The sequence below is a fragment of the Bombina bombina genome, unplaced genomic scaffold, assembly GCF_027579735.1.
Source record: "Bombina bombina isolate aBomBom1 unplaced genomic scaffold, aBomBom1.pri scaffold_976, whole genome shotgun sequence".
Classification (NCBI taxonomy): Eukaryota; Metazoa; Chordata; class Amphibia; order Anura; family Bombinatoridae; genus Bombina; species Bombina bombina.
In genome coordinates this window covers 1-121749 of record NW_026512832.1, presented here as the reverse complement: position 1 = coordinate 121749, position 121749 = coordinate 1, and the positions used below count along the sequence as shown (strand labels likewise).

Here is a 121749-nt window from a genome sequence, read left to right as displayed (position 1 = left end):
GTGTGTGGCCAGCGCCCGCGGTCATGTCACTGCCGACGTGAGTAAGGAGAAAGCGGTTTGCCGCCATTCTACAGACCTGAGTCCCGCAGACCGCCGCTTTAAATCTGGACACAGCCCTGCAGATTAGGATCTTACTGCTTGGGGGCACTTGGCTGTCCGACGTCCATGATCCAGTTGGAGTCGGGTGAGGTATTGGTCACAAACGGGGATGCGGTCTGCTCGGGACTAGTACATCTCTTGGTCCCTGCCGTTTACACCACACTGAGCCTTGAAAACTGTTGCCTTGGCTACTTTAGTTGAAGCGGAGGATTTTGCTCTCATATATATATATAAAGCAACAGTCAGGATGGATACCTCCAAATTTGCCTCCGTTACGCACCCATTGTTTGTATATATGGAACGGGTTTGTAGTGTGGGGGGTAGCGTACATATGTGTGGGGAGCCTGTTTGTATGAAGCCACGAGGTCTGAACTTGGATGGGCTCCCTACGCATTTCAGGATTGGAAACTTTATAATCTACTGCATGCCTTAATCAATACGCTCATGTTTAAGCATTTCTGTCTTTAGCATGAAATTGTCTCCTTTTATGTGTATAAGCTGCCTTTCACATATAGATGTTGTAATTTGTATCCACTCTCATTAGCATGTGCGTGAATCTAGGATGTAAAGAGATGACCTGAATGTTCTATGTATTGGTTACTTATCTTATATATGGATTGAAATTTGAATGCACACTCAATAGCTAGGGATGTGAAAGGAAAGGGTCTCACTTTATTACGTTAGGTCTATAGAGGGGAATGTACTGGAATCTGCTGCTGGGGGAATCATTGCATGTATGAAACCATGGGATCTAATGGAAAACAGGTCTCTCTCACCAAGTTTGCACAAAGTGCAGCACCTGCCTACTGGTACCATCCCACATAGCCTGATAGTACTGAAGCTAAATTGCAGAATAGTGTTACTAGTGGGCGCGCAGTATACTTGATTGACTTTCCTGGTGGTGGATATTACGATAATGTAGAGATAACACTTGTTAACGCCTAGATGCCTATATACTGTGTTGTGCTACTACTTGTTCCTGCCTCTAACTATGCACCCATTATAGAAAGCTATGCACTCCTTATATATATATAAGCCGTATAACTAGTATGGAAATGTTCATGACCTAGGCCAGAAGATAGTCAGCACATTACCGCTAGCTGTCGCCCATTACTCCGCCCCCCCCTCCTTCCCCCCTCTCCTCCCCCTTCTTCCCCCCCTCCTCCCCCTCCTCCCCCCCCCCCTCCCCTCCTTCCCCTCCTCGCCCCCCCTCCTTCCCCCCCTCCCCCCCCTCCTTCCCCTCCTTTTCCCCCCTCCTCCCCCTCCTTCCCCCCCTTTTCCCCCTCCTCCCCCTCCTTCCCCCCTCCTCCCCCCCTCCTCCCTTTATGCAGTGGGAGATGAGAAACTTCCTCTCTGCACTTCTACTCCCACCCCTTAAGTGTATGGTAGGGGATCACTGACCATCCCCTCCATACTTACTATTTGACAGAGTTTGGTAGTCTCTGTCCTGTCTGTAGAGCTCATGTTATAGTATGTTCCTACATGTATGTATGAATGGCTCTCCGGATCTCACTATTGGAAGATGTATTATGATTATTGTTATGTACTTCAAAAAATGCAATCTGTTTATCTATGAAATTGTGTATTGATATTGGCTTAGGTTTATAGGCGCTGTATAAGTTTGATTAGCCGGAAGGATGCTCTAAAGATATGGGGGGCGGGGCAACTAGCCTTCATGTTTTCTATGTTCTTTGCAGCTTATGACCCCGAGGAGCTATATATAAAAAGAACAAGTGGTATTGATTTCCTTACCTAGTACCTAGATACACGAGGTCCCTTAGGGGTGAAATATTAGCTCCTGCCCCAGTACCATATGATTGAATTTTCTTATGATTGACTATATCCTTTCACTTATTAATACCTAGCCATAATATCAGTTAATGTAACCCTATTTCTCTGATATAATACATGGTGTGTACATCTCCAATATTGTTTTATCTCAGATTGCCTTCTCCTTTAATCTTACTTCTAGTTTCCCGGACCCTTTTGGGGTCCTAGCAGCCATATGAAGGAGCGAGTTGGTATAGGCCTCGAAAGGGTCTGTATCATTTAATAACCCCCTGATTTGTGACGTAACTCTATTGGGGTCCAAAAGTGGCCTCAGATAACTTTGGGGGGAAAAAGAGGGCGCTTGTTGGTTTGCTCCTCAATTTCTAAACATCTGCACTTTGTTTCTCCTAGGACATGCTACTCAATAGTCTGGTTAGGGGTCTTACCCCTATATACTCTTATGTATTTCACATGTCTGTTAACTGTTTGTATGTTTACTATTGTCATAAGTTTGCTGGAGCAAGCGGTTTGCTGTCTTTGTAAATGCTATTCCCTCAATAAAAACTTTCAAACACAAAAAAAAAAAAAAAAAGTTTGTTATTTTTAAATGGTACCGGAGTGTACTGTTTATCTCAGGCAGTATTTAGAAGAAGAATCTGCCTGCGTTTTCTATGATCTTAGCAGAAGTAACTAAGATCCTTTGCTGTTCTCACATATTCTGAGGAGTGAGGTAACTTCAGAGGGGGAATAGCGTGCAGGTTTTCCTGTAATAAGGTATGTGCAGTTAAAATATTTTTCTAGGGATGGAATTTGCTAGAAAATGCTGCTGATACCGAAGTATTGCAAGTAAAGCCTTAAATGCAGTGATAGCGACTGGTATCAGGCTTATTAATAGAGATACATACTCTTATAAAAGTGTATTTTAAAACGTTTGCTGGCATGTTTAATAGTTTTTTACATATGTTTGGTGATAAAACTTATTGGGGCCTAGTTTTTTTCCACATGGCTGGCTTGAATTTTGCCTAGAAACAGTTCCCTGAGGCTTCCCACTGTTGTAATATGAGTGGGAGGGGCCTATTTGGGCGTTTTTTTTGCACAGCAAAAATTACAGACACAGACATCCAGCTTCTTCCTGCATGATCCAGGACTTCTCTGAAGGGCTCAAAAGGCTTCAAAAGTCGTATTGAGGGAGGTAAAAAGCCACAGTAGAGCTGTGGCAGTTGTGACTGTTTAAAAACGTTTTTTTCATTTGTTATTCCGTTTTTGGTATTAAGGGGTTAATCATCCATTTGCAAGTGGGTGCAATGCTCTGCTAACTTATTACATACACTGTAAAAATTTCGTTAGTGTAAGTGCATTTTTTCACTGTTATTTCAAAATTTGTGTTTCTTAAAGGCGCAGTAACGTTTTTTATATTGCTTGTAAACTTGTTTTAAAGTGTTTTCCAACCTTGCTAGTCTCATTGCTAGTCTGTTTAAACATGTCTGACACAGAGGAACCTACTTGTTCATTATGTTTGAAAGCCATGGTGGAGCCCCATAGGAGAATGAGTACTAAATGTATTGATTTCACCTTAAACAGTAAAGATCAGTCTTTATCTATAAAAGAATTATCACCAGAGGGTTCTGTCGAGGGGGATGTTATGCCGACTAACTCTCCCCACGTGTCAGACCCTTCGCCTCCCGCTCTGGGAATGCACGCTAATATGGCGCCAATTACATCAGGGACGCCCATAGCGATTACCTTGCAGGACATGGCTGCAATCATGAATAATACCCTGTCAGAGGTATTATCTAGATTGCCTGAATTAAGAGGCAAGCGCGATAGCTCTGGGTTAGAAGAGATACAGAGCGCGCAAATGCTGTTAGAGCCATGTCTGATACTGCGTCACAGTATGCAGAACATGAGGACGGAGAGCTTCAGTCTGTGGGTGACATCTCTGACTCGGGGAAACCTGATTCAGAGATTTCTAATTTTAAATTTAAGCTTGAGAACCTCCGTGTATTGCTTGGGGAGGTATTAGCTGCTCTGAATGACTGTAACACAGTTGCAATTCCAGAGAAATTGTGTAGGCTGGATAGATACTATGCGGTGCCGGTGGTGTACTGACGTTTTTCCTATACCTAAAAGGCTTACAGAAATTATTAGCAAGGAGTGGGATAGACCCGGTGTGCCCTTTTCCCCACCTCCTATATTTAGAAAAATGTTTCCAATAGACGCCACTACACGGGACTTATGGCAGACGGTCCCTAAGGTGGAGGGAGCAGTTTCTACTTTAGCAAAGCGTACCACTATCCCGGTTGAGGACAGTTGTGCTTTTTCAGATCCAATGGATAAAAAATTGGAGGGTTACCTTAAGAAAATGTTTATTCAACAAGGTTTTATTTTACAGCCCCTTGCATGCATTGCGCCTGTCACTGCTGCGACGGCATTCTGGTTTGAGGCCCTGGAAGAGGCCATCCAGACGGCTCCATTGAATGAAATTATTGACAAGCTTAGAACACTTAAGCTAGCTAACTCATTTGTTTCTGATGCCATTGTTCATTTGACTAAACTAACGGCTAAGAATTCCGGATTCGCCATCCAGGCCCGTAGGGCGCTATGGCTTAAATCCTGGTCAGCTGACGTGACTTCAAAGTCTAAATTACTCAACATTCCTTTCAAGGGGCAGACCTTATTCGGGCCTGGCTTGAAGGAAATTATTGCTGACATTACTGGAGGCAAGGGTCATACCCTTCCTCAGGACAGGGCCAAATCAAAGGCCAAACAGTCTAATTTTCGTGCCTTTTGATATTTCAAGGCAGGAGCAGCATCAACTTCCTCCGCTTCAAAACAAGAGGGAACTGTTGCTCATTCCAGACAGGCCTGGAAACCTAACCAGTCCTGGAACAAGGGCAAGCAGGCCAGAAAGCCTGCTGCTGCCCCCAAGACAGCATGAAGGGGAACGGCCCCCTATCCGGAAACGGATCTAGTGGGGGGCAGACTTTCTCTCTTCGCCCAGGCGTGGGCAAGAGATGTTCAGGATCCCTGGGCGTTGGAGATCATATCTCAGGGATATCTTCTGGACTTCAAAGCTTCTCCTCCACAAGGGAGATTTCATCTTTCAAGGTTATCATCAAACCAGATAAAGAAAGAGGCATTCCTAAGCTGTGTGCAAGACCTCCTAGTAATGGGGTGATCCATCCAGTTCCGCGGCCGGAACAAGGACAGGGATTTTATTCAAATCTGTGGTTCCCAAGAAAGAGGGAACCTTCAGACCAATCTTGGATCTAAAGATCTTAAACAAATTCCTCAGAGTTCCATCATTCAAAATGGAAACTATTCGGACCATCCTACCCATGATCCAAGAGGGTCAGTACATGACCACAGTGGACTTAAAGGATGCCTACCTTCACATACCGATTCACAAAGATCATCATCGGTTCCTAAGGTTTGCCTTTCTAGACAGGCATTACCAATTTGTAGCTCTTCCATTCGGGTTGGCTACAGCCCCAAGAATTTTTACAAAGGTTCTGGGCTCACTTCTGGCGGTTCTAAGACCGCGAGGCATAGCGGTGGCTCCTTACCTGGACGATATTCTGATACAGGCGTGAAGCTTTCAAATTGCCAAATCTCATACAGAGATAGTTCTGGCATTCCTGAGGTCGCATGGGTGGAAAGTGAACGAAGAAAAGAGTTCTCTATCTCCTCTCACGAGGGTTTCCTTCCTAGGGACTCTAATAGATTCTGTAGAAATGAAAATTTACCTGACGGAGTCCAGGTTATCAAAACTTCTAAATGCTTGCCGTGTTCTTCACTCCATTCCGCACCCCACAGTGGCTCAGTGCATGGAAGTAATTGACTTAATGGTAGTGGCGATGGACATAGTGCCATTCGCGCGCCTGCATCTCAGACCGCTGCAATTATGCATGCTCAGTCAGTGGAATGCGGATTACACAGATTTGTCCCCTCTACTAAATCTGGATCAGGAAACCAGAGATTATCTTCTCTGGTGGTTATCTCGGGCCCATCTGTCCAAGGGTATGACCTTTCGCAGACCAGATTGGACAATTGTAACAACAGATGCCAGCCTTCTAGGTTGGGGTGCAGTCTGGAACTCCCTGAAGGCTCAGGGTTTATGGACTCAGGAGGAGAAACTCCTCCCAATAAATATTCTGGAGTTAAGAGCAATATTCAATGCTCTTCTGGCTTGGCCTCAGCTAGCAACACTGAGGTTCATCAGATTTCAGTCGGACAACATCACGACTGTGGCTTACATCAACCATCAAGGGGGAACCAGGAGTTCCCTAGCGATGTCAGAAGTCTCCAAGATAATTCACTGGGCAGAGACTCACTCTTGCCACCTGTCAGCGATCCATATCCCAGGTGTAGAGAACTGGGAGGAGGATTTTCTAAGTCGTCAGACTTTTCATCCGGGGGAATGGGGACTCCATCCGGAGGTGTTTGTTCAATTGGTTCTCCGTTGGGGCAAACCAGAATTGGATCCCATGGCGTCTCGCCAGAACGCCAAGCTTCCTTGTTACGGATCCAGGTCCAGGGACCCAGAAGCGGCACTGATAGATGCTCTAGCAGCGCCTTGGTTCTTCAACCTGGCTTATGTGTTTCCACAGTTTCCTCTGCTCCCTCGTCTGATTGCCAAAATCAAACAGGAAAGAGCATCGGTGATATTGATAGCACCTGCGTGGCCACGCAGGACCTGGTATGCAGACCTAGTGGACATGTCATCCTTTCCACCATGGACTCTGCCTCTGAGACAAGACCTTCTAATACAAGGTCCTTTCAATCATCCAAATCTACTTTCTCTGAGATTGACTGCATGGAGATTGAACGCTTGATCCTATCAAAGCGTGGCTTCTCCGAGTCAGTAATTGATACCTTAATACAGGCACGAAAGCCTGTCACCAGGAAAATTTACCACAAGAAATGGCATAAATATCTTCATTGGTGTGAATCCAAGAATTACTCATGGAGTAGGGTTAGGATTCCTAGGATATTGTCCTTCCTCCAAGAGGGTTTGGACAAAGGATTATCAGCTAGTTCTTTAAAGGGACAGATTTCTGCTCTGTCTATTCTTTTACACAAGCGTCTGGCAGAAGTTCCAGACGTTCAGGCATTTTGTCAGGCTTTAGTTAGAATTAAGCCTGTGTTTGAACCTGTTGCTCCTCCATTGGTTCTTAAAGTTCTTCAAGGGGTTCCGTTTGAACCCCTTCATTCTATTGATATCAAACTTCTTTCATGGAAAGTTCTTTTTCTGATGGCTATTTCCTCGGCTCGAAGAGTCTCGGAGTTATCTGCCTTACATTGTGATTCTCCTTATCTGATCTTTCATTCAGATAAAGTTGTTCTGCGTACAAAACCTGGGTTTTTACCTAAGATTGTTGTTCCATCATTATGTCCTAATCCTTCTTCAAAGAAGGAACGTCTTTTGCATAATCTAGACATAGTCCGTGCCTTGAAGTTTTACTTACAGGCTACTAAAGATTTTCGCCAAACATCTAGCCTGTTTGTTGTTTACTCTGGACAGAGGAGAGGTCAGAAGGCCTCGGCAACCTCTTTCTTTTTGGCTTCGGAGTATAATCCGTTTAGCCTATGAGACTGCTGGACAGCAGCCTACTGAAAGGATTACAGCTCATTCTACTAGAGCTGTGGCTTCCACCTGGGCCTTTAAAATGAGGCCTCTGTTGAACAGATTTGCAAGGCTGCAACTTGGTCTTCCCTTCATACTTTTTCCAAATTTTCCAAATTTGATACTTTTGCTTCTTTGGAGGCTGTTTTTGGGAGAAAGGTTCTACAGGCAGTGGTTCCTTCCGTTTAAGTTCCTGCCTTGTCCCTCCCATCATCTGTGTACTTTAGCTTTGGTATTGGTATCCCACAAGTAATGGATGATCCGTGGACTGGATACACTTAACAAGAGAAAACATAATTTATGCTTACCTGATAAATTTATTTCTCTTGTAGTGTATCCAGTCCACGGCCCGCCCTGTCCTTTTCAGGCAGGTCTAAATTTAAATTAAACTACAGTCACCACTGCACCCTATGGTTTCTCCTTTCTCGGCTTGTTTCGGTCGAATGACTGGATATGGCAGTGAGGGGAGGAGCTATATAGCAGCTCTGCTGTGGGTGATCCTCTTGCAACTTCCTGTTGGGAAGGAGAATATCCCACAAGTAATGGATGATCCGTGGACTGGATACACTACAAGAGAAATACATTTATCAGGTAAGCATAAATTATGTTTTTTCCTATTGCTTTAAGCAATCTGTATACTACTAGTATTTTATGTGCTTGTTTTGAGTTGGATTGGAGTGGGCGGGGCTATAAATTCCATAAATGGGCATGGCTCTGCTCCAAAAGGTCCCTGGTATTTTATATATATATATATCTATATATATATATATATATATATATCTATCTATATATATATATATATATATATATATATATCTCTATATCGCTCAACATCTTTTTTTTTTTTTTTTTTTTTTTTTTTTTAATTGCAATTGATTTTCAGTAGGCAAACTAAACCCACCATTTGCTTTTTGGGCCAATCTAAAATTCAGTCTGCAGACAAGAAGTCTAGTCTCTGCATTGTTAATATAAATTATTTTGCTGCTGTTATCAGTAAAAGACAATTAGCAAAAGGTATCTATCAGGGGTGGCTTTGAAAAGTCAGCAGGGTGCATTTCAAGTTATTAGAATTAGAAAATCCTCAATTTCTTTTACAAGATATGACGAGTCCACAGAATTCATCCTTGTGGGATTAAATCTCATGTTAGCAGGAAGTGGCAAAGAGCACCCCAGCAGAGCTGTATATATAGCTCCTCCCTTCCCCCCCCCCCCCCCCAGTCATTCTCTTTGCCTGTGTCAGTGATAAGAAGAGGTAAAGTGAGGTGTTAGTTTAGATTATTCAATCAAGAAGTTTTTTATTTTAAAATGGTGCCAGTGGGTACTATTTTTCTCAGGGAGAAATGGTCAGTCTATACCTCCCCAAGAGGAGTGGAGACCTTTTATTTTTCTGCCCTGATGTTGATGATCTTAGCAAACGTTATCTAAGATCCATACTGGTTCCCACAGAGCTGCTGAAGGTAATGTAAAGAAAAATCTTCAGTGTGGAGAACATTGTCATGCTACAAGCAGCTTTGAGGTATGTTCAGTCATTTGTTTCTGGGGAGACTTGATACATCAGAACAGGCTGACAATATTCCCTAGCTGGGGAGGGGTAATCAGTATGCACTATAGGAAAATGGTGTACCTGGAATTCCCTGTTATTTTGATTATTTAATAGTGTGCTGGTATGTCACTTTAAATTTATTATGTGGGCTGATGCTGGGAGATGCGGTTAGACTTTCGTTATACTGTGCTGACTTGACAGGATTTGTTTTGCACTGAGAGGCGCTTATTGCGCAGAGTGTGTATGTTGTGGGGCACATGGCTGATATATGGAGGACCGACATGTTGTTTTTTTTTTTCTCTCTACCCATGCAGGTCTCGGTAGGCTAGGAGTTATGCCCACGGTGGGCGGGGCCTATTTTTGCGCGCTCAGACGCGCAGTGTGTTTTCAAGATCGGTAGCAAGATCCTGAGGCTCCGGTGGGGCCTAGCTCTGTTTGATAATTGTAGAGGACAGAGAGGCCCCCGAACGTTCCTTCAGTGTGATCTGGGGGCAGGTAGGCGCCACAGCAGAGCTGTGGCGAGGTGCAGGGGCCAAATTTGATAATACGATGTATATGATAAATCTGACAAAGTTGATATAATTTGATATATAATATGTCCTAACTAGTGGTGCAATATAGTTAAGCTAATTTGGGCACATAGGGGCAATTTTTATTGCTGAAAACGTCTTTTTGTCTAATAACAGAAAAATTGTTGCTCTTTTATTATTTAAAGGCGCAGTACCCTTTTTGGTTCAAATATTTTTTAATATATGTTTTGACTTCAGTGTACAATATATCAAGTAAAGAACGACTATTATTGCTATTGCTAGTCTAATATGTCTGAACTTGAGGAAGCTACTTGTTCCATGTGTTTAGATGCCATTGTGGAACCACCTCTTACTTTTTGTCCCTCATGTACTGAAAGGGCCTTACAATGTAAAGAGCATATTTTATTTAAGGAAAGTGTGTCTAAGGATGATTCTCAGTCTGAGGAGAATCAGGGTATGCCGCTAAGTTCTCCCCAAGCGTCACAACCTTTAACGCCCACCCAAGCGACGCCAGGTTCTTCAACCGCGTCTACTTCATTTCCTCGGCAGGATATGGCTGCAGTTATGTCATCTGCCCTTATAGAGGTTTTATCTAAGTTGCCAGTGTTACAGGGCAGAGACAGCAGGACAGAGGTCAATTTGAATACTGAGACCTCTGATGCTTTGTTGGCTATTTCTGATGTACCCTCACAGGGATCTGAATTGGGGGTCAGGGAACCTCTGTCTGAGGGGGAACTTTCTGATTCGGGAAGTGTGTTGCCTCAGACGGACTCAGACGTCATGTCCTTTAGATTTAAGCTTGAGCACCTCCGCCTGTTACTTCGGGAGGTTTTAGCGACTCTGAATGACTGCGACTCTATTGTGGTACCACCAAAGAAATTGTGTAAGATGGACAAATACTTAGAGGTGCCTGCTTACTCTGATGTTTCTCCGGTTCCTAAGAGAATTTCGGAAATTATTACGCGTTAATAGGACAGACCGGGTATCCTGTTCTCACCTCCTAATTTTAAGAAAATGTATCCTATATCTGACACTGTTCGGGATTCTTGGCAAACAATCCCTAAGGTGGAGGGAGCTATATCTACCCTGGCTAAGCATACAACTGTTCCTATTGAGGACAGTTGTGCTTTCAAAGACCCTATGGATAAGAAAAAAGTTATTTATTCAGCCGACGGCCTGCATTGTACCAGTTACCACAGCGGCGGCCTTCTGGTTTGATGCCTTAGAAGAGTCTCTTAAGACTGAGACTCCTTTAGAGGATATTTTAGATAGAATTAAGGCTCTTAAGCTGGCTAATTCTTTTATTACAGATGCCGCCTTTCAGATTGCCAAATTGGCAGCTAAGAATGCCGGATTTGCCATTTTAGCGCGTAGAGCGTTATGGTTAAAATCATGGTCTGCTGATGTGTCATCTAAGTCAAAGCTTTTGGCTATTCCTTTCAAAGGAAGAACCCTATTCGGGCCTGACTTGAAAGAAATCATTTCTGACATTATGGGAGGTAAGGGTCAGGATAGAACTGCTAAACTGAGGGGTAAACAAAATAATTTTCGTTCCTTTCGGAACTTTAAAGGAGTCCCCTCTTCTTCAGCCAATCAGGAAGGGAATTTTGCTCAGGCCAAGTCCGTCTGGAGACCCAACCAGGCTTGGAACAAGGGTAAACAACCCAAGAAGCCCGCTGCTGCTACCAAGACAGCATGAAGGGGCGGCCCCCGATCCGGGACCGGATCTAGTAGGGGGCAGACTTTCTCTCTTTGCCCAGGCTTGGGTAAGAGATGTTCAGGATCCTTGGACACTGGAAATCGTGTCCTAAGGGTATCAACTGGAATTAAAAAATTCTCTCCCAAGGGGAAGGTTTCTTCTTTCATGATTGTCTGTAGACCAGATAAAAAGAGAGGCGTTCTTACGTTGTGTAAAAGACCTCTCTACTATGGGAGTAATTCGTCCCATTCCAATACTGGAACAGGGGCAGGGGTTTTACTTAAATCTTTTCGTGGTCCCCAAAAAAGAGGGCACGTTTCGAACTATTTTAGATCTAAAAAGTCTAAACAAGTTTCTCAAAGTCCCATCCTTCAAGATAGACTATTCTTCAATTCTACTGTTGATCCAGGAGGGTCAATATATGACTACCGTGAACTTGAAGGAAGCATATCTTCATATTCCTATCCACAAGGATCATCACCAGTTCCTAAGGTTTGCCTTTCTGGACAAACATTTTCAGTTTGTGGCTCTTCCCTTCGGGTTGGCCACAGCACCCAGGATCTTCATAAAGGTTCTAGGGTCACTTCTGGCGGTTCTCAGGCCGCGGGGCATTGCAGTGGCACCTTATCTGGACGATATTCTGATCCAGGCGTCTTACCATCTGGCAAAGTCTCATACAGATATGGTTCTGTCCTTTCTGAGGACTCACGGGTGGAAGGTGAATCTAGAAACGAGTTAATTAATTCCACAGACAAGGGTTCCCTTCTTGGGAACTCTAATAGATTCCATTTCTATGAAAATTTTCTTGACGGAGGTCAGAAAGTTAAAGATTCTGAATACATGATGCCAAGCTCTTCAGTCCAATCCTCGGCCATCAGTGGCTCAGTGCATGGAGGTAATTGGATTGATTGTGGCGGCAATGGACATCATTCCGTTTCCTCGTTTTCATCTCAGACCGCTACAACTGAGCATGCTCAGGCAGTGTAATGGAGATTATGCAAATTTGTCTCCTCAGATAGATCTGGATCAGGAGACGGGAGACTCTCTTCTTTGGTGGTTGTCGCCGGATCATCTGTCCCAAGGGACATGCTTCCGCAGACCCTCATGTGTTATAGTGACAACGGACGCCAGCCTACTAGATTGGGGTGCAGTCTGGAATTCCCTGAAGGCTCAGGGTGTGTGGACTTAGTCAGAGTCTCTTCTTCCAATCAATATTCTGGAATTGAGAGCAATATTCAATGCGCTTCAGGTGTGGCCTCAGTTGGCTTCGGCCAAATTCATCCGCTTTCAGTTGGACAACATCACGACTGTGGCTTACATCAATCATCAGGGAGGAACAAGGAGTTCCTTAGCAATGACAGAAGTATCCAAAATAATTTGGTGGGTGGAGGCTCACTCTTGCTATCTGTCAGCAGTTTACATCCCAGGAGTGGACAACTGGGAAGCGGAGTTTTTAAGCAGACAGACATTTCATCCGGGGGAGTGGGAACTCCATCCGGAGGTCTTTGCCACTCTGATCCTCAGATGGGGCAGACCGGAATTGGATCTGATGGCATCTCATTAGAATGCCAAGCTCCCAAGATACGGATCCAGGTCAAGGGATCCTCAGGCCGAACTGATAGATGCTTTGGCAGTGCCTTGGTCGTTCAACCTAGCTTATGTGTTTCCACCGTTTGCTCTCCTTCCCCGGGTGATTGCTCAGATAACAGGAGAGGGCTTCAGTAATTCTAATCGTGCCTGCGTGGCCTCACAGGACTTGGTATGCCGATCTAGTGGACATGTCATCCCTGCCGCCGTGGAAGCTTCCATCGAGGCAGGACCTTCTCATTCAGGGACCCTTCCAACATCCAAATCTAGTTTCTCTGCAACTGACTGCTTGGAGATTGAACGCTTGATTTTATCTAAGCGGGGGTTCTCTGATTCAGTCATTGATACATTGTTACTAGAAAGATCTACCATAAGCTTTCAGCGTTACAATGTGACTCGCCTTATCTTATCTTCCATTCTGATAAGGTGGTTTTACGTACCAAACCTGGTTTCCTTCCTAAGGTTGTTTCTAATAAGAATATTAATCAGGAAATTGTTGTTCCTTCTTTATGTCCTAACCCTTCTTCTAAGAAGGTGCGTCTGTTGCATAACTTGGACGTGGTCCGTGCCCTGAAGTTTTACTTGCAGGCGACTAAGGAATTTCGTCAATCATCTTCATTATTTGTTGTTTTTTCTGGAAAGCATAGGGGCCAGAAAGCTACGGCTACCTCTTTCTTTTTGGCTGAAGAGTATCATCCGTCTGGCATATGAGACTGTGGGACAGCAGCCTCCTGAAAGAATTACGGCTCATTCTACCAGGGCTTGTGGCTTCCTCATGGGCATTTAAAAACTATGCTTCTGTTGAACAGATTTGCAAGGCTGCAACTTGGTCGTCTCTTCACACTTTTTCCAAATTTTCCAAATTTGATACTTTTGCTTCTTCTGAAGCTGTTTTTGGGAGAAAGGTTCTTCAAGCAGTGGTGCCTTCCATTTAGGTTCCTGTCTTGTCCCTCCCTTTCATCCATGTCCTGTAGCTTTGGTATTGTATCCCACAAGTAAGGATGAAATCCGTGGACTAGTCATATCTTGTAAAAGAGAAGGAAATTTATGCTTACCTGATAAATTTATTTCTTTTACAATATGACGAGTCCACGGCCCACCCTGTCATTTCTAAGACAGGTATGTACTTATTTTTATTAAACTTCAGTCACCTCTGCACCTTTTGGCTTCTCCTTTCTCTTCCTAACTTCGGTCGAATGACTGGAGGGGGAGGGAAGGGAGGAGCTATATATACAGCTCTGCTGAGGTGCTCTTTGCCACTTCCTGCTAACAGGAGATTTAATCCCACAAGTAAGGATGAAATCTGTGGACTCGTCATATCGTAAAAGAAATAAATTTCAGGTAAGCATAAATTTCCTTTTTCAGAACTAAATTACATGAAAAGGGACAAAATAATGAAAGTATATTACAGGGTTGTTATTCCCTATAACTGAACTAATGTAAAAATGACTACTACAGTTTAATCTCTCAATACCTGAATTTTCTTGTATGGCCTTGCTGTTCTTTCCAGTTTAACATTTTAACCGCTTAAGCCAAATGGATGTAGTTACTACGTCACAGAGTACTTTGTCTAGCGTACCTGTTACCCTGTTGACGTAGTACCTATGCCCTACAGTCTGGCTCATGCTGCGGACATCACGGTCAGCTTTGACAGCGGAAACTGCAGCCAGGGGCAGAAGGCATTTGCCTTCATATGGTAAGGAAGAACTGATTGTTCTTCCTTTACCATATGAAGGCAGATCGCTGATACAGACAGTGACACTCGGTGTTATTGTCTGTATTTGCCTGCTGTGATTCCGTGGGTCATGTGGGAAGTAAGGAGGGGAGCGGGCAGGTGGCGCATCATGGGAGGGGGGAGGTTTCCCAAAGCTTCAGATAACTTCTTTGGTGAGGGAAGGGTATGGATAAGCCACTACGCTACAGAAACTATTTGTAACAGGGGGAGGGGGTTCCTAGTGATAATTGCTTGAGTGGGAGGAGGGATCACTGCACTACAGAAATAAAAAAATTAAAAAACAAAGCTACAAACAGTGTACTGGCAGACAGCTGCCAGTACCTAAAATGGTGGCTTCTATTGAGAAGGGGGAGGGTTAGGGAGCCGCTTGGGAGGGATCCCTACAGTGAAAAAAAATGCACTAAAACTGCAGTGGGCATTGAGGGAGGGAAGAGAACTGTTTGGGAGGGATCATGGGGTGGGAAATCTTTACACTACAGCTACCTGATTAACCCATTAAATGCCAGGAATATTAGTGTGATAAGCAGCTGCAATTATGGTCGCCTTCTAATTACCAAAAAGCAATGTCATGGTCATGCATGTCTGCTATTTCTGAACAAAGAGTGGATCCCATTTGTTAAAACATTTTGTCTTATTACTGCCCAAGTTGTCTAAATATATTCAGTGAGGTACCCAAAGTTTGTGAAAAAGTAATCAATTTTTTTAATATAATCTCATTTGGTGGCCAAAAAGTGGCAAGAAATATGCCAAAATGGGCCTAGATCAATACCTTGGATTGTCTACTAAAAATAAATATATTGTTTTTATACAAAAAGAAAAAAATAACTATTTCTGTTTAAATGAAGTTTTTCTCTGAAATTCCCAGTACTGAAGAGGTTAATCCCCTCCTTTCTCCAACATAGGTGTGTCCGGTCCACGGCGTCATCCTTACTTGTGGGATATTCTCCTCCCCAACAGGAAATGGCAAAGAGCCCAGCAAAGCTGGTCACATGATCCCTCCTAGGCTCCGCCTACCCCAGTCATTCTCTTTGCCGTTGTACAGGCAACATCTCCACGGAGATGGCTTAGAGTTTTTTAGTGTTTAACTGTAGTTTTTATTATTCAATCAAGAGTTTGTTATTTTGAAATAGTGCTGGCATGTACTATTTACTCAGAAACAGAAAAGAGATGAAGATTTCTGTTTGTATGAGGAAAATGATTTTAGCAACCGTCACTAAAATCCATGGCTGTTCCACACAGGACTGTTGAGAGCAATTAACTTCAGTTGGGGGAACAGTGAGCAGTCTCTTGCTGCTTGAGGTATGACACATTCTAACAAGACGATGTAATGCTGGAAGCTGTCATTTTCCCTATGGGATCCGGTAAGCCATGTTTATTACGATCGTAAATAAGGGCTTCACAAGGGCTTATTAAGACTGTAGACTTTTTCTGGGCTAAATCGATTCATTATTAACACATATTTAGCCTTGAGGAATCATTTTATCTGGGTATTTTGATATAATAATATCGGCAGGCACTGTTTTAGACACCTTATTCTTAGGGGCTTTCCCAAAGCATAGGCAGAGCCTCATTTTCGCGCCGGTGTGGCGCACTTGTTTTTGAGAGCATGGCATGCAGTCGCATGTGAGAGGAGCTCTGATACTTAGAAAAGGCTTTCTGAAGGCGTCATTTGGTATCGTATTCCCCTTTGGGCTTGGTTGGGTCTCAGCAAAGCAGATACCAGGGACTGTAAAGGGGTTAAAGTTCAAAACGGCTCCGGTTCCGTTATTTTAAGGGTTAAAGCTTCCAAATTTGGTGTGCAATACTTTTAAGGCTTTAAGACAATGTGGTGAAAATTTGGTGAATTTTGAACAATTCCTTCATGTTTTTTCGCAATTGCAGTAATAAAGTGTGTTCAGTTTAAAATTTAAAGTGACAGTAACGGTTTTATTTTAAAACGTTTTTTTGTACTTTGTTATCAAGTTTATGCCTGTTTAACATGTCTGAACTACCAGATAGACTGTGTTCTGAATGTGGGGAAGCCAGAATTCCTATTCATTTAAATAAATGTGATTTATGTGACAATGACAATGATGCCCAAGATGATTCCTCAAGTGAGGGGAGTAAGCATGGTACTGCATCATTCCCTCCTTCGTCTACACGAGTCTTGCCCACTCAGGAGGCCCCTAGTACATCTAGCGCGCCAATACTCCTTACTATGCAACAATTAACGGCTGTAATGGATAATTCTGTCAAAAACATTTTAGCCAAAATGAACACTTATCAGCGTAAGCGCGGCTGCTCTGTTTTAGATACTGAAGAGCATGACGACGCTGATAATAATATTTCTGAAGGGCCCCTAACCCAGTCTGATGGGGCCAGGGAGGTTTTGTCTGAGGGAGAAATTACTGATTCAGGGAACATTTCTCAACAAGCTGAACCTGATGTGATTGCATTTAAATTTAAGTTGGAACATCTCCGCATTCTGCTTAAGGAGGTATTATCCACTCTGGATGATTGTGACAAGTTGGTCATCCCAGAGAAACTATGTAAAATGGACAAGTTCCTAGAGGTGCCGGGGCTCCCAGAAGCTTTTCCTATACCCAAGCGGGTGGCGGACATTGTTAATAAAGAATGGGAAAGGCCCGGTATTCCTTTCGTCCCTCCCCCCATATTTAAAAAATTGTTTCCTATGGTCGACCCCAGAAAGGACTTATGGCAGACAGTCCCCAAGGTCGAGGGAGCGGTTTCCACTTTAAACAAACGCACCACTATACCCATAGAGGATAGTTGTGCTTTCAAAGATCCTATGGATAAAAAATTAGAAGGTTTGCTTAAGAAAATGTTTGTTCAGCAGGGTTACCTTCTACAACCAATTTCATGCATTGTCCCTGTCGCTACAGCCGCATGTTTCTGGTTCAATGAGCTGATAAAGGCGGTCGATAGTGATTCTCCTCCTTATGAGGAGATTATGGACAGAATCAATGCTCTCAAATTGGCTAATTCTTTCACCCTAGACGCCACTTTGCAATTGGCTAGGTTAGCGGCTAAGAATTCAGGGTTTGCTATTGTGGCGCGCAGAGCGCTTTGGTTGAAATCTTGGTCGGCTGATGCGTCTTCCAAGAACAAGCTACTTAACATTCCTTTCAAGGGGAAAACGCTGTTTGGCCCTGACTTGAAAGAGATTATCTCTGATATCACTGGGGGTAAGGGCCACGCCCTTCCTCAGGATCGGCCTTTCAAGGCAAAAAATAAACCTAATTTTCGTCCCTTTCGTAGAAACGGACCAACCCAAAGTGCTACGTCCTCTAAGCAAGAGGGTAATACTTCTCAAGCCAAGCTGGCTTGGAGACCAATGCAAGGCTGGAACAAGGGAAAGCAGGCCAAGAAACCTGCCACTGCTACCAAGACAGCATGAAATGTTGGCCCCCGATCCGGGACCGGATCTGGTGGGGGGCAGACTCTCTCTCTTCGCTCAGGCTTGGGCAAGAGATGTTCTGGATCCTTGGGCGCTAGAAATAGTCTCCCAAGGTTATCTTCTGGAATTCAAGGGACTTCCCCCAAGGGGGAGGTTCCACAGGTCTCAGTTGTCTTCAGACCACATAAAAAGACAGGCATTCTTACATTGTGTAGAAGACCTGTTAAAAATGGGAGTGATTCATCCTGTTCCATTAAGAGAACAAGGGATGGGGTTCTACTCCAATCTGTTCATAGTTCCCAAAAAAGAGGGAACGTTCAGACCAATCTTAGATCTCAAGATCTTAAACAAGTTTCTCAAGGTTCCATCGTTCAAGATGGAAACCATTCGAACTATTCTTCCTTCCATCCAGGAAGGTCAATTCATGACCACGGTGGATTTAAAGGATGCGTATCTACATATTCCTATCCACAAGGAACATCATCGGTTCCTAAGGTTCGCATTCCTGGACAAACATTACCAGTTCGTGTCGCTTCCTTTCGGATTAGCCACTGCTCCAAGGATTTTCACAAAGGTACTAGGGTCCCTTCTAGCTGTGCTAAGACCAAGGGGCATTGCTGTAGTGCCTTACTTGGACGACATTCTGATTCAAGCGTCGTCCCTTCCTCAAGCAAAGGCTCACACGGACATTGTCCTGGCCTTTCTCAGATCTCACGGATGGAAAGTGAACGTGGAAAAGAGTTCTCTATCTCCGTCAACAAGGGTTCCCTTCTTGGGAACAATAATAGACTCCTTAGAAATGAGGATTTTCCTGACAGAGGCCAGAAAAACAAAACTTCTAGACTCTTGTCGGATACTTCATTCCGTTCCTCTTCCTTCCATAGCTCAGTGCATGGAAGTGATCGGGTTGATGGTAGCGGCAATGGACATAGTTCCTTTTGCGCGCATTCATCTAAGACCATTACAACTGTGCATGCTCAGTCAGTGGAATGGGGACTATACAGACTTGTCTCCGAAGATACAAGTAAATCAGAGGACCAGAGACTCACTCCGTTGGTGGCTGTCCCTGGACAACCTGTCACAAGGGATGACATTCCGCAGACCAGAGTGGGTCATTGTCACGACCGACGCCAGTCTGATGGGCTGGGGCGCGGTCTGGGGATCCCTGAAAGCTCAGGGTCTTTGGTCTCGGGAAGAATCTCTTCTACCGATAAATATTCTGGAACTGAGAGCGATATTCAATGCTCTCAAGGCTTGGCCTCAGCTAGCGAGGGCCAAGTTCATACGGTTTCAATCAGACAACATGACAACTGTTGCGTACATCAACCATCAGGGGGGAACAAGGAGTTCCCTAGCGATGGAAGAAGTGACCAAAATCATTCTATGGGCGGAGTCTCACTCCTGCCACCTGTCTGCTATCCACATCCCAGGAGTGGAAAATTTGGGAAGCGGATTTTCTGAGTCGTCAGACATTGCATCCGGGGGAGTGGGAACTCCATCCGGAAATCTTTGCCCAAGTCACTCAGCTGTGGGGCATTCCAGACATGGATCTGATGGCCTCTCGTCAGAACTTCAAAGTTCCTTGCTACGGGTCCAGATCCAGGGATCCCAAGGCGGCTCTAGTGGATGCACTAGTAGCACCTTGGACCTTCAAACTAGCTTATGTGTTCCCGCCGTTTCCTCTCATCCCCAGGCTGGTAGCCAGGATCAATCAGGAGAGGGCGTCGGTGATCTTGATAGCTCCTGCGTGGCCACGCAGGACTTGGTATGCAGATCTGGTGAATATGTCATCGGCTCCACCTTGGAAGCTACCTTTGAGACGAGACCTTCTTGTTCAGGGTCCGTTCGAACATCCGAATCTGGTTTCACTCCAGCTGACTGCTTGGAGATTGAACGCTTGATCTTATCGAAGCGAGGGTTCTCAGATTCTGTTATCGATACTCTTGTTCAGGCCAGAAAGCCTGTAACTAGAAAGATTTACCACAAAATTTGGAAAAAATATATCTGTTGGTGTGAATCTAAAGGATTCCCTTGGGACAAGGTTAAGATTCCTAGGATTCTATCCTTCCTTCAAGAAGGATTGGAAAAAGGATTATCTGCAAGTTCCCTGAAGGGACAGATTTCTGCCTTGTCTGTGTTACTTCACAAAAAGCTGGCAGCTGTGCCAGATGTTCAAGCCTTTGTTCAGGCTCTGGTTAGAATTAAGCCTGTTTACAAACCTTTGACTCCTCCTTGGAGTCTCAATTTGGTTCTTTCAGTTCTTCAGGGGGTTCCGTTTGAACCCTTACATTCCGTTGATATTAAGTTATTATCTTGGAAAGTTTTGTTTTTAGTTGCAATTTCTTCTGCTAGAAGAGTTTCAGAATTATCTGCTCTGCAGTGTTCTCCTCCTTATCTGGTGTTCCATGCAGATAAGGTGGTTTTACGTACTAAACCTGGTTTTCTTCCAAAAGTTGTTTCTAGCAAAAACATTAACCAGGAGATTATCGTACCTTCTCTGTGTCTGAAACCAGTTTCAAAGAAGGAACGGTTGTTGCACAATTTGGATGTTGTTCGCGCTCTAAAATTCTATTTAGATGCTACAAAGGATTTTAGACAAACATCTTCCTTGTTTGTTGTTTATTCCGGTAAAAGGAGAGGTCAAAAAGCAACTTCTACCTCTCTTTCTTTTTGGATTAAAAGCATCATCAGATTGGCTTACGAGACTGCCGGACGGCAGCCTCCCGAAAGAATCACAGCTCATTCCACTAGGGCTGTGGCTTCCACATGGGCCTTCAAGAACGAGGCTTCTGTTGATCAGATATGTAGGGCAGCGACTTGGTCTTCACTGCACACTTTTACCAAATTTTACAAGTTTGATACTTTTGCTTCTTCTGAGGCTATTTTTGGGAGAAAGGTTTTGCAAGCCGTGGTGCCTTCCATTTAGGTGACCTGATTTGCTCCCTCCCTTCATCCGTGTCCTAAAGCTTTGGTATTGGTTCCCACAAGTAAGGATGACGCCGTGGACCGGACACACCTATGTTGGAGAAAACAGAATTTATGTTTACCTGATAAATTACTTTCTCCAACGGTGTGTCCGGTCCACGGCCCGCCCTGTTTTTTTTTTAATCAGGTCTGATAATTTATTTTCTTTAACTACAGTCACCACGGTACCATATGGTTTCTCCTATGCAAATATTCCTCCTTAACGTCGGTCGAATGACTGGGGTAGGCGGAGCCTAGGAGGGATCATGTGACCAGCTTTGCTGGGCTCTTTGCCATTTCCTGTTGGGGAGGAGAATATCCCACAAGTAAGGATGACGCCGTGGACCGGACACACCGTTGGAGAAAGTAATTTATCAGGTAAACATAAATTCTGTTTTTAGAATACCTGTGTAATGTGTAGTATCCTGCTTTGCTTGCTGATCTCTGCTATTTGCAACCCTCAACAGTTTGATCCAGCTTTGTTCATACAATTTGTTGCAGCTTCCTTGTTTACCATGTACTGGACTGTATTTTTGTAACCAGAGGACTCCTGCATTTTTACTGTGAGCATTGCCTGCTTGCTGCCAAGTGTTGTTGCTTTATCCTGCAGCTATTGATCAGATTTTGTATAAATACAAAATAGGTATCTGACAGAATGCCTGATGAAATAGCCCAAGCTAGGGCTGAGAAACGCGTTGCATTTTAAACCATTGTTTGTTAATGTTTTTAATATTTTGTTTTTGATACAAGCTTTGGTTTACCTTCATCTATAGCAGTTACAATCACTGCTACTGACTTCCCACTAACTTTTGAGTGCAGTAGGATCCCCCTGCATTGACCTACTTACACCTGCATAGGGTTAGCTGGTACACCCTAAGTTACTAGCCTGCACCTACCAGTACATAAGTGTACTTGGGCTAAATGTGAGTACCCACTTGGCTATACATGTAATCATTTGTGATTCAGCATATTGACTCACACATGAGGCGCCCCTCTTGTCTCCTGTTTTTCATCTGAATTTGCACAATTGCTGGACAGACATGAAGAAGCCAAACATCTAAAACACGGGTCCCTTTATTCACATCACGGTCACTCATAATTTTTCAAGCAGTATAAGCTGAAACAAGATTTATTTATCTGGATGGCTCCTAGTATTGGCCAAATAAGCTCATGTGTAAAATTATGTGTTTCATACCCTAATGTAAACTAACTGGTTCTCTTGCACCTCATCCCAAAACAGGATATTTACATCGTGAGAAGAGGCAGAAAGAACCAGACCCACTTAGGAACACTTGCAAGATGCTAGTCGTAGCTGATCATCGTTTCTTTAAATATATGGGACGTGGAGAAGAGAGTACTACTATCAATTACTTGGTATGTAGCGATTCATCTCATTTCATCAGATTTTTATTACCAGTCTTATTTCTCTTATTTTGAGAGCTCTAGAAAAATTAAGACTGCAAAATGATCAGTTGCTCTATTTTTTTACTATTTACAGGTATGTGTTTATAGAATAAAACAAAAATGTTTATTTTACTCAAACTACTGACATTTCTCCCAAATTCATAATAAAAATATTGTCATTTATAACCACATTTATTTGCATAAAATGAAAACTGGTCAAAATAACAAAATAGATGCAGTGTTTTCAGACCTCGAATAAGGCAAAGAAAAAAGTTCATATTCATTTTTAAAAACAAAACTGTTTTATCTGATTTTCATTTACCGCTTCTATGCGTCTTGGCATGCTCTTCACCACTCTTTCAAATTGTTGTCGGGTGACTGTTACTTCTGGCGCAAATATTCAAGGAGCTCAGCTTTGTTTGATGGCTTGTGACCATCCATCTTCCTCTTGATCACATTCCTGAGGTTTTCAATGAGGTTCAGATATGGAGATTGGGCTGGCTATGACAGGGTGTTCATCTGGTGGTCCTCCATCCACACCTTGATTGACCTGGCTGTGTGGTATGGAGCATTATCCTGCTGGAAAAAAAACAGCGCAGTGCAGAAGAATAAAAGTTTTCTTCCAGGATAATCTTGTACGTAGCTTGATTCATGCATCATTCACAAAGATTCCAGCCTTGCTGAAGCAGCCCCAGATAATCACTGATCCTCCACCAAATTTCACAGTGGGTGTGAGACACTGTGGCTTGTAGGCCTTCCCAGGTCTCAGTTCAACCATCAAACTACCAGGTGTTTGGCAAAGCTGAATATTTAACCTAGAATAAGGCAGATTTATCTTTGTGAAGGACGCATGAATCAAACCACCAGATCAACACCCTGTCATAGCCAGCCCAATCTCCAGATCTGAAGCCTATTGACAACCTGTGGAAGATGGATGGTCACAAGCCATCAAACAAAGCTAAACTACACATACACACACCTAAGACATATCGCAAGTGAGCCACACAAACCTTTTGTTTTCCCAGTGCATATAAAAGCGATATGCTAATTAGCTCATATGCTAATTTCTAAGACCATGAAGTACGCCTCTTATCTCAGCACATTTTGACAGTTTTTCACAGTTAGACAATGTTAGTTCATGTGTGCCATATAGATAACATTGTGCTCACTCCTGTGGATTCAGCAATGATTTGCTAAAATGCTAATCTGTCAAAATAACTGAGATAAGGGGGAAGTCTGCAGAGGCTTAGATACAACGTAATTACAGAGGTAAAAAGTGTATTAATATAAAAAGTGTTGGTTATGCAATAGTGGGGAATTTGGTGATAAATGGATTATGTATCTTTTTAAACAATAAACATTTTCAAGTAGACTGGACCTTTTTTAAATTACATGGATAAAGGATGACATTTTAAACAACTTTCCAATCTATTTCTATTAACAGTTTTACTCAGTTCTCTTGGTATCCTTTGTGAGCATGCACGTTTTTAGTCATCTGGCAGTAGTGTTTGCAACAATATTTATAGCAAATTTTTATACAGATACTACTGCTATAAGATGCTAAAGACACATGCACGTTCCTAAGCCCCCCTATGTTTAATCTTCAACAAAGGACAGTCATAGAACAAATCAAATTGTATTATAGAAGTTAATTGGAAAGTTATTACATTGCATATCTGTATACTGTATCTGAATCATGAAAGTTTTAAATGTGACTTTACAGTCCCTTTAACATCTAACTAAAAATAATTATGCAACAGAAATTTTGCCAATGGATATAACCTTATCGGTAAATCATCAAAAAATAAATTCTATACCCACCTGCGGGAAACGAGGAATGTGAGATGAGGAACGGAAAGAGAGAAATAAAAATAAGAATTTAAAGTCTCTATATTCAAACCCACATCAGCTTCCACCCATGTAGACCAATCATCCCAGTACATTATAGCTTGCAATTGGTGGATACCCCTTTCCATTTAGGCCATATAAAGCATTTTATTATTAATTAAAACTAAATAACATGTTTCATGACCAGTATCCTTTCTTTCATGTAATTAGCAAGAGTCCATGAGCTAGTGACGTATGGGATATACATTCCTACCAGGAGGGGCAAAGTTTCCCAAACCTCAAAATGCCTATAAATACACCCCTCACCACACCCACAATTCAGTTTTACAAACTTTGCCTCCCATGGAGGTGGTGAAGTAAGTTTGTGCTCGATTCTACGTTGATATGCGATTCGCAGCAGGCTGAAACCCGGTTTTCCTCTCAGAGTGTAGTGAATGTCAAAGGGATGTGAAGAGAGTATTTCCTATTTGAATACCATGGTCTTCCTCTAGGGGATCTATTTCATAGGTTATCTGTTATCGTCATAGAGATTTCTTCTCCTACCTCCCTTTTCAGATCGACAGTATACTCTTATATACCATTACCTCTACTGATTCTCGTTTCAGTACTGGTTTGGCTATCTACTATATGTAGATGAGTGTCTTAGGGTAAGTAAGTCTTATTTCTATTTATGACACTCAAAGCTATGGTTGGGCACTTTATATGTAAAGTTCTAAATATATGTGTTTAAACTTATATTTGCCATGATTCAGGATAATCAGTATTCCTTCATTCAGACTGTCAGTTTCATTTTTTTGGGAAAATACATATATATTTTATTTTTCTTACCTTAAAATTTTCAATTGACTTTTTTTCAAAAATTGCGGGCTCGCGGGTGCAGAAAATGCTTCTATTTATTGCGTCATTCTTGGCACGAGACTTTTTTTGGTGCAAAAATGTCGTCATAGTTGGCGCCGGAAGTTTTCACGTATGTGTATTGCGGACGTTTTTTTGGCGCCAAAAAATATGGGCGTCATTCTTGGCGCCAAAATATGTGGGCGTTATACTTGGCGCCAAAAATGTGGGCGTCATACTTTTTTTTTTTTTTTCACATTATTTCAGTCTCATTTTATTGTTGCTTCTCGTTTTCTAGAGGCTTGTTTCATTTTGCATTTTTTCCTATTCCTGAAACTGTCTTTTAAGGAATTTGATAATTTTGCTTTATATGTTGTTTTTTTCTTTTACATATTGCAAGATGTCACTACCTGACCCTGGATCAGAATCTACTTCTGGAAAAGCGCTGCCTGATGTCGGTTCTACCAAAGCTAAGTGCATTTGTTGTAAACTTTTGGTAACTGTTCCTCCGGGTAGGTTAGTGTGTTAGTTGTCATGATAAGCTATCAAACGCAGATAGCATTTCCATTAGTAATAATCCATTACCTGTTGTTGTTCCTTCAACATCTAATGTTCAGGATGTTCCTATTAATGTTAAAGAATTTGTTTCTAATTCTATTTGGAAGGCTCTGTCTGTTATTCCTCCTTCTAGTAAACGTAAGTGGTCTTTTAAAACTTCACATATTTCAGATGAATTTTTAAATGACCGCCATCATTCTGACTTATCTATTTCTTATGAGGATCTATCTGGTTCAGAAGATTCTGCCTCAGATATTGACACTGATAAATCTTCATATTTGTTTAAGATGGAGTTTATTCGTTCTTTACTTAAAGAAGTGTTTATTGCATTAGATATGGAGGAGTCTAGTCCTCTTGATATTAAAACTAATAAGCGTTTAAATTCAGTTTTTAAACCTCATGTAGTTATTCCAGAAGTTTTTCCAGTTCCTGATGCTATTTCAGAAGTAATTTCTAGGGAATGGAATAGTCTGGGTACTTCATTTACTCCTTCTCCAAGGTTTAAGAAATTGTACCCTTTGCCATCTGATAGATTAGAGTTTTGGGAGAAAATCCCCAAAGTTGATGGGGCTATCTCTACTCTTGCTAAACGTACTACTATTCCTACGGCAGATAGTACTTCGTTTAAGGATCCTTTAGATAGGAAGCTTGAATCCTTTCTAAGGAAGGCTTATTTATGTTCAGGTAATCTTCTTAGACCTGCTATTTCTTTGGCTGATGTTGATGCAGCTTCAACTTTCTGGTTGGAGGCTTTAGCGCAACAAGTGTCAGACCATAATGCTTATAGCATTGTTAAACTCCTTCTACATGCTAATAACTTTATTTGTGATGCCATTTTCGATATCATTAGAATTGATGTCAGGTATATGTCTTTAGCTATTTTAGCCAGAAGAGCTTTATGGCTTAAGTCTTGGAATGCAGATATGACTTCTAAGTCAACTTTGCTTTCTCTTTCTTTCCAAGGTAATAAATTATTTGGTTCTCAGACTCAATAATTTCAACTGTTACTGGGGGGAAGGGAGCCTTTTTACCTCAGGATAAATAATCTAAAGGTAAATATAGGGCTGCTAATCGTTTTCGTTCCTTTCGTCAGAATAAGGAACAAAAGCCTGACCCTTCCTCTAAAGGAACAGTTTCCGTTTGGAAACCTTCTCCAGTCTGGAATAAATCCAAGCCTTTTAGAAAATCAAAACCAGCTCCCAAATCCGCATGAAGGTGCGGCCCTCATTCCAGCACAGCTGGTAGGGGGCAGGTTACGATTTTTCAAAGATGTTTGGATCAATTCGATTCAAAGTCTTTGGATTCAGAACATTGTTTCACAAGGGTACAGAATAGGTTTCAAGGTAAGACCGCCTGTGAGAAGATTCTTTCTTTCTCGCATTCCAGTAAACCCAGTAAAGGCTCAAGCGTTTCTGAAATGTGTTTCAGATCTGGAGTCAGCTGGGGTAATTGTGCCAGTTCCAGTTCTGGAACAGGGCCTGGGGTTTTATTCAAATCTGTTCATTGTTCCAAAGAAAGAGAATTCTTTCAGACCAGTTCTGGATCTAAAAATATTGAATCGTTATGTAAGGATACCAATATTCAAGATGGTGACTATAAGGACTATTCTGCCTTTTGTTCAGCAAGGGCATTATATGTCCACAATAGACTTACAGGATGCATATCTTCATATTCCAATTCATCCGGACCATTATCATTTCCTGAGATTCTCTTTTCTAGACAAGCATTACCAGTTTGTTGCTCTTCCTTTTGGCCTAGCAACAGCTCCAAGGATCTTTTCGAAGGTTCTCGGTGCCCTTCTTTCTGTAATCAGGGAGCAGGGTATTGTGGTATTTCCTTATTTGGACGATATCTTGGTACTTGCTCAGTCTTTACATTCTGCAGAATCTCACACGAATCAACTTGTGTTGTTTCTTCAAAGACATGGTTGGAGGATCAATTTACCAAAGAGTTCCTTGATTCCTCAGACAAGGGTAACCTTTTTGGGTTTCCAAATAGATTCAGTGTCCATGACTTTGTCTCTAACAGAAAAGAGACGTCTGAAATTGGGTTCAGCTTGTCGAAACCTTCAGTCTCAATCTTTCCCTTCGGTAGCTTTGTGCATGGAAATTTTAGGTCTCATGACTGCTGCATCGGACGCAATCCCTTTTGCTCGTTTTCACATGAGATCTCTCCAGTTTTGTATGCTGAACCAACGGTGCAGGGATTATACAAAGATATCACAATTAATTTCCTTGAATCCCAATGTTCGTTCTTCTCTGACTTGGTGGTTAGATCACCATCGTTTAGTTCAAGGGGCCTCTTTTGTTCGTCCAACCTGGACTGTGATCTCAACAGATGCGAGTCTTTCAGGTTGGGGAGCTGTATGGGGATCTCTGACACACAGGGGGTTTGGGAATCTCAGGAGGCGAGATTACCAATCAAAATTTTGGAACTCCGTGCGATTTTCAGAGCTCTTCAGTTCTGGCCTCTTCTGAAGAGAGACTCGTTTATTTGTTTTCAGACAGACAATGTCACAACCGTGGCATATGTCAATCATCAAGGGGGGACTCTCAGTCCTCAGGCTATGAAAGAAGTATCTCGGATACTTGTATGGGCGGAATCCAGCTCCTGTCTCATTTCTGCAGTTCGCATCCCAGGTATAGACAATTGGGAAGCGGATTATCTGAGTTGCCAGACGTTACATCCGGGCGAATGGTCCCTTCACCCAGAGGTATTTCTTCAGATTGTTCAAATCTGGGTGCTTCCAGAAATAGATCTGATGGCCTCTCATCTAAACAAGAAACTTCCCAGGTATCTGTCCAGATCCAGGGATCCTCAGGCGGAAGCGGTGGACGCGTTGTCACTTCCTTGGAATTATCAACCTGCTTATATCTTTCCGCCTCTAGTTCTTCTTCCAAAAGTGATTTCCAAAATCCTAATGGAGCGTTAGTTTGTATTGCTGGTGGCTCCAGCATGGCCACACATGTTTTGGTATGCGGATCTCGTTCGAATTGCAAGTTGCCAACCTTGGACACTTCCGTTAAGGCCAGACCTTCTGTCTCCTAGCCCATTTTTCCATGAGGATCTCAAATCATTAAATTTGAAGGTATGGAGATTGAACGCTTAATACTTAGTCATAGTGGTTTCTCTGACTCAGTGATTAATACTATGTTACAAGCTCGTAAATCTGTGTCTAGAAAGATCTATTACCAAGTCTGGAAGATTTACATTTCTTGGTGTTCTTCACATAAATTCTCTTGGCATTCTTTTAGAATTCCTAGAATTTTACAATTTCTTCAAGATGGTTTGGATAAGGGTTTGTCTGCAAGTTCCTTGAAAGGACAAATCTCTGCTCTTTCTGTACTTTTTCACAGAAAGATTGCTAATCATCCTGATATTCATGGTTTTGTACAGACTTTGGTTCGTATCAAGCCTGTCTTTAAGTCAATTTCTCCTCCTTGGAGTCTCAATTTGGTTCTGAGGGCTTTACCGGCTCCTCCGTTTGAACCAATGCATTCTCTGGATATTAAATTACTTTCCTGGAAAGTTTTGTTCCTTTTGGCCATCTCTTCTGCTAGAAGAGTTTCTGAGTTATCTGCTCTTTCTTGTGAATCTCCTTTTCTGATTTTTCATCAGGATATGGCGGTGTTGCGGACTTCATTTAATTTTTTACCTAAAGTTGTGAATTCTAACAACATTAGTAGAGAAATTGTTGTCCCTTCATTGTGTCCTAATCCTAAGAATTCTCTGGAGAGATCTTTACATTCTTTTGATGTAGTAAGAGCTTTGAAATATTATGTTGAAGCTACTAAAGATTTCAGGAAGACTTCTAATCTATTTGTTATCTTTTCTGGTTCTAGGAAAGGTCAGAAGGCTTCTGTCATTTCTTTGGCGTCTTGGTTAAAGTCTTTGATTCATCATGCTTATGTAGAGTCGGGTAAATCCCCGCCTCAAAGGATTACAGCTCATTCTACTAGGTCAGTTTCTACTTCCTGGGCTTTTAGGAATGAAGCTTCTGTTGATTAGATTTGCAAAGCAGCAACTTGGTCTTCTTTGCATACTTTTACTAAATTCTACCGTATTGATGTTTTCTCTTCTTCTGAAGCAGTTTTTGGTAGAAAAGTACTTCAGGCAGCTGTTTCAGTTTGATTCTTCTGCTTATAATTTCAGTTTTTTTTTCATTATAAGATTAAAACTTTTTGATTTGGGTTGTGGATTATTTTTTCAGCGGAAATGACTGTCTTTATTTTATCCCTCCCTCTCTAGTGACTCTTGCGTGGAAGTTCCACATCTTGGGTATCTGCTATCCCATACGTCACTAGCTCATGGACTCCATGAGGCCCACCCTTTTTGTGGTGGTTATAATTTTTTTGTATAAAGCACAATTTTTCCAATTCCTTATTTTTTTATGCTTTCGCTCCTTTCTTATCACCCCACTTCTTGGCTATTCGTTAAACTGAATTGTGGGTGTGGTGAGGGGTGTATTTATAGGCATTTTGAGGTTTGGGAAACTTTGCCCCTCCTGGTAGGATTGTATATCCCATACGTCACTAGCTCATGGACTCTTGCTAATATGAAATAAATGAATTTATCAGGTAAGTTCTTACATAAATTATGTTTTTTCCTGTGGACACCAAGCCCTTTGCCTGTTTTCATAAACCGTTTAGGAGCAAAGCGTTTTGCTGATTAATAAATGTTGTTTTCTCTTGCTGCAGATAGAGTTGATTGACAGAGTGGACGATATCTACAGAAACACATCCTGGGATTCCCAATGGAAAGGATATGGTGTACAGATAGAGCAGGTAGTGTAATCCTATGAACATGTGGTAATCACTTGCTACTTTTATGTTTTAAGTGACATCCAATAAAGTGTAATAAGAACAAGTTTATAAAAAGAGGTCACAGCATCTTTCACAGTAAATTAGTGCAAAAATGACTAATACACATAGTTTCTCTTGTTAAGTGTATCCAGTCCACAGATCATCCATTACTTGTGGGATATTCTCCTTCCCAACAGGAAGTTGCAAGAGGATCACCCACAGCAGAGCTGCTATATAGCTCCTCCCCTCACTTCCATACCCAGTCATTCTCTTGCAACTCTCAACTAAGATGGAGGTCGTAAGAGGACTGTGGTGTTTTATACTTTATACTAGTTTATTTCTTCAATCAAAAGTTTGTTATTTTTAAATGGTACCGGAGTGTACTGTTTATCTCAGGCAGTATTTAGAAGAAGAATCTGCCTGCGTTTTCTATGATCTTAGCAGAAGTAACTAAGATCCTTTGCTGTTCTCACATATTCTGAGGAGTGAGGTAACTTCAGAAGGGGAATAGCGGGCAGGTTTCCTGCAATAAGGTATGTGCAGTTAAATATTTTTCTAGGGATGGAATTTGCTAGAAAATACTGCTGATACCGAAGTAATGTAAGTAAAGCCTTAAATGCAGTGATAGCGACTGGTATCAGGCTTATTAATAGAGATACATACTCTTATAAAAGTGTATTTTAAAACGTTTGCTGGCATGTTTAATCGTTTTTTACATATGTTTGTTGATAAAACTTATTGGGGCCTAGTTTTTTCCACATGGCTGGCTTGAATTTTGCCTAGAAACAGTTCCCTGAGGCTTCCCACTGTTGTAATATGAGTGGGAGGGGCCTATTTTGGCGTTTTTTTGCACAGCAAAAATTACAGACACAGACATCCAGCTTCTTCCTGCATGATCCAGGACTTCTCTGAAGGGCTCAAAATGCTTCAAAAGTCGTATTGAGGGAAATAAAAAGCCACAGTAGAGCTGTGGCAGTTGTTGTGACTGTTTAAAAAACGTTTTTGTCATTTGTTATTCCGTTTTTGGTATTAAGGGGTTAATCATCCATTTGCAAGTGGGTGCAATGCTCTGCTAACTTATTACATACACTGTAAATATTTCGTTAGTGTAACTGCATTTTTTCACTGTTATTTCAAAATTTGGGAAAATTTGTGTTTCTTAAAGGCGTAGTAACGTTTTTTATATTGCTTGTAAACTTGTTTTAAAGTGTTTCCCAAGCTTGCTAGTCTCATTGCTAGTCTGTTTAAACATGTCTGACACAGAGGAACCTACTTGTTCATTATGTTTGAAAGCCATGGTGGAGCCCCATAGGAGAATGTGTACTAAATGTATTGATTTCACCTTAAACAGTAAAGATCAGTCTTTATCTATAAAAGAATTATCACCAGAGGGTTCTGTCGAGGGGGAAGTTATGCCGACTAACTCTCCCCACGTGTCAGACCCTTCGCCTCCCGCTCAGGGGACGCACGCTAATATGGCGCCAATTACATCAGGGACGCCCATAGCGATTACCTTGCAGGACATGGCTGCAATCATGAATAATACCCTGTCAGAGGTATTATCTAGATTGCTTGAATTAAGAGGCAAATGCGATAGCTCTGGGGTTAGGAGAGATACAGAGCGCGCAAATGCTGTTAGAGCCATGTCTGATACTGCGTCACAGTATGCAGAACATGAGGACGGAGAGCTTCAGTCTGTGGGTGACATCTCTGACTCGGGGAAACCTGATTCAGAGATTTCTAATTTTAAATTTAAGCTTGAGAACCTCCGTGTATTGCTTGGGGAGGTATTAGCTGCTCTGAATGACTGTAACACAGTTGCAATTCCAGAGAAATTGTGTAGGCTGGATAGATACTATGCGGTGCCGGTGTGTACTGACGTTTTTCCTATACCTAAAAGGCTTGCAGAAATTATTAGCAAGGAGTGGGATAGACCCGGTGTGCCCTTTTCCCCACCTCCTATATTTAGAATTTTTTTTCCAATAGACGCCACTACACGGGACTTATGGCAGACGGTCCCTAAGGTGGAGGGAGCAGTTTCTACTTTAGCAAAGCGTACCACTATCCCGGTTGAGGACAGTTGTGCTTTTTCAGATCCAATGGATAAAAAATTGGAGGGTTACCTTAAGAAAATGTTTATTCAACAAGGTTTTATTTTACAGCCCCTTGCATGCATTGCGCCTGTCACTGCTGCGGCGGCATTCTGGTTTGAGGCCCTGGAAGAGGCCATCCAGACAGCTCCATTGAATGAAATTGACAAGCTTAGAATGCTTAAGCTAGCTAACTCATTTGTTTCTGATGCCATTGTTCATTTGACTAAACTAACGGCTAAGAATTCCGGATTCGCCATCCAGGCGCGTAGGGCGCTATGGCTTAAATCCTGGTCAGCTGACATGACTTCACAGTCTAAATTACTCAACATTCCTTTCAAGGGGCAGACCTTATTCGGGCCTGGCTTGAAGGAAATTATTGCTGACATTACTGGAGGCAAGGGTCATACCCTTCCTCAGGACAGAGCCAAATCAAAGGCCAAACAGTCTAATTTTCGTGCCTTTCGAAATTTCAAGGCAGGAGCAACATCAACTTCCTCCGCTTCAAAACAAGAGGGAACTGTTGCTCATTCCAGACAGGCCTGGAAACCTAACCAGTCCTGGAACAAGGGCAAGTAGGCCAGGAAGCCTGCTGCTGCCCCCAAGACAGCATGAAGGAACGGCCCCCTATCTGGAAACGGATCTAGTGGGGGGCAGACTTTCTCTCTTCGCCCAGGCGTGGGCAAGAGATGTTCAGGATCCCTGGGCGTTGGAGATCATATCTCAGGGATATCTTCTGGACTTCAAAGCTTCTCCTCCACAAGGGAGATTTCATCTTTCAAGGTTATCATCAAACCAGATAAAGAAAGAGGCATTCCTAAGCTGTGTGCAAGACCTCCTAGTAATGGGAGTGATCCATCCAGTTCCACGGACGGAACAAGCACAGGGATTTTATTCAAATCTGTTTGTGGTTCCCAAGAAAGAGGGAACCGTCAGACCAATCTTGGATCTAAAGATCTTAAACAAATTCCTCAGAGTTCCATCATTCAAAATGGAAACTATTCGGACCATCCTACCCATGATCCAAGAGGGTCAGTACATGACCACAGTGGCCTTAAAGGATGCCTACCTTCACATTACCAATTTGTAGCTCTTCCCTTCGGGTTGGCCACTGCCCCGAGAATTTTTACAAAGGTTCTGGGCTCACTTCTGGCGGTTCTAAGACCGCGAGGCATAGCGGTGGCTCCGTATCTAGACGACATCCTGATACAGGCTTCAAGCTTTCAAATTGCCAAGTCTCATACAGAGATAGTTCTGGCATTTCTGAGGTCGCATGGGTGGAAAGTGAACGTGGAAAAGAGTTCTCTATCACCACTCACAAGAGTCTCCTTCTGTAGAGATGAAAATTTACCTGACGGAGTCCAGGTTATCAAAACTTCTAAATGCTTGCCGTGTCCTTCATTCCATTCCACGCCCGTCAGTGGCTCAGTGCATGGAAGTAATCGGCTTAATGGTAGCGGCAATGGACATAGTGCCGTTTGCGCGCCTGCATCTCAGACCGCTGCAATTATGCATGCTAAGTCAGTGGAATGGGGATTACTCCCCATGTCCCCTCTACTAAATCTGGATCAAGAGACCAGAGATTCTCTTCTCGGGTCCATCTGTCCAAGGGTATGACCTTTCGCAGGCCAGATTGGACAATTGTAACAGATGCCAGCCTTCTAGGTTGGGGCGCAGTCTGGAACTCCCTGAAGGCTCAGGGATCGTGGACTCAGGAGGAGAAACTCCTCCCAATAAATATTCTGGAGTTAAGAGCAATATTCAATGCTCTTCTAGCTTGGCCTCAGTTAGCAACACTGAGGTTCATCAGATTTCAGTCGGACAACATCACGACTGTGGCTTACATCAACCATCAAGGGGGAACCAGGAGTTCCCTAGCGATGTCAGAAGTCTCAAAGATAATTCGCTGGGTAGAGTCTCACTCTTGCCACCTGTCAGCGATCCACATCCCAGGCGTAGAGAACTCGGAGGCGGATTTTCTAAGTCAGACTTTTCATCCGGGGGAGTGGGAACTCCAACCGGAGGTGTTTGCTCAACTGGTCCATCGTTGGGGCAAACCAGAACTGGATCTCATGGCGTCTCGCCAGAACGCCAAGCTTCCTTGTTACGGATCCAGGTCCAGGGACCTGGGAGCAACGCTGATAGATGTTCTAGCAGCTCCTTGGTTCTTCAACCTGGCCTATGTGTTTCCACCGTTTCCTCTGCTCCCTCGACTGATTTCCAAAATCAAACAGGAGAGAGCATCGGTGATTCTGATAGCGCCTGCGTGGCCACGCAGGACCTGGTATGCAGACTTAGTGGACATGTCATCTCTTCCACCATGGACTCTGCCTCTGAGGCAGGACCTTCTAATACAAGGTCCTTTCAATCATCCAAATCTACTTTCTCTGAGACTGACTGCATGGAGATTGAACGCTTGATTCTATCAAGGCGTGGCTTCTCCGAGTCAGTCATTGATACCTTAATACAGGCTCGGAAGCCTGTCACCAGGAAAATCTACCATAAGATATGGCGTAAATATCTTTATTGGTGTCAATCCAAGAGTTACTCATGGAGTAAGGTTAGGATTCCTAGGATATTGTCCTTTCTCCAAGAGGGTTTGGACAAAGGCTTATCAGCTAGTTCTTTAAAAGGACAGATCTCTGCTCTGTCTATTCTTTTGCACAAGCGTCTGGCAGAAGTTCCAGACGTCCAGGCATTTTGTCAGGCTTTGGTTAGGATTAAGCCTGTGTTTAAAACTGTTGCTCCCCCGTGGAGCTTAAACTTGGTTCTTAAAGTTCTTCAGGGAGTTCCGTTTGAACCCCTTCATTCCAGTGATATTAAACTTTTATCTTGGAAAGTTCTGTTTTTGATGGCTATTTCCTCGGCTCGAAGAGTCTCTGAGTTATCTGCCTTACATTGTGATTCTCCTTATCTGATTTTTCATTCAGACAAGGTAGTTCTGCGTACCAAACCTGGGTTTTTACCTAAGGTGGTTTCTAACAGGAATATCAATCAAGAGATTGTTGTTCCATCATTGTGTCCTAAGCCTTCTTCAAAGAAGGAACGTCTTTTGCATAATCTGGACGTAGTCCGTGCCTTGAAGTTTTACTTACAGGCTACTAAAGATTTTCGTCAAACATCTGCCCTGTTTGTCGTTTACTCTGGACAGAGGAGAGGTCAAAAAGCTTCGGCAACCTCTCTCTCCTTTTGGCTTCGGAGCATAATACGCTTAGCCTATGAGAATGCTGGACAGCAGCCCCCTGAAAGGATTACAGCTCATTCCACTAGAGCTGTGGCTTCCACCTGGGCCTTTAAAAATGAGGCCTCTGTTGAGCAGATTTGCAAGGCTGTGACTTGGTCTTCGCTTCACACCTTTTCAAAATTTTACAAATTTGACACTTTTGCTTCTTCGGAGGCTGTTTTTGGGAGAAAGGCAGTGGTTCCTTCCGTTTAAGTTCCTGCCTTGCCCCTCCCATCATCCGTTTACTTTAGCTTTGGTATTGGTATCCCACAAGTAATGGATGATCCGTGGACTGGATACACTTAACAAGAGAAAACATAATTTATGCTTACCTGATAAATTTATTTCTCTTGTAGTGTATCCAGTCCACGGCCCGCCCTGTCCTTTTAAGGCAGGTCTAAATTTTTATTAAACTACAGTCACCACTGCACCCTATGGTTTCTCCTTTCTCGTCTTGTTTCGGTCGAATGACTGGATATGGCAGTGAGGGGAGGAGCTATATAGCAGCTCTGCTGTGGGTGATCCTCTTGCAACTTCCTGTTGGGAAGGAGAATATCCCACAAGTAATGGATGATCCGTGGACTGGATACACTACAAGAGAAATAAATTTATCAGGTAAGCATAAATTATGTTTTTATTATTGATACAGTTTATACACTAATTTAATATGGTTAGCAGTTTATGAACATGTGAGATTACACATCGCAACTAATATTGCTATTATGTATGCATATTAAATGTAGATATATATAAAAAAGTTGTTTGATATACTATTAGTGTTATAAATAAAAAAAAAGGACAAAGGCAGCATGTCTATTATATTTTATTTTTCATTTATTAATAAAGCTGTATTTTTTTCAGAATGGCTTCATCCATATATATATATATATACAAGGAGCTGTAGATGAGTATCCCAATGTCTAATGTTGTATTTTTACATTTACATACAAACGATTATGTTTTTTATTCTGTTCACCTGTTGTCCACAACCGAAGTAAAATTAGAAAATGCAGACAAGCCAATTAGCCTGAGTAGTCAACATGACGTTTTCCCTTGAGGTACTGCAATTGGTCCTAATTTCTGTGCATATTTCTGATTGGACAGAAAGTGTGTATAACGGCTGAACAGTTAACCCCTTACTATCCCTGACGAAGTGCTGTTGCAGCACGAAACATGTTGGAGTGTGTGATGTTGGGCTATTAGGCTGACCTCGCTTATGGCTGTGATATAGGTTGAATCTCTGTGAAAACTCACAGCACTTTTAATGCATATCCAATAAAGTAAATCTTTTTACTTTCTACTATTCTCGGCCCATTTCATGCTGGACTCTTTCCACCTGTGTGGAAGCTTTCTACTCATATATTATGGGATTTCCGAAAATACAGTAACTGGCTAAAGGTAGAATATTGGATTAACACAGTCCTAAAAATATCTCCTTTTACTTTTTCCAAACATAGTATAGTCCTCCTCTTTCCTCACAATATCGTCCTGCCCTATAATAAACTTATTAACTCTTTCATTTTGTGCATAAGAAGCCTCATCTTCCATAAGTGGAAAGATAAGGCAATACCGAAATTCACAGAATTTATGAGTTTTATTAAAAAGCAATGCATAATTGAACAGAGAGATACAGATACCAATGTAGAATCACAAGTGTGCTCTTTTTGGGGGAAATGGTCAATCTTAATTAAATCACTTTCTAAGGAAGAACATGATATCATGATATTTCCAATTAGAAATACAGACTTAGTCTTACTTGGAGTATGGTAGGTCTCATAGATGGTATGTTAAGGAGAGAGAGGGGACATTTTCTACTTTTTTTTTTTTTTTTCTTGAGGTTTTGTTTTATAAAAGGGAATTCAAATAGAAAGTACAATTTTTTTTATTTTCAGTTTAAGTGTAACACAGATTTTAAGGCATTATGAACTACTTGTATTAACAGTTCTATGAGGCTGATTATAATATTTTGTGTTTCCCTTTTTTTGCCTTCAAAGGAATTTAAAAAAAAATAAAAAATCTAGATTCTCTGAGGCTGACTGCGTGTAGATTGAACGCTTAGTCTAGCCAACAGAGGGTTTTCTGAGAGAGTTATTGATACTCTCATTCAAGCTTGTAAGCCGGTTAACCGTCGCATCTATCATAAGGTGTGGAGAACCTACTTATTCTGGTGTGAAGAGCGTGGATATCCTTGGCATAAAGTTAAGGTTGCCAGGATTCAGATATTTCTTCAGGATGGTCTGGAGAAGGGTCTTTCGGCCAGTTCCCTGAGGGGTCTGATTTCGGCCTTATCTGTTTTACTGCACAAGAGACTTTCTGAGCTTCCAGATGTCCAGTCCTTTGTTAAGGCTCTGATTAGGATCAGACCTGTGTTCAGATCTTCTGCTCTCCCTTGGAGTCTGAATCTGATTCTTCAAGTTTTGCAAGGGGCTCCGTTTGAGCCTATGCATGAAATCAATATTAGGTTGTTGTCCTGGAAAGTTTTCTTTCTGCTGGCTATTGCTTCAGCGCGCAGAGTATCTGAGATTGCCGCCTTACAATGTGATCCTCCTTATCTGATGTTCCATTCGGATAAGGCTGTCCTGCGTACTATGTTAGGGTTTCTCCCTAAAGTCGTGTCAGACTGCAACATGGCTTTCCTCCATACTAAGTTAGGGTTTCTCCCTAAAGTCATGTCAGACCGCAACTTCAATCAAGAGATTGTGTTCCCTTCATTGTGTCCTAATCCTTCCTCTTCGAAGAAACATTTGCTTCATAATTTGGATATGGTTCTCACCTTAAAGTTTTTTATCTTCAAGCTACTAAGGATTTTAGACAAGCTTCTTCCTTATTTGTGGCATACTCTGGGAAGCGTAAGGGCCAGAAGGTCTCTTCGACTTCCTTATCTTTTTTGTTTAAAACTTATTTGTGGTTGAGTCTAATCCGCTTAGCCTATGAGACTGCGGGTCATAGACCTCCTCAGAGAATTATGGCTCGTTCTACTAGAGTGGCTTCCTCTTGGGCCTTTAAGAATGAGGCCTCTATGGAGCAGATTTGTAAGGCAGCCACTTGGTCATCCTTGCACACTTTTTCTAAATTTTACAAGTTTGATGTTTTTCCTTCAGCTGAAGCAACCTTGGGGAAAAGGTATTGCAGGCTGTGGTGCTCTCAGATTAGGATCCGCCTCTCTTTTGTCCATCCCGTTATCATTCAGTGTCTTCTAGAGCTTGGGTATGTTTCCCAACAGTAAGGAATGATGCCGTGGACTCTCCTTGTATTAAGAAGGAAAACATAAATTATTATGCTTAGCAGATAATTTAATTTTCTTCTGCACAAGGAGAGTCCACGGCCCCCGTCCATATTTTCAGATGGGCGGCCCCCTAAATTATAATTTTCTTCTGGCACCTTTTATACCCTGATATTTCTCCTTCTGTTCCTTGTTCCCTCGGCAGAATTACTGGGGGATAGGGGAAGTGGGAGAGGTTGGCTGTGGTGTATTTGCCTCCTCCTGGTGGCCAGGTTCAGTATTTCCCAACTGTAAGGAATGATGCCGTGGACTCTCCTTGTACAGAAGGAAATTAAATTATCTGGTAAGCATAATTTGTTTTTTATAGCAGGTAAATTGCAAGTGCCCCTTACATATAGAGAAAGGGTAAAAGATAACAGTTTTACTGTAGAATACAATTAAGCTTAGTAACGCAGCACATGATTTATCAAGCCCTTCTCCTCTCTTCGACTACACGTACTCGCAAGAGAGCCTGCAGTCATCAGACTTCCTACCCTCTTATCCACCTCTTAGGTGGAGAATTTCAATCTCCCTGATCTCGTTCAACCAGTGAGATTGACAGCTCCTCCCCGTGCAGGATTGGCCATGCAAAATAGCGCTCAAGTGTAATGTTAAATTCGGGCAGCGGATTGATGCATGCCAGAAGGGAGCTGGTGCGAATATTGTACGCCCCTATCCACCCTTGATTGATAAATCAAGCCCAATGTGTTTACCAACTGCAGATTTTATAGCTAGCTTTAAAAAGAGTTCTAAACATTTTTAGTTTTTGCAGGTATAATGCAAAACGTTAATTGTTCTAATTTTATTTGTTCAGCTGTCAAATTAATTAAATTCAAACTTATAGGTCACTGGAGATCTGAGAAAGGCAAACTCAGTGGACTTGTCTATCTTCAGTCCAAAGTACTCTGCAAAGTACATAGCAGCAAGTACAGAATAAATAAAAACATTTAATTTTGTTGATTTGTAAAAATTACATTTTTTTTGCAGATTGTTAACCTACCCCTGAAACGCTTCAATGTGTTTAACTTATCTTTTTCTGTGACCAAGTAAGGATAGAAATAAATGATCTCTGGGAATGAACAGACAATGCATGTTACAGGGTCAGTTTCAGAACCCTGAAGGATGCGCCACCTTCTGCTTGGCAATGAAAGGATTTTTTAAGCGTTAAATTATAGGAAGTGTTGGGAAAAAAAATGATTGAAAGGAATGTTCGTTTTTTCTTTTGTTTTACTACACATCAATATTTTATGAGGTTTTGTTTAGTGACCCTTTAAATAGTGAACCTAGTACTATAGGATGGCAAGCGTATCTGCTCCAGTTACTGAACAACCTGTGTGGTTAAGGGATCGAGGAGGACCCAGATGGCATACCAAAAATGGTAGATAGGAGACGTCCTTGGCAGAAAGTAGAGCAAGTAATGAACAGAAGGTAGAAAACTTTGGCGGTTGACATGAACAAATGACAATATGGGAAGATAGTGAAAGACAGAAAGTGGATGTAGAAGGGAGAAAGCTAAGATTTTAAACAGGAGACTTAAAGTGCCATAAAACATGTTGATCAGTGCATATACTAAAAGGGGCAAATTAAGTAATATAGTTTGCACAAAAAAAGTTTAAAAATTGCTGGCAAGTATTTTAAAATAATTTTTCAAAAATAAGCAAAATTAGTTGCATAGCCATGCTGAAACAAGAAGAAGAAAAACAGGAGCGCACAAACGCATCCAAGTGTAGATCAACGTTACTCTTTTAATATTGGTCTTGAAAAAAGAATGACACTAACACTATGTAAAATATAAAACGGCACGATAAACACAGTAAAACTACGGCAAACCCGCTTCAGTGTCCTCTCCCAGCCGAACCGAGCATTCAGTCAGCGTATCCAGCACCAGATGAATAGGGTGTGTGTCCCAAGTTAAGCCAATCCGGTTATTCTCAGTCGCTTAAAAGTTCTTTCATTGGCTACGAGGTGGGGGGGGGGGGGGGGGGTGTCGGCAAACCATACTCATGTGATCCATAGCACGTTGAAGATTTTACTCCGTCGTTGCGGCTTGTACTGTTATCAAATGTCCATATGACAACTAAATAACAACTGGGTATGACAAATCCTGATGCGGGTAATATGCTAAAAACACTGATCCTCAGCCCACGTACTTGCCAGATACTGACACTACTGTGGCCTCACCGGATTTAATAATTAACAATAATTCACTTTCTCCACACTCTACGTAAGTTTCGTTCCTGCACTGGAACTTTTTCACTCTTGAAAAAGTTCCAGTGCAGGAACGAAACGTACGTAGAGTGTGGAGAAAGTGAATTATTGGTAATTATTAGATCCGGTGAGGCCACAGTAGTGTCAGTATCTGGCAAGTACATTGGCTGAGGATCAGTGTTTTTAGCATATTACCAGCATCAGGATTTGTCATACCCAGTTCTTACTTAGTTGTCATATGGACATTTGATATCAGTACAAGCCGCAACGACAGAGTAAAATCTTCAACGTGCTATGGATCACATGAGTATGGTTTGCTGACACACACCCCCACCTCGTAGCCAATGAAAGAACTTGAAAGCGACTGAGGATAACCGGATTGGCTTATTGGCAAGAGTCCATGAGCTAGTGACGTATGGGATATACAATCCTACCAGGAGTGGCAAAGTTTTCCAAACCTCAAAATGCCTATAAATACACCCCCCCACCACACCCACAATTCAGTTTAACGAATAGCCAAGAAGTGGGGTGATAAGAAAGGAGAGAAAGCATCAACAAGGAATTGGAATAATTGTGCTTTTGTCAGGGTGCCAGGAATCAGACTGAGACGAGAAGTGCAAAAATAATCACACCTTTATTAATAGCAAAAAATAATAAAAAGTCCACAAGTTAAATAACAAGCCAGGAATCAAAACCAGAGCTGGTAGTCAGACAAACCGAGTCAGGAGCCAAAGCGAATAGTCAGACGAGCCGGAATCAGGAACAAGGAAGGACATCAGGCAGCCAGGTAATACACAGGAACTCTCACAAACAGGTCTGAGACAACGCAAAGGCAAAGCATACTGAACAGAGGCCCTTTAAATAATAAGTGATGACATCACAATTCTGAGACTGCATCCTGTCTGACATGGATGATGCACACCAGTCTGGCCATAAAAGGAAGTGCAGGAATTGAGCAGCATCCCCCACAATGCACCATTGTCAGGAAGAGAGGTGAGTAAAATGGCTGCCAGCAGCCCATGGCAAACACAACAGGGAAAAAACCCTGACAGTACCCTCCCCTCAACGACCCCTCCCCTGCGGGAGGACAAAAGACTTATTGGGGAAACGGGCATGGAAGGCACGGAGGAGGGCGGGAGCATGAACATCAGAGGAGGGAACCCAAGAACACTCCTCCGGACCGTAGCCTCTCCAGTGAACCAAATACTGTACACGGACCAAATACTGTAGGACGGGGACGAGGCAACACAGTGGTAAACCGATTACAAACCAATGGTTTCAAGAGGGAGACATGAAAAACATTGGAGATGCGTAGGCCACAGGATTAACCCGTTGGAGTATTCGAAAAAGGAACAACATAACGGGGAGCCAATTTATTGGAAGGCACACGAAGGTTCAAGTTGTGGGAGGACAGCCAAACTCTCTCACCAATCTGGTAGGAAGGTGCGGGCAGACGCCTACGATCAGCCTGGAACTTTTGGCGCTGCATAGAACGATGAAGGCAATCCTGAATCTGCACCCACGTGGAACGGAGTTGCCGGAGATGCTCCTCCAAAGCCGGAATACCCTGAGACATGAAAGAATCGGGCAACAAGGATGGTTGAAACCCATAATTCGCCATGAACGGGGATATCTTAGAGGAAGCATTAATAGCACTATTACGAGCAAACTCTGCCCAAGGTAACAGTTCAGACCAATTATTGTGGTTATCTGAGACATAGCAACGGAGGAACTGTTCCAGAGCTTGATTAGACCGTTCCGCAGCCCCATTGGATTGAGGGTGATATGCAGAGGAGAAGGAAAGCTGGATCCCCATTTTAGCACAAAAGGAACGCCAAAATCTGGAGACTAACTGGCTACCCCGGTCCGACACTATCTCCTTGGGTAACCCATGTAAACGGAAGACCTCCCGGGCAAAAATTGAAGCAAGCTCCTGAGCGGTAGGCAGCTTCATCAAGGGAATGCAATGTGACATTTTAGAAAAACGGTCAACCACCATAAGGATAACAGTATTGCCATTGGAAACAGGGAGCTCGACAATGAAGTCCATGGAAAGATGTGTCCAAGGACGCTCACCATTAGCAATAGGTTGAAGACCCCCACAGGAAGACGTCAAGGAGTCTTATTCTGTGCACAAACTGAGCAGGAGGCAACATATGCAGCAACATCAGAATGAAGACCTGGCCACCAGAATTGTCGAGTGACAGACTAAATCATTTGGTTCTTGCCTGGGTGACCTGTGGCTTTAGGATAGTGGTAAGTGTGCAAAAGTTTAGTTCGAAGATTCTCAGGAACAAAACACTTACCATTAGGTTTCTCAGGAGGTGCATTGGTTTGTGCAGCCAGGATCTCCTCCCCCAAGGGAGAAGTTAAATTAGTACGTATGGTAGCCAAAATATGGTTAGGAGGTATAACAGGAGTAGGTACAGACTCCTCCTTGGACAGAGGTGAAAATTGTCGAGAGAGGGCGTCAGCCCTAACATTCTTACTACCAGGCAGGTAGGAGACCACATAATTAAACAGAGACAAAAATAGCGCCCATCTGGCCTGTCGGGGCGACAAACGTTTTGCTTCAGATAGATAAGTTAAATTCTTGTAGTCCGTAATAATGAGCACTGGCACGCTAGTACCCTCGAAGATGCCTCCATTCCAGTGCCAAAATTATGGCCAGTAATTCCCTGTCGCCAATTTCATAATTGCACTCCGCTGGAGACAATTTCTTAGAGAAGAAACTACACGGATGCAAGGAAACGTCAGGTGTAGGACGTTGAGACAAGAGGGCACCTACTCCAGTCTCAGACGCATCTACCTCAAGAACGAAAGACAGGACAGGGTTAGGATGAGCCAGAACTGGAGCGGCAGCAAAGGCAGTCTTAAGACTATCAAAGGCCTTAATGGCAGTAGGTGACCAATGGAGTGAATCATTCTCTTTACGGGTCATGTCTGTGATAGGTTTGACCAAGGAAGAAATGTTTTTAATAAACTTTCTATAGTAATTGGCGAACCCCAAAAAACGTTGAATAGACCGAAGACCAACTGGGCGAGGCCACTGCAGAGCTGCAGATAACTTGTCAGGATCCATGGAGAACCCTGCAACGGAGATAACATAACCTAGGAAGGTTACTTGAGTCTGATGGAACTCACATTTCTCGAGTTTACAAAACAGGCCGTTTTCACGTAGTCTCTGAAGAACCCGTGTAACATCAGAACGATGAGCCTCAAGTGTGGGTGAGTGTATGAGGATGACGTCTAAGTACACCACAACACACTGTTGCAACATATCTCGTAGGACATCATTAATAAATTCCTGAAAAACAGCAGGAGCTTTATATAGGCCAAAGGGCATTACAAGATACTCATAATGCCCGCACCTGGTAGGCATAGGTGCAGCAGCGGAAACAGGAGAAGCCATAACTTTCGGGACACTTTGGTCCAAATGTGCAGTGCGAGTCAGCAGGGTTTGCAGGGCTAGTGCAAATTGATCCAAGCGATGATCCTGTACATCCATTGTGGAAATGATGGCAGGTAAAGGTGGATTATTAGCACCATCAGGATTCATGGCCTTTGCGTAATGTCAGGGTGCCAGGAATCAGACTGAGACGAGAAGTGCAAAAATAATCACACCTTTATTAATATCAAAAAATAAAAAAAGTCCACAAGTCAAATAACAAGCCAGGAATCAAAACCAGAGCTGGTAGTCAGACGAGCCGAGTCAGGAGCCAAATCGAATAGTCAGACGAGCCGGAATCAGGAACAAGGAAAACAGCAGAGTCAGGAACAAGCCAGGGATCAGGAACCAGAAAGGACGTCAGGCAGCCAGGTAATACACAGGAGCTCTCACAAACAGGTCTGAGACAACGCAAAGGCAAAGCATACTGAACAGAGGCCCTTGAAATAATAAGTGATGACATCACAATTCTGAGACTGCATCCTGTCTCACATGGATGATGCACACCAGTCTGGCCATAAAAAGAAGTGCAGGAATTGAGCAGCATCCCCCACAATGCACCATTGTCAGGAAGAGAGGTGAGTAAAATGGCTGCCAGCAGCACATGGCAAACACAACAGGGAAAAAACCCTGACAGCTTTATACAAAAAAATCATAACCACCATAAAAAGGGTGGGTCTCATGGACTCTTGCCAATATGAAAGAAATGAATTTATCAGGTAAATTCTTACATAAATTAGGTTTTCTTTCATGTAATTGGCAAGAGTCCATGAGCTAGTGACGTATGGGATAGCAAATACCCAAGATGTGGAACTCCACGCAAGAGTCACTAGAGAGGGAGGGATAAAAATAAAGACAGCCAATTCCACTGAAAAATTAATCCACAACCCAAATCAAAAGTTTTAATCTTTATAATGAAAAAAAAACTGAAATTATAAGCGGAAGAATCAAACTGAAACAGCTGCCTTAAGAACTTTTCTACCAAAAACTGCTTCTGAAGAAGAAAAAACATCAAAATGGTAGAGTTTAGTAAAAGTATGCAAAGAAGACCAAGTTGCTGCTTTGCAAATCTGATCAACAGAAGCTTCATTCTTAAAAGCCCAGGAAGTGGAAACTGACCTAGTAGAATGAGCCGTAATCTTCTGAGGCGGGGATTTACCCGACTCCAAATAAGCATGATGAATCAAAAGCTTTAACCAAGATGCCAAAGAAATGGCAGAAGCCTTCTGACCTTTCCTAGAACCAGAAAAGATAACAAATAGACTAGACGTCTTCCTGAAATCTTTAGTAGCTTCAACATAATATTTCAAAGCTCTTTCCACATCCAAAGAATGTAAAGATCTCTCCAGAGAATTCTTAGGATTAGGACACAAAGAAGGGACAACAATTTCTCTACTAATGTTGTTGGAGTTCACAACTTTTAGGTAAAAATGTAAACTAATTCAGCAAAACCGCCTGATGAAATATATAATATCAGAAAAGGAGACTCACAAACAGCAGATAATTCAGAAACTCTTCTAGCAGAAGAGATGGCCAAAAGGAACAATACTTTCCAAGAAAGTAATTTAATGTCCAGAGAATGCATAGGCTCAAACGGAGGAGCCTGTAAAGCCTTCAAAACCAAATTTAGACTCCAAGGAGGAGAGATTGATTTAATGACAGGCTTGATACGAACCAAAGCCTGAACAAAACGGTGAATATCAGGAAGATTAGCAATTTTTCTGTCAGAGCAGAGATATGTCCTTTCAAGGAACTTGCAGACAAACCCTTATCTAAACCATCCTGAAGAAACTGTAAAATACTAGGAATTCTAAAAGAATGCCTAGAGAATTTATGAGAAGAGCACCATGAAATGTAAGTCTTCCAAACTCGATAATAAATCTTTCTAGACACAGATTTACGAACCTGCAACATAGTATTAATCACTGAGTCAGAGAAACCTCTATGACTAAGCACTAAGCATTCAATCTCCATACCTTCAAATTTAATGATTTGAGATTCTGATGGAAAAACGGGCCTTGAGATAGGTCTGGCCTTAACAGAAGTGGCCAAGGTTGGCAACTGGACATCAGAATAAGATCTGCATACCAAAACCTGTGTGGCCATGCTGGAGCCACCAGCAGTACAAACAAATGCTCCATTATGATTTTGGAAATCACTCTTGGAAGAAGAACTAGAGGCGGAAAAATATAAGCAGGTTGATAATTCCACGGAAGTGTCAACGCATCCACTGCTTCCGACTGAGGATACCTGGACAGACACCTGGGAAGTTTCCTGTTTAGATGAGAAGTCATCAGATCTATTTCTGGAAGCCCCCACATCTGAACAATCTGAAAAAACACATCTGGGTGAAGAGATCACTCTCCCGGATGAAAAGTCTGACGACTGAGATAATCCGCTTCCCAATTGTCTATACCTGGGATATGGACCGCAGAAGTTAGACAGGAGCTGGATTCCGTCCAAGCAAGTATCCAAGATACTTCTCTCATAGCTTGAGGACTGTAAGTCCCACCCTGATGATTGACATATGCCACGGTTGTGACATTGTCTGTCTGAAAACAAATGAACGGTTCTCTCTTCAGTAGAGGCCAAAACTAAAGAGCTCTGAGAATCGCACAGAGTTCCAAAATATTGATTGGTATTCTCGCCTCTTGAGATTTCCAAACCCCCTGCGCTGTCAGAGATCCCCAGACAGCTCCCCAACTTGAAAGACTTGCATCTGTTGTGATCACAGTCTAGGTTGGGCGAACAAAAGAGGCCCCTTGAACTATACGATGGTGATCTAACCACCAAGTCAGAGATAGTTGAATATCGGGATTTAAGGATATTAATTGTGATATCTTTGTATAATCCCTGCACCATTGGTTCAGCATACAAAGCTGAAGAGGTCTCATGTGAAAACGAGCAAAGGGGATCGCGTCCGATGCTGCAGTCATGAGACCTAAAACCTCCATGCACATAGCTACTGAAGGGAATGATTGAAACTGAAGGTTCCGACAAGCTGCAACCAATTTCAGATGTCTTTTGCCTGTTAGAGACAAAGTCATGGATACTGAATCTATTTGGAAACCTAAAAAGATGACCCTTGTCTGAGGAATCAAAGAACTTTTTTGGTAAATTGATCCTCCAACCATGTCTTTGAAGACACAGCACTAGTTGATTTGTGTGAGATTCTGCTGAACTTAAAGACTTAGCAAGTACCAAGATATCGACCAAATAAGGAAACGCCGCAATACCCCACTCTCTAATTAGAGAGTAAAGCACCGAGAACCTTTGAAAAGATCCTTGGAGCTGTTGCTAGGCCAAAAGGAAGAGCAACAAATTGGTAATGCTTGTCTAGAAAAGAGAATCTCAGGAACTGATATGCATCCTGTAAGTCTGTTGTGGACATATAATGCCCTTGCTGAACAAAAGGCAGAATAGTCCTTATAGTCACCATCTTGAATGTTGGAATTCTTACATAACGATTCAAAATTTTTAGATCCAGAACTGGTCTGAAAGAATTCTCCTCCTTTGGGACAATGAACAGATTTGAATAAAACCCCAGACCCCGTTCCTGAAAAGGAACTGGCACAATTACCCCAGACAACTCCAGGTCTGAAACACACTTCAGGAAAGCCTGAGCTTTTTCTGGGTTCACTGGAATGCGTGAGAGAAAGAAACTTCTCACAGGCGGCCTTACTTTGAAACCTATTCTGTACCCCTGAGAGACCATGTTCAAAATCTTAGTCTGCCCCCTACCAGCTGGGCTGGAATGAGGGCCTCCCCTTCATGCGGACTTGGGGGCGGATTTTGATCTTTTAAATGGCTTGGATTTATTCCAGACTGAAGAAGGCTTCCAATTGGAAACTGTTCCCTTAGGGGAAGGATCAGGTTTCTGTTCCTTATTTTGTCAAAAGGAACGAAAACGGTTAGCAGCCTTAAATTTACCCTTAGATTTTTTTATCCTGAGGCAAAAAAGCTCCCTTCCCCAAGTGACAGTTGAAATAATCTAATCCAACTGAGAACCAAATAATTTATTACCTTGGAAAGAGAGAGATAGCAACGTTGATTTAGAGGTCATATCAGCATTCCAAGATTTAAGCCATAAAGCTCTTCTAGCTAAAATAGCTAAAGACATATATCTAACATCAATTCGAATGATATCAAAAATGGTATCGCAAATGAAATTATTAGCATGTTGAATTAACGTAACAATGCTATACACATTATGATCTGGTACTTGTTGCGCTGTTTCCAACCAAAAAGTTGAAGCAGCTGCAACGTCTGCTAAAGAAATAGCAGGCCTAAGAAGATGACCTGAACATAAATAAGCCTTCCTTAGATAAGATTCAAGTTTCCTATCTAAAGGATCTTTAACCCCTTAAGGACCAGCGACGTACCCTGTACTTTTTTTGGGACTTGATTGTTTTATAGCGCGGTCTTGCCACCAGCGTTGAGACTGCTCTATTCCACAAAGCCTGCTGGAGGGAGGGCATTAATAGCGTGTTCTTGTTAGACTTGTGCTATTATGTCCTGAAAAAACCCTTAACGACCAGTGACATAAAGGGTACATTGTGGTCATTAAGGGGTTAAAAGAAGTACTATCTGCCGTAGGAATAGTAGTACACTTTGTAAGAGTAGAGATGGCCCCATCAACTTTGGGGATCTTTTCCCAAAACTCCAATCTATCAGAAGGCAAAGGATACAATTTCTTAAACCTTGAAGAAGGAGTAAAAGTACCACCCAGTTTATTCCATTCCCTAGAAATCACATCTGAAATAGTATCAGGAACTGGAAAAACCTCAGGAATAACTACATGAGGTTTAAAAACCGAATTTAAATGTTTATTAGTTTTAATATCAAGAGGACTACTCTCCTCCATATCTAATGCAATCAACACCTTTAATAAGGAACGAATATACTCCATTTTAAACAAATATGAAGATTTGTCAGTGTCAATATCTGAGGCAGAATCTTCTGAACCAGATAGATCCTCATCAGAGAGAGATAAATCAGAATGTTGTCGGTCATTTAAAATTCATCAATCTTATGAGAAGTTTTAAAAGACCTTTTACGTTTATTAGAAGGCGGTATGACAGACAAAGCCTTCTGAATGGAATTAGAAACAAATTCTCTCACATTAACAGGAATATCCTGAGCATTAGTTGTTGAAGGACCAGCAACAGGTAATGGACTACTACTAATGGAAATATTGTCTGCATGTAAAAGTTTGTCATGACAACTATCACAAATTACAGCCGGAGGAACAGTTACCACAAGTTTACAACAAATGGACTTAGCTTTGGTAGAACCAGCATCAGGCAGTAGGATTCCAGTAGTAGATTCTGAAACAGGGTCAGTTTGAGACATCTTGCAATATGTAAGAGAAAAAATAACATATAAAGTAAAATTATCAATTTCCTTATATAACAGTTTCAGAAATGGGAAAGAAATGCAAAACAAAATAAGCCTCTGGAAACCAGAAGCAAAAAGAAATGAAGTCTTAAATAATGTCAAAAAGTTTGGCGCCAAGTATGACGCCCAACTGCCAAAATATTTTTTGGCGCCAAGAACGTCTGCAACAAACACAAGCGTCATAGATGACGCAACTACGTGAAAAAACTCGGCGCCAACTAAGACACCGAAAATGACGGCATTACGTCTACAAACGTAATTCTTGTGCCAAGAATGACGCAATAAATTATAGCATAACAGCCCGCAATTTTGAAAAGAGAGTCAATTTGAAAACTTCAGGTAAGAATTTTTTTTTCTAAATGCATTTCCCAAATATGAAACTGACAGTCTGCAAAAAGGAAATATACTGATAAACCTGAATCATGGCAAATATAAGTAAAAACATATATTTAGAACTTTAAATATAAAGTGCCAAACCATAGCTGAGAGTGTCTTAAATACAGGAAACATACTTACCAAAAGACACTCATCTACATAAAGTAGATAGCCAAACCAGTACTGAAACGAGAATCAGCAGAGGTAATGGTATATAAGAGTATATCGTCGATCTGAAAAGGGAGGTAGGAGTGGAATCTCTACAACCTATAACAGAGAACCTATGAAATAGATCCCCATTAGGATGACCATTGTATTCAATAGGTAATACTCCCTTCACATCCCTCTGTCATTCACTGCACTCTGAGAGGAACCAGGCTTCAAAAAAGCTGAGAAGCGCATATCAACGTAGAAATCTAGCACAAACTTACTTCACCACCTCCATAGGAGGCAAAGTTTGTAAAACTGAATTGTGGGTGTGGTGGGGGTGTATTTATAGGCATTTTGAGGTTTGGGAAACTTTGCCCCTCCTGGTAGGATTGTATATCCCATACGTTACTAGCTCATGGACTCTTGTCAATTACATGAAAGAAAGGAATTGTTTGGGGGGGAGTTAGAGCTGTACAATTCAGAAACTTAAAAGAAAGGGTTAGTGGTGAGGCACAAGATATGGAGAGTCCATAACGTCATTCAATTACTAGTGGGGAATATCACTCCTGCCCACAGGAGGAGGCAAAGAGCACCACAGCAAAGCTGTTAAATGTCACTCCCCTACCCATAATCCTTAGTCATTCTCTTTGCCTCTGTCAGTGGGGGAGATAAAGTTTGGTGTCTGAAGAATTTGACCTACAAGCAAGTTTTTGGGTTTAACTGTGTCCACGTTAATCTCTTCAGTAGATTAGTTGTGGCTTTTAAGCAGTTAGAAAGTTGTGAGGTAGTCCTTGCTTGGTTTTTTGACAGGTTTGCTGCCCTTGGTATAGAAAACCAGAGTTGGTTACTCTGTTCTTTCTTTTTCTCTGTAAGGAGAATGTGTCCTTTCACGCCTTGTAAGCTGTCTACCTGCAGGACAGCTGGATGTGCAGGTAAGTGCTTTTGTCTTCTAGGTCTTGGAGACTTGCACTTAAAAGGTTTTTGCTGCTTTATTTTAATGAGATATGTTAAACCCTTAGTAAGTTTTTTTTATTTTATTTTGGCAGTGTGCAGGCACAGGAAATGTATATGGAGACTTAAGGGTTAACCCTCTTATGGATAGGAAAGGGTTAACGTTATCTGTGGCTCAGTGTTTATTTGCTTTTCAACTGGTGGTTCTAAGGGGCCATTAAGTGGTGCATTTGTGATTAAGTATGGCTTTAAGAACGGCACTGATTGCAGAGGAATCGCAAGTCAGTTTCCAGTTAAGCTTTTGCCGGCTTTGTAACGCGTGCTTTCTCTTGCTGCGCAGTGTTTAAAAAAAAAAAAGTCACATGACTCTCTGTCTCTTCCGCTTTTAGAGCGGCATCAGCTGTGCTGATTGATTTTTGAGACCGACAGGGTTACTTTGACAAGCTGTTTGTGTCTCTGGTTGGCAGGTAGGGTACCTCAGTTTGCTGAGGTGTAAAGAGCCTTCATGGGGGGGTTGTTTTTTTTTTTTAGTGCAATATCGCTCGGTGTACATTTGAAATTTAAAGTGACTGTATTGAAAAAAAAATGGAGAATTTTTCTGGTTTTCTGTGTGTATACCTTAAGCTGGGAACATGGAGCAGTAGTCTGTTCCTATGGACAAATGTTTGTTGTGTCTTGAGGCCCAAATTGTTCTACCCATGCAATTTTGTTCCTCATGTTTAGATAAAATCTTGAAAAGTAAAGACAGATTTTTTGTTTCTGAGCCTAATGTCTCTCAGGATGATGCTGTTCAGGCTATGCCACAGTCTTCTCCTTAAATGTCCCAAGCCTCTATGGCATCACATACAGTGCCCTCCAGTTTCTCTTAGCCTCCTGGAGGAGTTTATTTGCCTGCAGATTTTGCGGCTCAGATATCTTCTGCAGTATCTGCGGCATTATCTGCTTTTCCTATACTGGGAAAACGCAAGAGGAAAATTAAACATTCAGATAGTAAGGTTTCTGTTCCTCCTACTGATACGCAGGTTGCTCTCCCTCATAAGTCTGAGGAGGATGTGTCGGATAGTATAATTCCTTTACCTGATTCTGAAGAAGTAAACTTTAGATTTAACATGTGACGGAGATTATTTCACAGGAATGGGAGAAGTAGAAGGGGCTATTTCTTCTCTGGCTAAGAGAACTGCGATTCCTATAGAGGGTAGCTGCTCCTTTAAGGATCCCATGGACAAGAAGCTGGAAGCTTATTTGAAAAAGTTGTATGTAAATCAGGGTCTTCAATGGCAACCTGCAGTTTGTATTACCACAGTAGCAAGAGTGGCATCTTATTTTAGAAGGAACTCCATTGGAGGTAATCCAAGATGGGATTAAGGCTCTCAAACTAGCCGATTCCTTTATTTCTGATAACATGCACGTTATTAGACTGGGAGCCAAGATGTCTAGGTTCACTGTCCTAGCCCGCAGGGCTTTGTGGCTAAAATCCTGGTCAGCTGATGTTACCTCCAAGTCCAAGCTTCTGGCACTTTCTTACAAGGGTAAGACCTTGTTTGGACCAGGCAGAAATAATTTCTGATATTACGGGTGGAAAAGGGTATTTTCTCCCACAAGATAAGAAAAACAGACCTAAAGGATGCCAAAGTAATTTTCGTAACTTCAAAGGTCTTCCTCTTCGAAGCAGGAGCAATCCAAGTCTTCTTGGAAACCCAATCAGTCTTGGTCTGCCCCCGGTCAGGGATCAGATCAAGTGGGGGGGCAGACTTTCCCTGTTTTATCAAGCATGGATAAGAGATGTTCCAGACCCTTGGGCTGTGGACATAGTATCTCAGGGTTACAAAATAGAATTCAAATCTTGCCCACCCAGGGGCAGATTCCACCTTTTAAGATTATCTGCAGACCAGGTAAAAAGAGAGGCATTTCCTCCCTGGGAGTGATTGTTCCAGGGAACAGGGTCTAGTCTAGGATTCAATTCAAATCTGTTTGTGGTTCCAAAAAAAGAGGAAACTTTTCGACCTATTTTAGATCTAAAGTGCCTCAACAAGTTTCTCAGGGTACCATGCTTCAAAATGGAAACCATTCGTTCCATTCTTCCTTTGGTCCAAGATGGTCAGTTCATGACGACCATAGACCTGAAGGATGCGTATCTTCATGTTCCCATCTACAGGGATCATCACAAGTTCCTGAGATTCGCCTTTCTAGACAAACACTTTCAGTTTGTAGCTCTTCTGTTTGGTCTTTCCACAGCTGCCATAATCTTCTCAAAGGTTCTGGGCGCTCACTTTGCATTGGCAATGATCAGGTCTTGAGGAATTGCTGTGGCGCCCTACCTGGATGACATATTGGTTCAGGTGTCATCTTTTCAATAAGCAAACTCTCATACAGAGATCTTGTTGTCTTTTCTACGTTCCCATGGTTGGAAAGTGAATCTGGAAAATAGTTCCCTTGTTCCAGCTGCAAGGGTGGTTTTCTTAGGGAATCTATTATGGTCCCTATCTATGAAAAATTTTCTGACAGAGGTCAGAAAATCAAATTTCTCTCCTCTTGCTTCTCTCTTCAGTCTACTGTTCAGCCATCAGTGGCTCAATGTATGGAGCTAATTAGTCTGATGGTCGCTTCCATGGACATCATTCCTTTTGTTCGATTGCAATTATGCATGCTCAGACAATGGATAGATCTGGACCTGTTGACAAAAGACTCTCTCTCCCGTGGTGGTTTTCTCAGGAGCATCTGTCTTAGGGTACATGCTTCCGGAGACCTTCCTGGGTGTTCGCGACTACGGATGCCAGTCTGCTAGGCTGGTGAGCAGTCTGGGAATCCTTAAAGGCTCACGGTCTATGGACTTGGGAGGAGTCTGCTCTCCCCATAAACATCTTGGAGTTGAGAGCGATTTACAATACTCTGTTGGCTTGGCCCCAGTTATCTTTAGCCCGGTTTATCAGGTTCCAATCGGGCAAAATTACCTCAGTGGTTTACATCAACCACCAGGGAGGAACTCTGAGTTCCTTAGCCATGAAGGAGGAGGCACTGATTATTCAGTGGGCGGAAGCTCACAATTGTTTATCTGCCATCCACATTACAGGATTGGACAACTGGGAAGCAGATTTTATGAGCAGACAGATTTTTCATCCTGGGGAGTGGGCTCTCCATCCGGAGGTGTTCTCCAGGTTAACCCTCAAATGTGGGGTGCTGGAGTTGGATCTGATGGCATCTTGTCAGAACACCAAGCTTCCAAGGTACGGTTCAAGTTCAAGAGATCTGAAGGCAGTTCTGATAGATGCTCTGGCGGTTCCTTGGGTGTTTGGTCTGGCATACCTGTTTTCTCTGTTTACTTTCCTTCCATGAGTCATTGCTCGTATCAAACAAGAGAGAGCATCAGGAATTTGAATAGCTCCTGCGTGGCCTTGCAGGATCTGGTTTGCAGACCTGGTGAAGATGTCATCTCTTCCACTTTGGAGGTTGCCTCTGAGGAAGGACCTTCTAACACAGGGTCCATTCCTCCATCCAAATCTCACTTCTCTGAAGCTGACTGCTTGGAGTCCTGACTAAGCTTTGGTTTTCTGAGTCGGTCATTGAGACCATGATTAAGGCTCGCAAGCCTGTCACTTGGAAAATTTACCCTAGGGTATGGCGTAAATATCTTTATTTGTGTGAATCAAAGGGCTACTCTTGGAGTAGGGTCAGGATTCCTAGAATTCTGTCTTTTCTCCAGGAAGGTCTCGAGAAAGGGTTGTCAGCCAGTTCTCTAAAGAGTCAGATTTCGGCATTATCTATTCTTTCTTTTACAAAGATATGACGAGTCCACAGATTTCATCCTTACTTGTGGGATATTAACCTCCTGCTAACAGGAAGTGGCAAAGAGCACCACAGCAGAGCTGTATGTATATATATATATATATATATATATATATATATATATATATATATATAGCCCCTCCCTTCCCCTCCACCTCCAGTCATTCTCTTTGCCTGTGTTATACTAGGAAGACATGGTAAAGTGAGGTGTTAGTTTTAGTTTCTTCAATCAAGAAGTTTGTTATTGTGATTCCTCCAGAGAAATTGTGTAAAATGGATAAATATTTGGAAGTACCTACTTACACTGATGTTTTTCCGGTTCCTAAGAGAATTTCGGAAATTATTAGAAAGGAATGGGGTATACCGTTTTCTCCCCCTCCTAATTTTAAGAAAATGTTTCCCATATCAGATACCATTCGGGACTCATGGCAAACGGTCCCTAAGGTAGAGGGAGCTATATCTACCCTAGCTAAGCGTACTATTATACCCTTTGAGGATAATTGTGCTTTCAAAGACCCTATGGATAAGAAATTAGAGGGTCTACTAAAGAAGTTATTTGTTAATCATGGGTTTGTTTTACAACCTACGGCTTGCATTGTTCCAGTAACTACTGCAGCAGCTTTTTGGTTTGAGGCTCTAGAAGAGTCTCTTAAGGTTGAGACTCCATTAGACGACATCTTAGATAGAATTAAGGCTCTCAAGCTAGTTAATTCTATTACTGATGCCGCTTTTCAAATTGCTAAATTAGTGGCAAAAAATGCAGGATTTGCTATTTTAGCACGTAGAGCATTGTGGCTCAAATCTTGGTCTGCTGATGTGTCATCAAAACATAAGCTTTTAGCTTTAAAGGTAAGACCCTTTTCGGGCCAGAATTGAAGGAAATCATTTCTGATATTACAGGAGGTAAAGGCCATGCCCTACCTCAGGATAAGTCGGTTAAAATGAGGGGTAAACAGAATAATTTTCGTTCCTTTCAGAACTTTAAAGGAGGACCCCCCGCTTCTTCTTCCTCAAAGCAGGAAGGGAATTTTATCCAATCTAAGTCAGTCTGGAGACCCAATCAGAACTGGAATAAGGATAAACAATCCAAAAAGCCCACTGCTGCTCCTAAGACAGCATGAAGGGGCGGCCCCCGATCCGGGACTGGATCTAGTAGGGGGCAGACTCTCTTTCTTTGCTCAGGCTTGGGCAAGAGATGTTCAGGATCCCTGGGCACTAGAAATAGTGACCTATGGTTATCAATTGGAATTCAAGGACTTTTTCCCAAGAGGGAGATTTCATCTTTCAAAGAGAGGTGTTCTTACGCTGTGTAAAAGACCTTTCGACTATGGGAGTAATTTGTCCAGTCCCAAAATTGGGACAGGGGTTTTACTCAAACCTATTTGTGGTTCCCAAAAAGGAGGGAACGTTCCGACCCATCTTAGACCTCAAGTGTCTAAACAAATTTCTAAGAGTTCCATCATTCAAGATGGAGACAATACGAACAATTTTACTAATGATCCAGGAGGGTCAATATATTACTACCGTGGACTTGAAGGATGCTTACCTTTATATTCCAATCCACAAGGATCATCATCAGTTTCTAAGGTTTGCCTTCTTGGACAAACATTATCAGTTCGTGGCTCTTCCCTTCGGGTTGGCTACAGCACCCAGAATCTTCACAAAGGTTCTAGGGTCTCTTTTGGTGGTTCTCAGACCGCGAGGCATAGCGGTGGTGCCTTATCTGGACGTTATTCTGATTCAGGCGTCAACATATCATCTCACAAAATCTCACACGGACACTGTGTTTTTTCTGAGAACTCACGGCTGGAAGGTGAACATAGAGAAGAGTTCACTTGTCCCACAGACAAGGGTTCCTTTCTTGGGAACTCTGATAAACTCGGTAGCCATGAAAATATTTTTGACGGAGGTCAGAAAATCAAAGATTCTAAATACTTCCCGAGCACTTCAGTCCATTCCTCGGCCATCAGTGGATCAGTGTATGGAGGTAATTGGATTAATGGTAGCGGCAATGGACATAGTTCCGTTTGCTCGCTTTCATCTCAGACCACTGCAGCTGTGCATGCTCGGACAGTGGAATGGGGATTATGCGGACTTATCTCCTCAGATAAATCTGGATCAAGAGACCAGGAACTCTCTTCTTTGGTGGTTGTCGCCGGATCATCTGTCCCAAGGGACTTGTTTCCGCAGGCCCTCGTGGGTGATAATGACAACGGATGCCAGCCTTCTGGGCTGGGGTGCAGTTTGGAACTCCCTGAAGGCTCAGGGTGTTTGGACTCAAGTGGAGTCTCTTCTTCCAATCAATATTCTGGAACTGAGAGCAGTATTCAATGCGCTTCAGGCGTGGCCTCAGTTGGCTTCGGCCAAATTCATCAGATTCCAGTCGGACAACATTACGACTGTGGCATATATCAATCATCAGGGGGGAACAAGGAGTTCCTTAGCGATGATAGAAGTATCCAAGATAATCCGTTGGGCTGAGGCCCACTCTTGTCATCTGTCAGCGATCTACATCCCAGGAGTAGAGAACTGGGAATCTGATTTTTTAAGTTGAGAGACTTTTCATCCAGGGGAGTTGGAACTTCACCTGGAGTTATTTGCCTCATTGATTCTCAGATTTGGATTTGATGGCATCTCGACAAAATGCCAAGCTTCCAAGATACGGATCCCGGTCAAGGGATCCTCAGGCCGAACTGATAGATGCCTTGGCAGTGCCTTGGTTGTTCAGCCTAGCTTATGTGTTTCCACCGTTTCCTCTCCTCCCACGCGTGATTGCTCGAATCAAACAGGAGAGAGCATCGGTGATCCTGATAGCGCCTGCGTGGCCACGCAGGACTTGGTATGCAGATCTAGTGGACATGTCCTCTCTGCCACCGTGGAAACTTCCATTGAGACAGGACCTTCTCATTCAAGGTCCTTTCCAACATCCAAATCTAATTTCTCTGCAGCTGACTGCGTGGAGATTTAACGCTTGATTTTATTGAAGCGAGGATTCTCTGATTCGGTCATCAATACTTTGATACAGGCCAGAAAGCCTGTCACTAGAAAGATCTATCATAAGATATGGCGTAAATATCTCTATTGGTGTGAATTTAAGGGTTACTCATGGAGTAAAGTTAGGATTCCTAGGATTCTGTCTTTTCTCCAAGAAGGATTGGAGAAACGGTTATCAGCGAGTTCCTTAAAGGCCAGATGTTCAGTCTTTTTGTCAGGCTCTATCTAGAATTAAGCCTGTATATAGACCCATTACTCCTTCCTGGAGTTTGAATTTAGTTCTTCGAGTTCTTCAAGGGGTTCCGTTTGAACCTATGCATTCCATGGATATCAAATTGTTATCTTGGAAAGTTCTGTTTTTAGTTGCTATTTCTTCTGCTCAAAGAGTTTCTGAGCTTTCAGCACTACAGTGTGATTCCCCTTACCTTATTTTTCATTCTGATAAGGTGGTGTTACATACCAAACCTGGATTCCTTCCTAAGGTTGTTTCAAATAAGAATATTAATCAGGAAATTGTTGTTCCTTCCTTGTGTCCTAACCCTTCTTCTAAGAAGGAGCGTATGTTGCATAATTTGGATGTGGTCCGTGCCTTAAAGTTATACTTACAGGCAACTAAGGGTTTCCGTCAATCATCTTCATTATTCATTGTTTATTCTGGAAAGCGCAGGGGTCAGAAAGCTACGGCTACCTCTCTTTCTTTTTGGCTGAGAAGTATCATTCGCCTGGCATATGAGACTGCTGGACAGCAGCCTCCTGAAAGAATTACGGCTCATTCTACTAGGGCTGTGGCTTCCACATGGGCTTTTAAAAACGATGCATCTGTTGAACAGATTTGTAAGGCTGCGACTTGGTCGTCCCTTCATACTTTTTACAAATTTTACAAATTTGATACTTTTGCTTCTTCTGAGGCTATTTTTGGGAGAAAGGTTCTTCAAGCAGTGGTGCCTTCCGTTTAGGTTCCTGTCTTGTCCCTCCCTTTCATCCGTGTCCTATTGCTTTGGTATTGGTTTCCCACAAGTAAGGATGAAATCCGTGGACTCGTCATATCTTTGTAAAAGAAAAGTAAATTTATGCTTACTTGATAAATTAATTTCTTTTACGATATGACGAGTCCACGGCCCACCCTGTTATTTTAAGACAGATTTATTTTATTTTTTTGTAAACTTCAGTCACCTCTGCACCTTTTTAGCCTTTCCTTTTCTCTTCCTGTAACCTTCGGCCGAATGACTGGAGGGGAAGGGAGGGGCTATATATACAGCTCTGCTGTGGTGCTCTTTGCCACTTCCTGTTAGCAGGAGGTTAATATCCCACAAGTAAGGATGAAATCCGTGGACTCGTCATATCGTAAAAGAAAGTAATTTATCAGGTAAGCATAAATTTACTTTTTACATAAGTCTTGCGGATGTGCCAGATGTTCAATCTTTTTGTCAGGATCTGGTCAGAATCAGGCCTGTGTTTAAACCTGTTGCTTCTCCTTGGAGCCTTAACCTTGTTCTTAAGGTTTTGCATCAGGCTCCATTTGAGCCTATGCATTCTTTAGATATTGATATCTTTTAAAGTTTTGTTTCTTATTGCTATTTCTTCTGCTCTGAGAGTTTCGGAACTCTCGGCTTTGCAGTATAATTATCCTTCCCTTATCTTTCATGCGGATAAGGTGGTCCTGCGTACTAAATTGGGGTTTCTCCCTAAGGTGGTTTCGGATAGAAATATTAATCAGGAAATTGTTGTTTCTTCTCTCTGTCCTAATTCTCCTTCCCATAAGGAACGTATTTTGCACAACTTGGATGTTGTTTGTGCTCTTAAATTCTACCTACAGGCTACTAAGGATTTTCGCCAGTCCTCTGCTCTGTTTTGTTTCTCTGGAAAGCGTAAGGGTCAGAAGGTTACTGCTACTTCCCTTTCCCTGTGATTGAGAAGAATGATTCATTTTGCTTATGAGACTGCTGGACAGCAGCCTCCTGAGAGAATTACAGCTCATTCTACTAGGGCTGTCTCATCTTCTTGGGCTATTAAAAATTATACTTCTGTGGAACAGATTTGCAAGTCGGCAACTTGGTCCTCTCTGCATACTTTTTCCAAATTTGATACTTTTGCCTCGGCTGAGGCTTCTATTGGGAGAAAGGTTCTTCAAGCGGTGGTGCCTTCTGTTTAGGTTTGCCTGTCTTGTTCTCCCTCCCTGTTCATTCCGTGTCCTCTAGTAATTCAATGGCGTTGTGGACTCTCCATATCTTAGGAAAGAAAACAAAATGTATGCTTACCCGATAAAAAATTTTCTTTACAGTTATGGAGAGTCCACGACTCCACCCTTAATTTAGACCGTTATTTTTTACTAAACCTCAGGCACCTCTACACCTTTGTGTTGTTCCTTTTTCCATTTCCCTTCGGTCGAATGACTGGGGATTATGAGTGACATTTAACAGCTTTGCTGTGTGGCTCTTTGCCTCCTCCTGCTGGCTAGTAGTGATATTCCCCACTAGTAATTGAATGACGTTGTGGACTCTCCATATCCGGAAAGAAAGGAATTCATCAGGTAAGCATAAATTTTGTTATTTTGTCTCTATCCCAACTTTTTTTATGTCCCGTTAAGGAAATAATAATAAAGGGGAGCCCTGAGGACAATTGCAGAGAGACACATTAATCGCATTTAGCTGTTTCTAAGGTTTAATAATCTGCAGGTTTCTTTTGGCTTTATACAGATGCCTTCTGCATTACATATTAGGTGTGTCTATGTGGGTTAGCATTGTGATATCCATGTTTACAATGAGCAGGTAATGTCAATGTATTTATCATTGTAGGACAGACGATATCAACCTGTCAATATTTAAAAAAAAATCTTCTGTTTTTCAGATTATTGTACACAAAGAGCCAGAGAATACTGCAGTAAAGCATTATAACATGGGAAGAAGTTTTCCAAATGAGAACAAGGATGCATGGGATGTGAAACAACTGCTGGAGGTAGGATTGTGTGTAGGAATAGCTTTACTTTCAGCACAAGTTATTTGCAATGCAACTTTACATTTTGTGAAAATAGTGATGGTACTGGCAAGAAGTATAATGTTAGCTTTATGATAAGGCTTTATATCACTACGCATGACTGTTTAACATGGAAAGGGGTAATAACTTCTGACATTAGATACCTGTGTGGTGTATATAACACAAATATTGCAGAGAGAGCGAGCGGTCAATAACAGTCGTGAGGAATCCAGGGTGCTCCATACGGGTAGTAAGAATAATCCATGTGTAACAGACGTAAGTGAGGAATTCAAGATACTCCATACAGGTAGTAAGAATAATCCATGTGTAACAGACGTAAGTGAGGAAACCAGGGTACTCCATACAGGTAGTAAGAATAATCCATGTGTAACAGACGTAAGTGAAGAATCCAGGGTACTCCATACAGGTAGTAAGAATAATCCATGTGTAACAGACATAAGTGAGGAATTCAGGATACTCCATACAGGTAGTAAGAATAATCCATGTGTAACAGACGTAAGTGAGGAATCCAGGGTACTCCATACAGGTAGTAAGAATAATCCATGTGTAACAGACGTAAGTGAAGAATCCAGGGTACTCCATACAGGTAGTAAGAATAATTCATGTGTAACAGACGTAAGTGAAGAATCCAGGATACTCCTTACAGGTAGTAAGAATAATCCATGTGTAACAGATGTAAGTGAAGAATCCAGGATACTCCATACAGGTAGTAAGAATAATCCATGTGTAACAGACGTAAGTGAAGAATCCAGGATACTCCTTACAGGTAGTAAGAATAATCCATGTGTAACAGATGTAAGTGAAGAATCCAGGATACTCCTTACAGGTAGTAAGAATAATCCATGTGTAACAAACGTAAGTGAAGAATCCATGGTACTCCATACAGGTAGTAAGAATAATCCATGTGGGAAATTAATATGTATAAATATAAAATGGAAACTTTAGTAGGCAACATCTGAAGATTTTGGGAGAAAGGTTTTGCAGGCTGTGGTGCCCTCAGAATAGGGTCCGCCTCTCTTTTTATCCTCCCGTTTTCATTCAGTGTCCTCTAGAGCTTGGGTATATGTTTCCCAGAAGTAAGGAATGAAGCTGTGGACTGTCCTCATATTAAGAAGGAAAACATAAATTATGCTTACCAGATAATTTTCTTTCCTTCTGTATGAGGAGAGTCCACGCCCCCGCCCGTGTTCTCCGTTGGGCGGACCAAAATTTTTGTTTATTTCTTCTGGCACCCTTTATACCCTGATATTTCTCCTACTGTTCCTTGTTCCCTTGGCAGAATGACTGGGATATGAGGGAAGTGGGAGGGATATTTAAGCCTTTGGCTGGGGTGTCTTTACCTCCTCCTGGTGGCCAGATTCTGTATTTCCCACAAGTAAGGAATGAAGCCGTGGACTCTCCTCATACAGAAGGAAAGGAAATTATCTGGTAAGCATAATATATGTTTTTCAAACCTGTCCTCAGGCCTCCCTAACAGGCTAGATTTTCAGGATTTCCTTGGGTGAGAGCAGGTAAATTAAAGTGAAGGTAAATTTTAACGAATGAGTGCCCGTTTTTAAAATATTAAAAACAGGACACTTTCATTCATTAAATATTACTGTTTTTGTTAAAATACTTTTTCTTCTTGCAAGTCAGAGCAACGATTCCCCCTCCGCAGGTTGTCTGTTCTTGCCTCAGCAATGAGGAATCCGGCTTCCTCCAATTACGGGTTTCTTCCCAGAGCAAACATTGCCTGAGGCCACGCCGTGATTGGTAGAAGCTGGATTTGTCATTGCTGACGCAAGAAGAGACGAGCTGCGTGCGGGGGAATCGCTGCTCCGGCTTGCAAGAAGAAAAGGTATTTTAAACCCGCTGAAATGTAAACTTTCATGAATGAAAGTGCCCCTGTTTTTAATAGTATTTTTAAAAAACGGGCACTCATTCGTGAAAGTTTACCTTCATTTAAGTTTACTAATCAGCTGATTATTTCACCTGTGCTCCAGTTCAGATAGTATGAAATTCCTTCCTGTTAGGGGGGCATGAGGACAGGTTCGAAAACCAGTGGAATAGATCAACAAATTGTTAACCATATGTATTACTTTAGCCAAATTACCTTTGGTCAGTTGCCCATGATAACAACCTTGTCCTGTTTTCAGCAATTCAGCTATGATATATCTGAGAGGGCTTCTGATGTCTGCCTGGCACATCTCTTCACATACCAAGACTTTGACATGGGGACTCTTGGACTGGCGTATGTTGGTTCTCACAAACCAAACACCCATGGAGGCATTTGTCCTAAAGGTTAGCAAATGTGAACATTGTTTATGTCTCTTTAATATATCATACTCAAAAACAGAGTGGATAAAAAAATATAGATTTTTAAGTAGTAGTCGGGTAATTTTTTTATCCTTAATGCTGCAAACTCACAGCCACATGATCTACTGCTGTGCTGTCTGATTAGAGAAACACCATGACTTGATCTTCAAAACTAGATTTAAAAATGCCAACAAATCTCCACGTAGTGTGCATGGTGCACATACAACTGTGTTTTCCCAATATGTTCCTGCTGTATTATTTTTTATTTTTTTTTAAATTGGTTTAATTATGTATTTATTTTTTCCCTACCAACAGCTTATGACAGTGAGATTGCCAAAAAGTCTATCTATTTAAACACCGGATTGACCAGTACAAAGAATTATGGAAAAACCATCCTTACAAAGGTATAGCAACATGCGTAGTGTAACTGAAAAACAGCGCAGATGGATTTATAAACAAACTGCTTTTATTTGCCAAAAATACAAATAAAATAAATTTAAAAAAAGAAAAAACATAATTTATGTAAGAACTTACCTGATAAATTCATTTCTTTCATATTGGCAAGAGTCCATGAGCTAGTGACGTATGGGATATACAATCCTACCAGGAGGGGCAAAGTTTCCCAAACCTCAAAATGCCTATAAATACACCCCTCACCACACCCACAATTCAGTTTAACGAATAGCCAAGCAGTGGGGTGATAAAGAAAGGAGTAGAAAGCATCAACAAAGGAAATTTGGAAATAATTGTGCTTTATACAAAAAATCATAACCACCATAAAAAAGGGGTGGGCCTCATGGACTCTTGCCAATTACATGAAAGAAAACATAATTTATGTAAGAATTTACCTGATAAATTCATTTCTTTCATATTGGCAAGAGTCCATGAGGCCCACCCCTTTTTTATGGTGGTTATGATTTTTTGTATAAAGCACAATTATCAATACATCAAAACGGTAGAATTTAGTAAATGTATGCAAAGAGGACCAAGTTGCCGCTTTGCAAATCTGATCAACTGAAGCTTCATTCTTAAAAGCCCACGAAGTGGAGACTGATCTAGTAGAATGAGCTGTAATCCTCTGAGGCGGGGCCTCACCCGACTCCAAATAAGCTTGATGAATCAAAAGTTTTAACCAAGAAGCTAAGGTAATAGCAGAAGCCTTCTGACCTTTCCTAGGACCAGAAAATAAAACAAATAGACTAGAAGTCTTCCTGAAATCTTTAGTAGCTTCCACATAATATTTCAAAGCTCTTACCACATCCAAGGAATGTAAGGATCTTTCCAAAGAATTCTTAGGATTAGGACACAAGGAAGGGACAACAATTTCTCTATTATTGTTGTTAGAATTCACAACCTTAAATAAAAATTGAAAAGAAGTCCGAAAAACTGCCTTATCCTGATGAAAAATCAGAAAAGGATACTCACAAGAAAGAGCAGATAGCTCAGAAACTCTTATAGCAGAAGAGATTGCCAAAAGGAACAACACTTTTCAAGAAAGTAGTTTAATGTCCAAAGAATGCATAGGTTCAAATGGAGGAGCCTGTAAAGTCTTCAGAACCAAATTAAGACTCCAAGGAGGAGAAATTGATTTAATGACAGGCTTAATTTGAACAAAACAGTGTAAATCAGGAAGTATAGCAATCTTTCTGTGAAATAAAAACGGAAAGAGCGGAGATTTGTCCTTTCAAGGAACTTGCAGACAAACCCTTATCCAAACCATCCTGAAGAAACTGTAAAATTCTAGGAATTCTAAAAGAATGCCAGGAGAATTTATGAGAAGAACACCATGAAATTAAGTCTTCCAAACTCTATAATTAATATTTCTATAGACAGATTTACAAGCTTGTAACATAGTATTAATCACTGAGTCAGAGAAACCTCTATGACTTAGTACTAAGCGTTCAGTTTCCATACCTTCAAATTTAATGATTTGAGATCTTGATGGAAAAACGGACCTTGAGATAGAAGGTCTGGCCGTAACGGAAGTGGCCAAGGCGGGCAACTGGACATCCGAACCAGATCCGCATACCAAAACCTGTGTGGCCATGCTGGCGCCACCAGCAACACACATGATTGTTCCATGATGATTTTGGAGATCACTCTTGGAAGGAGAACTAGAGGCGGGAAAATGTAATCAGGATGATAACACCAAGGAAGTGTCAGCGCATCCACTGCTTCTGCCAGAACATACCTGGACAGGTATCTGGGAAGTTTCTTGTTTGAGATCTATCTCTGAAAGACCCCACATCTGAACAATCTGAGAAAAAACATCTGGATGGAGAGACCACTCCCCTGGATGTAAAGTCTGGCGGCTGAGATAATCCGCCTCCCAATTGTCTACACCTGGGATATGCGCCGCAGAGATTAGACAGGAGCTGGATTCCACCCAAGCAAGTATCCAAGATACTTCTTTATAGCTTGGGGACTGTGAGTCCCACCCTGATGATTGACATATGCCACTGTTGTGATATTGTCTGTCTGAAAACAAATGAACGGTTCTCTCTTTAACAGAGGCCAAAACTGAAGAGCTCTGAGAATAGCTCTGAGAGTTCTAAAATATTTATTGGTAATCTCGCCTCTTGAGATTTCCAAACCCCTTGTGCTGTCAGAGATCCCCAAACAGCTCCCCAACCTGAAAGACTCGCACCTGTTGTGATCACAGTCCAGGTTGGCCGAACAAAAGAAGCCCCTTGAACTAAACGATGGTGATCTATCCACCATGTCAGAGAGTGTCTTACATTGGGATTTAAGGATATTAATTGTGATATCTTTGTATAATCCCTGCACCATTAATTCAGCATACAAAGCTGTAGAGGTCTCATGTGATAACGAGCAAAGGGGATCGCGTCCGATGCTGCAGTCATGAGACCTAAAACTTCCATGCACATAGCCACTGAAGGGAATGACTGAGACTGAAGGTGCTGGCAGGCTGCAACCAATTTTAAACGTCTCTTGTCTGTTAGAGACAGAGTCATGGACACTGAATCTATCTGGAAGCCTAAAAAGGTGACCCTTGTCTGAGGAATCAAGAAACTTTTTGGTAAATTGATCCTCCAACCATGTTTCCGAAGAAACAACACTAGTTGATTTGTGTGAGATTCTGCAGTACATAAAGACTGAGCTAGTACCAAGATATCGTCCAAATAAGGAAACGCCGCAATACCCTGTTCTCTGATTACAGAGAGTAGGGCACCCAGAACCTTTGAAAAGATTCTTGGAGCTGTTGCTAGGCCAAATGGTTGAGCAACAAATTGGTAATGCTTGTCTAGAAAAGAGAATCTCAGAAACTGATAATGTTCTGGATAAATCGGAATATGAAGGTATGCATCCTGCAAGTCTATTTTGGACATATAATGTCCTCGCTGAACAAAAGGCAGAATAGTCCTTATAGTCACCATCTTGAAAGTTGGTTCTCTTACATAACGATTCAAAATTTTCAGATCCAGAACTGGTCTGAATAAATTTTCCTTCTTTGGGACAATGAATAGATTTGAATAAAACCCCAAACCTTGTTCCAGAAGAGGAACTGGCATGATTACCCCTGAAGACTCCAGGTCTGAAACACACTTCAGGAAAGCCTGAGCTTTTACTGGATTTGCTGGGATACGTGAGAGAAAAAATCTTCTCACAGGAGGTCTTACTCTTAATCCTATTCGATACCCTTGAGAGACAATGCTCTGAATCCATTGATTTTGGACAGATTTTATCCAAAAATCCTTGAAAAACCTTAATCTGCCCCCTTCCAGCTGAGCTGGAATGAGGGCCACACCTTCATGCGGACTTAGGGGCTGACTTTGGTTTCCTAAATGACTTGGATTTATTCCAATTTGAGGAAGGCTTCCAATTGGAAACAGATTCCTTGGGGGGAGGATTGAGTTTTTGTTCCTTATTCTGACGAAAGGAACGAAAACGGTTAGAAGCCTTAGGTTTTTTATCATGAGGCAGAAAAACTCCCTTTCCCCCAGTGACAGTTGAAATAATAGAATCCAACTGAGAACCAAATAAATTATTACCTTGGAAAGAAAGAGATAGTAATCTAGATTTAGATGTCATATCAGCATTCCAAGATTTAAGCCACAAAGCTCTTCTAGCTAATATAGCTAAAGACATGGATCTAACATCAATTTTGATAATATCAAAAATAGCATCACAAATAAAATGATTAGCATATTGCAGTAAGCGAATAATGCTAGATAAGTCAGAATCCAAATCCTGTTGCGCTAAATTCTCCAACCAGAAAGTTGATGCAGCCGCAACATCAGCCAAAGAAATTGCAGGTCTGAGAAGATGACCTGAATATAAATAGGCCTTCCTTAGATAAGATTCAAGCTTCCTATATAAAGGATCCTTAAAGGAAGTACTATCTTCCATAGGAATAGTGGTACGTTTAGCAAGAGTAGAAATAGCCCCATCAACTTTGGGGATTTTTTCCCAAAACTCTATAGATTTTCCTGGTAAAGGATACAATTTTTTAAACCTTGAAGAAGGAATAAAAGAAGTACCTGGCTTATTCCATTCCTTAGAAATCATATCAGAAATAGCCTCAGGAATAGGAAAAACCCCTGGAGAAACCACAGGAGGTTTAAAAACAGCATTTAAACGTTTATTAGACTGAACGTCAAGAGGACTGGTTACCTCAATATCCAAAGTAATTAACATATACTCTATTTTAAATAAATAAGTAGATTTTTCAGTGTCAATGTCTGAGGAAGGATCTTCTGTATCAGATAGATCCTCATCAGAAGAGGATAAATTATTATGTTGTTGGTCATTTGAAATTTCATCAACTAAATAAGAAGTTTTAAAAGACCTTTTACATTTATTAGAAGGTGGAAATGCAGACAAAGCCTTCAGGATAGAATCAGAAACAAATTCTTTAAAATTTACAGGTATATTATGCACATTAGAAGTTGAAGGAACTGCAACTGGCGATGTACTATTACTGATGGATACACTATCTGCATGTAAAAAATAACCGGAAACGACACACTCACGTCACTAATGACGCAGCCGTGTGAAAGGTCTCGGCGTCAAGTATGACGCCGGAAATGACAAAGTTGCGTCATAGACGTATTTTTTTTGCGCCAAAAATAATTTCCCGCCATGAATGACGCAATAAAGTGTCGCATTTGACGCACCCGCGGGCCTAATACCGCCCGCAATTTGCAATAAGTAGTCAATTGAAAAAAAGACTAAACCCCAGGTAAGAAATACATTTCTTTTAAAAAATGTTTATATTCCCCAAATATGAAACTGACAGTCTGCAGAAGGAAATACATGAACCTGACTCATGGTAAATATAAGTACAATACATATATTTAGAACTTTATATAAATGCATAAAGTGCCAAACCATAGCTAAGGTGTCTTATGTAATAAAAAACATACTTACCAAAAGACACCCATCCACAAATAGCAGATAGCCAAACCAGTACTAAAACAGTTATTAGTAGAGGTAATGGTAAATTGAGAGTATATTGTCGATCTGAAAAGGGAGGTTGGAGATGAATCTCTACGACCGATAACAGAGAACCTATGAAAAAGACTCCCGTTAGGGAAATCATCGTATTCAATAAGTGATACTCCCTTCACGTCCCTCTGACATTCGCTGTACACTGAGAGGAATCGGGCTTCAACAATGCTGAGAAGCGCATATCAACGTAGAAATCTTAGCACAAACTTACTTCACCACCTCCATAGGAGGCAAAGTTTGTAAAACTGAATTGTGGGTGTGGTGAGGGGTGTATTTATAGGCATTTTGAGGTTTGGGAAACTTTGCCCCTCCTGGTAGGATTGTAATATCCCATACGTCACTAGCTCATGGACTCTTGCCAATTACATGAAAGAAAAAGTGGTGCAAAAATAGTGATGTATATAAACAAGTCATTGATAACAAAAAGCATATGATTATTCTCCAATTCGTGTTCTTAAATTATATTCTATATACGTTGACCTCCTGCACTTTAACATTATAGGTTAATGTATAAATGAAATCCTCTTTCATTACCGCCTTTTATTTAACAAGAAGATCCATTTACCGTTTGCTTGGGCTTAAAGGGACACTGTAAGCAAAAACAAAGTTAACAAAAATCGTTTTAAACGTTTAGAAACAATTTTTTTCTAATGCACTTCTGTTTTTAAACATCTATCTTTTAGCCGCAATTTAAATTTTTATTTTTCAATGGTTTCCAAACCCACTCCGTGGGTACCATTGCAGGTTGTCCATTCCGGGCTGACAACCCCAGTTGAAATATGGTAGCACTTAGCCGCAATGCGCATGCGCAAGCCCTATCCCCGTCCTTGAAGACGTCACTCAATGGATGTCTCTGCCGAGAGTAGGAGAGCCACTCAAATGCGCATGTATTTTTTATTACTTTGTGGGTAATTTCGGCACCAGGGAGAGCAATTGCACATGCGCAAATTAAACTAACTAAATGCACTTGCGCAGGGTGACAAAATCTTCACATAATTTATTGATTAAATCTAGATACGATTGGACATTTATTTAGAGCATGTACGGCCCTTATTTGGGGGTTGGATGTTTTGACATCGCCAAAAATTAAACCTATTTTAGAACGATATGCAGCATTGTTTTATTCAAAAAGTAGGTACATTATGTTTTGTTTAGGTATGGTATAATATATGTGGTCAGTTCGTGGGGGGGTTAGTAATCCTTTAATCTGAAAATCAAGTTGTGATTATACACCACCCTAAATAAGGTTGAAGTCAGTTAGCAAGTCAGACGCAGCATACATGCATGTGCTTCATTTTTCATCTGCATCCCTATTTAGAGCACGTTGCTGAAGTACATCATCGCCTGTGGGGGGTTTTTAACTAATGGGTTAAACACACAGTAATATATGAGTGTCTTTTAAAAGAACATGAAACCCTATTTTCCCATTAGAGCATACAATCTTAAACCTAATTTCTTTTCTATGGCATGGAGATTCCACAACGTCATTACAATTACTAGTGGGATATTCAACTCCTGGCCAGCAGGAGGGGGCAAAGAGCACCCCAGCAAAGCTGTTAAGTGTAACTTCCCTTACCCATAATCCCCAGTCATTCTCTTTGCCTCTGTCAATGGAGGCTGTGCGAAGACGGTGTCTGAAGATATTTAATCCTTTTATGGGTACTTTTCCCTTCAAGCAAGGATTGGGGTCTAGCTGTGTCCATGTCAATCTCTTTAGTAAGAGTAATGGTGGCTGTTAGCAGTTAGAAAGCGGCAAGGTTGTCTTTGCTTTATTTCTAACATTATTGCTACCCCTTTTATAGTAAGCCAGGGTTGGTTACTCTGTTGTTTCTTTTACATTCAGTTCCCTGTCAGCGGCCCTGATGAGTCTGACAGACCTGCAGCTGCTGCAATGCCCCACAGCAGAAGGCTCTGGAGGGTAAGTCCTTATTATTTATCACAGAACATGAAGGAGGAAGGACTGGGAAGTCAGGGACCTGGTGGGACCTGCTACCCTCAGGAAGAGTGTGTATGTTTTGTAATTATATCCACAGGTTTGGGCTATTTTGTTACAGGGCTCACTACTGATAATCAGTGACAAAGGTTTGTGCTGCTTTTTAGCCTACCAACGGGACTTTTAGTGCTCAGACTCAGGCTTTACAAGTTTTTCTCTTGTAAGATGTATCGAGTCCACGGATTCATCCTTACTTGTGGGATATTCTCCTCCCCTACAGGAAGTGGCAGAGAGAGCACCCACAGCAGAGCTGCCTATATAGCTCCCCCCTTAGCTCCACCCCTCAGTCATTCTCTCTGCCTGCTTAACTGCTAGGAAGGGCAAAGAGGAGTGTGGTGACAAAAATGTTAGGTTTTTATTTTCTCAAGCAAAAGTTTATTTTAAATGGTACCGGTGTGTACTATTTACTCTCTGGCAGGAAAGGGATGAAGATTTCTGCAAGGAGGATGATGATCTTAGCATTTTGTAACTAAGATCCACTGCTGTTCTCACAAGGGCTGAAGAGTACAGGAAAACTCAAAAAAGTGGAAAACAGCACACCTAAATCTTCTCTTGTGGGGCACGGAGCAACAGACTTGCCAAGTCCTCAGCACAATCACAAATTTCAAAAAACTCCAGCCACCATGATAGTTAAAAGACCTTTATTTTCTTATCCTGGGTCCCAACATACAACGTTTCAAGCCAATATGGCTCTTAGTCATGTACCATATTGGCTTGAAACGTTGTATGTTGGGACCCAGGATAAGAAAATAAAGGTCTTTTAACTATCATGGTGGCTGGAGTTTTTTGAAATTTGTGAGTACAGGAAAACGTCAGTTAGGGGAACAGTTTGCAGGCTAAACTGCATTAAGGTATGTTCAGTCTATTTTTTTCTAGACAGACTGTTATTTCTAGAAAAGGCTGGCAATATCCCCATGAGGGAAGGGTAAGCTGTATTCAGACACTTGGATAGGAATTTCAGCTTGCATGAAGGGCTCATTAGTTACTGGTGACACTGTTTGGTAAAAACGTTTTTGTTTATTCAGTAAATGATGCAATTATAACGTTTTTTTGAAGGGACTAAAAAAGTGCTGAATGTCTTTTTTACTGGTTTTGATGTTTTTTCAATCCGGTTTTGCCATTAAGGGGTTAATTGTTTATTTGCATAGCTGTGCAAAGTTACTAAGGCTATATGATACTACTGTAAAAATTTCGTTATGTTTACTGCTTTTTTACAGTGTTTTGCAGAATTTGTGCAGCTTTTTTTCTCTTAAAGGCACAGTACCGTTTTATTTCTAAGTGTTATTTACTTTGTTTACAGTGTTTTCCAAGCTTGCTTGTTACATTACTAGCCTGTTTAACATGTCTGACACCAAGGAAAATCCTTGTTCAATATGTTTGGAAGCCATTGTGGTACCCCCTCTTAGAATGTGTCCAATTGTACTGATATGTCCATAAACTATAAAGAACATATATTAGCACTTAAAAATAGAGCAATAGATGATTCTCAGTCAGAAGTAAATGAGGGTTTAGCATCTAGCTCTCCCCAAGTGTCAGAACCAGTAACGCCCACACAAGTGACGCCAAGTACTTCTAGTGCGTTAAATTCATTTATTTTACAAAAAATGGCCACAGTTATTAATACAACCCTCACAGAGGTTTTATCCTGACTGCCTGGTTTTCAAGGAAAGCGGGATAGCTCTGGGTTAAGGAAAAATGCTGAGCAGTCTGACGCTTTAGTAGCCGTATCTGATATGCCCTCACAATGCTCTGAGGTAGGGGTGAGGGATTTGTTATCTGAGGGAGAAAGACGCTTCCTCAGACAGATTCTGATATGACGGCCTTTAAATTTAAGCTTGAACACCTCCGCTTATTGCTCAGGGAGGTATTGGCGGCTCTAGATGATTGTGACACTATAGTGGTCCCAGAGAAATTGTGTAAGATGGATAAATACTTAGACGTTCCTGTTTACACTGATGTTTTTTGTTTCCAGTCCCTAAGAGGATTGTGAATAGTATTGCTAAGGAGTGGGATAGACCAGGTATTCCGTTCATCCCCCCTCCTGTTTTTAAGAAAATGTTTCCCATATCTGACACCATGCGGGACTCGTGGCAGACAGTTCCTAAGGTGGAGGGAGCTATTTCTACTCTAAGCGTACAACTATACCTATTGAAGTCAGTTGTGCTTTCAAAGATCCTGTGGATAAAAAATTAGAGGGTCTCCTGAAGAAAATTTTTGTTCATCAAGGTTTTCTTCTTCAACCTATTGCGTGCATTGTTCCTGCAACTACTGCAGCTGCTTTCTGGTTTGAGGCTCTAGAAGAGGCTATTCAGATGGAGACTCCATTAGAAGAAATTTTGGACAGAATTAAGGCCCTTAAATTGGCTAATTCTTTTATTACAGATGCCACTTTTCAACTGGCTAAATTAGCGGCAAAGAATTCAGGTTTTGCCATTTTAGCATGCAGGGCGTTATGGCTTAAATCCTGGTCTGCTGATGTGTCATCTAAAACTAAACTTTTGTACATCCCTTTCAAAGGAAAGTCCCTATTCGGGCCTGAACTGAAAGAGATTATTTCAGACATCACTGGAGGGAAAGGTCATGCCCTCCCTCAGGATAGATTAAATAAGATGAGGACCAAGCAAAATAATTTTCGTTCCTTTTGGAATTTCAAGAGTGGCCCCGCTTCAGCTTCCTCTGCTGCAAAGCAAGAGGGGAATTTTGCCCAATCCAAGTCAGTCTGGAGACCTAACCAGGCTTGGAACAAGGGTAAACAGGCCAAGAAGCCGGCAGCTGCCTCTAAGACAGCATGAAGGGGTAGCCCCCGATCTAGGACCGGATCTAGTAGGGGGCAGACTCTCTCTCTTCGCTCAGGCTTGGGCAAGAGATGTTCACGATCCCTGGGTTTTAGAAATTGTGTCCCAGGGATATTTTCTGGAATTCAAAGGCTCTCTTCCAAGGGGGACTTTTCACATTTTTTGATTGTCTGTAAACAGACAAAGAGAGAGGCGTTCTTACGCTATATAGAAGACCTACATACCATGGGGGTGATCCGCCCAGTCCCAAAAGAGGAACAGGGGCTAGGTTTTTACTCAAACCTGTTTGTGGTTTCCAAAAAAGAGGGAACTTTCAGATCAATCTTGGATCTCAACATTCTAAACAAGTTCCTCAAAGTTCCATCATTGAAGATGGAGCCTATTCGGTCTATTCTACCTCTGATCCAGGAGGGTCAATATATGACCACCGTGGACGTAAAGGATGCGTATCTACACATCCCTATTCACAGAATTTTCACAAGGATGCTAGGGTCCCTTCTGGCGGTTCTACGACCACGGGGCATAGCAGTGGCGCCTTATCTAGATGACATCTTATTTCAGGCGTCAACTTTCCAGCTATCCAAGTCTCACACAGACATTGCGTTGGCTTTTCTGAGATCTCACGGGTGGACGGTGAACATAAAAAAGAGTTCTCTCTTCCCTCTTATAAGAGTTTCCTTCCTAGGGAGAAATGAAAATATTTCTGATGGCGGTCAGAAAATCAAAGCTCTTAACCACTTGCCGAGCTATTCATTCCATTCCTCGGCCATCAGTGGCTCAGTATATGGAGGTAATCGGAATCATGGTAGCGGCAATGGACATAGTTCCTTTTGCCCGCCTACACCTCAGACCACTACATCTATGCATGCTCAAACAGTGGAATGGGGATTATGCAGATTTGTCTCCTCAGCTGCATCTGGACCAGGAGACCAGAGATTCTCTTCTCTGGTGGTTGTCTCAGGACCACCTGTCTCAGGGAATGTGTTTCCTCAGGCCAGAGTGGCTCATTGTAACGACAGATACCAGCACAGGGCTTATGGTCTCGGGAGGAATCTCTTCTCCCGATAAATATTCTAGAACTGAGAGCGATATTCAATGCGCTTCAGGCGAGGCTTCAGCTTGCTGCGGCCAAGTTCATCAGGTTTCAGTCAGACAACATCACGACTGTAGCTTATATCAATCATCAAGGAGGAACAAGGAGTTCTCTAGCGATGATGGAGGTAACCAAAATAATCCGATGGGCAGAGGATCATTTTCATCTGGGGGAGTCAGAACTCCATCCGGAGGTATTTGCCCAGCTGATTCAGCTATGGGGCACACCCGAATTGGATCTGATGGCGTCCCGTCAGAATGCCAAACTTTCTCGTTACGGGTCCAGGTCCCGGGGTCCCAAGGCGGTACTGATAGATGCTCTAGCAGTGCCTTGGTCCTTCAATATGGCCTATGTATTTCCTCTCCTTCTATGTCTGGTTGCACGAATAAAGCAGGAGAGAGCTTTGGTGATTCTGATAGCACCTGCGTGGCCACGCAGGACTTGGTATGCAGACCTAGTGGACATGTCCTCGGTTCTACCATGGACTCTGCCAATGAGGCAGGACCTTCTAATCCAAGGTCTGTTCACGCATCCAAATCTAATTTCTCTGCGTCTGACTGCTTGGAGATTGAACGCCTGATTCTATCAAAGCGTGGTTTCTCTGAGTCGGTCATTGATACCCTGATTCAGGCTAGAAAGCCTGTCACCAGGAAGATCTTTCATAAGATTTGGCGCAAATATCTTTATTGGTGTGAATCCAAAGGTTACTCGTGGAGTAAGATTAGGATTCCTAGAATATTGTCTTTTCTCCAAGAAGGTTTGGAGAAGGGATTATCAGCTAGTTCCTTATAAGGACAAATATCTGCTTTGTCTATTCTTCTACACAAACGTCTGGCAGATGTCCCAGACATTCGAGCATTTAGTCAGGCTTTGGTCAGAATCAGCCTGTATTTAAACCTGTTGCTCCGCCATGGAGCCTAAATTTAGTTCTTAAAGTTCTTCAAGGGGTTCCGTTTGAACCTATGCATTCCATGAATCTTAAGCTTCTATCTTGAAAAGTTTTGTTTTTAGTAGCTATCTCTTCGGCTCTATATGCTATATGCTTTACAGTGTGATTCCCCTTATCTTATTTTTCATGCAGATAAGGTGGTTTTGCGTACCAAATTTGGGTTTCTTCCTAAGGTTGTTTCTTATAAGAATATCAATCAAGAGATTGTTGTTCCTTCACTGTGTCCTAATCCTTCTTCAAAGAAGGAATGTCTGTTGCACAATCTGGATGTGGTTCGTGCTTTAAAGTTCTACTTACAAGCAACTAAAGATTTCCGTCAAACATCTTCATTGTTTGTTATTTATTCTGGTAAGCGGAGAGGTCAGAAGGCTACGGCTACCTCTCTTTCCTTTTGGCTGAAAAGCATCATCCGTTTGGCTTATGAGACTGCTGGCCAACAGTCTCCTGAAAGAATTACTGCTCATTCTACTAGAGCTGTGGCTTCCACATGGCTTTTAAAAATGAGGCTTCTGTTAAACAGATTTGTAATGCGGCGACTTGGTCTTCGTTTCATACTTTTTCCAAATTTTCCAAATTTGATACTTTTGCTTCTTCGGAGGCTATTTTTGGGAGAAAGGTTCTACAAGCAGTGGTGCCATCCGTTGAAGGTCCCTGTCTTGTCCCTCCCTTCATCCGTGTCCTAAAACTTTGGTATTGGTATCCCACAAGTAAGGATGAATCCGTGGACTTGATACATCTTACAAGAGAAAACATAATTTATGCTTACCTGATAAATTTATTTCTCTTGTGATGTATCGAGTCCACGGCCCGCCCTGTTTATTAAGACAGGCATCTATATATATTTTTATTTTTAAACTTTCAGTCACCACTGCACCCTATAGTTTCTCCTTTTTCTTCCTAGCCTTTGGTCGAATGACTGGGGGGTAGAGCTAAGGGGGGAGCTATATAGGCAGCTCTGCTGTGGGTGCTCTCTCTGCCACTTCCTGTAGGGGAGGAGAATATCCCACAAGTAAGGATGAATCCGTGGACTCGATACATCACAAGAGAAATAAATTTATCAGGTAAGCATAAATTATGTTTTTTTATCAGGGCCGGATTGGGAATAAAAAGCAGCCCTGGAAAAAATTAAAGACCAGCCCTATATTTCATCGCACACACACGCACACACATTTTTATATATATACATATACTGTATGTCTGTATGTGTGTGTGTATATATATATATATATATATATATATACATATATATATATACACACACACACATATATATATATATATATATATATATATATATATATATATATATATATATACATCAGACTCCAAAGAAATGCCAGGACCCCTTTGGACAGTGAACTTATTTATTTCAATGGACCTGGTCTGGAAGAAGCTTAAGCAATAAAGTAAAAATAAAATTATGACAAAATCATAGTATTAAAAGGATTAATTTAAGTTCCTTCAGAATAAGTGTGCAGGTAGGTTAAAACCCCAGTAAAATGTTACAAATAACAGATTTAAACACTACACAGCCACAGCCTGTATAATATGTCCAGCGAAGGGTTACCTTATTTTTAGTCCAGCTCTAAAACAGATTGTCAGAAGTCACTCTAGAGGGGAAGATCGTTATCTTTATTACTGTGCTCTGCTCTTCAGTCTCCCTCCGGTTTCCCTGCATACCACGTGCAGGCACTTATTAGCCTTTAACCCTCCCTCCCACTTCCCATACGGAATAGCAGAGAAGCTAAAAATGTTTTACGGCTGCTCTCTCTGCATTGCAATTTGCAATAGAAAATGTCTGTAGGCTGATAGATAAAAAATCACCCTCTTCTCTGTGACTGACTGTACCGGCCTCAATGTGCAGCAGACATGAAAGCGTGACTGTCTCACTGGCTTCAATAAACAGTTTGAAGGAACACTGAAGCCTTGAAGTGTGTCATGCCGGCCCCAGTGTTATGCTGCCCACCGTGAAAAATCCCTGCTGGCCAATCCGGCCCTGTTTTTTATCTAGTTTATTTAATCTTATATTCTGGATATTGTTTATTTTGTCTGCTATATATATTATATATATTCAAGGGTTTATTAAGGGCTCATCCTCTAGCATTCTTTGGGGGGGGTGTTTTAGGAACTATTGCTTTTAACATATTATCCCTACGCCCTTTTTCAGTAGCATAGTTTTAGATACATTTTTAAGTTTCACTCGCTTATTTTATTCTTTGCCTGCTGGGCAGATTAAGGGTATATTTGGGGATTATTTCTTTTTCTTGCATATCCCTTACTTGCTACTGTAAAATCTTTTTCCTGGATTTGTGTTATAAGCAGTATCTCTGCTTATTCCTCGTCTATTTTTACATATTAAATGTAAGTTGTTTTTTTCGTATTACTGCCGAAATAGCTTGGTGGTTAAGTAGGCTGTTTAATAGCTGAGAGCTCTTGCTTTGCTTACCTATACGGGTGCAATTTAAAAAAAAAAAGGGGCAGGGAATTTTTTTAGAGCTGGGTCTACGCTATAGCGTGTAAGTTTGATTGAAGGTCCTAAATTCAGGCCTCTCTTGGTTCTTGCTCTTTAGATTTTCCTATGCTTTGTCTGCTATGCATACTATATGTATTTTCTCAGGAATCATTTCCTTTTTCTCTTTTCGATGCCCTGTCCGATTTGATATCGGAGGAGAATAGGATTAAGGCTCTTAAATTAGCCAATACTTGTATCTGCGGTACCAACATGTAGCTAATTAGACTAGGAGCTAAGTTGTCTAGCTTCACTGTCCTAGCTCGTTGAGCTCTGTGGTTAAATTCTTGGTTGGCTGATGTTTCTTCAAAGGCCAAGCTTTTAGCTTTACCTTTATAAGGGTACAACTCTGTTTGGGCCTGGTCTGGCGGAAATCATTTCAGAGATTATGGGTGGAAAGGGATCTTTCCTACCTCAGGACAAGAAGAATAGACCTAAGGGTCGACCGACTTCTAATTTTCGTTCCTTTTGCAACTTTAGTTGAAATAATTTTTATTGTCATGGATCACATCAAATACAACATAATAAAACAGTGTGCTGGGTTACAATGTCCTAGTATTCTTAAAACAATTAAAGTTTTCAGCACCCTGTTTATATCATTTTCATCAATTTTTCTCCCCCCTTCCCTAACTCCCTCTCCACCCCCTCCCCCCTCTTATCCCATTTCCCAAAACCTAAACTTCATAACTGTATACAAAGAAAAACCTTTAACTTTAAACTTTTCCCGTCGAGCAGTGACAATGTTGTAGATTTCTTTAGAACGCTATATCTATATTTAAGAAAGTTCCTATTCTCTCCAATTTAATTGCCCTAAAAAAGCCTTATTGGTTACTTAGTGTTGATCTGTATGTACCTACATATTTCTGTTTATTTAAAATCCAGTGTATCCACATGTTTTGGAATCTCTCATATGTCCCTTGTATCCATGCAGCTGATTCTAGCATATTATAAACATCTTCAATTTTGATCATTACCTCACCCCATTCTGGAGACCCCACTTTCCATTTTCTAGCTATACATATTCTGGTTGCTGTACATATAATATTAACCCATCTATTAGTAATTGAGTTCATTGACTCCTGGGGGATATGTAGTAAGGCCTGTGAGGCTGATAATGTAAAGGAGTCGTCTAGAATCACCTTAAATAGTTGAGAAAGCTTGTCCCATGTAGGTTGTATCTTTGGACACTCCCACCACATGTGGAAATAGGTCCCTATCCCATTACATCCCCGATAACATAATCTACTACCCTGTGTGGTGTAATGTGAGGATTTCAGTGGTGTAAGGTACCATCTATATGAGGTTTTTATTGAGTTTTCGATAAGGTCTGCCGCTATTAAGCTTCTCCTCATTGAGGAGAAAATCTGGCTCCAATCTTCTCTATCATAGGTTATAGCTAAATCTTGTTCCCATTTGTCATAAATTACCAATTTTGCTGAACTATTTGCTTCTTGAATGGCTAAGTATAAGCGTGTAATCATTTTTTTATTTCTACCGGGTGTCATTATCATTTGTTCCAGAGCAGTTTTTGGGCAGGCTGGGATGCTGCCTAGTCTATATGTATTTATAGCATGGGAAATTTGGAGATATAAAAACCAGTGCAATGTATTTGGGTGTATTTTATATCTTAATTGTGTAAATGTCAACAACTTCCCATTGTCTAGGAAATCAGCTACCCTATAGAGGCCTTTATTTCCCCACTTATCTATTTGTTTTTGAAATTCTTTTGGGAGTAGTGTACTTAGAGGTATTATAATAGTGTGTGGCAAGAGTAATTTCATTGTATGTGTTAGTGACCTCCACATAAGCTTAGAATCTTCTGTAGTTTTTAGTTTAATTATCCTCTGGTCTTTTGGATCTGAGGGTTTCCATAATATATCTCCCGGAGTGCTTAGTCTTCCAATATCTGCTTCAATACCTGGCCATGTCATCCCCTGGCAATCTTTACATAAAAGAGCATTTTGTGCCAGTCTGGCAGCATGATAATAATCTCTAAGATTAGGGACTCCTACACCTCCCAATAGCTTGTGTTGTTTTAAAATATGAGCAGCTATTCTAGCTGTTTTATGTCCTCTTATAAATTTAATCATTTCAGATTGTAGTTCTTCAAGCTCTTTTATTGGGATTTTAATAGGTAAAGCTCTAAATATATATAACAGTCTTGGTAGGACATTCATTTTAATGGCCGATAATCTGCCATACCAAGAAAAGTTCCCTTTCTTCCATTTCAATATATCTCTTCTTATAGTTTTGTAAATTGGGATGTAGTTTGCTTTATACAATGTTTCTATGGTGTCTGTGATTTGTATGCCTAGATATTTTAGGGAATGATTAACCCATTTAAAATCAAAGTTCGCTTCTATCAACTTTTGTGTGTGTGTTGGTAATGATAGAGGGAGTGCTTCGCATTTATCCGAATTTATTTTGAAACCCGAAACATTGGAAAAAATCTTCTAATAATTGGTACAACCTAGGGAGGGAAAGCATTGGTTTTGTAATTGTAAGCAAGATATCGTCTGCAAATAAAGTTAGTGTTTGTTCCCCTTTATTTAATTTAACCCCATGGATATCCTTAGAGTTGCGAATACAAGACGCCAAAGGTTCTATGCACAACTCAAATAAAAGTGGAGACAACGGACATCCCTGACGAGTTCCATTCAATATATTGATAGGTCGAGACTGATATCCCGCTGCCCTAATTGTTGCTACTGGATTCGTGTATATATTTTTGATTGCCCCCCTAAATTTACTACCGAATCCCATATATTCGAGAACTGCCATCATATATTGCCAATCTACTCTGTCAAACGCCTTCTCCGCATCCAGAGAAAGGAGCAGAGAAGGCGTTTCTGTTCCCTTCCCTTTTGCAACTTTAAAGGACAGAAGTCATCCTTCTTCCAGACCAGACCAATCCTTGGAATAAGGGAAAGCAAAACAAGAAACCTTCCGCTGACTCTAAATCAGCATGAAGGGTCCGCCCCTATCCGATTTTGGATAAGGTGGGAGGCAGGCTTTCTTTTTTTCGACAGGCTTGGATACGTGATGTCCCAGATCCGTGGGCTGTGGACATAGTATCTCAGGATTACAAAATAGGATTCAGATCTTGCCCTCTAAGGGGCAGATTTCTCCTGTCAAGACTATCCTCAAACCAGGTAAAGAGGGAGGCCTTCTTAAATTGCGAGTGAGGACCTATCCTCCCTGGTAGTTATTGTACCAGTTCCTCTAGAGGAACAAGGTCAAGGATTCTATTCAAATCTATTTGTGGTTCCCAAAAAGCCCATCCTAGATCTAAAGGGTCTCAATAAATTCTTCAGGGTTCCGTTCTTCAAGATGGAAACTATTCATTCCATTCTTCCATTGATTCAGGAAGGTCAGTTCATGACCTACACGTTCCCATTCACAGGGATCTTAACACAAAAGTTCTGGGAGCCCTATTAGCATTGATCAGATCCCAGGGAATTGCTGTGGCGCTTTATCTAGACATCTTGGTTCAGGCGTCCTCTTTTCAACTAGCAAAATCTCATAAAGAGATGTTTTTTTTATACGTTCCCACAGCTGGAAAGGAGTTCTCTAGTTCAGACTACAGAAGTGTGTTTCCTACGAACAATCAGATTCCCTGTCCATGAAGATTTCCCTGATGGATGTCAGAAAATTCAATCTTCTTGCTTTTTGCCCTTCTCTTCAGTCTGCCTTTTGTTCGTCAGTGGCTCAATGCATGGAGGTGATTGGTCTGATGGTGGTTCCTTGGACACCATTCCTTTTGCTCGGATCCATCTACGACTGTTGCAGCTTTGCATGCTAAGTCAATGGAACGGAAACCATTTGGATTTATCGCAGAGGATAAATCTGGACCCCTATCAAGAGACTTTCTCTTGTGGTGGATTTCACAGGGACATCTGTCTCGGGGCACATCCTGGATGATTGTGACTATGGACTCCAGCCTGTTAGGCTGGGTAGCTATTTGGAGTTCTATAGAAGCCCAGGGCCTGTGGTATTGGGAGAATCTTCTCTTTCAATAATCATCTTGGAGTTGAGCGCAATCTTCAATGCCTTGACAGCTTGGCCTCAATTATCTTTAGTCCGGTTGATCATTCCAGTTGGACAACATCACCTCAGTGGCTTACATCAACCACCAGGGAGGAACTCAGAGTTCCTTGTCCATGAAGGAGGTATCTTGCATTCTTCAGTGGCCGGAAGCTTGCGATTGTCTATCTGCCATCCACATTCCAGACATGGACGATTGGGAGGCGGATTTTCTGAGCAGACAGATTTTTCATCCCGGGGAGTGGGCTCTCTATCCGGAAGTTTTCTCCAGGATAACCCTCGGGGGGGGGGGGGGGGGGGTCCGCAGATGGATCTGATGGCGTCTCGTCAGAATGCCAAGCTTCCAAAGTATGGTTCAAGGTCAAGAGATACTCAGGTCGCCCTGATAGATGCTTTGGCGGTTCCTTTGGATTTCAGTCTAGCATACCTGTTTCCTCAGTTTGCTCTCCTTCCACGAGTCTTTGCTCGTATCAAGCAGGAGAGAGCGTCAGTGATTCTAATAACTCCCGCCTGGCCTTGCAGGATCTGGTGAAAATGTAATCTCTTCCTCCTTAGAGGTTTCCTCTGAAGAAGGACCTTCTAATCAGGGTCCATTCCTCCATCCAAATCTGTATTCTCTGAAGCTGACTGCTTGGAGATTGAACGCCTAGTTCTGTCTAGATGTGGTTTTTCGGAAGCGGTCATTGATACTATGCTTTAGACTCATAAACCTGTTACTCGCAGGATTTAACATAAGGTATGGCGTAAATACCTTTTTTGAGCAAAGCTAAAGGTTTTTCCTGGAGTCGGGTGAGGATTCCCCGAATTTTATCATTTCTTCAGGATGGCCTGGAGAGAGGGTTGTCAGTCAGTACTCTGAAGGGTCAGATTTCTGCACGGTCTATTCTTTTGTACAAACGTCTGGCTGATTTACCAGATGTTCAAGCTTTTGTTCAGGCCCTGGTCAGAATCAGGCCTATGTTTAAACCTAAATAAAACGAGAGAAGCGCTCAACCTGGGAACGAACAATAGCATAATAGCTTGTTCTATGGCTAGTTACCACCCAAGAAGCAGCCTCTTTTTGCTCAACATGTGCCTTTTCACAGAGAAAAAATTTCCTGAAACATATCAGTCCGATCCTGACTTAACAGTACAGTCCAGCCCCGAAATACCAGGCAATCCCTCTCTGAACGAAAGAAACAACAAAACCCCAGACATACGTTACGGCCTATTGTGGGCCTCGTCAGTGAGGTGCAGCCATATCCCTCTAGGCATACTGAGCAACAGGTCCATGTCTGGATTCCCGCATCACACTTAGGGAGGCTTCCAAAAGTGTCATAATTTGCATAAATAAAAAAAATGTTTAAACCTGTTGCTCCTCTTTGGAGCCGTAACATAGTTCTTAATGTTTTGCAGCAGGCTCCGTTTGAGCCGTTGCATGTTGTTGATTTAAAATTGTTATCTTGGAAAGTTTTGTTTCTCCTTGCTATTTCTTCTGCTCGCAGAGTTTCTGAGCTTTCAGCTCTGCAGTGTGATTCCCTATATCTTATTTTTCATGCAGATAAGGTGGTCCTTCATACTAAATTAGGGTTTCTCCCTAAGGTGGTGTTGGATTGAAACATTAATCAGGAAATTGTTGTTCCTTCTTTTTGTCCTAATCCTTCTTCTCATAAGGAACGTCTTTTGCATAGTTTGTATGTTGTGCGGGCTCTAAAATTTTCCTACAAGCTACTAAAGATTTTCGGCAAATTTCTGCCCTGTTTGTTGTTTTCTCTGGAAAGCGTAAGAGTCAGAAGGCCATTTCTACTATTTTTTCCCTCTGGTTAAGAAGTATGATTTGTTTTGCTGGACAGCAGCCTCCTCAGAAAATTACGGCTCATTCCGCTAAGGCTGAGTGTCTCCTATTCTTGGGCTTTCAAAAATGAAGCCTCTGTGGAACAGATTTGCAAGGCGGCAACATGGTCCTCTTTGCATACTTTTTCCAAAGTCTACAAATTTTATACTTTTGCCTTGGCTGAGGCCTCTTTTGGGAGAAAGGTTCTTTAAGCGGTGGTGCCTTCTGTTTAGGTCCTCCTGCCTTGTTCTCCCTCCCTTTTCATTCCGTGACCTCCTAGCTTGGGTATTGGTTCCCACTAGTAATTGGAATGACGTTGTGGACTCTCCATGCCATAGGAAAGAAAACAAAATTTATACCTACCTGATAAATTTCTTTCTTTCCAGGCATGGAGAGTCCACGACCCACCCTCTATTTTATTCATAATTCGGCAGGTTTTTTTTTAGTAAACCTCAGGCACCTTTTCACCCTTGTTTCTTCTTTTTCCATTTTCTTTCGGCTGAATGACTGGGGATTATGGGTAAGGGAAGTTACATTTAACAGCTTTGCTGGGGTGCTCTTTGCCTCCACCTGCTGGCCAGGAGTTGAATATCCTACTAGTAATTGGAATGACGTTGTGGACTCTCCATGCTCGGAAAGAAAGAAATCTATGAGGTAAGCATAAATTTTGTTTTCAATTTGCTTCTATTTAATTTGCTTTGTTTTCTTGTTGAAAAGCATGCCTAGGTAGGTTCAGGAGCAGCAATACACTACTGGGAGCTAGCTGCTTATTGGTGACTGCACAGGCACTCAGTGTGTTCTACTAGCGCCCAGGAGTGGATTGCTGCCCCTTCAACAAAGGACACCAAGAAAATGAAGCAAATTTGATTATAGAAGTAAATTAGAAAGTTGTTTATAGAAATAATTATTTCATGTCCTTTTTAAGTCATTCATTAAAATATACAGGGTTTTTTAACAGACCCAACAATAGTGTTTGTCACTGTATCTGTAATAATACATAGGTGGTGATGACATATTTTCTTCCCTCTGCTCTGACACATTATTTCTACACTTCCCTAACACCACCACTCTTTCAAAATTTCTTCTCCTTGTTCACTTTCTTCTCCCTAGAGTCATGCAGTAAAGTGAATAAAGTATCAAGACAAAATGAGTGTATATGAAAGAGAACCGAGGGAATAGGGGAGATGATAGTGAGCAGTTGGAGGCTTTGGTAAGGTTCGGATAAGGATGAGTTTAGGAGGGAGTCATAGAAGTTGTTGCTAATACATGCTTTGCATTTTCTGCTCCATGCAAATCGTTTTAGGACTGGCAGAGAGAAAAGTGAAGAGAGTTTGGCAAGAGCGCAGTAATCTCCACTTGTAAAAAGGGGTTGTGTATGTGAGCAGAGAGAGCATAACAAACCTCAAAATCAGATGGTAACATTAGAACAACGGTGTAGTCTGCTAGCCATTGTGTATTTAATTGTCATATGTGGGATTTGTTTTTTATGTTTTCTCCCTACGTTCTTTGTAGGAAGCAGACTTGGTCACTACTCATGAATTGGGTCACAATTTTGGTTCCGAACACGATCCTGACAGCTTGGAGTCCTGTGCTCCCAGCGAAGATAAAGGAGGAAAATTTGTCATGTATCCTATAGCTGTGAGCGGAGACCATGAAAATAATAAGGTACATTTTTTATTTTTTTGTCCTTGTCATCTTGATTAATAATTAATAAGCTGATACTTTTTAGTGCAGTGAGAAATTTGAAGGTCTGTTACACAAGAGGGGGAATATAGTACTTAAAAGTCTGTATATCTTTTGTTAACTTGTTGGGGACTCTGTCTATGATCTTGCAAGTGGTTCCTATATAATGTGCCATCATCACCCATACAGCATGATCATGCAGGAGCCGTCAGGATGGTGTGGAGGGTTCTCCATCATGTATGTGTTCCCTTTTTTTATTTGTTTTTGTCTACAGTTCCATGTACTTTTTCACATGGTCTAATCCAGTTATGGAATACTTCACCCAAAAGAGCAATTGCACTAAGATCGTTGCCATCCAAAATTCGTTGTTAAAGAAACACGAAACCCAAAAGTTATCCTTCATGATTAAGATAGTGTATCTAATTTCCTTTGTTTTCTTGGTATCCTTTGTTGAAAAGCATACCTAGGTAGGCTTAGGAGCAGCAATGCACTAGTGGCAGCTAACTGATGATTGGTGGTTGCACACAAATGCCTCTTGTCAATTGTTCACTCGAGATCCAGCTAGTTCAAAAGATACCAAATTTAATAATATTAGTAAATTGTAAAGTTGTTTAACTCCTTCAATGCGCATGACAAGGCGTTCTCGTTGTGCACCTGTAGGAGCATGATAAGCCCTTTTCGTCATGCAGGGGGATCGCTGATCAATAGCTATTCCTCACTACCGGGGATCGTTGGTGGCCTAGTGGGTGATGTCACAAATGGGGCAGAACCAGAAAGCTCACTGTAGCTGCAATGGCGCTGGATGGGGAGAGGTTCTTCAAACCCCTTGATCTCCACTCCCATAGCAACTACAGACCTCCAAGACCTCACACAAAATATATTTTAAAAATTAAGTTGAAAAAACACATGGTGATTTGCTTGGGAATGGCTCATTCTATGTGCAATAAAAAATATCTGGTATGTGCAGAGACCCCTAATAAAGTGTATTTTCTAGATGTCCCTTGCTCAATTTTTTTTTAAAGTTTGTCTGTATAGTCAGGTGATCACTGTGGTAACAGTGAACACCTTGCAAGAAAAAAAGGGCTTTTATTTCTTTTCTGAACAATGGGGCCTATCTAATTTATATAATAACCCCAAAAGCCCGTATGGGCCCCTATTTCACATGCCCACATGATGACAATTTAGTAATGTGATCACTTGGCCATTTTTAATATTATTTATGAAAATTTAAGCTATATCATTTGCCATGAATTATAAATGGTAATAATGGTCTATTGTGAATCTGCTGAAAAAAATGATATATAATTTGCGTGGGTGACTCACTAAAATTTGACTTACAAAAGGGTTTCAATCTAGGTAGCAAAAAAGCTCAAAATTGGCTCAGCTCTGTGGTGTGAAAAAAGGCTTAGCAGCGAAAGGGTTAATTTCTTCTGTTATGTGTGATCAGTCCACGGGTCATCATTACTTCTGGGATATAACTCCTCCCCAACAGGAAATGCAAGAGGATTCACCCAGCAGAGCTGCATATAGCTCCTCCCCTCTACGTCAGTCCCAGTCATTCTCTTGCACCCAACGACTAGATAGGATGTGTGAGAGGACTATGGTGATTATACTTAGTTTTTATGACTTCAATCAAAAGTTTGTTATTTTAAAATAGCACCGGAGCGTGTTATTACTTCTCTGGCAGAGTTTGAGGAAGAATCTGTCAGAGTTTTTTACTATGATTTTAACCGGAGTAGTTAAGATCATATTGCTGTTCTCGGCCATCTGAGGGAGGTAAAGGCTTCAGATCAGGGGACAGCGGGCAGAGGAATCTGCATTGAGGTATGTAGCAGTTTTTATTTTCTGAATGGAATTGATGAGAAAATCCTGCCATACCGTTAAAATGACATGTATGTATACACTTCAGTATTCTGGGGATGGTATTTCACCGGAACTACTCTGTTAAAGGTCACTAATCCTTTTTAATAACTATTTATCATGTTAAACGTTTTTGCTGGAATGTAGAATCGTTTACATTGCTGAGGTACTGTGTGAATAAATATTTGGGCATTATTTTCCACTTGGCAGTTTTTTTGCTTTAATTGTGACAGTTTCGTTTCTCTTCACTGCTGTGTGGGAGAGGGAGGGGCCGTTTTGGCGCTCTTTGCTACGCATCAAAAAATACCAGTCAGTTACTTTTATTTTTCCTGCATGATCCGGTTCATCTCTGATAGATCTCAGGGGTCTTCAAACTTCTTTGAAGGGAGGTAAATTCTCTCAGCAGAGCTGTGAGAATTCTTATAGTGACTGTGAATAAAAACGTTGCTTTGTATTTTTTATGTCAAATTTAATTATTGTTATTTTACTAATGGGAACAAACCTTTGCTAAAAGTTTTGTTGTTTTAAAGTTTGATGCTATAACTGTTTTTCAGTTCACTATTTCAACTGTCATTTAATCGTTAGTACCTCTTTGAGGCACAGTACGTTTTTTGCTAAAAAAGATTATAACCAAGTTGTAAGTTTTTTGCTAGTGTGTTAAACATGTCTGACTCAGAGGAAGATATCTGTGTCATTTGTTCCAATGCCAAGGTGGAGCCCAATAGAAATTTATGTACTAACTGTATTGATGCTACTTTAAATAAAAGTCAATCTGTACAATGTGAACAAATTTCACCAAACAGCGAGGGGAGAGTTATGCCGACTAACTCGCCTCACGCGGCAGTACCTGCATCTCCCGCCCGGGAGGTGCGTGATATTTTGGCGCCTAGTACATCTGGGCGGCCATTACAGATAACATTACAAGATATGGCTACTGTTATGACTGAAGTTTTGTCTAAATTACCAGAACTAAGAGGCAAGCGTGATCACTCTGGGGTGAGAACAGAGTGCGCTGACAATGCTAGGGCCATGTCTGATACTGCGTCACAGCTCGCAGAGCATGAGGACGGAGAGCTTCATTCTGTGGGTGACGGTTCTGATCCAAACAGATTGGACTCAGATATTTCAAATTTTAAATTTAAATTGGAGAACCTCCGTGTATTACTAGGGGAGGTCTTAGCAGCTCTCAACGATTGTAACACCGTTGCAATACCAGAGAAACTGTGTAGGTTGGATAAATACTTTGCGGTACCGGCGAGTACTGACGTTTTTCCTATACCTAAGAGACTAACTGAAATTGTTACTAAGGAGTGGGATAGACCCGGTGTGCCGTTCTCACCCCCTCCAATATTTAGAAAGATGTTTCCAATAGACGCCACCACTCGGGACTTATGGCAAACGGTCCCCAAGGTGGAGGGAGCAGTTTCTACTTTAGCTAAGCGTACCACTATCCCGGTGGAGGATAGCTGTGCTTTCTCAGATCCAATGGATAAAAAATTGGAGGGTTACCTTAAGAAAATGTTTGTTCAACAAGGTTTTATATTACAACCCCTTGCATGTATCGCGCCGATTACGGCTGCGGCAGCATTTTGGATTGAGTCGCTTGAAGAGAACCTTAGTTCATCTACGCTAGACGACATTACGGACAGGCTTAGAGTCCTTAAACTAGCTAATTCCTTCATTTCGGAGGCCGTAGTACATTTAACCAAACTTACGGCTAAGAACTCAGGATTCGCCATACAGGCACGTAGGGCGCTGTGGCTAAAATCCTGGTCAGCTGATGTTACTTCTAAGTCCAAATTACTTAATATACCTTTCAAGGGGCAGTCTTTATTTGGGCCCGGTTTGAAAGAGATTATCGCTGACATTACAGGAGGTAAGGGCCACGCCCTACCTCAAGACAAAGCCAAAGCTAAGGCTAGACAGTCTAATTTTCGTCCCTTTCGGAACTTTAAAACAGGAGCAGCATCAACCTCCACTGCACCAAAACAGGAAGGAGCTGTTGCTCGTTACAGGCAAGGCTGGAAGCCTAACCAGTCCTGGAACAAGAGCAAGCAGGCCAGGAAACCTGCTGCTGCCCCAAAGACAGCATGAACCGAGAGCCCCCGATCCGGGACCGGATCTAGTGGGGGGCAGACTCTCTCTCTTCGCCCAGGCCTGGGCAAGAGATGTTCAGGATCCCTGGGCTCTAGAGATCATATCGCAGGGATACCTTCTAGACTTCAAATTATCTCCCCCAAGAGGGAGATTTCATCTGTCAAGGTTGTCAACAAACCAGATAAAGAAAGAAGCGTTTCTACGCTGCGTACAAGATCTGTTATTAATGGGAGTGATCCATCCGGTTCCGCGGTCGGAACAAGGACAAGGGTTCTACTCAAACCTGTTTGTGGTTCCCAAAAAAGAGGGAACTTTCAGGCCAATCTTAGATTTAAAGACTCTAAACAAATTCCTAAGAGTTCCATCGTTCAAAATGGAAACTATTCGGACAATCTTACCCATGATCCAAGAGGGTCAGTACATGACCACAGTGGATTTAAAGGATGCTTACCTTCACATACCGATCCACAAAGATCATCACCGGTATCTAAGGTTTGCCTTCTTAGACAGGCACTACCAGTTTGTAGCTCTTCCATTCGGACTGGCTACGGCTCCAAGAATCTTCACAAAGGTTCTGGGTGCCCTTCTAGCGGTACTAAGACCGCGAGGGATTTCGGTAGCTCCGTACCTAGACGACATTCTAATACAAGCTTCAAGCTTTCAAACTGCCAAGTCTCATACAGAGTTAGTTCTGGCATTTCTAAGGTCGCATGGATGGAAAGTGAACGAAAAGAAGAGTTCTCTTTTTCCTCTCACAAGAGTTCCATTCTTGGGGACTCTTATAGATTCTGTAGAAATGAAGATTTACCTGACAGAAGACAGGTTAACAAAGCTTCAAAATGCATGCCGCGTCCTTCATTCCATTCAACACCCGTCAGTAGCTCAATGCATGGAGGTGATCGGCTTAATGGTAGCGGCAATGGACATAGTACCTTTTGCACGCCTACACCTCAGACCGCTGCAATTATGCATGCTAAGTCAGTGGAATGGGGATTACTCAGATTTGTCCCCTACTCTGAATCTGAATCAAGAGACCAGAAATTCTCTTCTATGGTGGCTTTATCGGCCACACCTGTCCAGGGGGATGCCATTCAGCAGGCCAGACTGGACAATTGTAACAACAGACGCCAGCCTACTAGGTTGGGGCGCTGTCTGGAATTCTCTGAAGGCTCAGGGACTATGGAATCAGGAGGAGAGTCTCCTTCCAATAAACATTCTGGAAATGAGAGCAGTTCTCAATGCCCTTCTGGCTTGGCCCCAGTTAACAACTCGGGGTTCATCAGGTTTCAGTCGGACAACATCACGACTGTAGCTTACATCAACCATCAGGGAGGGACAAGAAGCTCCCTAGCAATGATGGAAGTATCAAAGATAATTCGCTGGGCAGAGTCTCACTCTTGCCACCTGTCAGCAATCCACATCCCGGGAGTGGAGAACTGGGAGGCGGATTTCTTGAGTCGCCAGACTTTTCATCCGGGGGAGTGGGAACTTCATCCGGAGGTCTTTGCCCAAATACTTCGACGTTGGGGCAAACCAGAGATAGATCTCATGGCGTCTCGCCAGAACGCCAAACTTCCTCGCTACGGGTCCAGATCCAGGGATCCGGGAGCAGTTCTGATAGATGCTTTGACAGCACCTTGGAACTTCAGGATGGCTTATGTGTTTCCACCCTTCCCGCTGCTTCCTCGATTGATTGCCAAAATCAAACAGGAGAGAGCATCAGTAATTCTAATAGCACCTGCATGGCCACGCAGGACTTGGTATGCAGATCTAGTGGACATGTCATCCTGTCCGCCTTGGTTTCTACCTCTAAGACAGGACCTTCTGATACAGGGTCCATTCAAACATCAAAATCTAACTTCTCTGAAGCTGACTGCTTGGAAATTGAACGCTTGATTTTATCAAAACGTGGTTTTTCTGAGTCGGTTATTGATACCCTAATTCAGGCTAGGAAGCCTGTTACCAGAAGGATTTACCATAAAATATGGCGGAAATACCTATACTGGTGCGAATCCAAAGGTTACTCCTGGAGTAAGGTTAGGATCGCTAGGATACTGTCTTTTCTACAAGAAGGTTTAGAAAAGGGTTTATCAGCTAGTTCATTAAAGGGACAGATTTCAGCTCTGTCCATCTTGTTACACAGACGTCTGTCAGAAAATCCAGACGTCCAGTCCTTTTGTCAGGCTTTAGCTAGGATCAAGCCTGTGTTTAAAGCTGTTGCTCCACCATGGAGTTTAAACTTAGTTCTTAACGTTTTACAGGGTGTTCCGTTTGAACCCCTTCATTCCATTGATATAAAAATGTTATCTTGGAAAGTTCTGTTTTTAATGGCTATTTCCTCGGCTCGAAGAGTCTCTGAGTTATCAGCCTTACATTGTGATTCCCCTTATCTGATTTTTCACTCAGACAAGGTAGTTCTGCGTACTAAACCTGGGTTCTTACCTAAGGTAGTCACTAACAGGAACATCAATCAAGAGATTGTTGTCCCATCCTTGTGTCCAAATCCTTCTTCAAAGAAGGAACGTCTTTTACACAATCTGGATGTAGTTCGTGCCCTCAAGTTCTACTTGCAGGCAACTAAGGATTTTCGCCAAACTTCTTCCTTGTTTGTCGTTTACTCTGGACAGAGGAGAGGTCAAAAAGCTTCTGCTACCTCTCTCTCTTTTTGGCTTCGTAGCATAATACGTTTAGCCTATGAGACTGCTGGACAGCAGCCTCCTGAAAGAATTACAGCTCACTCCACTAGAGCTGTGGCTTCCACTTGGGCCTTTAAGAATGAGGCCTCTGTTGAACAGATTTGCAAGGCTGCAACTTGGTCTTCACTTCATACTTTTTCCAAATTTTACAAATTTGATACTTTTGCTTCTTCGGAGGCTATTTTTGGGAGAAAGGTTCTTCAGGCAGTGGTTCCTTCTGTATAATGAGCCTGCCTTTCCCTCCCGTCATCCGTGTACTTTTGCTTTGGTATTGGTATCCCAGAAGTAATGATGACCCGTGGACTGATCACACATAACAGAAGAAAAAATAATTTATGCTTACCTGATAAATTCCTTTCTTCTGTTGTGTGATCAGTCCACGGCCCGCCCTGTTTTTAAGGCAGGTAAATATCTTTTAAATTATACTCCAGTCACCACTTCACCCTTGGTTACTCCTTTCTCGTTGATTCTTGGTCGAATGACTGGGACTGACGTAGAGGGGAGGAGCTATATGCAGCTCTGCTGGGTGAATCCTCTTGCATTTCCTGTTGGGGAGGAGTTATATCCCAGAAGTAATGATGACCCGTGGACTGATCACACAACAGAAGAAAGGAATTTATCAGGTAAGCATAAATTATGTTATTGTAGGCCCTATCTGAAGCATGAAAGAAAAACTTCAGGTTTCCTTTCTCATTATGCTGTTATAAATAGGTTTTAGAAGTAGCAGGAAATGCATGTCATATTAGTTTCTGAGCAACTGGGACTGTCGGCACTTAGGAACAAGCAACCACATGTGTGAAAACTAAGGACAACATCCATTTAAAAAAACGCGGAACATAAATGTTTAAAATAACCCCCCTTTTGGATGCAAGAACGAAAAAAGTAAAGTGATTTTCACTGTTGACTATATCTGTGGTAGTAACTAGAACACTTGTGTTTGGTATTGTTAGATGTCTGACCATATGTCTAGCAACGTGGAGAAAAATAAGGGGATAACTTGTATAATGTTTGCTTCCAGTTAAAGGGACATAAACCCAATTTTTTTTTCTTTCATGATTTAGATAGAACATACAATTTTAAACAACTTTCCAATTTACTTCTATTATCAAATTTTATTTGTTTTCTTGTTCTCCTCTGTTGAAAAGCAGGTATGTAAGCTCAGGAGTGTGCACGTGTCTGCAGTGCTATATGGCAGCAGTTTAGCATCAATGTTCTACATTAGCAAGAGCATTAGATGGCAGCGCTATTTCCTGTCATGTAGTGATCCAGATGTGCACACTACCTATCTAGATATCTCTTCGACAAAGAATAACAAAAACAAAGCAAATTTGATAAAAGAAGTAAATTGGAAACTTTTTTTTAAAAAAAATTGTATTGACGCCAATCATGAAAATGTAACTGATTCCTATTTTGGGTTCAGACATATGGGGAACAGCATACTTTAATTTTAGCACAATAATTTCTCACACACAACTCCTTTTTATTGTTTCATGAAAGTATTGCCACCCCTGCAATCAATGATCTTTGAAAATCTGTAGCACCACCTTGTGTTCATTGTGTGCTTTTTATTCACTCTTGCATGTGTTCTTATTTTAATTAAAAAAAACGCATATTTATGGTATAAAATGTTTGTCCACCTCTCTTGATAGATTCCCCTTAGTTCAAGTGGTTGGTCGCAGAATGATTTGCCAAAATCCTCTGTTTATGAATTTATGTAAACCTTGGAACAATGGTAAAAAAGACTGATGTTTGAAAGCCTTATAAACCATGCTGTGTGACAGAATATGTAGATGGGGATGATGAACTAAACTTTAAATGTTTATATAGATAAAAACAAATATACTACTTTAATGTGGCAGTGCTCTTTGTGTACGGTATCCTGTGTGTGTGTCAGCATTACCAGAGTATAATTCCCACAAACTCTGCCCCTCTCATTGAGGGACAGTTATGATAAAGTAAATGGCTTTATTAAGGATGTACAGGGGTTACAATGCATTTACATAAACACACAACTTAAAAATATATTGTACCTCACTTTAGCCTCTTTAATACGTTTCAAACATGGGGGCCTTAGCTTTGTCTATAGTCCTATGGTTATACAAAACTAGGTGTATAAACATGCTACTTGTGCTGCTGTTAAACATAGGACTGCATGTTCCTATGTATTTGGATCATCACTAGTTTCTGAGGTTTGCCTTTCTGGACAAACATTTTCAGATTGTGACTCTTCCATTCTGTCTGGCCACTGCACCAAGAATCTTTACAAAAGTTCTAGGTGACTTGATTTCAGTAATAAGGTATCAGGTGGATTTCTGTTTTCCCCTATTTGGACAATATTTTGGTTCAAGCTTAATCAATACTTTTAGCAGAATCTCAACCAACTGTTATAATTTCTTCAGCTTCATGTTTGGAATATAAATTTGCCAAAACGTTCTTTGATTCCTCAGACAAAGGTGACTCTTCTGGGATTTCAAATAGATTCAGTCTCCTTGAAATTGTCTCTAACAGAGACAAGGATTTCAAAGTTAATGTCTGCTTGTCTGAATCTTCAGGCTCAGCTTTTCCCTTCAGTAGCTTCCTGCATGGAAGTAATAGGTTTGATGGTGGCAGCATCAGATGCGCAGTACCTTATGCACGGCTTCATATGAGGCTTCTTCAGCTTTGCATGCTAAATCAGGGGAACAGTGATCACTCCCAGTTATCGCAAATTATCTTCCTGAGTTCTCTTGTAAGGCAATCTCTCTCGTGATGGTTACTTCCCCAGCACATTTCTCAGGGAGCAAGCTTTGCTCGTCCTCTGTTGACTATAATTTCGACAGATGCAAGTCTGTCCGGCTGGGTTGCTATATGAGGAGTATGGGCAGCCTTGGAGGTCAGGTTGCCCATAAATATTTTGGAACTCCGAGCAATTCACAGGACTCTTCTTTTTTGGGCCCAGTCAAGGATAGAATCCTTCCTTCAGTTTGTGAGACAATGTTACAGCTCTGGCTTATATCAATCACCATGGGAACCAAGTGTTCCTTGGCGATGAACGTTCAGAGAATTCTGGATTGGGCAGAGATCCATCATTAGCATATGTTTGCTGTTCATGTTCAAGGAGGGAAGAAGATTTTCTCAGACAATCCATCCAGGGGAACAGTCTCTTTGTCCAGATGTATTCAGTCAGATTGTGAATCTTTAGGGCCTACCAGAGATCTCATGACTTCCAGGTTAAACCACAAACTTCCTCAGTATTTCTCCAGGTCCAGGGATCAAAGGGCTTTGGAGACAGATGCTTTGTGAAAGCTTTGGTCATTTCGGCTAGCCCATGTGTTTCTTCCTCTGGTTCTATTATCCAGAGTTATAGCCTAGATCCGGCAAGAGAATGCATCAGTGATTCTAATAGCTCCGGAATGGCCTCAAGCAGTTTGGTGTGCAGATCTGATTCAGATGTCCAGTTATCAGTCCTGATCTCTTCCTTCAAGAAAAGATCTTCTGTCTCGAGGTCCGGTTTACCATCCAGATCTAAAATCTCTAAGCTTGATGGCTTTGAGATTGAACGTATAGTTCTTCGTCAGAGGGGTTTTCCTGAGTTTGTTCAGGCTAGGAAACCGGTTACTAGAAGAATCTATTATAAGTGTTGAGAGCGCCTTTATTACTTGGTGTTCTCTTAAGAATTCTAGGAATCTTAAAAGAATGCTAAGAATAATTATAGAGTTTCTTCAAGATGGATTGCAGAAAGGTCTTTCTGCCAGTTCTTTGAAAGGTCAAATTAATGTTCTCTGTTCTTTTTCACAAGAAAATTGCTAATCTTCCTGATGTGCATAGTTTTTGTTCAGGCATTATCTAGAATAAAGCTTGTAATTGAAACCTTAATTTGGTTCTGAACGTTTTGCAGTCTCCTTTTGAACCTGTGCATAAGGTGGATATTAAGCTTATTTCCTGGAAAGCTTTATTTCCTTCCATAAGGCAGGGCGAGTCCACAACTTTATTCCTTACTGTTAGGAAATACACCTGGCCACCAGGAGGAGGCAAAGACACCCCAGCCAACGGCTTAAATATCCCACCCACTTCCCCTATCCCCCAGCCATTCTTTGCCTTTCGTCACTATAGGAGGCGGCAGAGAAGTAGCAGAAGATTTGAATAGTCCTGTAATGGGTATGTTCCCTTCAAGAAAGGACTGGAGTTTTAAGTAATCATGTCAACCTCTCAGTGAGAGTATTGATTAAAGTTAGTCTGGAAATGCAGGGAAAGTTTTTCTGCGAACCCATCCAGACTGTCGCCTAACAGCTCCTAAACAATTAGTGTTGACGATTTTCACTGCTTGCTGTTACACACTCAAGTCCATGTCAGAAGCATCGCTGCAAGACTGTCTCACTTGAGGATGTGCCTGTTCCACAGCATGGATACTGGAGGGTAAGACCGTTTTATATATACACTTTTTCTATACAGGGTCACAGTGTGGCTCCTTTATGCCTCAATAGGATCAAGGGTTAATATCTCCTTCAGGGAGATTATTTGAATAGCTAGGGGTTAATTTATAAATGCTTTAATGTGAGTTTCTCTTGTAAAGTGTATCCAGTCCACAGATCATCCATTACTTGTGGGATATTCTCCTTCCCAACAGGAAGTTGCAAGAGGATCACCCACAGCAGAGCTGCTATATAGCTCCTCCCCTAACTGCCATATCCAGTCATTCTCTTGCAACTCTCAACAAGCATGGAGGTAGTAAGAGGAAAGTGGTGAAATGTAGCTGTTATCTTGCTTCAATCGAAAGTTTTTTTTTTTTAAAATGGTACCGAGTTGTACTATTTTGTCCCAGGCAGAAAAATAGAAGAATCTGCCTGTGATTTCTATGATCTTAGCAGGTTGTAACTAAGATCCATTGCTGTTCTCACACATGACTGAAGAGAGAGGTAACTTCAGCGGGGGAATGGCGTGCAGGTTTTCCTGCTATGAGGTATGTGCAGTAAGATTTTTTTCTATAAGATGTGAATGCTAGAAAATGCTGCTGATACCAAATTTGTGTAAGGTAAGCCTGAATACAGTGATTTAATAGCGACTGGTATCATGCTTACTTTCTGAGGTAATACTCTTTTATATTTACAATATAAAACGTTTGCTGGCATGTTTAAACGTTTTTATATATACTTTGGTGATAAAACTTTATTGGGGCCTAGTTTTTTCCACATGGCTGGCTTAAATTTGCCTAGAAACAGTTTCCTGAGGCCTTCCACTGTGTTACTATGAGTGGGAGGGGCCTAATTTAGCGCTTTTTTGCGCAGTAACTTTTACAGACTGAGACATCCAGCTTCCTCCAGGAGTCCCCTGAATGCTATAGGACACCTCTAAAGGGCTCTTAGGCTTTCCAAAATCGTTTGTTGGGGAAGGTAGGCCCACAGCAAGGCTGTGGCAGTTGGTGTGACTGTTAAAAAACGTTTATATTGTTTCTTTGATCTGTCACTGCTGCTTCGGCGTTCTGGTTTGAGTCTCTGGAAGAGGCTTTACAGGTAGCGACTCCATTGGATGACATACTTGACAAGCTTAGAGCACTTAAGCTAGCCAATTCTTTTGTTTCTGATGCCATTGTTCGTTTGACTAAACTAACGGCTAAGAATTGTGGTTTTGCTATCCAGGCGCGCAGAGCGCTATGGCTTAAGTCATGGTCAGCTGACGTTACTTCAAAGTCTAAACTGCTTAATATTCCCTTCAAGGGGCAGACCCTATTCGGGCCTGGTTTGAAGGAGATTATTGCTGATATCACTGGAGGAAAAGGTCATGCCCTTCCTCAGGAAAGGGCCAAACAGTCTAATTTTCGTGCCTTTCGAAACTTCAAGGCAGGTGCGGCATCAACTTCCTCTAATGCAAAACAAGAGGGAACTTTTGCTCAATCCAAGATGGTCTGAAGACCTAACCAGGCCTGGAACAAAGGTAAGCAGGCCAAAAAGCCTGCTACTGCCTCTAAGACAGCATGAAGGAACGGCCCCCTATCCGGTAACGGATCTAGTAGGGGGCAGACTTTCGCTCTTCGCCCAGGCGTGGGCAAGAGATGTCCAGGATCCCTGGGCGTTGGAAATTATATCCCAGGGATATCTTCTGGACTTCAAGGTTTCCCCCCCAAAAGGGAGATTTCACCTTTCACAATTATCTGCAAAAAGATAAAGAGAGAGGCATTCTTACACTGTGTACAAGACCTCCTAGTTATGGGAGTGATCCATCCAGTTCCAAAGGAGGAACAGGGACAGGGATTTTACTCAAATCTGTTTGTAGTTCCCAAAAAAGAGGGAACCTTCAGACCAATTTTGGATCTAAAGATCTTAAACAAATTCCTGATTCAGGCGTCAAACTTCCAAATTGCCAAGTCTCATACGGACATAGTGTTGGCATTTCTGAGGTCGCATGGGTGGAAGGTGAACGAGGAAAAGAGTTCTCTATCCCCCCTCACAAGAGTTTCCTTCCTAGGGACTCTGATAGATTCTGTAGAAATTAAAATGTACCTGACGGAGTACAGGTTATCAAAACTTCTAAATTCCTGACGTGTTCTTTATTCCAATCCTCGCCCTTCGGTGGCTCAGTGCATGGAAGTAATCGGCTTAATGGTAGCGGCAATGGACATAGTGCCGTTTGCACGCCTACATCTCAGACCGCTGCAACTCTGCATGCTCAGTCAGTGGAATGGGGATTACACAGATTTGTCCCCTCTACTAAATCTGGCTCAAGAGACCAGGGATTCTCTTCTCCGGTGGCTATTTCGGGTCCATCTGTCCAAAGGTATGATCTTTCGCAGGCCAGATTGGACAATTGTAACGACAGATGCCAGCCTTCTAGGTTGGGGTGCAGTCTGGACCTCCCTGAAGGCTCAGGGATCGTGGACTCAGGAGGAGTCACTCCTTCCAATAAACATTCTGGAACTAAGAGCGATATTCAATGCTCTTCAGGCTTGGCCTCAGCTAGCGACAATGAGGTTCATCAGATTTCAGTCGGACAACATCACGACTGTGGCTTACATCAACCATCAAGGGGGAACAAGGAGTTCCCTAGCGATGTTAGAAGTCTCAAAGATAATTCGCTGGGCGGAGATTCACTCTTGCCACCTATCAGCTATCCATATCCCAGGTGTAGAGAACTGGGAGGCGGATTTTCTCAGTCGACAGACTTTTCATCCGGGGGAGTGGGAACTCCATCCGGAGGTGTTTGCACAATTGGTTCATCGTTGGGGCAAACCAGAACTGGATCTCATGGCGTCTCGCCAGAACGCCAAGCTTCCTTGTTACGGATCCAGGTCCAGGGACCCCAAAGCAACGCTAATAGATGCTCTAGCAGCGCCTTGGTCCTTCAACCTGGCTTATGTGTTTCCACCGTTTCCTCTGCTCCCTCGTCTGATTGCCAAAATCAAGCAGGAGAGAGCATCGGTGATCTTGATAGCGCCTGCTTGGCCACGCAGGACTTGGTATGCACATCTGGTGGACATGTCATCCTTTCCACCATGGACTCTGCCGCTGAGACAGGACCTTCTACTTCAAGGTCCTTTCAACCATCCAAATCTAATTTCTCTGAGGCTGACTGCCTGGAGATTGAACGCTTGATTTTATCAAAGCGTGGTTTCTCTGAGTCAGTCATTGATACCTTAATTCAGGCACGAAAGCCTGTCACCAGGAAAATCTATCATAAGATATGGCGTAAATATCTTTATTGGTGTGAATCCAAGGGCTACTCATGGAGTAAGGTCAGGATTCCCAGGATATTATCATTTTGTCAGGCTTTAGTTAGAATCAAGCCTGTGTTTAAACCTGTTGCTCCACCTTGGAGCTTAAATTTGGTTCTTAAAGTTCTTCAGGGGGTTCCGTTTGAACCTCTTCATTCCATAGATATCAAACTTTTATCTTGGAAAGTTTTTTTTTGGTAGCTATTTCCTCGGCTCGTAGAGTTTCCGAGTTATCTGCCTTACAATGTGATTCTCCTTATCTGATCTTCCATGCAGTTAAGGTAGTTCTGTGTACCAAACCTGGGTTTTTACCTAAGGTGGTATCTAATAAGAATATCAATCAAGAGATTGTTGTTCCGTCTTTGTGTCCTAATCCTTCTTCAAAGAAGGAACGTCTATTACACAATCTGGACGTGGTTTGTGCTTTAAAGTTTTACTTACAAGCTACTAAAGATTTTCGTCAAACATCTGCTTTGTTTGTTGTCTACTCTGGACAGAGGAGAGGTCAAAAGGCTTCGGCAACCTCTCTTTCTTTTTGGCTAAGAAGCATAATCCGCTTAGCCAATGAGACTGCTGGCCAGCAGCCTCCAGAAAGGATTACAGCTCATTCTACTAGAGCTGTGGCTTCCACATGGGCCTTTAAGAATGAGGCTTCTGTTGAACAGATTTGCAAGGCGGCGACTTGGTCTTCGCTTCATACTTTTTCAAAATTCTACAAATTTGATACTTTTGCTTCTTCAGAGGCTATTTTTGGGAGAAAGGTTTTACAGGCAGTGGTACCTTCCATTTAAGTACCTGCCTTGTCCCTCCCTTCATCTGTGTACTTTAGCTTTGGTATTGGTATCCCACAAGTAATGGATGATCCGTGGACTGGATACACCTTCCAAGAGAAAACATAATTTATGCTTACCTGATAAATTTATTTCTCTTGTGGTGTATCCAGTCCACGGCCCACCCTGTCATTTTAAGGCAGGTATTTTTTAATTTTAAACTACAGTCACCACTGCACCCTATTGTTTCTCCTTTCTCTGCTTGTTTTCGGTCGAATGACTGGATATGGCAGTTAGGGGAGGAGCTATATAGCAGCTCTGCTGTGGGTGATCCTCTTGCAACTTCCTGTTGGGAAGGAGAATATCCCACAAGTAATGGATGATCCGTGGACTGGATACACCACAAGAGAAATAAATTTATCAGGTAAGCATAAATTATGGTTTTTTGGGCTCATAGACTGTGTGCTCTTGGCTTGGAACAAGCAGGTTTCACTTTAGTTTTTGAGTGTTGCGCAGCTCATAATAGCTTAGCGCCTTTTTCATAGCAAGGGAAGTCCTGTCCTGCGCTCCACGTGACTAGGTGTGGTATTTACATTTCCTACGATCCTACTGTGGACATCACTCCAAAGGAGAGCGTTTTCACTGTTAGCTGTCTGGGTCTAGGAGGTGGTGAGTGCCCCAGCCATTGGGATTATAAAGATGCCGTTTTTTTATTAAAGCGTTTCTTTTTGTCTGTCCTTGTGTGAATATATCTTAGCTATGGAGGACTCTGATACTACATTAGAAGGTTCTGCTCCTTCTGTACTGTTTAATAATTCCTGTTTATATTGTGAGGAGGGCGTAGTTTGCCCATCTGCTTAATTTTTTTCCATTTGCCTAAGCACTGTTCTAAAGTATAAGAAGGGAGACAAGCCTGCTAATACTCATAGCTCTATTAGCCCCTCTGAGCTGTCTACCTCTCAGGAATCTGGGTCCCGAGAGCTTACTACCCTTTCTACACTACCCGCTCCACATGCAGTTCCCCGCGGCTCAACTAATCCTCCATCTGGAGGGGGCTTTCCTTCTTAATATGAGGAGAGTCCACATCTTCATTTCTTTTGGGAATACAGAACCTGGCCACCAGGAGGAGGCAAAGACACCCCAGCCAAAGGCTTAAATACCTCCCCCACTTCCCTCATATCCCTGCCATTCTTTGCCTTTCTTCACAGGAGGTTGGCAGAGAAGTGTCAGAAGATTCAGAGTAGTTTCTTATGAAGGGTATCTACCCTTCGAAATTGGGACTGGAGTTTTAAGTAGTCTTGTCAGCCTCTCAGTGAGAGCATTGACGAAAGCTAGTCTGGAGATGAAGGGAGATTCTTTCTGCTAACCCATCCAGACTCGTATTAACAGCTCCTAAGCAATCAGTGTTGACGAGTTTCACTGCCTGCTTCCATCACTCAAGTCCATGTCAGGAGCGATGCTACAAGACTGAAACTTGAGTGGCTGTGTTTCTGTTCCATGGCATAGATTCCGGTAAGATCGTTTCATTTATTATACACACATAACGCAAGAAGACAGGGTCACAGTGTGGCTCCTTTTATCTGTATGGAATCAATGGTTAAAGGGACACTGAACCCAAATTTTTTTCTTTTGTGATTCCGATAGAGCATGCAATTTTAAGCAACTTTCTAATTTACTCCTATTATCAAATTTTCTTCGTTCTCTTGATATCTTTATTTGAAAAAGAAGGCATCTAAGCTTTTTCTTTTTTATTCAGAACTCTGGACAGCACTTTTTCATTGGTGGATGAATTTATCCACCAATCAGCAAGGACAACCCAGGTTGTGCACAAAAATTGGGCTGGCATCTAAACTTACATTACTGCATTTCAAATAAATAAACCAAGAGAATGAAGAAAATTTGATAATAGGAGTAAATTAGAAAGTTGCATAAAATTACATGCTCTATCTGAATCACGAAAGAAAAAATTTGGGTTCAGTGTCCCTTCAATAATAACCCCCCCCCCCCTCAGGAGATATTAAACAGTGGGGATGGCTCTCATACATTTTTATTTGATATACTGTGTTATGTGTGAGATGATTTCTGAGGCTCATAGGCTAAGGTTGGAACATACAGGTTACTTCAGAGGCGCAGCTTTTCCTTAGCGGGGGTGGTCCTAGGTTGCGCACCATGTGACCGGGTGTGGTCGTAGCTTCACTTCCTACTCTCACCGTGCTGGTTATCAGAGAGAAGCATTTTTTTCTCTGTGCCTGGGTCATAGGAGGTGGTGAGTGCCCCAGCCATTGGGGGTATAAAGGTGCCGTTCTTTATATTTATATAACGTTCGCAATTGTTATATTAGGACATGGCCCTCTATACCTAAGACTAATGCCTGTTTATATTGTGAGGAGGCCGAGGTATACCTACACTCTCAATTATGTTCCACATGCCTAGAAAAAGTGATTATGTCAAAAAAGGTTATCATGTTTGATACCACAGAGCCTTCCACCTCTGAGGGGTCTCGTCCTGTGAGGTGTGCACCCTGCTTTTATCTTCTAATACACATGCAGTTTCCCATAGCACGCCTTTTACCTCCAGACTTCACTGCACAGTTACAAACGGCGGTGTCTGCGACCATTAGTGCTTTACCTCCCCCTGCTAAGGACAAGCGAAAGGTCAAATATTGCTATCCTTCCCAGGGGTCATCATCCAGTTTATTGGCTATAGCTGATAGACGATTGTCTGATGGTGAAGTTCTTTCTGATACTTCAGAGTGTGAACTTTCTGGGTCGGAATAGACTGCCTCTAAGCCTCCGATTGCGGAGGAACCAGATTTTAGATTTAGGATGGAGCACTTGCACTTTCTTTTAAAGGAAGTTCTGGCTACCTTAGAGGTTCCAGAGGCCAAACTGCCTGACGAACCTCTAATTCCTAAACTGGATAGAGTTTACGAAGACAGGGTTGTTCCTTAGACTTTCCCTGTTCCTGTAAAGATGGCAAACATTATTAAGAATGAATGGGAGAGGATTGGTTCTTCCTTCACCCCTTCGTCTGCTTTTAAGAAACTGTTCCCGGTTCCAAACTCTCATTTGTAGTTGTGGGGTTCCGTCCCTAAGGTGGATGGCACTGTCTCCACGCTTTCAAAATGCACTACTATCCCACTGGAGGATAGTTCGTCGTTCAAAGAGCCCATGGATAAAAAGATGGAAACTCTGTTAAGAAAGATGTTTCAACATTCGGGATATTTATTTCAACCAGCGGCGGCAGTTGCCGCGGTTACGGGAGCGGCTACCTACTGGAGTGACTCCTTATCGGAATTGATCGAGGTGGAAGGTCCCCTCTAAATTATTCTTGATAGAATAAAGGCTTTAAGGGTCGCTAATTCTTTTATATGTGATGCGAATATGCAAATTACATGCTAAAACTGCTGGCTTTTCCGTTCAGGCCCTCCGGGCTCTGTGGCTGAAGTCTTGGTCTGCAGACTTGACTTTCAAGTCCAGACTCCTTTCCCTTCCATTCAAGGGTAAGATTTTGTTTGGTCCAGGCCTGGATTCCATTATCTCCACGGTTACAGGGGGCAAGGATGCCTTCCTACCGCAAGATAAAAAGAACAGATCTAAGGGACAACCTAATAATTTTCATTCCTTTCGTACTGACAAATCCCAGCGTCAGCAATCCTTCACTAAGACCGAGCAACCTAAGATTTGGAAGCCGGCTCAGTCATGGAATAAGTCCAAGCAGAGCAAGAAGCCCGCTGAGACTAAATCAGCATGAAGAAGTCGCCCCCGATCCGTCTATGGATCAGGAAGGGGGCAGACTTTCGCTCTTCTCAGAAGCTTGGGTCCTGGAGGTCATTGTTCAGGGTTACAGAATTGGGTTCAAGTCTCTTCCACCCAAAGGTAGACTCCTCCTTTCAAATCTGTCATCAAAACCAGAGAAGAGGGAGGTCTTTCTGGGGTGCGTCCGGGATCTATCCTCCTTAGGAGTCATTGTTCCAGTTCTCATAGAGGAACAAGGCTTGGGATACTACTCAAACCTTTTCGTGGTTCCAAAAAGGGAGGGAAATTTCCGTCTTATTCTGGACCTAAAGTGCTTAAACATGTTTCTGAACGTCCCATCGTTCAAGATGGAGATGACAAGTTCTATTCTTCCCTTAGTCCAGAAGGGACAGTTCATGACCACTATAGATCTGAAGGATGCTTACCTTCATTTCCCAATCCACAGGTGTACCAAATTCAGTTCCTAAGGTTTGCCTTCCTGGGCCAGCACTTCCAGTTTATTGCTCTTCTTTTTGGCCTAGCTACTGCCCCAATAATTTTCACGAAGTAGCATTTTACTTGGATGATATTCTGGTACAAGCACCATCCTTTCGTCTAGCAGAAAAACATTCAAGATCTCTTCTCTCTCTTTTTCGATCCCACGGATGAAAGATACACTTAGAAAAGAGCCAAGCACCAGGGTAGAATTCCTGGGTACTATAATACTCACTCACTAGTCATGAGGATATTTCTTTCAGACCAGAGAACGCTGCAAGCTGGCTTCGGCATGTCTTGCCCTCCGGACCTCCTCAAGGCCCTCTGTTGTGCCGTGTATGGAGGTGATTGGGCTCATGGTGTCAAGCATGGTCATAATTCCCTTTGCCAGGTTCCGCCTCAGACTGTTACAACTGTGCATGCTGAGACAGTGGAACAGCAATCATTCGGATCTGTCTGAACAGATCTCTCTGAACAACTGGTCGAGAGAATAGATCTCTTGGTGGCTCTGTCCAGATCATCCTTTTTAAGACCATCCTGGGAGATTGTGACTACAGATGCGGGTCTCTCAGGATGGGGAGCAGTTTGGGAAACCAAGAAGGCTCAGGGCCTTTGGTCTCGGGAGGAGAGCTCTCTTCCGATCAACATTCTGGAACTTCGAGCAATCTTCAATCCTCTGAAGGCTTGGCCCCTCTGAGTTCGTCACAGTTTATCAGATTCCAATCAGACAATATCACCTTGGTGGCTTACATCAACCACCAGGGAGGAACGAGGAGCTCCCTAGCAATGAGGGAAGTATCTCGGATTCTGGAGTGGGCGAAGACCCATAACTGTTCGCTGCGAGCGATCCACATTCCGGGTGTGGACAACTGGATGCGGATTTTCTCAGCAGACCATCCTTTCATCCGGGGGAATGGTCTCTACATCCCGAGGTGTTTGCGGAGATATGCAACAGGTGGGGGACTCCAGAGATAGATCTCATGGCGTTCAGTCTCAATACCAAGCTACCCAGGTATGGGTTGAGATCCATGGATCCTTAGGCAGAGCTAATAGATGCATTAGTGGTGCCTTGGAGATTCAGTCTAATATACCTTTTTCTGCCTTTACCTCTCCTTCCTCGAGTTGTGGCCCACATCAAGCAGGAGCGAGCATCAGTGATACTGATTGCTTTGTCGTGGCCGCGAAGGATGTAGTTCGCGGATCTAGTGGGGATGTCGTCATCTCCTCCATTAAAGTTACCTTGTCGCAGGGATTTGCTGGAACAAGGTCCCTTTGTTCATCAAAATCTAGATTCTCTGAGGCTGACTGCGTGGAGATTGAACGCTTAGTCCTAGCTAGAAGAGGTTTCTCAGAGAGAGTTATTGATACTCTCATTCAAGCTCGTAAGCCGGTTACTTGTCGCATCTATCATAAGGTGTCGAATTTACTTATTCTGGTGTGAAGAGCATAGATTCCCCTGGCAATATAGTTAGGGTTTTCAGGATTCTTTAGTTTCTCCAGGATGGTCTGGAGAAGGGCCTTTCTGCTAGCTCCCTTAAAGGGCCACTGTAAGTAAATATTTTCTATGCCTGTTACTAACTAACTAACTACCCCAAATACGCTTTTTATCAATAGCATTTCATTAACATATCTCTACCGTATATCAGAAATCTTGTCTGCAAATTTAATTGTTTTCCAAACCCACTCCGTGGGTATCCTTTGCTCTGTACCAATCCGTTTACAATACCTAGGTTTCAAAATGGCGCTTTAAACACAAAGTTATTGGTTTAAGTATTTTGAACACACAGTGCTGAAAATAGTGGGCAGGATAACGTGACATCATCGGCGAATTAAAGATATAACTTTTAGAACGTTATGAAACCTTTGTTTTGGAGAAAATATAGGTCAGTAGGTTTTAATTAATGTTTATTAACTTTAATATGTTAGTTGTTTAGCTTAAAAATTATAACAGAAAGTAATCCTTTAAGGGACAGATTTCAACCCTATCTGTTTTACTGCACAAAAGGCTTGCTGAGCATCCAGATGTTCAGTCTTTTATTCAGGCTCTGGCTAGAATCACGCCTGTGTTTAGATCTAGCGCTCCTCCTTGGAGTTTAAATCTTGTTCTCAAAGTTTTTCAGAAGGCTCCGTTTGAGTCTATGCATGTAATTGACATTAAATTATTGTCTTGGAAGGTTCATTTCTTCTGTTAAGTGTGATCAGTCCACGGGTCATCATTACTTCTGGGATATTACTCCTCCCCAACAGGAAGTGCAAGAGGATTCACCCAGCAGAGCTGCATATAGCTCCTCCCCTCTACGTCACTCCCAGTCATTCTCTTGCACCCAACGACTAGATAGGATGTGTGAGAGGACTATGGTGATTATACTTAGTTTTATATCTTCAATCAAAAGTTTGTTATTTTAAAATAGCACCGGAGTGTGTTATTATCTCTCTGGCAGAGTTTGAAGAAGAATCTACCAGAGTTTTTGTTATGATTTTAGCCGGAGTAGTTAAGATCATATTGCTGTTTCTCGGCCATCTGAGGAGAGGTAAACTTCAGATCAGGGGACAGCGGGCAGATGAATCTGCATAGAGGTATGTAGCAGTTTTTATTTTCTGACAATGGAATTGATGAGAAAATCCTGCCATACCGATATAATGTCATGTATGTATACTTTACACTTCAGTATTCTGGGGAATGGTACTTCACTAGAATTACACTGTAAGAAATACATAAAGCTGTTTAATAACTAGAGATTATGTTTAACGTTTTTGCTGGAATGTAAAATCGTTTTCATTTACTGAGGTACTGAGTGAATAAATGTTTGGGCACTATTTTTCCACTTGGCAGTTGCTTAATCTGTTTTCTGACAGTTTCTGTTCTCCCTCACTGCTGTGTGTGAGGGGGAGGGGACGTTTTTTGGCGCTTTTACTACGCATCAAATATTTCAGTCAGCAACTCATTGTATTCCCTGCATGATCCGGTTCATCTCTACAGAGCTCAGGGGTCTTCAAAACTTATTTTGAGGGAGGTAATTTCTCTCAGCAGAGCTGTGAGAATTATAGTTTGACTGAGATAAAAAACGTTTATTCTGTAATTTGTTTCCTGCTTTCAGAATTTGTTATCTTTGCTAATGGGATTAAACCTTTGCTAAAGTTGTGTTATTTACAAGGATTGAGGCTATAACTGTTTCAATTTATTAATTTTCAACTGTCATAGATCTTCTGTGCTTCTTAAAGGCACAGTACGTTTTAATATTATTCTAATTGAATTGTATTTCCAAGTTACAAGTTTATTTGCTAGTGTGTTAAACATGTCTGATTCAGAGGATGATACCTGTGTCATTTGTTGCAATGCCAAAGTGGAGCCCAATAGAAATTTATGTACTAACTGTATTGATGCTACTTTAAATAAAAGTCAATCTGTACAAATTGAACAAATTTCACCAAACAACGAGGGGAGAGTTATGCCGACTAACTCGCCTCACGTGTCAGTACCTACATCTCCCGCTCAGAGGGAGGTGCGTGATATTGTAGCGCCGAGTACATCTGGGCGGCCATTACAAATCACATTACAGGATATGGCTACTGTTATGACTGAGGTTTTGGCTAAATTACCAGAACTAAGAGGTAAGCGTGATCACTCTGGGGTGAGAACAGAGTGCGCTGATAATATTAGGGCCATGTCAGACACTGCGTCACAGGTGGCAGAACATGAGGACGGAGAACTTCATTCTGTGGGTGACGGTTCTGATCCAAACAGACTGGATTCAGATATTTCAAATTTTAAATTTAAACTGGAAAACCTCCGTGTATTACTAGGGGAGGTGTTAGCGGCTCTGAATGATTGTAACACAGTTGCAATACCAGAGAAAATGTGTAGGTTGGATAAATATTTTGCGGTACCGACGAGTACTGAGGTTTTTCCTATACCTAAGAGACTTACTGAAATTGTTACTAAGGAGTGGGATAGACCCGGTGTGCCGTTCTCACCCCCTCCGATATTTAGAAAAATGTTTCCAATAGACGCCACCACAAGGGACTTATGGCAAACGGTCCCTAAGGTGGAGGGAGCAGTTTCTACCTTAGCTAAGCGTACCACTATCCCGGTGGAGGATAGCTGTGCTTTTTCAGATCCAATGGATAAAAAATTAGAGGGTTACCTTAAGAAAATGTTTGTTCAACAAGGTTTTATATTGCAACCCCTTGCATGCATTGCGCCGATCACGGCTGCAGCGGCATTCTGGATTGAGTCTCTGGAAGAGAACATTGGTTCAGCTACTCTGGACGACATTACGGACAGGCTTAGAGTCCTTAAACTAGCTAATTCATTCATTTCGGAGGCCGTAGTACATCTTACTAAACTTACGGCGAAGAATTCAGGATTCGCCATTCAGGCACGCAGGGCGCTGTGACTAAAATCCTGGTCAGCTGATGTTACTTCTAAGTCTAAATTGCTTAATATACCTTTCAAAGGGCAGACCTTATTCGGGCCCGGGTTGAAAGAGATTATCGCTGACATTACAGGAGGTAAAGGCCATGCCCTGCCTCAGGACAAAGCCAAAGCCAAGACTAGACAGTCTAATTTTCGTTCCTTTCGTAATTTCAAAGCAGGAGCAGCATCAACTTCCTCTGCACCAAAACAGGAAGGAGCTGTTGCTCGCTACAGACAAGGCTGGAAACCTAACCAGTCCTGGAACAAGGGCAAGCAGACTAGGAAACCTGCTGCTGCCCCTAAAACAGCATGAATTGAGGGCCCCCGATCCGGGATCGGATCTAGTGGGGGGCAGACTTTCTCTCTTCGCCCAGGCTTGGGCAAGAGATGTTCAGGATCCCTGGGCGCTAGAGATAATATCTCAGGGATACCTTCTGGACTTCAAATACTCTCCTCCAAGAGAGAGATTTCATCTGTCAAGATTGTCAACAATCCAGACAAAGAAAGAGGCGTTTCTACGCTGCGTACAAGAGCTCTTGTTAATGGGAGTAATCCATCCAGTTCCACGATCGGAACAGGGACAGGGGTTTTACTCAAATCTGTTTGTGGTTCCCAAAAAAGAGGGAACTTTCAGACCAATCCTGGACTTAAAGATCCTAAACAAATTCCTAAGAGTTCCATCGTTCAAGATGGAGACTATTCGGACAATTTTACCTATGATCCAAGAGGGTCAGTACATGACCACTGTAGATTTAAAAGATGCTTACCTTCACATACCGATTCACAAAGATCATTATCGGTACCTAAGGTTTGCCTTCCTAGACAGGCATTACCAGTTTGTGGCTCTTCCATTCGGATTGGCTACAGCTCCAAGAATCTTCACAAAGGTTCTGGGTGCTCTTCTGGCGGTACTAAGACCGCGGGGAATCTCGGTAGCTCCATACCTAGACGACATTCTGATACAAGCTTCAAGCTTTCAAACTGCCAAGTCTCATACAGAGTTAGTGCTGGCATTTCTAAGGTCACATGGATGGAAGGTGAACGAAAAGAAAAGTTCACTCGTTCCACTCACAAGAGTTCCCTTCCTGGGGACTCTTATAGATTCTGTAGAAATGAAGATTTACCTGACAGAGGACAGGCTAACAAGACTTCAAAGTGCTTGCCGCACCCTTCATTCCATTCAACACCCGTCAGTGGCTCAATGCATGGAGGTAATCGGCTTAATGGTAGCGGCAATGGACATAGTACCCTTTGCACGCTTACACCTCAGACCACTGCAACTGTGCATGCTAAGTCAGTGGAATGGGGATTACTCAGACTTATCCCCTTCTCTGAATCTGGATCAAGAGACCAGAAATTCTCTTCTATGGTGGCTTTCTCGGCCACATCTGTCCAGGGGGATGCCATTCAGCAGACCAGACTGGACAATTGTAACAACAGACGCCAGCCTTCTAGGTTGGGGTGCCGTCTGGAATTCTCTGAAGGCTCAGGGACAATGGAGTCAGGAGGAGAGTCTCCTGCCAATAAACATTCTGGAATTGAGAGCAGTTCTCAATGCCCTCCTGGCTTGGCCCCAGTTGACAACTCGGGGGTTCATCAGGTTTCAGTCGGACAACATCACGACTGTAGCTTACATCAACCATCAGGGAGGGACAAGAAGCTCCCTAGCTATGATGGAAGTATCAAAGATAATTCGCTGGGCAGAGTCTCACTCTTGCCACCTGTCAGCAATCCACATCCCGGGAGTGGAGAACTGGGAGGCGGATTTCTTAAGTCGTCAGACTTTTCATCCGGGGGAGTGGGAACTTCATCCGGAGGTCTTTGCCCAAATACTTTGACGTTGGGGCAAACCAGAGATAGATCTCATGGCGTCTCGACAGAACGCCAAGCTTCCTCGTTACGGGTCCAGATCCAGGGATCCAGGAGCAGTCCTGATAGATGCTCTGACAGCACCTTGGGACTTCAGGATGGCTTACGTGTTTCCACCCTTCCCGTTGCTTCCTCGATTGATTGCCAGAATCAAACAAGAGAGAGCATCAGTGATTCTAATAGCACCTGCGTGGCCACGCAGGACTTGGTATGCAGACCTGGTGGACATGTCATCCTGTCCACCTTGGTCTCTACCTCTGAAACAGGACCTTCTGATACAGGGTCCCTTCAAACATCAAAATCTAACTTCTCTGAAGCTGACTGCTTGGAAATTGAACGCTTGATTTTATCAAGACGTGGGTTTTCTGAGTCAGTTATTGATACCTTAATACAGGCTAGGAAACCTGTTACCAGAAAGATTTACCATAAGATATGGCGTAAATACCTATATTGGTGTGAATCCAAAGGTTACTCTTGGAGTAAGGTTAGGATTCCTAGGATATTGTCTTTTCTACAAGAAGGTTTAGAAAAAGGTTTATCTGCTAGTTCATTAAAGGGACAGATCTCAGCTCTGTCCATTCTGTTACACAAACGTCTGTCAGAAGTTCCTGACGTCCAGGCTTTTTGTCAGGCTTTGGCCAGGATTAAGCCTGTGTTTAAAACTGTTGCTCCACCATGGAGTTTAAACCTTGTTCTTAATGTTTTACAGGGCGTTCCGTTTGAACCCCTTCATTCCATTGATATAAAGTTGTTATCTTGGAAAGTTCTATTTTTAATGGCTATTTCCTCGGCTCGAAGAGTCTCTGAATTATCAGCCTTACATTGTGATTCTCCTTATTTGATTTTTCATTCGGATAAGGTAGTCCTGCGTACTAAACCTGGGTTCTTACCTAAGGTAGTTACTAACAGGAATATCAATCAAGAGATTGTTGTTCCTTCTTTATGCCCAAATCCTTCTTCAAAGAAGGAACGTCTACTGCACAACCTGGATGTAGTCCGTGCTCTAAAATTTTACTTACAGGCAACTAAGGAATTTCGACAAACGTCTTCTCTGTTTGTCATTTACTCTGGGCAGAGGAGAGGTCAAAAAGCTTCCGCTACCTCTCTTTCTTTTTGGCTTCGTAGCATAATTCGTTTAGCTTATGAGACTGCTGGACAGCAGCCTCCTGAAAGAATTACAGCTCATTCTACTAGAGCTGTGGCTTCCACTTGGGCCTTCAAGAATGAGGCCTCTGTTGAACAGATTTGCAAGGCTGCAACTTGGTCTTCGCTTCATACTTTTTCCAAATTTTACAAATTTGACACTTTTGCTTCATCGGAGGCTATTTTTGGGAGAAAGGTTCTTCAGGCAGTGGTTCCTTCTGTATAAAGAGCCTGCCTATCCCTCCCGTCATCCGTGTACTTTTGCTTTGGTATTGGTATCCCAGAAGTAATGATGACCCGTGGACTGATCACACTTAACAGAAGAAAACATAATTTATGCTTACCTGATAAATTCCTTTCTTCTGTAGTGTGATCAGTCCACGGCCCGCCCTGTTTTTAAGGCAGGTAAATATTTTTTAATTTATACTCCAGTCACCACTTCACCCTTGGCTTTTCCTTTCTCGTTGGTCCTTGGTCGAATGACTGGGAGTGACGTAGAGGGGAGGAGCTATATGCAGCTCTGCTGGGTGAATCCTCTTGCACTTCCTGTTGGGGAGGAGTAATATCCCAGAAGTAATGATGACCCGTGGACTGATCACACTACAGAAGAAAGGAATTTATCAGGTAAGCATAAATTATGTTTTTCTACTGGCCATTGCTTTGGCGCGCAGTCTCTCTGCAATGGCTGCCTTGTAATGTGAGCCTCCTTACCTAGTATTTCATGCTGATAAGGCTGTTCTTCGTACTGGGTTAGGTTTTCTCCCTAAGGTTGTTTCAGATCGTAACATCAATCAGGAGATTGTGGTTCCTTCCTTGTGCCCTAATCCTTCTTCTTCGAAGGAACGGTTACTTTATAATTTGGATGTGGTTCGGGCCTTGAAGTTCTATCTTTAGGCTACGAAGGAGTTTCAACAGACTTCTTCTTTGTTTGTTGTCTATTCTGAGAAGCATAGGGGGCAGAAGGCCTCGTCCACTCCCTTATCTTTTTGGTTGAGGAGCATTATTCGTTTATCTTATGAGACAGCGAGTCATAAGCCTCCTCAGAGGATTAAGGCTCATTCAACTAGAGCAGTGGCTTCCTCTTGGGCCTTCAAGAATGAGGCGTCTATGGACCAGATTTGTAGGGTGGTTACTTGGTCCTCCTTACATACCTTTTCTAAATTTTACAAATTTGACGTTTTTGCTTCGACTGAAGCAGCTTTTGGGAGAGGTTTTGCAGGCTGTAGTGCCCTCAGAATAGGGTCCGCCTTTCCTTTACCCTCCCGTTCATTCAATGTCCTCTGGAGCTTGGGTATATGTTTCCAACAAGTAAGGAATGAAGCCGTGGACTCTCCTCATAAAAAGAAGGAAAACATAAATTATGCTTACCAGATAATTTCCTTTCCTTCTGTATGAGGAGGGTCCACGTCCCCCGCCCATATTCTCTGAAGGGTGGCACCATTTATACCCTGATATTTCTCCTACTTTTCCTTGTTTCCTCTGCAGAATGACTGGGGGATGAGGAAAGTAGGGGAGGTATTTAAGCCTTTGGCTGGGCTGTCTTTGCCTCCTCCTGGTGGCCATGTTCTGTATTTCCACAAGTAAGGAATAAAGCCGTGGACTCTCCTCATACAGAAGGAAAGGAAATTATCTGGTAAGCATAATTAGTTTGTTTTTTTCTGGCGGACTTTACCGTGCAGTTACAATCGGCGGTGTCTGCGGCCCTGAATGCCTTACCTCGCTCTAGCAAACGTAAGAGAAAGGTTAAACATAGTTCTCCTGACCTTGAGTCATCTAAATATTTGTCGGATTTAGCTACTATGTCCCAGCTATCCGAGGATGAGTTGACCTCTGTAGCTTCAGAGGGTGAACTTTTTGATTATAGAGTAGACCTAGATCACAAGTATGTGAGCTCAGTCCAAAAAAGCATGCTTTTATGCACTGTTTAAGAACATCATTTTTTCTATTTAGTCACCACAGTAGGCAAAAGAAATTTTAAAATTTAACTTTTATTATGTACATCTAAAAAAGACAGCTTGATTATTATGACATCTGCTGCCTGAAGTTGTATGTCAGAAAATTGAAAAGTTACCTCAAATCAGAAGTACTTCTAACTTATCCAAACAAGAACAAAAGGCTTTACAAGAGATACAGACTTGGCATGACATGGTCATTAAAACATCAGATAAGGGCGGCAATATAGTCCTCTGGGACAAGGAGATGTATCTGGAGGAAGCTAACAAACAATTGGGTAACATACAATGTTACAAAAAACTCCTGGGCAATCCTACACAAACATATCTAGAAAAGTACAACAAAATGATAGATACAGCATATAAAGATCAAATCATAAAACAAAACTGAAAAAGCAATTCCTGACCCAAGCACATCAAACAACAGCTACATTTTACCTGATTCCCAAATACATAAAAATATACATAAACCTCCCGGGCCGACCAATTGTCCAATACATAGATCAAAGACTTAGAGAGTACTTATACACATTGCCATCATATGTGAAAGACACCATGGAAGTACTCCAAAAATTGGATAATTTACAATTACTTCCAAATTCAATCTTAGTAACAGCGGATGTAGAGTCCCTCTATACCAACATTAAACACAATTTGGGAGAACAAGCAATCTCATATTTTCCTCTTACAAATGAAACCGATAACCAAGATCATAATATATTTATCAAACAATTACTAAAATTTATCTTAAATCATAATTACTTTACTTTCAAGACCAATTTTATTTACAAACCCAGGGTACTGCTATGGATACAGCTTGTGCACCGACATACGCAAATCTATTTTTGGGATGGTGGGAGAACCTTATAGTGTTCTCAGACAGAAATGATACTTACATGCATCACATCCCATTATGGATGCGCTATATAGATGACATCCTGCTGGTATGGGAAGGACCAATTGATAAACTCCAAACAATTTATGAATAACATCAACACCAATGATTTAAACTTAAAATTAACATATGAATATAGTCATCAAAAAGTAAATTTCTGGATTTGGAGATTCAATTAGACCAACCGGGACTAGTGAGTACAACACTATACAGAAAAAGCACAGCTACAAATACGTTATTACATCACAGCAGCGCACATGCCCCGAGTACTCTGAGAGCTATTCCAAAGGGAGAATTTATACAGCTCAGACGTAATTGTTCGGATATATCTGTATATAAGCAGCAAGCAAAACATCTGAGCGAGAGACTTCAAGATAGAGGCTACAGCAAACGCTCTATAAAAATGGCGAACACACACAACTTTATTGAAACCATGGGTTAAAAAACTGGATAACAAACCACGCTTTATAACAACTTTTAATCCACAAATGAATCAGATTACAAAAATAATCAATGACAACTGGCATATCTTACTTAATGATCCTCTCCTAGAACGAGTGTCTGTGGGATACAAAAGACCAAAAAACTCTAAGACACATTGGTCAAAAGCCACTATATCCATAGGCTATATCCATAGGCCATATCCCATAGGCCAAAAAAGATAAGCAACTCACCAGGGATGTTTCCCTGTGGAACATGTAACACCTGTTCCAAAGTATGGAAATCAAAGAGATCCAAGACAAATATGGTCACAAACATACAATTTTAGAACATTTTTCATGCACCTCAATAGGGGTGGTCTATGTCTTACTATGTTGGTATGACGACAAGACAAGTCAGGACAAGGGTCATGGAACACAGTAGAAATATCCGCATGCCAAAAAAGATCAAGAAAATGGCAAAATGATAACGTGTGGCCTAAACATTTTCTTTTAAAACACAACAGTGATGATCAAGTATTAAAATTTGCAGTACTACAAAAGTCCACCTTAGGGATTAGAGGAGGAAATATAGAACAAATCCTTCTAAAAATGGAATGTAGATGGATACACCTACTACACAGTACAAAACCATATGGATTAAATGATAACAACAATTATAATGTATACCTATAAAGTAATAAATAACAAACAATTTAATATCAAAAACACAACTGTAAGCTCATTAAACGAACTATGAATAAATAATAAACAATTGTACACAACAAGGACCAAAATAGAGTTGAAATATTGACCTTGATACTCTCTCATAAAGTCAGTAATTCACTCACATGAGTATTAAACATCGGTATTATAAGACAAATAATCATAACTTCAATTTTGATCACTCGCTTGAACTTATATTTAAACATACACTATTCATCAATATTAAAACAATCATATCCCTCTTGGAATCATTTTTTTTTTCCCTCGTCGTTAAATATTAAATGTAGTTCATTGTCACTTAGGATAGACTAATACCCTAGTAGTATGGTATCAATTTTCACATATGCACTTAATAGTAGATGTTAGCACTCTGCAGACGGATTATTACAGCCTGCATTTTTTACAACACATATCACTCACTGACACTATTTGATTTTAATTGTATTTTCACAAATTAGCATAATATTTTTTAATTCACTGAATATACAATACAATAGTTATGGAATAAATCGTAGTATTCCACACTGAGCATCACACCTTTTCCCCTCACGTCCCAGTCTGGACATTGAAAAAGCACACATACACATGTACACTTAACCCTAGCACACGGTCATATTTTTTCCTTCCAACACTCTGTTTACACAGACATATATGCACTTGAACACATCAAAACTTGAATGATAAGGAATTTAAACCTATTATGAATACCTTTTCATATTATGATTAGTAAATTTATGCATTGTTGATATATTTAATAACTGACATTTATTATAATGTATTCAACATGTTTTTGCTTTTATATATATATTTTTTTCCTTTCTCTTTTTTATTAATTTATTATGACATTTAAGGCACAGCATAAGTGATATACCAAGTTGATAGTAGCTGTCAAACTAGATCACACTAGACCCATAATACAAAATAATAATTCTCATCACCCAGATATATGATACGAATTGGTTACAAATACGTTGTTTATAAATAAAATCAATTTAGATTAGACCAACATTTGACTTACATTTGAGCTTAATGTTGTACTTATTCAAATGGATATATTCCCACATCACACACTATAATGAAGGACTTTTGTATACAATAAATCACGACTGCATTACGATCCTGGATTGACAACTAGCGGATCCAATAATCTCACTCAACACTCCTATCAAATGGAAATTAGGGGTGTGTTGGACAGGCAATTTAAACTTGACCGCTTGCCGCCTCGCGTAACCCCCTCTGAGGAAGCGTATGGGAAACGCGGCGGTCAAACCTTGCTCTCCTAAAATGTTACAGTAGATCAGCAAATTTAGTTTGTCAATTGTGGGTTTCTAATGCAGTGACGTGCATCGGATGATCTTCAGTATAACAGAAGCGGCTAATTTAATAATACATTGTATCTAAGGGGGCTGCTGTGAATAGGTTTTGTAATACATTAGCGGTACTAACAAGGTACACAGAATTGATACTATTTAATCTGCACTTTATAGGTGCATACAGCTAACTAAATGGTAAAGGTAGCAGTGGGAATAATTGGTAATCACTGTAAGAATAATATATTACCCAGGTATTAACAGGTACAAACAAGAGACTTAACCTTAGGTGGCAACTACTTCTCAAAATTACGGTAATAATAGGTAACATTATCCTCTGAGAATAGACAGAGGATACCACAACAGAAAAGTATTATTGCAACAGGTATTAATAGGTATTACCAGTCACCAAACTCATAAGCATCTCTGGTAACAAGGTAATTAACATACTTGCTATATAATAAGTACTTTCAGCAAATAACAACTAAGCAGTAAGCAGTACTGGTAATACAAGGTAACACCACATACCCGGTATTAATATGTACATATAAATGACTTAACCCTAGGTGGTAACTACTTCTTTACGTATTAATAGGTAACCTATCCTCTGATAATAGACAGAGGGTACCACAGTAGTAAAATATTATTGAAACGGGTAATTAATATGTATTACCAACTACCAAAATCATAAGCATCTTTGGTAATAAGGGGATAAATAACTGCTATACAATTGGTACTGTCAACAATAACCAACTGAAGCAGTACAGGTAATAAAAGGTAACATACATACTGCTTATACCGAGACTCAATCTCAATATACTGCTATTAATAGATAACAATACCAAACAAAACCCAAAAGTAGCATAGGTAATAACAAAAAACATATATGTTGCCTATGCAGGTATTCAACAAATACAGACTGCAATGATACTAACTAGGCAGCAAGGGTAATAAAAAGTATCTACTGCTATATTATTGATATCCGGTATTAATTGGTATAATACAGTGACTCAATTTCATGTGGTAATTTCTTGTAATATCCCGGTATTAAGAGTTAACCAATCGTTCTAAAAACCGGTATCAATTGGTACCACTAGCTAACTTACCACAAGCTATACCGTAACAAAAAGGTAATCCCAGTGGTGGGCATTAATAGGTTAAAACAGTGATCTCATTCAGGAAGGTTACAACTGTGATACTAACAGGTAACCTACCCTGTTGACATTTAAGTATAAGATACATGTGGATAGTTATTTGCGGGTACCAATCACAGATGGGTTGCATGAGATCTTCTTAAAGTGCCAGTCATTCCTGAATTAGAGATACCAAAAAGTGTATAGTTCCCTATGAAACTGATTTGGCAGATAAGAAAAACAGTGAACATTCACACAGTTTGATAATTTAAGGCACCAACAGCGGAAAACGTGTAGTGATTCAAACTACACATTTATAAAAGTGTATTAACTGGTAACCTGCTTCACCAGTAGTGAACACTCAAAATTTGAGGCAATTAAGTATACACCAAATCACTGACATCAAAACACTCCATAGTGAACTTATTGAAAGTAAGCACCTATACCTCTAAGTGGAGACACAACCCCTCTTAGTGTTGATTTAACAGATTGTAGCAGATTATCATCCAGTAAATAAAGATACTACAAACACTGAGGCTAAGCAAACTTTATTGGGATAAGATTGAACAAGATTAAACAAAGTTGTTAATTGATAGAAAGCCACATATAAGGCTATGATAATTATTTAACAACCGTTGTCAAAAGTATAATCCCACAGAACTTTTTGTTCCCTAAACTATAAGTGACAATTAACATTAAGGAGATGTGTTTTTACTTTGGGGCGAAGGCAGCAGATGTCATAATAATCAAGCTGTCTTTTTTAGATGTACATAATAAAAGTTAAATTTAAAATTTCTTTTGCCTACTGTGGTGACTAAATAGAAAAATGATGTTCTTAAACAGTGCATAAAAGCATGCTTTTTTTTGGACTGAGCTTACATACTTGTGATCTAGGTCTACTCTATAATCATTAATTTTATGCTTACGCACTGCTCCTAAAAGAAGACCCATATAAATAAGGTCTACTATAAATCAAGGTCTCTAAGGAGTATTCGACTAAACACATTAAACTACAGTAAAGAATTTACACATTTCGGATAACTGTTTCTCCAATTTTGTCTTAAGGTGAACTTTTTGAGTTGGAGACTTACATTTCTAAACCTCCTTCAGCAGAGGAACCCTCTTTTTAGATTTAAAATTGAGCATCTGCATTTTTTATTAAAAGAGGTTCCAGAGGCTACACTCCTTGAGGAACCTAAGATCCCTAAATTAGACAGGGTTTATAAAGACAGGACGATCCCCTCTGACTTTTCCTGTGCCATTTAAGATGGCCATTTAAAAACAGCACACCCAATCTTTGTGGGGCACGGAATAAAAGGACTGCCAAGTCCAATATACAATCCAAAAGCAAAGATTATTCCAGCCTCCAAAATTCTTTAAAAGACCTTTATTTCCCAATGGAGTCTCAGAAGAAACATACACGTTTCAAGCCTATTGAAGGCTCTTAGTCATGTAATTACTTAGTTAATTACTTATTAATCATGACTACGAACCTTTCAATAGGCTTGAAACGTTTGTATGTTTTCTTCTGAGGACCCCATGTGGAAATAAGGTTCTTTTAAAGAATTTTGGAGGCTGGAATATTCTTTGCTTTTCCATTTAGGATGGCGAACATTATTAGTAACAAATGGGAAAGAATAGGAACTTATTTTTCCTCCTCATCTACTTTTAAAAAAATATTCCCAGTCCCTAACTGTCTATTAGATTTGTGGGGCTCCATCCCTAAGGTGGATGGCGCTATTTCTACACTGGCACTACGGACGCCATGCCCTTACCGTCTGGGGAGCCGTTTGGGGTGCCCAGAAGGCACAAGGACTGTGTACTCAGGAGGAGTCCTCCCTTCCAATCAATATATTGGAACTCAGAGCAATCTTCAATGCCTTGAAGGCTTGGCCCCTTTTGGGTTTGTCCAGTTTATCAGATTCCGATTAGACAATATAACCTTGGTTGCCTACATCAACCATCAGGGAGGGAACGAGAAGTTCCTTGGCGATGAGAGAAGTATCCTCAGATACTAGACTGGGCAGAGACTCACAGATGTATGCTGTCAGCGATCCAAATTCCCAGGTGTGGACAACTGGGAAGCGGACTTCCTCAGCAGGTAATCTTTCACCCAGGGGAATGGTCCTCTCCACCCTGAGGTGTTTGCAGAGATATTGCAGCGAGTGGATGATGCGGAAGATAGATCTCATGGCATCCCGCCTCAATACCAAGCTATCAGGTACGGGTCGAGGGATCCTCAGGCGGAATTGATAGATGCCCTATCAGTACATGGAGGTTCATACTCATACTTTTTCCCTCATTACCTCTTATCCATCATGTGGTGGCTCGCATCAAACAGGAGTGAGCATCAGTGATTCTAATGGCTCCATCTGGGCCGCGAAGGATGTGGTTTGCAGATCTGGTGGGGATGTCCTCTTCTCCTCTGTGTAGGTTACCTTGTCGCAGAAATCTGCTGATCCAGGGTCCCTTCGTTCATCAAAATCTAGATTCTCTGAGGCTGACTGCGTTGGAGATTGAAACCGCTTAGTCTTAGCCAAGAGCGGGTTCTCTGAGAGTGTTATCGACACTCTGGTTCAAGCTCGTAAGCCAGTTACTCATCGTATCTATCATAAAGTGTGGAGGACTT

The 121749-nt window shown here is 41.7% G+C and overlaps 1 protein-coding gene across 1 annotated transcript; it reads left to right on the top strand.

The window, feature by feature from the left end:
• Positions 1-22139: 22139 nt before the first annotated feature.
• Positions 22140-85899, top strand: LOC128644546 (disintegrin and metalloproteinase domain-containing protein 17-like; the record flags this gene model as incomplete). The annotated part of the gene is made up of 6 exons (XM_053697124.1): positions 22140-22324; positions 30292-30378; positions 61125-61232; positions 63407-63551; positions 63882-63970; positions 85747-85899. Coding segments are annotated over exons 1-6 (657 nt in total), but the record flags the coding sequence as incomplete, so codon positions are not given.
• Between the last annotated feature and the right edge of the window lie 35850 nt (positions 85900-121749).